The 144,179-nt window shown below is 51.8% G+C and overlaps 1 protein-coding gene across 1 annotated transcript; it reads right to left on the reverse strand.

The window, feature by feature from the left end:
• Positions 1–20,853: 20,853 nt before the first annotated feature.
• LOC142255926 (neurotrimin-like) lies at positions 20,854–119,939 on the reverse strand. Its single transcript, XM_075327373.1, has 4 exons — positions 119,884–119,939; positions 119,564–119,796; positions 93,084–93,209; positions 20,854–20,996 (listed from the first exon to the last, which is right to left on the reverse strand). The coding sequence occupies exons 1-4, from the start codon at positions 119,937–119,939 to the stop codon at positions 20,854–20,856; spliced, it is 558 nt and encodes a 185-aa protein (XP_075183488.1).
• Positions 119,940–144,179: the final 24,240 nt, after the last annotated feature.

Genomic DNA, 144,179 nt, shown 5'->3' on the forward strand with positions numbered 1-144,179 from the left:
CCTCACAAGGCTGCGGAGGTGACACCTCATGGAGACCGCCTACAGTCACTGGGTGTGGAGGCTGCGTGGCCTCCGCTCTCCTGACCTCACCCCACTGCACTTCTGTCTGTGAGGTCACATCACACAGCAGCGACCCCTCCCCCAACAATGCAGGACAACGACCACGTATCACAGATGTGTGCAAACGTGTCACCTGCCATATTACACAGCGTGCAGCAAGATACAGTATGCTGTGCAGAGGACAGATGTGCATTGCAGCAAGATACAGTATGCTGTGCAGAGCCCAGATGTGCATTGCAGCAAGATCCAGTATGCTGTGCAGAGGCCAGATGTGCATTGCAGCCCAGATACAGTATGCTGTGCAGAGGCCAGATGTGCATTGCAGCCAGATACAGTATGCTGTGCAGAGCCCAGATGTGCATTGCAGCCAGATACAGTATGCTGTGCAGAGGCCAGATGTGCATTGCAGCCAGATACAGTATGCTGTGCAGAGGACAGATGTGCATTGCAGCCAGATACAGTATGCTGTGCAGAGGCCAGATGTGCATTGCAGCCAGATACAGTATGCTGTGCAGAGGGCCAGATGTGCATTGCAGCCAGATACAGTATGCTGTGCAGAGGACAGATGTGCATTGCAGCCAGATACAGTATGCTGTGCAGAGCCCAGATGTGCATTGCAGCCAGATACAGTATGCTGTGCAGAGCCCAGATGTGCATTGCAGCAAGATACAGTATGCTGTGCAGAGGACAGATGTGCATTGCAGCCAGATACAGTATGCTGTGCACAGGCCAGATGTGCATTGCAGCAAGATACAGTATGCTGTGCAGAGCCCAGATGTGCATTGCAGCCAGATACAGTATGCTGTGCCAGAGGCCAGATGTGCATTGCAGCCAGATACAGTATGCTGTGCACAGGCCAGATGTGCATTGCAGCAAGATACAGTATGCTGTGCAGAGCCCAGATGTGCATTGCAGCCAGATACAGTATGCTGTGCAGAGGCCAGATGTGCATTGCAGCCAGATACAGTATGCTGTGCAGAGGACAGATGTGCATTGCAGCCAGATACAGTATGCTGTGCAGAGGACCAGATGTGCATTGCAGCAAGATACAGTATGCTGTGCAGAGGCCCAGATGTGCATTGCAGCCAGATACAGTATGCTGTGCAGAGGCCAGATGTGCATTGCAGCCAGATACAGTATGCTGTGCAGAGGACAGATGTGCATTGCAGCAAGATACAGTATGCTGTGCAGAGCCCAGATGTGCATTGCAGTCAGATACAGGTATGCTGTGCAGAGGCCAGATGTGCATTGCAGCCAGATACAGTATGCTGTGGCAGAGGCCAGATGTGCATTGCAGCAAGATACAGTATGCTGTGCAGAGGCCAGATGTGCATTGCAGCCAGATACAGTATGCTGTGCAGAGCCCAGATGTGCATTGCAGCAGATACAGTATGCTGTGCAGAGGCCAGATGTGCATTGCAGCCAGATACAGTATGCTGTGCAGAGGACAGATGTGCATTGCAGCCAGATACAGTATGCTGTGCAGAGCCCAGATGTGCATTGCAGCCAGATACAGTATGCTGTGCAGAGGCCAGATGTGCACTGCAGCAACATACAGTATGCTGTGCAGAGGCCAGATGTGCATTGCAGCCAGATACAGTATGCTGTGCAGAGGCCAGATGTGCATTACAGCAAGATACAGTATGCTGTGCAGAGGCCAGATGTGCATTGCAGCCAGATACAGTATGCTGTGCAGAGGCCAGATGTGCATTGCAGCAAGATACAGTATGCTGTGCAGAGGCCAGATGTGCATTGCAGTCAGATACAGTATGCTGTGCAGAGGCCAGATGTGCATTGCAGCCAGATACAGTATGCTGTGCAGAGGCCAGATGTGCATTGCAGTCAGATACAGTATGCTGTGCAGAGGCCAGATGTGCATTGCAGCCAGATACAGTATGCTGTGCAGAGGCCAGATGTGCATTGCAGCAAGATACAGCATGCTGTGCAGAGGCCAGATGTGCATTGCAGCAAGATACAGTATGCTGTGCAGAGTCCAGATGTGCATTGCAGCCAGATACAGTATGCTGTGCAGAGGCCAGATGTGCATTGCAGCAACATACAGTATGCTGTGCAGAGGCCAGATGTGCATTGCAGCCAGATACAGTATGCTGTGCAGAGGCCAGATGTGCAGTGCAGCCAGATACAGTATGCTGTGCAGAGGCCAGATGTGCATTGCAGCCAGATACAGTATGCTGTGCAGAGGCCAGATGTGCATTGCAGCAAGATACAGTATGCTGTGCAGAGGCCAGATGTGCATTGCAGTCAGATACAGTATGCTGTGCAGAGGCCAGATGTGCATTGCAGTCAGATACAGTATGCTGTGCAGAGGCCAGATGTGCATTGCAGCCAGATACAGTATGCTGTGCAGAGGCCAGATGTGCATTGCAGCCAGATACAGTATGCTGTGCAGAGGCCAGATGTGCATTGCAGTCAGATACAGTATGCTGTGCAGAGGCCAGATGTGCATTGCAGCCAGATACAGTATGCTGTGCAGAGTGCAGATGTGCATTGCAGCCAGATACAGTATGCTGTGCAGAGGCCAGATGTGCATTGCAGCCAGATACAGTATGCTGTGCAGAGCCCAGATGTGCATTGCAGCAAGATACAGTATGCTGTGCAGGGGACAGATGTGTACTACAGCCAGATACAGTATGCGTTGCAGAGGCCAGATGTGCATTGCAGCAAGATACAGTATGCTGTGCAGAGGACAGATGTGCATTGCAGCCAGATAGAGTATGCTGTGCAGAGGACAGATGTGCATTGCAGCCAGATACAGTATGCTGTGCAGAGGCCAGATGTGCATTGCAGCAAGATACAGTATGCTGTGCAGAGGACAGATGTGCATTGCAGCCAGAGTATGCTGTGCAGAGGACAGATGGGCATTGCAGCCAGATACAGTATGCTGTGCAGAGCCCAGATGTGCATTGCAGCCAGATACAGTATGCTGTGCAGAGGACAGATGTGCACTACAGCCAGATACAGTATGCTGTGCAGAGGCCAGATGTGCATTGCAGCCAGATACAGTATGCTGTGCAGAGGCCAGATGTGCATTGCAGCCAGATACAGTATGCTGTGCAGAGGCCAGATGTGCATTGCAGCCAGATACAGTATGCTGTGCAGAGGCCAGATGTGCATTGCAGCCAGATACAGTATGCTGTGCAGAGTGCAGATGTGTATTGCAGCCAGATACAGTATGCTGTACAGAGGACAGATGTGCACTGCAGCCAGATACAGTATGCTGTGCAGAGGCCAGATGTGCACTGCAGCCAGATACAGTATGCTGTGCAGAGGACAGATGTGCATTGCAGCCAGATAGAGTATGCTGTGCAGAGGACAGATGTGCATTGCAGCCAGATACAGTATGCTGTGCAGAGGCCAGATGTGCATTGCAGCCAGATACAGTATGCTGTGCAGAGGCCAGATGTGCACTGCAGCCAGATACAGTATGCTGTGCAGAGGCCAGATGTGCACTGCAGCCAGATACAGTATGCTGTGCAGAGGACAGATGTGCACTACAGCCAGATACAGTATGCTGTGCAGAGGCCAGATGTGCATTGCAGCAAGATACAGTATGCTGTGCAGAGGCCAGATGTGCATTGCAGCCAGATACAGTATGCTGTGCAGAGGCCAGATGTGCATTGCAGCCAGATACAGTATGCTGTGCAGAGGCCAGATGTGCACTACAGCCAGATACAGTATGCTGTGCAGAGGCCAGATGTGCATTACAGCAAGATACAGTATGCTGTGCAGAGGCCAGATGTGCATTGCAGCCAGATACAGTATGCTGTGCAGAGGCCAGATGTGCATTGCAGCCAGATACAGTATGCTGTGCAGAGGCCAGATGTGCATTGCAGCCAGATACAGTATGCTGTGCAGAGGCCAGATGTGCATTGCAGCCAGATACAGTATGCTGTGCAGAGGCCAGATGTGCATTGCAGCCAGATACAGTATGCTGTGCAGAGGCCAGATGTGCACTGCAGCCAGATACAGTATGCTGTGCAGAGGCCAGATGTGCACTACAGCCAGATACAGTATGCTGTGCAGAGGCCAGATGTCCATTGCAGCAAGATACAGTATGCTGTGCAGAGGCCAGATGTGCATTGCAGCAAGATACAGTATGCTGTGCAGAATCCAGATGTGCATTGCAGCAAGATACAGTATGCTGTGCAGAGCCCAGATGTGTATTGCAGCCAGATACAGTATGCTGTGCAGAGGCCAGATGTGCATTGCAGCCAGATACAGTATGCTGTGCAGAGTCCAGATGTGCATTGCAGCCAGATACAGTATGCTGTGCAGAGGCCAGATGTGCATTGCAGTCAGATACAGTATGCTGTGCAGAGGCCAGATGTGCATTGCAGCCAGATACAGTATGCTGTGCAGAGGACAGATGTGCACTGCAGCCAGATACAGTATGCTGTGCAGAGGCCAGATGTGCATTGCAGCCAGATACAGTATGCTGTGCAGAGGCCAGATGTGCATTGCAGTCAGATACAGTATGCTGTGCAGAGGCCAGATGTGCATTGCAGCCAGATACAGTATGCTGTGCAGAGGCCAGATGTGCACTGCAGCCAGATACAGTATGCTGTGCAGAGGCCAGATGTGCATTGAAGCCAGATACAGTATGCTGTGCAGAGGCCAGATGTGCATTGCAGCAGGATACAGTATGCTGTGCAGAGGCCAGATGTGCAGTGCAGCCAGATACAGTATGCTGTGCAGAGTCCAGATGTGCAGTGCAGCCAGATACAGTATGCTGTTCAGAGTCCAGATGTGCATTGCAGCAGGATACAGTATGCTGTGCAGAGGCCAGATGTGCATTGCAGCAAGATACAGTATGCTGTGCAGAGTCCAGATGTGCATTGCAGCAAGATACAGTATGCTGTGCAGATGTGCATTGCAGCAAGATACAGTATGCTGTGCAGAGCCCAGATGTGCATTGCAGCCAGATACAGTATGCTGTGCAGAGGCCAGATGTGCATTGCAGCAAGATACAGTATGCTGTACAGAGTCCAGATGTGCATTGCAGCAGGATACAGTATGCTGTGCAGAGGCCAGATGCGCATTGCAGCCAGATACAGTATGCTGTGCAGAGGCCAGATGTGAACTACAGCCAGATACAGTATGCTGTGCAGAGGCCAGATGCGCATTGCAGCCAGATACAGTATGCTGTGCAGAGGCCAGATGCGCATTGCAGCCAGATACAGTATGCTGTGCAGAGGCCAGATGCGCATTGCAGCCAGATACAGTATGCTGTGCAGAGGCCAGATGTGCATTGCAGCCAGATACAGTATGCTGTGCAGAGGCCAGATGTGCATTGCAGCAAGATACAGTATGCTGTGCAGAGGCCAGATGTGCATTGCAGCCAGATACAGTATGCTGTGCAGAGGCCAGATGTGCATTGCAGCCAGATACAGTATGCTGTGCAGAGGCCAGATGTGCATTGCAGCCAGATACAGTATGCTGTGCAGAGGCCAGATGTGCATTGCAGCCAGATACAGTATGCTGTGCAGAGTGCAGATGTGCATTGCAGCCAGATACAGTATGCTGTGCAGAGGCCAGATGTGCATTGCAGCCAGATACAGTATGCTGTGCAGAGTGCAGATGTGCATTGCAGCCAGATACAGTATGCTGTGCAGAGGCCAGATGTGCATTGCAGCAAGATACAGTATGCTGTGCAGAGTCCAGATGTGCATTGCAGCAGGATACAGTATGCTGTGCAGAGGCCAGATGTGCATTGCAGCCAGATACAGTATGCTGTGCAGAGTCCAGATGTGCATTGCAGCCAGATACAGTATGCTGTGCAGAGGCCAGATGTGCATTGCAGCAAGATACAGTATGCTGTGCAGAGCCCAGATGTGCATTGCAGCAAGATACAGTATGCTGTGCAGAGGCCAGATGTGCATTGCAGCCAGATACAGTATGCTGTGCAGAGGCCAGATGTGCATTGCAGCAAGATACAGTATGCTGTGCAGAGGCCAGATGTGCATTGCAGCAGGATACAGTATGCTGTGCAGAGGCCAGATGTGCATTGCAGCCAGATACAGTATGCTGTGCAGAGGCCAGATGTGCACTACAGCCAGATACAGTATGCTGTGCAGAGGCCAGATGTGCATTGCAGCAAGATACAGTATGCTGTGCAGAGGCCAGATGTGCATTGCAGCCAGATACAGTATGCTGTGCAGAGGCCAGATGTGCATTGCTGCCAGATACAGTATGCTGTGCAGAGGCCAGATGTGCATTGCAGCCAGATACAGTATGCTGTGCAGAGGCCAGATGTGCATTGCAGCCAGATACAGTATGCTGTGCAGAGGCCAGATGTGCATTGCAGCAAGATACAGTATGCTGTGCAGAGGCCAGATGTGCATTGCAGCAAGATACAGTATGCTGTGCAGAGGCCAGATGTGCATTGCAGCCAGATACAGTATGCTGTGCAGAGGCCAGATGTGCATTGCAGCAAGATACAGTATGCTGTGCAGAGGCCAGATGTGCATTGCAGCAAGATACAGTATGCTGTGCAGAGGCCAGATGTGCATTGCTGCCAGATACAGTATGCTGTGCAGAGGCCAGATGTGCATTGCAGCAAGATACAGTATGCTGTGCAGAGGCCAGATGTGCATTGCAGCCAGATACAGTATGCTGTGCAGAGGCCAGATGTGCATTGCAGCAAGATACAGTATGCTGTGCAGAGGCCAGATGTGCATTGCAGCAAGATACAGTATGCTGTGCAGAGGCCAGATGTGCATTGCTGCCAGATACAGTATGCTGTGCAGAGGCCAGATGTGCATTGCAGCCAGATACAGTATGCTGTGCAGAGGACAGATGTGCATTGCAGCCAGATACAGTATGCTGTGCAGAGGCCAGATGTGCATTGCAGCCAGATACAGTATGCTGTGCAGAGGCCAGATGTGCATTGCTGCCAGATACAGTATGCTGTGCAGAGACCAGATGTGCATTGCAGCCAGATACAGTATGCTGTGCAGAGGCCAGATGTGCATTGCAGCTGACGGGGGCCACTAATGAGCGCCATATGCGAGATCAGCATTCAATGTTTTGGGGGGTCATGGGTTTCATATCACAGTATTTCTGTGCAAGGTGTCGATTCATATAGAATTGATGAGGCCCAAAACTTTGTAATTCACTTTTTTTCTCTCTCTCGTTCCGTTTTCAAGATAAAAATGCTAACTCCGTTGTTTTCCACCAGGTGGCGCTATAGGTGGTTTCACTGCGTAGCGCATGACTACTTTACTATACCTAGACACCACTTCTATGCCTATAGCTGCCGCCGTTCTCAAGTTAATGGCGGTGGTCAGGATATGGGTAGACACATTGTATACATAGTGCCTTGCAAAAGTATTCGGCCCCTTTGAATTTTTCACCCTTTTCCACATTTCAGGCGTCAAAGAAAGATAAAATGTGAATGTTCTGGTGAAGAATCAACAACAAGTGACACAATTGTGAAGAGGAAGGAAATTTATTGCTTATTTTTAAACTTTGGTAAAAAATAAACTGAAAATTATGGCGTGCAATATTATTCATCCCCTGTAAGTGAATCCTTTGTAGCGCTCCCTTTTGCTGTGATTACAGCACAGTCTCTTGGGGGATGTGTCTATCAGTTTTGCACATGGAGAGGTGAAATTCTCGCCCGTTCTTCCTGTGTAAACAGCTGGAGCTGAGTGAGGTTGGATGGAGGCGTTTGTGAACAGCAGTTTTCAGCTCTTTCCACAGATTCTCGATTGGGTTCAGGTCTGGACTGTGACTTGGCCATTCTAACACCTGGATACGTTTATTTGTGAACCATTCCATTGTAGATTTTGCTTTATGTGTGGGATCATTGTCTTGTTGGAAGATAAATCTCCGTCCCAGTCTCAGGTCTTTTGCAGACTCCAACAGGTTTTCTTCAAGAGTGGTCCTGTATTTGGCTCCATCCATCTTCCCATCAATTTTAACCATCTTCCCTGTCCCTGCTGAAGAAAAGCAGGCCCAAACCATGATGCTGCCACCACCATGTTTGACAGTGGGGATGGTGTGTTCAGGGTGATGAGCTGTGTTGCTCATATCATTTGGCATTGTGCCCATATAGTTTGATATTGGCTTCCTCTGAGCAGAGCCCCTTCTTCCACGTTTGGTGTCTCCAGGTGGCTTAATTTAAACAACACTTTTTATGGATATCTTTGAGAAATGGCTTTCTTCTTGCCACTCTTCCATAAAGGCCAGATTTGTGCAGTGTACGGCTGATTGTTGTGCTATGGACAGACTCTCCCACCTCAGCTGTAGATCTCTGCAGATCATCCAGAGGGATCATGGGCCTCTTGGCTGAATCTCTGATCAGTCTTCTCCTTGTGTGAGATGACAGTTTGGATGGACGGCCGGGTCTTGGTAGATTTGCAGTGGTATGATTCTCCTTCCATTTCAATATGATTGCTTGCACAGCGCTCCTTGGGATGTTTAAAGTTGTGGAAATCTTTTTGTAACCAAATCCGGCTTTAAACTTCTCCACAACAGTATCCTGGACCTGCCTGTTGTGTTCCTTGGTCTTCATGATGCGCTTTACACAGAACATGAGGCTATCACAGAGCAGGGGCGTTATACGGAGACTTGATTACACACAGGGGATTATATTTATCATCATCAGTCATTTAGGACAACATTGGATCATTCAGAGATCCTCAATGAGCTTCTGGAGGGAGTTTGCTGCACTGAAAGTAAAGGGGGTGAATAATATTGCACCCACCAATTTTCAGATATTTATTTTTTACAAAAGTTTAAAATAAGCAATAAATGTCGTTCACCTTCACAATTGTGTCACTTGTTGTGGATTCTTCACCAGAACATTCACATTTTTTATCTTTATGTTTGAAGCCTGAAACGTGGGAAAAGGTTGAAAAATTCAAAGGGGGGGCGAATACTTTTGCAAGGTACTGTATATACAACCTGGGCATCTTCTGTATATAATTATAAATGTACAGCCGGTGTGATTGTGTGATATTGTGGGTTGTGTACCATGTTGTGTAGGTTCGTATTTAAGGCGTGGTGCTCTGTATGTATCATTTGTCCTTTCAGCAAGTTAATAACCCCCTGCAGTGCTTCTGTCCCTAGCATGGGAGAAACTCTGCTTACGGGCTCTTTTCCACCTGCGTACCGCTTCTGATGTGGGAGCATCGGAAGCGATATGCCAATGACCCTCTGCTGCGGGTGTCAGCTGAGGGCCATGCAACTGTGATGTGATCTTGCGATCGCATCACAGGAGCGGACAAGATGGAGGGAGACTTCCTCCCCATCTCCTCCGCTGTCTGTCTCTGTGTGCGCCGCACTGCAGTCACATAACATGCGAGTGCAGTGCGATGTTGGTGTGCGTGAGCTGAGACTCGCTGCAAAACGTAGCATGCCGCAATTGCACCAAGAGCACGATTTGTGTGGAGAAATAACAGGAAAAAGGAAACTGGCTCATTGGTTAACACTATTGCGAGTGCAATCCAATTTTTTATCGGATTGAACTCGCACATGCAAATCGCAGGTGGAAGAGAGCCCAACCTGGGAGATTATTCAGTCTGCAGAAGGGCAAGAGACAAGCAGGAAGATTCATCCTCTGGGGGAGAAGCTGCGGCTCCCCAAGAAGACCTGGACATTTATCCCTTACTGGACTGTATCCGTAACCCTGGACTATTTTACCCTCTGTGTGGTGGATTATTTTATGGACCGTCTGATTTTGCTTGGAATACATGTTCTGTGGATTGTTTATCCATCTCTTGCTCTGTTTGTGTGATATGGGAGAAGGACCCCGTGACAACTGGTGGCAGCAGTGGGATCAACAGCGCAGCCCAATAGAAATCCACCCACAAAGTGAGTACTGAAACTGGACCGCATCCAGTCTACAGGAGAGAGCCAGAGATCTGGGCCTGAGCTAACAGGGACTAAGTAAAGAAGACTTAATTGATCTACTGGTGGGTGAGAGCCAGTCCACCTCCTCCCAGATGTCTGACAGACAAGCACTGGGGACAGGGATCCCTGCCCTCCAAAAAACAGTGGTTGGTGAGGTATGAAGAAGAGATGGCAGCTCTTGGCCCCGGTGTATCTCAGGAGTATAAGGTGGAGGCTGCTCGCCGAGCACAGAGGAGACAAGAAGCAATGGAGTCCGGCAGAGGGGGTAATGTGAGTGTAAACCCAGCGATCCGGGAGCCTGTGCGGATCACCCGGGCGGACTTCAAGCCATTTGACGAGGTTTCCGGAGATGTGGAAGGGTTCTTCAAGGACTTTGAGCAGCGGTGTGCGGTGATGGAGGTTCCCCACTCTGGCTGGAGGCGTTTGTTAGTGGGACTCCTGAACAGAGCCTGGCAGAGGCTTATCACACCATTGCCTCACAGCAGAACCGGGATTACCACATTGTAAAGCGGACTATCCTGGATTACCATCACCCCAGACTCACATAGGGCACAGTTCCGAGACCTCCCATGCACTACGGGGGGATCGTTTAGGATGTGTGCCCATAAGATGTCCCAGGCATGTCGGAGATGGCTGGAAGCAGAAGACTCCTTCACTGTGGAGACGTTACACAGGTATTTCTTACAGAACAATTTCTGTACAAGTGTCCCTCAGAAATACGGGAATGGGTCAGAGAGCGCACGCCGTGCACCTTGTATAGAGCTGCAGCCCTGGCTGATGAGGCCCTTACTATCCGACCGCAATGGAGGGGGCTTCAGGACAATAAGCCACAGCCTGCTCCTGCCCCCCAGCCCTCTCCAGTTATATCTGCCCCTCCACCCAGCCACAGCCAGCTCCTGCCCCCCGGCCCCCTCCAGTTATATCTGCCCCTCCAACCAGCCACAGCCTGCTCCTGCCCCCCGGCCCTCTCCAGTTATATCTGTCCCTCCAACCAGCCACAGCCTGCTCCTGCCCCCCGGCCCTCTCCAGTTATATCTGCCCCTCCACCCAGCCACAGCCTGCTCCTGCCCCCCGACCCTCTCCAGTTATATCTGCCCCTCCAACCAGCCACAGCCTGCTCCTGCCCCCCGGCCCTCTCCAGTTATATCTGTCCCTCCACCCAGCCACAGCCTGCTCCTGCCCCCCGGCCCTCTCCAGTTATATCTGTCCCTCCACCCAGCCACAGCCTGCTCCTGCACCCCGGCCCCCTCCAGTTATATCTGCCCCTCCAACCAGCCACAGCCTGCTCCTGCCCCCCGGCCCTCTCCAGTTATATCTGTCCCTCCACCCAGCCACAGCCTGCTCCTGCACCCCGGCCCTCTCCAGTTATATCTGCTCCTCCACCAGCCACAGCCTGCTCCTGCCCCCCGGCCCTCTCCAGTTATATCTGCTCCTCCACCCAGCCACAGCCTGCTCCTGCCCCCCGCCCTCTGCAGTTATATCTGCTCCTCCACCAGCCACAGCCTGCTCCTGCCCCCCGACCCTCTCCAGTTATATCTGCTCCTCCACCAGCCACAGCCTGCTCCTGCCCCCCGGCCCTCTCCAGTTATATCTGCTCCTCCACCCAGCCACAGCCTGCTCCTGCCCCCCGCCCTCTGCAGTTATATCTGCTCCTCCACCCAGCCACAGCCTGCTCCTGCCCCCCGACCCTCTCCAGTTATATCTGCCCCTCCACCCAGCCACAGCCTGCTCCTGCTCCCCGGCCCTCTCCAGTTATATCTGCCCCTCCACCCAGCCAAAGCCAGCTCCTGCCCCCCGGCCCCCTCCAGTTATATCTGCCCCTCCACCCAGCCACAGCCTGCTCCTGCCCCCCGACCCTCTCCAGTTATATCTGCCCCTCCACCCAGCCACAGCCTGCTCCTGCCCCCCGGCCCTCTCCAGTTATATCTGCTCCTCCACCCAGCCACAGCCTGCTCCTGCCCCTCGGCCCTCTCCAGTTATATCTGCCCCTCCACCCAGCCACAGCCTGCTCCTGCCCCCCGACCCCCTCCAGTTATATCTGCCCCTCCACCCAGCCACAGCCTGCTCCTGCCCCCCGACCCTCTCCAGTTATATCTGCCCCTCCACCCAGCCACAGCCTGCTCCTGCCCCCCGACCCTCTCCAGTTATATCTGCTCCTCCACCAGCCACAGCCTGCTCCTGCCCCCCGGCCCTCTCCAGTTATATCTGCCCCTCCACCCAGCCACAGCCAGCTCCTGCCCCCCGGCCCCCTCCAGTTATATCTGCCCCTCCACCCAGCCACAGCCTGCTCCTGTCCCCCAGCCCTCTCCAGTTATATCTGCCCCTCCACCCAGCCACAGCCTGCTCCTGCCCCCCGGCCCTCTCCAGTTATATCTGCCCCTCCACCCAGCCACAGCCTGCTCCTGCACCCCGGCCCTCTCCAGTTATATCTGCTCCTCCACCCAGCCACAGCCTGCTCCTGCCCCCCAGCCCTCTCCAGTTATATCTGCTCCTCCACCCAGCCACAGCCTGCTCCTGCCCCCCAGCCCTCTCCAGTTATATCTGCTCCTCCACCCAGCCACAGCCTGCTCCTTCCCCCCGCCCTCTGCAGTTATATCTGCTCCTCCACCAGCCACAGCCTGCTCCTGCCCCCCGACCCCCTCCAGTTATATCTGCCCCTCCACCCAGCCACAGCCTGCTCCTGCCCCCCGACCCTCTCCAGTTATATCTGCTCCTCCACCAGCCACAGCCTGCTCCTGCCCCCCGGCCCCCTCCAGTTATATCTGCCCCTCCACCCAGCCACAGCCTGCTCCTGCCCTCTCCAGTTATATCTGCCCCTCCACCCAGCCACAGCCAGCTCCTGCCCCCCGGCCCCCTCCAGTTATATCTGCCCCTCCAACCAGCCACAGCCTGCTCCTGCTCCCCGGCCCTCTCCAGTTATATCTGCCCCTCCACCCAGCCACAGCCTGCTCCTGCCCCCCGGCCCTCTCCAGTTATATCTGCCCCTCCACCCAGCCACAGCCTGCTCCTGCCCCTCGACCCTCTCCAGTTATATCTGCCCCTCCACCCAGCCACAGCCTGCTCCTGCCCCCCAGCCCTCTCCAGTTATATCTGCTCCTCCACCCAGCCACAGCCTGCTCCTTCCCCCCGCCCTCTGCAGTTATATCTGCTCCTCCACCAGCCACAGCCTGCTCCTGCCCCCCGACCCCCTCCAGTTATATCTGCCCCTCCACCCAGCCACAGCCTGCTCCTGCCCCCCGACCCTCTCCAGTTATATCTGCTCCTCCACCAGCCACAGCCTGCTCCTGCCCCCCGGCCCCCTCCAGTTATATCTGCCCCTCCACCCAGCCACCGCCTGCTCCTGCCCTCTCCAGTTATATCTGCCCCTCCACCCAGCCACAGCCAGCTCCTGCCCCCCGGCCCCCTCCAGTTATATCTGCCCCTCCAACCAGCCACAGCCTGCTCCTGCTCCCCGGCCCTCTCCAGTTATATCTGCCCCTCCACCCAGCCACAGCCTGCTCCTGCCCCCCGGCCCTCTCCAGTTATATCTGCCCCTCCACCCAGCCACAGCCTGCTCCTGCCCCTCGACCCTCTCCAGTTATATCTGCCCCTCCACCCAGCCACAGCCTGCTCCTGCCCCCCGGCCCTCTCCAGTTATATCTGCCCCTCCACCCAGCCACAGCCTGCTCCTGCTCCCCGGCCCTCTCCAGTTATATCTGCCCCTCCACCCAGCCACAGCCTGCTCCTGCCCCCCGGCCCTCTCCAGTTATATCTGCCCCTCCACCCAGCCACAGCCTGCTCCTGCCCCCCGACCCTCTCCAGTTATATCTGCCCCTCCACCCAGCCACAGCCTGCTCCTGCCCCCCGGCCCTCTCCAGTTATATCTGCCCCTCCACCCAGCCACAGCCTGCTCCTGCCCCCCGACCCTCTCCAGTTATATCTGCCCCTCCACCCAGCCACAGCCTGCTCCTGCCCCCCGACCCTCTCCAGTTATATCTGCTCCTCCACCAGCCACAGCCTGCTCCTGCCCTCCGGCCCTCTCCAGTTATATCTGCTCCTCCACCCAGCCACAGCCTGCTCCTGCCCCCCGCCCTCTCCAGTTATATCTGCTCCTCCACCCAGCCACAGGCTGCTCCTGCCCCCCGACCCCCTCCAGTTATATCTGCCCCTCCACCCAGCCACAGCCTGCTCCTGCCCCCCGACCCTCTCCAGTTATATCTGCTCCTCCACCAGCCACAGCCTGCTCCTGCCCCCCGGCCCTCTCCAGTTATATCTGCTCCTCCACCCAGCCACAGCCTGCTCCTGCCCCCCAGCCCTCTCCAGTTATATCTGCTCCTCCACCCAGACACAGCCTGCTCCTGCACCCCGCCCTCTCCAGTTATATCTGCCCCTCCAACCAGCCACAGCCTGCTCCTGCCCCACGACCCTCTCCAGTTATATCTGCTCCTCCACCCAGCCACAGCCTGCTCCTGCCCCCCGACCCTCTCCAGTTATATCTGCTCCTCCACCAGCCACAGCCTGCTCCTGCCCCCCGCCCTCTGCAGTTATATCTGCTCCTCCACCCAGCCACAGCCTGCTCCTGCCCCCCGACCCTCTCCAGTTATATCTGCTCCTCCACCAGCCACAGCCTGCTCCTGCCCCCCGCCCTCTGCAGTTATATCTGCTCCTCCACCCAGCCACAGCCTGCTCCTGCCCTCTCCAGTTATATCTGCTCCTCCACCAGCCACAGCCTGCTCCTGCCCCCCGCCCTCTCCAGTTATATCTGCCCCTCCACCCAGCCACAGCCTGCTCCTGCCCCCCGGCCCTCTCCAGTTATATCTGCCCCTCCACCCAGCCACAGCCTGCTCCTGTCCCCCGACCCTCTCCAGTTATATCTGCCCCTCCACCCAGCCACAGCCTGCTCCTGCCCCCCGACCCTCTCCAGTTATATCTGCCCCTCCACCCAGCCACAGCCTGCTCCTGCCCCCCGGCCCTCTCCAGTTATATCTGCCCCTCCACCCAGCCACAGCCTGCTCCTGCACCCCGGCCCTCTCCAGTTATATCTGCCCCTCCACCCAGCCACAGCCTGCTCCTGCCTCCCGGCCCTCTCCAGTTATATCTGCCCCTCCACCCAGCCACAGCCTGCTCCTGCCCCCCGACCCTCTCCAGTTATATCTGCCCCTCCACCCAGCCACAGCCTGCTCCTGCCCCCCAGCCCTCTCCAGTTATATCTGCTCCTCCACCCAGCCACAGCCTGCTCCTGCCCTCTCCAGTTATATCTGCCCCTCCACCAGCCACAGCCTGCTCCTGCCCCCCGGCCCCCTCCAGTTATATCTGCCCCTCCACCCAGCCACAGCCAGCTCCTGCCCACCGACCCTCTCCAGTTATATCTGCCCCTCCACCCAGCCACAGCCTGCTCCTGCCCCCCGGCCCCCTCCAGTTATATCTGCCCCTCCACCCAGCCACAGCCTGCTCCTACCCCCCGGCCCTCTCCAGTTATATCTGCCCCTCCACCCAGCCACAGCCTGCTCCTGCCCCCCGACCCTCTCCAGTTATATCTGCCCCTCCACCCAGCCACAGCCTGCTCCTGCCCCCCGGCCCTCTCCAGTTATATCTGCCCCTTCACCCAGACACAACCAGCTCCTGCCCCCCGGCCCTCTCCAGTTATATCTGCCCCTCCACCCAGCCACAGCCTGCTCCTGCCCCCCGACCCTCTCCAGTTATATCTGCCCCTCCACCCAGCCACAGCCTGCTCCTGCCCCCCGGCCCTCTCCAGTTATATCTGCCCCTCCACCCAGACACAGCCTGCTCCTGCCCCCCGACCCTCTCCAGTTATATCTGCTCCTCCAACCAGCCACAGCCTGCTCCTGCCCCCCGACCCTCTCCAGTTATATCTGCCCCTCCACCCAGCCACAGCCTGCTCCTGCCCCCCGACCCTCTCCAGTTATATCTGCCCCCCCAACCAGCCACAGCCTGCTCCTGCTCCCCGGCCCCCTCCAGTTATATCTGCTCCTCCACCCAGCCACAGCCTGCTCCTGCCCCCCGACCCTCTCCAGTTATATCTGCCCCTCCACCCAGCCACAGCCTGCTCCTGTCCCCCGGCCCTCTCCAGTTATATCTGCTCCTCCAACCAGCCACAGCCTGCTCCTGCCCCCCGGCCCTCTCCAGTTATATCTGCCCCTCCACCCAGCCACAGCCTGCTCCTGCCCCCCGGCCCTCTCCAGTTATATCTGCCCCTCCACCCAGCCACAGCCTGCTCCTGCCCCCCGGCCCTCTCCAGTTATATCTGCCCCTCCAACCAGCCAAAGCCAGCTCCTGCCCCCCGGCCCTCTCCAGTTATATCTGCCCCTCCAACCAGCCACAGCCTGCTCCTGCCCCCCGGCCCTCTCCAGTTATATCTGCCCCTCCACCCAGCCACAGCCTGCTCCTGCCCCCCGGCCCTCTCCAGTTATATCTGCCCCTCCAACCAGCCAAAGCCTGCTCCTGCCCCCCGGCCCTCTCCAGTTATATCTGCCCCTCCACCCAGCCACAGCCTGCTCCTGCCCCCCGGCCCTCTCCAGTTATATCTGCTCCTCCACCCAGCCACAGCCTGCTCCTGCCCCCCGGCCCTCTCCAGTTATATCTGCCCCTCCACCCAGCCACAGCCTGCTCCTGCCCCCCGGCCCCCTCCAGTTATATCTGCTCCTCCACCCAGCCACAGCCTGCTCCTGCCCCCCGCACTCTCCAGTTATATCTGCCCCTCCACCCAGCCACAGCCTGCTCCTGCTCCCCGGCCCTCTCCAGTTATATCTGCCCCTCCACCCAGCCACAGCCTGCTCCTGCCGCCCGGCCCTCTCCAGTTATATCTGCCCCTCCAACCAGCCACAGCCTGCTCCTGCCCCCCGACCCTCTCCAGTTATATCTGCCCCTCCACCCAGCCACAGCCTGCTCCTGCCCCCCGACCCTCTCCAGTTATATCTGCCCCTCCACCCAGCCACAGCCTGCTCCTGCCCCCCGGCCCTCTCCAGTTATATCTGCCCCTCCAACCAGCCACAGCCTGCTCCTGCCCCCCGGCCCTCTCCAGTTATATCTGCCCCTCCACCCAGCCACAGCCTGCTCCTGCCCCCCGACCCTCTCCAGTTATATCTGCCCCTCCAACCAGCCACAGGCTGATGACAACCACGTCTCACAATCCTGGGCCCCAACAGTTCCGACCACGCCCTGGAGGAATCACAGAGAGGAGATGTTATGGGTGCGGGCAACCTGGGCACCTGCAATCCAGTTGTCCCGTAGGACTCAGAGGGACACCCACGCACCTCCACTTCGTCTGGTGCATTTTGTGCATTCCATCCCACCTGAGGAAGAGTTACCACCACCTCCACCGGAGTGTACCACTGACCCCTGCACCATAGATGCCCCTGTTGGAGTGTACCGCTGACCCCTGCACCATAGATGCCCCTGTTGGAGTGTACGCTGACCCCTGCACCATAGATGCCCCTGTTGGAGTGTACCGCTGACCCCTGCACCATAGATGCCCCTGTTGGAGTGTACCGCTGACCCCTGCACCATAGATGCCCCTGTTGGAGTGTACCGCTGACCCCTGCACCATAGATGCTCCTGTTGGAGTGTATCGCTGACCCCTGCACCATAGATGCCCCTGTTGGAGTGTATCGCTGACCCCTGCACCATAGATGCTCCTGTTGGAGTGTATCGCTGACCCCTGCACCATAGATGCCCCTGTTGGAGTGTACCGCTGACCCCTGCACCATAGATGCCCCTGTTGGAGTGTATCGCTGACCCCTGCACCATAGATGCCCCTGTTGGAGTGTATCGCTGACCCCTGCACCATAGATGCTCCTGTTGGAGTGTACCGCTGACCCCTGCACCATAGATGCTCCTGTTGGAGTGTACCGCTGACCCCTGCACCATAGATGCCCCTGTTGGAGTGTACCGCTGACCCCTGCACCATAGATGCCCCTGTTGGAGTGTACCGCTGACCTCTGCACCATAGATGCCCCTGTTGGAGTGTATGGGCCTCTGTCACCAGGTTCTCCTCCTGCCTTCTCCAGAATGCACAGTGGAAGGAGCACGACGCAGAGGAGATGTTCTCGATGTGGGCAGCCGGGGCATTTGCTGGTTGATTGAGGAATGACCTTGCACCAAATCGACCTGTTCATTCTCTACAGCCAAATACAAGGGGGGAAGAGTTCTCACCCTTCAGGATGACTTGCCTAATGGCTCTGACACTCGTGGTCGACCACCAGGGGTTTATGGGGTGTGAGCCACAGCCCAGAGTTCCTCTGACCATCACAGTAAGCAGCTACAGAAGGTTTCGCTGGATGGACGGAGAGTCATTGGATTTTGTGACTCCGGGGCATTTCTCACAATAGATGATCCCCGGGTGGTGCGGCCAGAGGCGATACATCATGGACCAGGGATTGTTATTGAATTGGCCGAAGGACAAAGGAGGAAGATCCCAAAGGCGACTGTAGATCTGGACTCTGGCTTTGGGGTGAAGCAATGTGTGGTTGGGGTGATGAGCGGCTGCCTGCAGATATTCTCCTAGGAGATGATGTGGAGATCTACAATGCCGATCTGTGGGTGCAGGGAACACCGTCTGAGTGATGCAGGACACAAAGGGCAGCCTGTCCTTCCAACCCTACCGCTGTACAAGGGACTATCCACAGCTGAGCAACATGGACTCTGGTGGCCAGAGGTCTGTGTAGACCTCATGGTGCACTCACTTATTAAGAAGGAGGGAGAGGGTGTGATATTGTAGGTTGTGTACCATTTTGTGTAGGTTCCTATTTTAGGCGTGGTGCTCTGTCCATTCTATGTATTATTTATCCTGTTTGCATGTTAATAACCCCCTGCAGTGCTACTGTTCCTAGGTGTGGTGGAGGGGGGCCGGAATCCAAACAAATCTCTGCTTACCTGGGGGATTATTCAGTCTGGAGGACAAGAGACAAGCAGGAAGATTCATCCTCTGGGGGAGAAGCTGCGGCTCCCCACAGAGACCTGGACATTTTTTTGCTTACTGGACTGTATCCATGTTCCTGGACTATTTTACCCTCTTGTGTGGTGGATTATTTTATAGACCTTCTGACTTGCTTGGAATAAAGGCTCTTGGGATTGATCACCCATCTCTCGCTCTGTTGATTGTGTGATATGAGAGCAGGACCCCGTGAAAGCCGATATAACCTGGACATCTCCCGTATATATTTATATATGTACAGCCGGTATAACCCGGGCATCTCCTGTATATAATTATATATGTACAGCCGGTATAACCTGGGCATCTCCTGTATATAATTATATATGTACAGCTGGTATAACCCGGGCATCTCCTGTATATAATTATATATGTACAGCCGGTATAACCTGGGCATCTCCTGTATATAATTATATATGTACAGCCGGTATAACCTGGGCATCTCCTGTATATAATTATATATGTACAGCCGGTATAACCTGGGCATCTCCTGTATATAATTATATATGTACAGCCGGTATAACCTGGGCATCTCCTGTATATAATTATATATGTACAGCCGGTATAACCTGGGCATCTCCTGTATATAATTATATATGTACAGCCGGTATAACCTGGGCATCTCCTGTATATAATTATATATGTACAGCCGGTATAACCTGGGCATCTCCTGTATGTAATTATATATGTACAGCCGGTATAACCTGGGCATCTCCTGTATATAATTATATATGTACAGCCGGTATAACCTGGACATCTCCTGTATATAATTATATATGTACAGCCGGTATAACCTGGACATCTCCTGTATATAATTATATATGTACAGCCGGTATAACCTGGACATCTCCTGTATATAATTATATATGTACAGCCGGTATAACCTGGACATCTCCTGTATATAATTATATATGTACAGCCGGTATAGCCTGGGCATCTCCTGTATATAATTATATATGTACAGCCGGTATAACCCGGGCATCTCCTGTATGTAATTATATATGTACAGCCGGTATAACCCGGGCATCTCCTGTATATAATTATATATGTACAGCCGGTATAACCCGGGCATCTCCTGTATGTAATTATATATGTACAGCCGGTATAACCCGGGCATCTCCTGTATATAATTATATATGTACAGCCGGTATAACCCGGGCATCTCCTGTATATAATTATATATGTACAGCCGGTATAACCCGGGCATCTCCTGTATATAATTATATATGTACAGCCGGTATAACCCGGGCATCTCCTGTATATAATTATATATGTACAGCCGGTATAACCTGGACATCTCCTGTATATAATTATATATGTACAGCCGGTATAACCTGGGCATCTCCTGTATATAATTATATATGTACAGCCGGTATAACCTGGACATCTCCTGTATATAATTATATATGTACAGCCGGTATAACCTGGGCATCTCCTGTATATAATTATATATGTACAGCCGGTATAACCTGGACATCTCCTGTATATAATTATATATGTACAGCCGGTATAACCTGGACATCTCCTGTATATAATTATATATGTACAGCCGGTATAACCTGGGCATCTCCTGTATATAATTATATATGTACAGCCGGTATAACCTGGACATCTCCTGTATATAATTATATATGTACAGCCGGTATAACCTGGACATCTCCTGTATATAATTATATATGTACAGCCGGTATAACCTGGACATCTCCTGTATATAATTATATATGTACAGCCGGTATAACCCGGGCATCTCCTGTATATAATTATATATGTACAGCCGGTATAACCCGGGCATCTCCTGTATATAATTATATATGTACAGCCGGTATAACCTTTATCTTCTCAGTATATACCGGCACACGGGGGATGTGTGATATCTGCTTACTATGGGGGGTCTGCAGCAGTCACGTATTGTCACAGTCGCTCGTGTATTGATTGCTCCCCCTCTGCCGCTATAACATAAGCATTACAGTTCTGCATGATGACAGGAATTACTTACAGTTGACTGTAACTTTAACCCTTCGCACGTCCGGGGAGGAAACATCATTAGCGGCGCTGCACTCGTAGACACCAGACTGATCCCGTGTGATCCCAGTGATCTCCAAATACTCGTCCTCACTCATAAAACCGTGTGCTGGAAAAGAAAGACACGCGTGTCACAAGGCACCACACATGGGTGTTACACACGGATACAGGCAGATAACAGAGAGCATCAGAGGACAAAAACCACACACTCCTATCATCCTCACCATCACCAAAATAATCCATGCACATGGAAAAGACGGCTGTGCAGCGCGAATGCCGGCAAGAGAAACGGCGCCCACAAACTGCCCCTATATACTGGGGTATACCCAGTATACAAGAGAAGTGGTACTGTGCAGTGTATATATACAGAATAATACAGGTGCTGAGGATTACACCCAGTATACAGGACAGGAGAAGTGGTACTGTGCAGTGTATATATACAGAATAATACAGGTACTGAGGATTACACCCAGTATACAGGACAGAAGAAGTGGTACTGTGCAGTGTATATATACAGAATAATACAGATACTGAGGATTACACCCAGTATACAGGACAGGAGAAGTGGTACTGTGCAGTGTATATATACAGAATAATACAGATACTGAGGATTACACCCAGTATACAGTACAGGAGAAGTGGCACTGTGCAGTGTATATATACAGAATAATACAGATACTGAGGAATACACCCAGTATACAGGACAGGAAAAGTGGTACTGTGCAGTGTATATATACAGAATAATACATATACTGAGGATTACAACCAGTATACAGGACAGGAGAAGTGGTACTGTGCAGTGTATATATACAGAATAATACAGACACTGAGGATTACACCCAGTATACAGGACAGGAGAAGTGGTACTGGGCAGTGTATATATACAGAATAATACAGATACTGAGGATTACACCCAGTATACAGGACAGGAGAAGTGGTACTGTGCAGTGTATATATACAGAATAATACAGATACTGAGGATTACACCCAGTATACAGGACAGGAGGAGTGGTACTGTGCAGTGTATATATACAGAATAATACAGATACTGAGGATTACACCCAGTATACAGGACAGGAGAAGTGGTACTGTGCAGTGTATATATACAGAATAATACAGATACTGAGGATTACACCCAGTATACAGGACAGGAGGAGTGGTACTGTGCAGTGTATATATACAGAATAATACAGATACTGAGGATTACACCCAGTATACAGGACAGGAGAAGTGGTACTGTGCAGTGTATATATACAGAATAATACAGATACTGAGGATTACACCCAGTATACAGGACAGGGGGAGTGGTACTGTGCAGTGTATATATACAGAATAATACAGATACTGAGGATTACACCCAGTATACAGGACAGGAGAAGTGGTACTGTGCAGTGTATATATACAGAATAATACAGATACTGAGGATTACACCCAGTATACAGGACAGGAGAAGTGGTACTGTGCAGTGTATATATACAGAATAATACAGATACTGAGGATTACTCCCAGTATACAGGACAGGAGAAGTGGTACTGTGCAGTGTCTATATACAGAATAATACAGACACTGAGGATTACACCCAGTATACAGGACAGAAGAAGTGGTACTGTGCAGTGCATATATACAGAATAATACAGGTACTGAGGATTACACCCAGTATACAGGACAGGAGAAGTGGTACTGTGCAGTGTATATATACAGAATAATACAGATACTGAGGATTACACCCAGTATACAGGACAGGAGAAGTGGTACTGTGCAGTGTATATATACAGAATAATACAGATACTGAGGATTACACCCAGTATACAGGACAGGAGAAGTGGTACTGTGCAGTGTATATATACAGAATAATACAGACACTGAGGATTACACCCAGTATACAGGACAGGAGAAGTGGTACTGTGCAGTCTATATATACAGAATAATACAGACACTGAGGATTACACCCAGTATACAGGACAGGAGAAGAGGTACTGTGCAGTGTATATATACAGAATAATACAGATACTGAGGATTACACCCAGTATACAGGACAGGAGAAGTGGTACTGTGCAGTCTATATATACAGAATAATACAGACACTGAGGATTACACCCAGTATACAGGACAGGAGAAGTGGTACTGTGCAGTGTATATATACAGAATAATACAGGTGCTGAGGATTACACCCAGTATACAGGACAGGAGAAGAGGTACTGTACAGTATATATACAGAATAATACAGATAGTGAGGATTACACCCAGTATTCTGGACAGGAGAAGTGGTACTGTGCAGTGTATATATACACAGAATAATACAGATACTGAGGATTACACCCAGTATACAGGAAAGGAGGAGTGGTACTGTGCAGTGTATATATACAGAATAATACAGACACTGAGGATTACACCCAGTATACAGGACAGGAGAAGTGGTACTGTGCAGTGTATAAATACAGAATAATACAGATACTGAGGATTACACCCAGTATACAGGACAGGAGAAGTGGTACTGTGCAGTTTATAAATACAGAATAATACAGGTACTGAGGATTACACCCAGTATACAGGACAGGAGAAGTGGTACTGTGCAGTGTATATATACAGAATAATACAGATACTGAGGATTACACCCAGTATACAGGACAGGAGAAGTGGTACTGTGCAGTGTATATATACAGAATAATACAGACACTGAGGATTACACCCAGTATACAGGACAGGAGAAGTGGTACTGTGCAGTGTATATATACAGAATAATACAGACACTGAGGATTACACCCAGTATACAGGACAGGAGAAGTGGTACTGTGCAGTCTATATATACAGAATAATACAGACACTGAGGATTACACCCAGTATACAGGACAGGAGAAGTGGTACTGTGCAGTGTCTATATACAGAATAATACAGACACTGAGGATTACACCCAGTATACAGGACAGGAGAAGTGGTACTGTGCAGTGTATATATACAGAATAATACAGATACTGAGGATTACACCCAGTATACAGGACAGGAGAAGTGGTACTGTGCAGTGTCTATATACAGAATAATACAGACAGTGAGGATTACACCCAGTATACAGGACAGGAGAAGTGGTACTGTGCAGTGCATATATACAGAATAATACAGACAGTGAGGATTACACCCAGTATACAGGACAGGAGAAGTGGTACTGTGCAGTGTATATACAGAATAATACAGATACTGAGGATTACACCCAGTATACAGGACAGGAAAAGTGGTACTGTGCAGTGTATATACAGAATAAAACAGATACTGAGGAATACACCCAGTATACAGCACAGGAGAAGTGGTACTGTGCAGTGTATATATACAGAATAATACAGATACTGAGGATTACACCCAGTATACAGGACAGGAGAAGTGGTACTGTGCAGTGTATATATACAGAATAATACAGACACTGAGGATTACACCCAGTATACAGGACAGGAGAAGTGGTACTGTGCAGTGTATATATACAGAATAATACAGATACTGAGGAATACACCCAGTATACAGGACAGGAGAAGTGGTACTGTGCAGTGTATATATACAGAATAAAACAGATACTGAGGAATACACCCAGTATACAGCACAGGAGAAGTGGTACTGTGCAGTGTATATATACAGAATAATACAGACACTGAGGATTACACCCAGTATACAGGACAGGAGAAGTGGTACTGTGCAGTGTATATATACAGAATAATACAGATACTGAGGAATACACCCAGTATACAGCACAGGAGAAGTGGTACTGTGCAGTGTATATACACAGAATAATACAGATACTGAGGATTACACCCAGTATACAGGACAGGAGAAGTGGTACTGTGCAGTGTATATATACAGAATAATACAGATACTGAGGAATACACCCAGTATACAGGACAGGAGAAGTGGTACTGTGCAGTGTATATATACAGAATAATACAGGTGCTGAGGATTACACCCAGTATACAGGACAGGAGAAGTGGTACTGTGCAGTGTATATATACAGAGTAATACACATACTGAGGATTACACCCAGTATACAGCACAGGAGAAGTGGTACTGTGCAGTGTATATATACAGAATAATACAGACACTGAGGATTACACCCAGTATACAGGACAGGAGAAGTGGTACTGTGCAGTGTATATATACAGAATAATACAGATACTGAGGATTACACCCAGTATACAGGACAGGAGGAGTGGTACTGTGCAGTGTATATATACAGAATAATACAGATACTGAGGAATACACCCAGTATACAGCACAGGAGAAGTGGTACTGTGCAGTGTATATATACAGAATAATACAGATACTGAGGATTACACCCAGTATACAGGACAGGAGAAGTGGTACTGTGCAGTGTATATACACAGAATAATACAGATACTGAGGATTACACCCAGTATACAGGGCAGGAGAAGTGGTACTGTGCAGTGTATATATACAGAATAATACAGATACTGAGGATTACACCCAGTATACAGGACAGAAGAAGTGGTACTGTGCAGTGTATATATACAGAATAATACAGATACTGAGGATTACACCCTGTATCCAGGACAGGAGAAGTGGTACTGTGCAGTGTATATATCCAGAATAATACAGATACTGAGGATTACACCCAGTATACAGCACAGGAGAAGTGGTACTGTGCAGTGTATATATACAGAATAATACAGACAGTGAGGATTACACCCAGTATACAGGACAGGAGAAGTGGTACTGTGCAGTGCATATATACAGAATAATACAGACAGTGAGGATTACACCCAGTATACAGGACAGGAGAAGTGGTACTGTGCAGTGTATATACAGAATAATACAGATACTGAGGATTACACCCAGTATACAGGACAGGAAAAGTGGTACTGTGCAGTGTATATATACAGGATAATACAGATACTGAGGATTACACCCAGTATACAGGACAGGAGAAGTGGTACTGTGCAGTGTATATACAGAATAAAACAGATACTGAGGAATACACCCAGTATACAGCACAGGAGAAGTGGTACTGTGCAGTGTATATATACAGAATAATACAGACATTGAGGATTACACCCAGTATACAGGGCAGGAGAAGTGGTACTGTGCAGTGTATATATACAGAATAATACAGATACTGAGGAATACACCCAGTATACAGCACAGGAGAAGTGGTACTGTGCAGTGTATATATACAGAATAATACAGACATTGAGGATTACACCCAGTATACAGGACAGGAGAAGTGGTACTGTGCAGTGTATATATACAGAATAATACAGATACTGAGGAATACACCCAGTATACAGGACAGGAGAAGTGGTACTGTGCAGTGTATATATACAGAATAAAACAGATACTGAGGAATACACCCAGTATACAGCACAGGAGAAGTGGTACTGTGCAGTGTATATATACAGAATAATACAGACACTGAGGATTACACGCAGTATACATGACTGATGGACTAGTGAATTGCGCTCCTGGTAACCTAATAAATAAGACACCACACACTGCGTGACATGGATTAAAATTTTGGCCACAGCAGCCCTTTATTTTTTATAAGAAAAAACATCAACAAGAAAAAACAAGATTATCGGCCCAGAGATGTGGTTGTTATAAATCCCAGCCCCATATCCCCCTCCGCCGTGTACACCTAGCTCAAGGGGGAATCTGGGTATACCCCTTGATCATTTTCCTTGTGTCCGCTGAGCTCCTCCCCAGGGACCCATCTATTCCACTGTCCACTGAGCTCCTCCCCAGGGACCCATATTCCACTGTCCGCTGAGCTCTGGCCCAGGGACCCCATTAAAAACATAATTCTCCAACCAACAAAGAGGGGGTTTAAACAACCACATCCCGCCAAGACTCGCTCTTGTGACACCTTACAAGAGTGAGTTCCTCCACAACTTAATGGCTCGTTCTACTCCTTCTTGTATTCCCAACATCCATATATCAATGCCAATGTCATTAAGATGTACCTTATCATCTCTCCAAAAATGTTCCTTTGTATTTTCAAGCATCTGGTGACGTATGGCCACCCCTCCATTTTCCAACACAAATTTTGTTATTTTTTTATTAACCTTTATCCTTGTATTATTGATGCGTGCCACTGATCGCGCTGTTCTCCACATTTGTCTAGCTACTATATCCGACCAGACCACCACTGTTTCTGGGTAAGACCTCCATAAATTCAACATATCGAGCTTTATGTTCCTAACTAAATGTCTTGATGTTCTTATTGCTAAATCATTACCACCTAAATGGATAAGTAAGACGTCCGGGGGGCGGTAGAACTCCACATGATACTGGATTTCTTTTAACAGCTGATGCCACTGCATTCCCCTCTTTCCTATCCATGTCACCCGTGCCAAGGAACTGGGCAACCCCAACTGTTTGCCATTAGGCCTGACTGCTGCACGTAAGGCCCCCCAAAAAACAAATGAATGTCCCATGATCCAAACCAGGCATTGCTGTTCAGCTAAAACAAAAAACACAATTATCACACAATTGTCTAAATGAAGACACAACTACTATAAGATTACCACAATGTACACATATATATACATGTACGCCATTTATAATAAATGTAATCTAATGTAGCTCTTAAATCTGCTCGATTCCCATCTCCCGATTTTTTTAACTATGTCAGGCTCTAAGCCCCATCTAGCAGCTTCTGTGGCTGCTCCTATCCTAAATGAGTGTGAAGTGAATGCGTTTGGAGACTCTCCCAATATTGTCAGGCATTTTTTAAGAACTGCTGTGAATTGAAATTGTGACAATGACTTACAATCCTCATGAATTAGTAATGAACTTTGGATATTTGGCCTTCTTAAGACATAGTTTCTAAAACAGATGACCGGGCAGGCCCTGGAACCGCTTAAAGGAAACAATGTGATCCATTTTCCTCTACCCTGTTGATCAGTTTTTGACTTTGCTAGAAAACATTCCAATCTGTCTGTGTACTGATGCACGTCCTCAGCTTGTAGACCCCGTCTGTCTGTGTACTGATGCATGTCCTCAGCTTGTAGACCCCGTCTGTCTGTGTACTGATGCACGTCCTCAGCTTGTAGACCCCGTCTGTCTGTGTACTGATGCACGTCCTCGGCTTGTAGACCCCCTCTGTCTGTGTACTGATGCATGTCCTCAGCTTGTAGACCCCCTCTGTCTGTGTACTGATGCACGTCCTCGGCTTGTAGACCCCCTCTGTCTGTGTACTGATGCACGTCCTCGGCTTGTAGACCCCCTCTGTCTGTGTACTGATGCACGTCCTCGGCTTGTAGACCCCCTCTGTGTACTGATGCACGTCCTCGGCTTGTAGACCCCCTCTGTCTGTGTACTGATGCATGTCCTCGGCTTGTAGACCCCCACTTCTGGTGGAGCTACTCGACACTAACTCACTGACTCTAAAAGCTCCAAAGAAGGCCAGTGTGAATGCACAACTAAAGAGAAACACTTCAAACGGACTGCTCCAGACTCGGCCTCGTACACTCAGTATCTGCTGCAATAACTGGAAAGAAATCGGACGCCGTTTATCTCTGGTCTTCTTACAACTTTTCCTGTAACCCTTTAGGGCCTGCTTAACTAAAAAATGCTTTGTGTAATCAGTGAAGTCGTGCAACTTAAACCAAAAAGCTAATCCAGACATTTTACTATCAATACTGGACAATGAAGTACCGTCCACAAAGGCCCTGCTAATGTAAAATAACAACAAGGAAACATTGTCATGTAACCTGGCATCATGTGCCACTAGAGCACACAAGTCTTCCCATTCCCTCCATGCTGACTGGTACCTCTGCCATGTGCTTACACCCACAGACCGTTCTATCAGAGCGTATGCGGTGTCACTGGCAGTGACCACAGAAAATCCGGACACTTCTTGCCTTGTACCTCTGCCATCGGGGCTAACGAACGGAATCTGTCCCACTGAAAACGAGACAGAGCATCAGCCACAGAATTGCACACACCGGGGACATGCACAGCTGTAATCTGACAATTTGACTTTAAACAGCGCAGCACTAGATGACGCAGCAACGTAACAACAGGCAGGGAAGAAGCTGATTGTTTGTTGATGACTTCTACAACTCCCAAATTATCACAATGAAATCTCACTTTTCGGTTTCGGAAAATATTGCACCAAATTTCACAAGCAACCACTATGGGGAACAATTCAAGGAGTACTAAGTTTCGTGTTAACCCATTGTTTCTCCAACTCTCTGGCCACCTATCTGCACACCACTGTCCAGAACAATATGCACCAAAACCAGTTGCCCCCGCTGCATCAGTGTGGATGTCTAGATCAAAATTTGAAACCGGTGGTCTGATCCACAATGACCTCCCATTAAACTCCATTAAGAACTGTTCCCATACCGCCAGATCGTCCTCCAATGTTCTAGCCAGCCGCACAAAGTGATGTGGAAAGGTTATGCCTGAGGTAGCTGCAGCTAGGCGCCTACAAAAAACTCTACCCATTGGAATAATGCGACACGCAAAGTTCATTTTCCCTAACAGCGATTGTAGATCCTTTAATCTGATCTTACGGTGAGATCTAGCTTCTCTGACTGCCTCCAGCAGATCACTGACCTTGTCATCCGGTAATCTGCACTCCATTGCTTCACTGTCAATCAAAATTCCTAAAAACTTGATAAGTGTAGACGGGCCTTCTGTTTTATCTGATGCTAACGGTACTCCAAAACACTTAAAAACCGACTGAATCGCTGCCAATAATGAAGCACAAACAAATGACTTTGGTGGACCAATACATAGGAAATCATCTAGATAATGCAGGACAGAACGCACGCCGGCTTCCTTCTTTACTACCCACTCCAAAAATGTGCTAAATGATTCAAACAAGGAGCATGAGATGGAGCAGCCCATCGGTAAACACAAGTCTACATAAAACCTTCCCTGCCACTGACAACCCAAGAGATGGAAGCTTTCTGGATGGACTGGTAAGAGTCTAAAGGCAGCTTCAATGTCTGTTTTTGCCATTAAAGCTCCTCTGCCGTACTTCTGAACCCATGCAATCGCTGTATCAAATGAAGTATACGAGACTGTGCAAAGTTCCTGATCGATTCCATCATTAACTGAGCTTCCATGAGGGAAGGACAGATGATGGATCAGCCTAAACTTATTGGGTTCCTTCTTTGGGACCACCCCCAATGGAGAGACCCTTAAGTTTTCTATTGGCATTTTGGGGAATGGACCTGCCATGCGGCCCAGGTCAATTTCTTTGTTTAGTTTTGTGGAGACAATGTGAGAATATGTATAAGCTGAAGCAAGGTTACGAGAACAGGTTAATGGGCCTGAAGTAGATGGGATCTTAAAACCTTCTGAGAAACCCTCCCCCAGCAATTGTGCTGCTTTTCTATCTGGGTACCTGCTTAGATAGCCCACCATCTCCCCGAGTCTAATTGGGGTTTCCCCCTTTTTGGTTAATCTCTGCTGTTGGGGTTTTATTTCGTGTAAAGCATTTTGATAGGCTATGGTTTCCACTACAGAAGGTGCATTCATGTCTGTACCTGCATGTGTTTCCGAATCTGCACTGGCTATCATTGAACTGCCAGCAGCAACCTTTTCTGTTTGCTGCCGACAATCCGATTGCTGATGATCTGCCGACATAGCCCTGAAAGGGCTGATTAACCCCACGTGGCCCTGTCATGAGACGCATCCATAAACTAATATCTTTGTGATCCCAACGAATCCCTTGGCGACCAGCCTTTCGTTGGCGAAACTGCTCATCATAGCGCAGCCATGCTAAACCTCCATACACACGGTGCGCCTCCCAGATAGAATTCATGTAACAAAATAAGGCAGAGCAATGTTCAGGAGTTTTTTGGCCTATTACACTTGCTAATATGGCAAAAGCCTGGAACCAATTGCTAAATGTTTGGGGGATGAGACAATACCGTCTTTCTTGTTCCTCTCTTTTCCTCTCATCAAACCTGACTCTATCCAAGTTATATTTTTCTAAGGGCAATAATGAAAATATTTCCACATATTCGTCGGCCCAAATCTTCTCCCTAACCTCCTGTTTCAAATGAATTCCTAGAGGACCCTCAAAACATACATATAATTCTCCTTTTGCTGCATCAGATAATGTAACCCCTTGTGAAATTACTGCGTCCTCCTGTGTCTCTGGATCAGCACACGACTGACTTACCACCTCCGATGTCCGGCGACCATTCCCGCACCATGCAGCAATAGGAGAAGAAGTTATGGGTAAGCTAGACTGACTCAAAGCCTCCTTAACCCCTGACACTAATTGCTGTACTACTGAATTAAGATCCCATCCTACATTGCCGGGACCTGTACCCCCAACTGCGCCCACTGGACTTATTACAGGTGTTGTTACACTAGATATAGGACAAGAAAAAGTGTTCTCACCAATACCTGGCTGCGTCCTAGGCTGACCAGCCGTCCCTCACCAATACCTGGCTGCGTCCTAGGGTGACCAGCCGTCCGTGACGTATTAGTTATAGTCTCTACAGCCCCTCCATTATTGAAGTGCTGCGTGCTGCTGCCCTCTAGTGGGGAGTCGTTATCTGTGTCATAGTCATTGTCTGGAATCTCTTCTGAGTCTTGTAGCTGTAGATTTATTGCCTGACTCACATCCTGAGCCGGCCGATGAAGTCTTTGTCTGGTTAAAGTACTTTTGCGCAGTTGTCTTTTTGGATTCCTACCACTCCTCGTGTAATGAGAACCCGGATCCGGAAATGTTGTGTGTCCTAAGCCCGTCCCCCCGTGTTGGTTCATTTCCTGGGGTAAGGCCGTATGATGTCCTCTAGAATGATGCAAAGATTGTTGAGGAAGTTCTAAGGATTCATGGTGGGCTGTTGTCACGTCAGTTGTAGCTTGTGTGGCTGCTTCTCTGGCTGGCACATCAGTAGAGCCGGACTTTCTCCTTGCACTTCTTGGTGTCTCTCTGGTTAGATGGTCGGGCTCTTTTCTCTGTCCTTTGTTATTCTTGTACTGTAGTTTCCTTCCTGGTTTGTAAGAAGGATCAGAGGCTGCTGGTTCAGTCTTTGAGTCCAGGACAAAGGAATGACACCTTAACATGGGACCTATTTCTTATATGGCCCCTGCCCCCCCCCCCCCCCCCCCCCCCGTCTCTCCTCCTGCTCGCTCGCCCACCACCACATTCCTTAGGTAAAACCCCCCATCCCTTACTCCTTAACCCTTTCCTGGATCTATCACTGCCTCAGTCATGTACGTTACGGCTATCTGCCTTCACTCTGCTGGACAGGAGAAGTGGTACTGTGCAGTGTATATATACAGAATAATACAGATACTGAGGAATACACCCAGTATACAGCACAGGAGAAGTGGTACTGTGCAGTGTATATACACAGAATAATACAGATACTGAGGATTACACCCAGTATACAGGACAGGAGAAGTGGTACTGTGCAGTGTATATATACAGAATAATACAGATACTGAGGATTACACCCAGTATACAGGACAGGAGAAGTGGTACTGTGCAGTGTATATATACAGAATAATAGAGATACTGAGGATTACACCCAGTATACAGGACAGGAGAAGTGGTACTGTGCAGTGTATATATACAGAATAATACAGATACTGAGGATTACACTCAGTATACAGGACAGGAGAAGTGGTACTGTGCAGTGTATATACACAGAATAATACAGATACTGAGGATTACACCCAGTATACAGGACAGGAGAAGTGGTACTGTGCAGTGTATATATACAGAATAATACAGATACTGAGGAATACACCCAGTATACAGGACAGGAGAAGTGGTACTGTGCAGTGTATATATACAGAATACTACAGGTGCTGAGGATTACACCCAGTATACAGGACAGGAGAAGTGGTACTGTGCAGTGTATATATATACAGAATAATACAGATACTGAGGATTACACCCAGTATACAGCACAGGAGAAGTGGTACTGTGCAGTGTATATATACAGAATAATACAGACAGTGAGGATTACACCCAGTATACAGGACAGGAGAAGTGGTACTGTGCAGTGCATATATACAGAATAATACAGACAGTGAGGATTACACCCAGTATACAGGACAGGAGAAGTGGTACTGTGCAGTGTATATACAGAATAATACAGATACTGAGGATTACACCCAGTATACAGGACAGGAAAAGTGGTACTGTGCAGTGTATATACAGAATAAAACAGATACTGAGGAATACACCCAGTATACAGCACAGGAGAAGTGGTACTGTGCAGTGTATATATACAGAATAATACAGACACTGAGGATTACACCCAGTATACAGGACAGGAGAAGTGGTACTGTGCAGTGTATATATACAGAATAATACAGACACTGAGGATTACACTCAGTATACAGGACAGGAGAAGTGGTACTGTGCAGTGTATATATACAGAATAATACAGGTGCTGAGGATTACACCCAGTATACAGGACAGGAGAAGTGGTACTGTGCAGTGTATATATACAGAATAATACAGGTGCTGAGGATTACACCCAGTATACAGGACAGGAGAAGTGGTACTGTGCAGTGTATATATATACAGAATAATACAGATACTGAGGATTACACCCAGTATACAGGACAGGGGAAGTGGTACTGTGCAGTGTATATATACAGAATAATACAGATACTGAGGATTACACCCAGTATACAGGACAGAAGAAGTGGTACTGTGCAGTGTATATATACAGAATAATACAGATACTGAGGATTACACCCAGTATACAGGACAGGAGAAGTGGTACTGTGCAGTGTATATATACAGAATAATACAGATACTGAGGATTACACCCAGTATACAGTACAGGAGAAGTGGCACTGTGCAGTGTATATATACAGAATAATACAGATACTGAGGAATACACCCAGTATACAGGACAGGAAAAGTGGTACTGTGCAGTGTATATATACAGAATAATACATATACTGAGGATTACAACCAGTATACAGGACAGGAGAAGTGGTACTGTGCAGTGTATATATACAGAATAATACAGACACTGAGGATTACACCCAGTATACAGGACAGGAGAAGTGGTACTGGGCAGTGTATATATACAGAATAATACAGATACTGAGGATTACACCCAGTATACAGGACAGGAGAAGTGGTACTGTGCAGTGTATATATACAGAATAATACAGATACTGAGGATTACACCCAGTATACAGGACAGGAGGAGTGGTACTGTGCAGTGTATATATACAGAATAATACAGATACTGAGGATTACACCCAGTATACAGGACAGGAGAAGTGGTACTGTGCAGTGTATATATACAGAATAATACAGATACTGAGGATTACACCCAGTATACAGGACAGGAGGAGTGGTACTGTGCAGTGTATATATACAGAATAATACAGATACTGAGGATTACACCCAGTATACAGGACAGGAGAAGTGGTACTGTGCAGTGTATATATACAGAATAATACAGATACTGAGGATTACACCCAGTATACAGGACAGGGGGAGTGGTACTGTGCAGTGTATATATACAGAATAATACAGATACTGAGGATTACACCCAGTATACAGGACAGGAGAAGTGGTACTGTGCAGTGTATATATACAGAATAATACAGATACTGAGGATTACACCCAGTATACAGGACAGGAGAAGTGGTACTGTGCAGTGTATATATACAGAATAATACAGATACTGAGGATTACTCCCAGTATACAGGACAGGAGAAGTGGTACTGTGCAGTGTCTATATACAGAATAATACAGACACTGAGGATTACACCCAGTATACAGGACAGAAGAAGTGGTACTGTGCAGTGCATATATACAGAATAATACAGGTACTGAGGATTACACCCAGTATACAGGACAGGAGAAGTGGTACTGTGCAGTGTATATATACAGAATAATACAGATACTGAGGATTACACCCAGTATACAGGACAGGAGAAGTGGTACTGTGCAGTGTATATATACAGAATAATACAGATACTGAGGATTACACCCAGTATACAGGACAGGAGAAGTGGTACTGTGCAGTGTATATATACAGAATAATACAGACACTGAGGATTACACCCAGTATACAGGACAGGAGAAGTGGTACTGTGCAGTCTATATATACAGAATAATACAGACACTGAGGATTACACCCAGTATACAGGACAGGAGAAGAGGTACTGTGCAGTGTATATATACAGAATAATACAGATACTGAGGATTACACCCAGTATACAGGACAGGAGAAGTGGTACTGTGCAGTCTATATATACAGAATAATACAGACACTGAGGATTACACCCAGTATACAGGACAGGAGAAGTGGTACTGTGCAGTGTATATATACAGAATAATACAGGTGCTGAGGATTACACCCAGTATACAGGACAGGAGAAGAGGTACTGTACAGTATATATACAGAATAATACAGATAGTGAGGATTACACCCAGTATTCTGGACAGGAGAAGTGGTACTGTGCAGTGTATATATACACAGAATAATACAGATACTGAGGATTACACCCAGTATACAGGAAAGGAGGAGTGGTACTGTGCAGTGTATATATACAGAATAATACAGACACTGAGGATTACACCCAGTATACAGGACAGGAGAAGTGGTACTGTGCAGTGTATAAATACAGAATAATACAGATACTGAGGATTACACCCAGTATACAGGACAGGAGAAGTGGTACTGTGCAGTTTATAAATACAGAATAATACAGGTACTGAGGATTACACCCAGTATACAGGACAGGAGAAGTGGTACTGTGCAGTGTATATATACAGAATAATACAGATACTGAGGATTACACCCAGTATACAGGACAGGAGAAGTGGTACTGTGCAGTGTATATATACAGAATAATACAGACACTGAGGATTACACCCAGTATACAGGACAGGAGAAGTGGTACTGTGCAGTGTATATATACAGAATAATACAGACACTGAGGATTACACCCAGTATACAGGACAGGAGAAGTGGTACTGTGCAGTCTATATATACAGAATAATACAGACACTGAGGATTACACCCAGTATACAGGACAGGAGAAGTGGTACTGTGCAGTGTCTATATACAGAATAATACAGACACTGAGGATTACACCCAGTATACAGGACAGGAGAAGTGGTACTGTGCAGTGTATATATACAGAATAATACAGATACTGAGGATTACACCCAGTATACAGGACAGGAGAAGTGGTACTGTGCAGTGTCTATATACAGAATAATACAGACAGTGAGGATTACACCCAGTATACAGGACAGGAGAAGTGGTACTGTGCAGTGCATATATACAGAATAATACAGACAGTGAGGATTACACCCAGTATACAGGACAGGAGAAGTGGTACTGTGCAGTGTATATACAGAATAATACAGATACTGAGGATTACACCCAGTATACAGGACAGGAAAAGTGGTACTGTGCAGTGTATATACAGAATAAAACAGATACTGAGGAATACACCCAGTATACAGCACAGGAGAAGTGGTACTGTGCAGTGTATATATACAGAATAATACAGATACTGAGGATTACACCCAGTATACAGGACAGGAGAAGTGGTACTGTGCAGTGTATATATACAGAATAATACAGACACTGAGGATTACACCCAGTATACAGGACAGGAGAAGTGGTACTGTGCAGTGTATATATACAGAATAATACAGATACTGAGGAATACACCCAGTATACAGGACAGGAGAAGTGGTACTGTGCAGTGTATATATACAGAATAAAACAGATACTGAGGAATACACCCAGTATACAGCACAGGAGAAGTGGTACTGTGCAGTGTATATATACAGAATAATACAGACACTGAGGATTACACCCAGTATACAGGACAGGAGAAGTGGTACTGTGCAGTGTATATATACAGAATAATACAGATACTGAGGAATACACCCAGTATACAGCACAGGAGAAGTGGTACTGTGCAGTGTATATACACAGAATAATACAGATACTGAGGATTACACCCAGTATACAGGACAGGAGAAGTGGTACTGTGCAGTGTATATATACAGAATAATACAGATACTGAGGAATACACCCAGTATACAGGACAGGAGAAGTGGTACTGTGCAGTGTATATATACAGAATAATACAGGTGCTGAGGATTACACCCAGTATACAGGACAGGAGAAGTGGTACTGTGCAGTGTATATATACAGAGTAATACACATACTGAGGATTACACCCAGTATACAGCACAGGAGAAGTGGTACTGTGCAGTGTATATATACAGAATAATACAGACACTGAGGATTACACCCAGTATACAGGACAGGAGAAGTGGTACTGTGCAGTGTATATATACAGAATAATACAGATACTGAGGATTACACCCAGTATACAGGACAGGAGGAGTGGTACTGTGCAGTGTATATATACAGAATAATACAGATACTGAGGAATACACCCAGTATACAGCACAGGAGAAGTGGTACTGTGCAGTGTATATATACAGAATAATACAGATACTGAGGATTACACCCAGTATACAGGACAGGAGAAGTGGTACTGTGCAGTGTATATACACAGAATAATACAGATACTGAGGATTACACCCAGTATACAGGGCAGGAGAAGTGGTACTGTGCAGTGTATATATACAGAATAATACAGATACTGAGGATTACACCCTGTATCCAGGACAGGAGAAGTGGTACTGTGCAGTGTATATATCCAGAATAATACAGATACTGAGGATTACACCCAGTATACAGCACAGGAGAAGTGGTACTGTGCAGTGTATATATACAGAATAATACAGACAGTGAGGATTACACCCAGTATACAGGACAGGAGAAGTGGTACTGTGCAGTGCATATATACAGAATAATACAGACAGTGAGGATTACACCCAGTATACAGGACAGGAGAAGTGGTACTGTGCAGTGTATATACAGAATAATACAGATACTGAGGATTACACCCAGTATACAGGACAGGAAAAGTGGTACTGTGCAGTGTATATATACAGGATAATACAGATACTGAGGATTACACCCAGTATACAGGACAGGAGAAGTGGTACTGTGCAGTGTATATACAGAATAAAACAGATACTGAGGAATACACCCAGTATACAGCACAGGAGAAGTGGTACTGTGCAGTGTATATATACAGAATAATACAGACATTGAGGATTACACCCAGTATACAGGGCAGGAGAAGTGGTACTGTGCAGTGTATATATACAGAATAATACAGATACTGAGGAATACACCCAGTATACAGCACAGGAGAAGTGGTACTGTGCAGTGTATATATACAGAATAATACAGACATTGAGGATTACACCCAGTATACAGGACAGGAGAAGTGGTACTGTGCAGTGTATATATACAGAATAATACAGATACTGAGGAATACACCCAGTATACAGGACAGGAGAAGTGGTACTGTGCAGTGTATATATACAGAATAAAACAGATACTGAGGAATACACCCAGTATACAGCACAGGAGAAGTGGTACTGTGCAGTGTATATATACAGAATAATACAGACACTGAGGATTACACGCAGTATACATGACTGATGGACTAGTGAATTGCGCTCCTGGTAACCTAATAAATAAGACACCACACACTGCGTGACATGGATTAAAATTTTGGCCACAGCAGCCCTTTATTTTTTATAAGAAAAAACATCAACAAGAAAAAACAAGATTATCGGCCCAGAGATGTGGTTGTTATAAATCCCAGCCCCATATCCCCCTCCGCCGTGTACACCTAGCTCAAGGGGGAATCTGGGTATACCCCTTGATCATTTTCCTTGTGTCCGCTGAGCTCCTCCCCAGGGACCCATCTATTCCACTGTCCACTGAGCTCCTCCCCAGGGACCCATATTCCACTGTCCGCTGAGCTCTGGCCCAGGGACCCCATTAAAAACATAATTCTCCAACCAACAAAGAGGGGGTTTAAACAACCACATCCCGCCAAGACTCGCTCTTGTGACACCTTACAAGAGTGAGTTCCTCCACAACTTAATGGCTCGTTCTACTCCTTCTTGTATTCCCAACATCCATATATCAATGCCAATGTCATTAAGATGTACCTTATCATCTCTCCAAAAATGTTCCTTTGTATTTTCAAGCATCTGGTGACGTATGGCCACCCCTCCATTTTCCAACACAAATTTTGTTATTTTTTTATTAACCTTTATCCTTGTATTATTGATGCGTGCCACTGATCGCGCTGTTCTCCACATTTGTCTAGCTACTATATCCGACCAGACCACCACTGTTTCTGGGTAAGACCTCCATAAATTCAACATATCGAGCTTTATGTTCCTAACTAAATGTCTTGATGTTCTTATTGCTAAATCATTACCACCTAAATGGATAAGTAAGACGTCCGGGGGGCGGTAGAACTCCACATGATACTGGATTTCTTTTAACAGCTGATGCCACTGCATTCCCCTCTTTCCTATCCATGTCACCCGTGCCAAGGAACTGGGCAACCCCAACTGTTTGCCATTAGGCCTGACTGCTGCACGTAAGGCCCCCCAAAAAACAAATGAATGTCCCATGATCCAAACCAGGCATTGCTGTTCAGCTAAAACAAAAAACACAATTATCACACAATTGTCTAAATGAAGACACAACTACTATAAGATTACCACAATGTACACATATATATACATGTACGCCATTTATAATAAATGTAATCTAATGTAGCTCTTAAATCTGCTCGATTCCCATCTCCCGATTTTTTTAACTATGTCAGGCTCTAAGCCCCATCTAGCAGCTTCTGTGGCTGCTCCTATCCTAAATGAGTGTGAAGTGAATGCGTTTGGAGACTCTCCCAATATTGTCAGGCATTTTTTAAGAACTGCTGTGAATTGAAATTGTGACAATGACTTACAATCCTCATGAATTAGTAATGAACTTTGGATATTTGGCCTTCTTAAGACATAGTTTCTAAAACAGATGACCGGGCAGGCCCTGGAACCGCTTAAAGGAAACAATGTGATCCATTTTCCTCTACCCTGTTGATCAGTTTTTGACTTTGCTAGAAAACATTCCAATCTGTCTGTGTACTGATGCACGTCCTCAGCTTGTAGACCCCGTCTGTCTGTGTACTGATGCATGTCCTCAGCTTGTAGACCCCGTCTGTCTGTGTACTGATGCACGTCCTCAGCTTGTAGACCCCGTCTGTCTGTGTACTGATGCACGTCCTCGGCTTGTAGACCCCCTCTGTCTGTGTACTGATGCATGTCCTCAGCTTGTAGACCCCCTCTGTCTGTGTACTGATGCACGTCCTCGGCTTGTAGACCCCCTCTGTCTGTGTACTGATGCACGTCCTCGGCTTGTAGACCCCCTCTGTCTGTGTACTGATGCACGTCCTCGGCTTGTAGACCCCCTCTGTGTACTGATGCACGTCCTCGGCTTGTAGACCCCCTCTGTCTGTGTACTGATGCATGTCCTCGGCTTGTAGACCCCCACTTCTGGTGGAGCTACTCGACACTAACTCACTGACTCTAAAAGCTCCAAAGAAGGCCAGTGTGAATGCACAACTAAAGAGAAACACTTCAAACGGACTGCTCCAGACTCGGCCTCGTACACTCAGCATCTGCTGCAATAACTGGAAAGAAATCGGACGCCGTTTATCTCTGGTCTTCTTACAACTTTTCCTGTAACCCTTTAGGGCCTGCTTAACTAAAAAATGCTTTGTGTAATCAGTGAAGTCGTGCAACTTAAACCAAAAAGCTAATCCAGACATTTTACTATCAATACTGGACAATGAAGTACCGTCCACAAAGGCCCTGCTAATGTAAAATAACAACAAGGAAACATTGTCATGTAACCTGGCATCATGTGCCACTAGAGCACACAAGTCTTCCCATTCCCTCCATGCTGACTGGTACCTCTGCCATGTGCTTACACCCACAGACCGTTTCTATCAGAGCGTATGCGGTGTCACTGGCAGTGACCACAGAAAATCCGGACACTTCTTGCCTTGTACCTCTGCCATCGGGGCTAACGAACGGAATCTGTCCCACTGAAAACGAGACAGAGCATCAGCCACAGAATTGCACACACCGGGGACATGCACAGCTGTAATCTGACAATTTGACTTTAAACAGCGCAGCACTAGATGACGCAGCAACGTAACAACAGGCAGGGAAGAAGCTGATTGTTTGTTGATGACTTCTACAACTCCCAAATTATCACAATGAAATCTCACTTTTCGGTTTCGGAAAATATTGCACCAAATTTCACAAGCAACCACTATGGGGAACAATTCAAGGAGTACTAAGTTTCGTGTTAACCCATTGTTTCTCCAACTCTCTGGCCACCTATCTGCACACCACTGTCCAGAACAATATGCACCAAAACCAGTTGCCCCCGCTGCATCAGTGTGGATGTCTAGATCAAAATTTGAAACCGGTGGTCTGATCCACAATGACCTCCCATTAAACTCCATTAAGAACTGTTCCCATACCGCCAGATCGTCCTCCAATGTTCTAGCCAGCCGCACAAAGTGATGTGGAAAGGTTATGCCTGAGGTAGCTGCAGCTAGGCGCCTACAAAAAACTCTACCCATTGGAATAATGCGACACGCAAAATTCATTTTTCCTAACAGCGATTGTAGATCCTTTAATCTGATCTTACGGTGAGATCTAGCTTCTCTGACTGCCTCCAGCAGATCACTGACCTTGTCATCTGGTAATCTGCACTCCATGGCTTCACTGTCAATCAAAATTCCTAAAAACTTGATAAGTGTAGACGGGCCTTCTGTTTTATCTGATGCTAACGGTACTCCAAAACACTTAAAAACCGACTGAATCGCTGCCAATAATGAAGCACAAACAAATGACTTTGGTGGACCAATACATAGGAAATCATCTAGATAATGCAGGACAGAACGCACGCCGGCTTCCTTCTTTACTACCCACTCCAAAAATGTGCTAAATGATTCAAACAAGGAGCATGAGATGGAGCAGCCCATCGGTAAACACAAGTCTACATAAAACCTTCCCTGCCACTGACAACCCAAGAGATGGAAGCTTTCTGGATGGACTGGTAAGAGTCTAAAGGCAGCTTCAATGTCTGTTTTTGCCATTAAAGCTCCTCTGCCGTACTTCTGAACCCATGCAATCGCTGTATCAAATGAAGTATACGAGACTGTGCAAAGTTCCTGATCGATTCCATCATTAACTGAGCTTCCATGAGGGAAGGACAGATGATGGATCAGCCTAAACTTATTGGGTTCCTTCTTTGGGACCACCCCCAATGGAGAGACCCTTAAGTTTTCTATTGGCATTTTGGGGAATGGACCTGCCATGCGGCCCAGGTCAATTTCTTTGTTTAGTTTTGTGGAGACAATGTGAGAATATGTATAAGCTGAAGCAAGGTTACGAGAACAGGTTAATGGGCCTGAAGTAGATGGGATCTTAAAACCTTCTGAGAAACCCTCCCCCAGCAATTGTGCTGCTTTTCTATCTGGGTACCTGCTTAGATAGCCCACCATCTCCCCGAGTCTAATTGGGGTTTCCCCCTTTTTGGTTAATCTCTGCTGTTGGGGTTTTATTTCGTGTAAAGCATTTTGATAGGCTATGGTTTCCACTACAGAAGGTGCATTCATGTCTGTACCTGCATGTGTTTCCGAATCTGCACTGGCTATCATTGAACTGCCAGCAGCAACCTTTTCTGTTTGCTGCCGACAATCCGATTGCTGATGATCTGCCGACATAGCCCTGAAAGGGCTGATTAACCCCACGTGGCGCTGTCATGAGACGCATCCATAAACTAATATCTTTGTGATCCCAACGAATCCCTTGGCGACCAGCCTTTCGTTGGCGAAACTGCTCATCATAGCGCAGCCATGCTAAACCTCCATACACACGGTGCGCCTCCCAGATAGAATTCATGTAACAAAATAAGGCAGAGCAATGTTCAGGAGTTTTTTTGGCCTATTACACTTGCTAATATGGCAAAAGCCTGGAACCAATTGCTAAATGTTTGGGGGATGAGACAATACCGTCTTTCTTGTTCCTCTCTTTTCCTCTCATCAAACCTGACTCTATCCAAGTTATATTTTTCTAAGGGCAATAATGAAAATATTTCCACATATTCGTCGGCCCAAATCTTCTCCCTAACCTCCTTCAAATGAATTCCTAGAGGACCCTCAAAACATACATATAATTCTCCTTTTGCTGCATATCAGATAATGTAACCCCTTGTGAAAATTACTGCGTCCTCCTGTGTCTCTGGATCAGCACACGACTGACTTACACCTCCGATGTCCGGCGACCATTCCCGCACCATGCAGCAATAGGAGAAGAAGTTATGGGTAAGCTAGACTGACTCAAAGCCTCCTTAACCCCTGACACTAATTGCTGTACTACTGAATTAAGATCCCATCCTACATTGCCGGGACCTGTACCCCCAACTGCGCCACTGGACTTATTACAGGTGTTGTTACACTAGATATAGGACAGAAAAAAGTGTTCTCACCAATACCTGGCTGCGTCCTAGGCTGACCAGCCGTCCCTCACCAATACCTGGCTGCGTCCTAGGGTGACCAGCCGTCCGTGACGTATTAGTTATAGTCTCTACAGCCCCTCCATTATTGAAGTGCTGCGTGCTGCTGCCCTCTAGTGGGGAGTCGTTATCTGTGTCATAGTCATTGTCTGGAATCTCTTCTGAGTCTTGTAGCTGTAGATTTATTGCCTGACTCACATCCTGAGGCCGGCCGATGAAGTCTTTGTCTGGTTAAAGTACTTTTGCGCAGTTGTCTTTTTGGATTCCTACCACTCTCCTCGTGTAATGAGAACCCGGATCCGGAAATGTTGTGTGTTCCTAAGCCCGTCCCCCCCGTGTTGGTTCATTTCCTGGGGTAAGGCCGTATGATGTCCTCTAGAATGATGCAAAGATTGTTGAGGAAGTTCTAAGGATTCATGGTGGGGCTGTTGTCACGTCAGTTGTAGCTTGTGTGGCTGCTTCTCTGGCTGGCACATCAGTAGAGCCGGACTTTCTCCTTGCACTTCTTGGTGTCTCTCTGGTTAGATGGTCGGGCTCTTTTCTCTGTCCTTTGTTATTCTTGTACTGTAGTTTCCTTCCTGGTTTGTAAGAAGGATCAGAGGCTGCTGGTTCAGTCTTTGAGTCCAGGACAAAGGAATGACACCTTAACATGGGACCTATTTCTTATATGGCACCCCTGCCCCCCCCCCCCCCCCCCCCCCCCCGTCTCTCCTCCTGCTCGCTCGCCCACCACCACATTCCTTAGGTAAAACCCCCCATTCCCTTACTCCTTAACCCTTTCCTGGATCTATCACTGCCTCAGTCATGTACGTTACGGCTATCTGCCTTCACTCTGCTGGACAGGAGAAGTGGTACTGTGCAGTGTATATATACAGAATAATACAGATACTGAGGAATACACCCAGTATACAGCACAGGAGAAGTGGTACTGTGCAGTGTATATACACAGAATAATACAGATACTGAGGATTACACCCAGTATACAGGACAGGAGAAGTGGTACTGTGCGTGCAGTGTATATATACAGAATAATACAGATACTGAGGATTACACCCAGTATACAGGACAGGAGAAGTGGTACTGTGCAGTGTATATATACAGAATAATAGAGATACTGAGGATTACACCCAGTATACAGGACAGGAGAAGTGGTACTGTGCAGTGTATATATACAGAATAATACAGATACTGAGGATTACACTCAGTATACAGGACAGGAGAAGTGGTACTGTGCAGTGTATATACACAGAATAATGACAGATACTGAGGATTACACCCAGTATACAGGACAGGAGAAGTGGTACTGTGCAGTGTATATATACAGAATAATACAGATACTGAGGAATACACCCAGTATACAGGACAGGAGAAGTGGTACTGTGCAGTGTATATATACAGAATACTACAGGTGCTGAGGATTACACCCAGTATACAGGACAGGAGAAGTGGTACTGTGCAGTGTATATATATACAGAATAATACAGATACTGAGGATTACACCCAGTATACAGCACAGGAGAAGTGGTACTGTGCAGTGTATATATACAGAATAATACAGACAGTGAGGATTACACCCAGTATACAGGACAGGAGAAGTGGTACTGTGCAGTTGCATCATATACAGAATAATACAGACAGTGAGGATTACACCCAGTATACAGGACAGGAGAAGTGGTACTGTGCAGTGTATATACAGAATAATACAGATACTGAGGATTACACCCAGTATACAGGACAGGAAAAGTGGTACTGTGCAGTGTATATACAGAATAAAACAGATACTGAGGAATACACCCAGTATACAGCACAGGAGAAGTGGTACTGTGCAGTGTATATATACAGAATAATACAGACACTGAGGATTACACCCAGTATACAGGACAGGAGAAGTGGTACTGTGCAGTGTATATATACAGAATAATACAGACACTGAGGATTACACTCAGTATACAGGACAGGAGAAGTGGTACTGTGCAGTGTATATATACAGAATAATACAGGTGCTGAGGATTACACCCAGTATACAGGACAGGAGAAGTGGTACTGTGCAGTGTATATATACAGAATAATACAGGTGCTGAGGATTACACCCAGTATACAGGACAGGAGAAGTGGTACTGTGCAGTGTATATATATACAGAATAATACAGATACTGAGGATTACACCCAGTATACAGGACAGGGGAAGTGGTACTGTGCAGTGTATATATACAGAATAATACAGATACTGAGGATTACACCCAGTATACAGGACAGGGGAAGAGGTACTGTGCAGTGTATATATACAGAATAATACAGGTGCTGAGGATTACACCCAGTATACAGGACAGGAGAAGTGGTACTGTGCAGTGTATATATATATACAGAATAATACAGATACTGAGGATTACACCCAGTATACAGGACAGGGGAAGAGGTACTGTGCAGTGTATATATACAGAATAATACAGATACTGAGGATTACACCCAGTATACAGGACAGGAGAAGTGGTACTGTGCAGTGTATATATACAGAATAATACAGACAGTGAGGATTACACCCAGTATACAGGACAGGAGAAGTGGTACTGTGCAGTGCATATATACAGAATAATACAGACAGTGAGGATTACACCCAGTATACAGGACAGGAGAAGTGGTACTGTGCAGTGCATATATACAGAATAATACAGACAGTGAGGATTACACCCAGTATACAGGACAGGAGAAGTGGTACTGTGCAGTGCATATATACAGAATAATACAGACAGTGAGGATTACACCCAGTATACAGGACAGGAGAAGTGGTACTGTGCAGTGCATATATACAGAATAATACAGACAGTGAGGATTACACCCAGTATACAGGACAGGAGAAGTGGTACTGTGCAGTGCATATATACAGAATAATACAGACAGTGAGGATTACACCCAGTATACAGGACAGGAGAAGTGGTACTGTGCAGTGTATATATACAGAATAATACAGACAGTGAGGATTACACCCAGTATACAGGACAGGAGAAGTGGTACTGTGCAGTGCATATATACAGAATAATACAGACAGTGAGGATTACACCCAGTATACAGGACAGGAGAAGTGGTACTGTGCAGTGTATATATACAGAATAATACAGATACTGAGGATTACACCCAGTATACAGGACAGGAAAAGTGGTACTGTGCAGTGTATATATACAGAATAATACAGATACTGAGGATTACACCCAGTATACAGGACAGGAGAAGTGGTACTGTGCAGTGTATATACACAGAATAATACAGATACTGAGGATTACACCCAGTATACAGGACAGGAGAAGTGGTACTGTGCAGTGTATATATACAGAATAATACAGATACTGAGGAATACACCCAGTATACAGGACAGGAGAAGTGGTACTGTGCAGTGTATATATACAGAATAATACAGATACTGAGGAATACACCCAGTATACAGGACAGGAGAAGTGGTACTGTGCAGTGTATATATACAGAATAATACAGGTGCTGAGGATTACACCCAGTATACAGGACAGGAGAAGTGGTACTGTGCAGTGTATATATACAGAATAATACACATACTGAGGATTACACCCAGTATACAGGACAGGAGAAGTGGTACTGTGCAGTGTATATATACAGAATAATACAGGTACTGAGGATTACACCCGGTATACAGGACAGGAGAAGTGGTACTGTGCAGTGTATATATACAGAATAATACAGATACTGAGGATTACACCCAGTATACAGGACAGGAGAAGTGGTACTGTGCAGTGTATATATACAGAATAATACAGGTACTGAGGATTACACCCAGTATACAGGACAGGAGAAGTGGTACTGTGCAGTCTATATATACAGAATAATACAGATACTAAGGATTACACCCAGTATACAGGACAGGAGAAGTGGTACTGTGCAGTGTATATATACAGAATAATACAGATACTGAGGATTACACCCAGTATACAGGACAGGAGAAGTGGTACTGTGCAGTGTATATATACAGAATAATACAGATACTAAGGATTACACCCAGTATACAGGACAGGAGAAGAGGCACTGTGCAGTGTATATATACAGAATAATACAGGTACTGAGGATTACACCCAGTATACAGGACAGGAGAAGTGGTACTGTGCAGTGTATATATACAGAATAATACAGATACTGAGGAATACACCCAGTATACAGGACAGGAGAAGTGGTACTGTGCAGTGTATATATACAGAATAATACAGGTACTGAGGATTACACCCAGTATACAGGACAGGAGAAGTGGTACTGTGCAGTGTATATATACAGAATAATACAGATACTGACGATTACACCCAGTATACAGGACAGGAGAAGTGGTACTGTGCAGTGTATATATACAGAATAATACAGATACTGACGATTACACCCAGTATACAGGACAGGAGAAGTGGTACTGTGCAGTGTATATATACAGAATAATACAGACACTGAGGATTACACCCAGTATACAGGACAGGAGAAGTGGTACTGTGCAGTGTATATATACAGAATAATACAGATACTGAGGATTACACCCAGTATACAGGACAGGAGAAGTGGTACTGTGCAGTGTATATATATACAGAATAATACAGATACTGAGGATTACACCCAGTATACAGGACAGGAGAAGTGGTACTGTGCAGTGTATATATACAGAATAATACAGGTGCTGAGGATTACACCCAGTATACAGGACAGGAGAAGAGGCACTGTGCAGTGTATATATACAGAATAATACAGGTACTGAGGATTACACCCAGTTTACAGGGACAGGAGAAGTGGTACTGTGCAGTGTATATATACAGAATAATACAGATACTGAGGAATACACCCAGTATACAGGACAGGAGAAGTGGTACTGTGCAGTGTATATATACAGAATAATACAGGTACTGAGGATTACACCCAGTATACAGGACAGGAGAAGTGGTACTGTGCAGTGTATATATACAGAATAATACAGATACTGACGATTACACCCAGTATACAGGACAGGAGAAGTGGTACTGTGCAGTGTATATATACAGAATAATACAGACACTGAGGATTACACCCAGTATACAGGACAGGAGAAGTGGTACTGTGCAGTGTATATATATACAGAATAATACAGATACTGAGCAGTACACCCAGTATACAGGACAGGAGAAGTGGTACTGTGCAGTGTATATATACAGAATAATACAGACACTGAGGATTACACCCAGTATACAGGACAGGAGAAGTGGTACTGTGCAGTGTATATATACAGAATAATACAGACACTGAGGATTACACCCAGTATACAGGACAGGAGAAGAGGTACTGTGCAGTGTATATATACAGAATAATACAGATACTGAGAATTACACCCAGTATACAGGACAGGAGAAGTGGTACTGTGCAGTGTATATATACAGAATAATACAGACACTGAGGATTACACCCAGTATACAGGACAGGAGAAGTGGTACTGTGCAGTGTATATATACAGAATAATACAGACACTGAGGATTACACCCAGTATACAGGACAGGAGAAGTGGTACTGTGCAGTGTATATATACAGAATAATACAGATACTGAGGATTACACCCAGTATACAGGACAGGAGAAGTGGTACTGTGCAGTGTATATATACAGAATAATAAAGATACTGAGGATTACACTCAGTATACAGGACAGGAGAAGTGGTACTGTGCAGTGTATATACAGAATAATACAGGTACTGAGGATTACACCCAGTATACAGGACAGGAGAAGTGGTACTGTGCAGTGTATATATACAGAATAATACAGACACTGAGGATTACACCCAGTATACAGGACAGGAGAAGTGGTACTGTGCAGTGTATATATACAGAATAATACAGATACTGAGGATTGCACCCAGTATACAGGACAGGAGAAGTGGTACTGTGCAGTGTATATATACAGAATAATACAGATACTGAGGAATACACCCAGTATACAGGACAGGAGAAGTGGTACTGTGCAGTGTGTATATACAGAATAATACAGATACTGAGGATTACACCCAGTATACAGGACAGGAGAAGTGGTACTGTGCAGTGTGTATATACAGAATAATACAGATACTGAGGATTACACCCAGTATACAGGACAGGAGAAGTGGTACTGTGCAGTGTTTATATACAGAATAATACAGATACTGAGGATTATACCCAGTATACAGGACAGGAGAAGTGGTACTGTGCATTGTATATATACAGAATAATACAGATACTGAGGATTACACCCAGTATACAGGACAGGAGAAGTGGTACTGTGCAGTGTATATATACAGAATAATACAGGTACTGAGGATTACACCCAGTATACTGGACAGGAGAAGTGGTACTGTGCAGTGTATATATACACACAGAATAATACAGATAATGAGGATTACACCCAGTATACAGGACAGGAGAAGTGGTACTGTGCAGTGTATATATACAGAATAATACAGATACTGAGGATTACACCCAGTATACAGGACAGGAGAAGTGGTACTGTGCAGTGTATGTATACAGAATAATACAGATACTGAGGATTACACCCAGTATACAGGACAGGAGAAGTGGTACTGTGCATTGTATATATACAGGATAATACAGATACTGAGGATTACACCCAGTATACAGGACAGGAGAAGTGGTACTGTGCAGTGTATATATACAGAATAATACAGATACTGAGGATTACACCCAGTATACAGGACAGGAGAAGTGGTACTGTGCAGTGTATATATACAGAATAATACAGATACTGACGATTACACCCAGTATACAGGACAGGAGAAGTGGTACTGTGCAGTGTATATATACAGAATAATACAGATACTGAGGATTACACCCAGTATACAGGACAGGAGAAGTGGTACTGTGCAGTGTGTATATACAGAATAATACAGATACTGAGGATTACACCCAGTATACAGGACAGGAGAAGTGGTACTGTGCAGTGTATATATACAGAATAATACAGATACTGAGGATTACACCCAGTATACAGGACAGGAGAAGTGGTACTGTGCAGTGTATATATACAGAATAATACAGACACTGAGGATTACACCCAGTATACAGGACAGGAGAAGTGGTACTGTGCAGTGTATATATACAGAATAATACAGATACTGAGGATTACACCCAGTATACAGGACAGGAGAAGTGGTACTGTGCATTGTATATATACAGGATAATACAGATACTGAGGATTACACCCAGTATACAGGACAGGAGAAGTGGTACTGTGCAGTGTATATATACAGAATAATACAGATACTGAGGATTACACCCAGTATACAGGACAGGAGAAGTGGTACTGTGCAGTGTATATATACAGAAAAATACAGATACTGAGGATTACACCCAGTATACAGGACAGGAGAAGTGGTACTGTGCAGTGTATATATACAGAATAATACAGGTACTGAGGATTACACCCAGTATACAGGACAGGAGAAGTGGTACTGTGCAGTGTATATATACAGAATAATACAGGTACTGAGGATTACACCCAGTATACAGGACAGGAGAAGTGGTACTGTGCAGTGCATATATACAGAATAATACAGGTACTGAGGATTACACCCAGTATACAGGACAGGAGAAGTGGTACTGTGCAGTGTATATATACAGAATAATACAGGTACTGAGGATTACACCCAGTATACAGGACAGGAGAAGTGGTACTGTGCAGTGTATATATATACAGAATAATACAGGTACTGAGGATTACACCCAGTATACAGGACAGGAGAAGTGGTACTGTGCAGTGCATATATACAGAATAATACAGGTACTGAGGATTACACCCAGTATACAGGACAGGAGAAGTGGTACTGTGCAGTGTATATATACAGAATAATACAGATACTGAGGATTACACCCAGTATACAGTACAGGAGAAGTGGTACTGTGCAGTGTATATATACAGAATAATACAGATACTGAGGATTACACCCAGTATACAGGAAAGGAGAAGTGGTACTGTGCAGTGTATATATACAGAATAATACAGATACTGAGGATTACACCCAGTATACAGGACAGGAGAAGTGGTACTGTGCAGTGTATATATACAGAATAATACAGGTACTGAGGATTACACCCAGTATACAGGACAGGAGAAGTGGTACTGTGCAGTGTATATATACAGAATAATACAGATACTGAGGATTACACCCAGTATACAGGAAAGGAGGAGTGGTACTGTGCAGTGTATATATACACAGAATAATACACATACTGAGGATTACACCCAGTATACAGGAAAGGAGAAGTGGTACTGTGCAGTGTATATATACAGAATAATACAGATACTGAGGATTACACCCAGTATACAGGACAGGAGAAGTGGTACTGTGCAGTATATATATATATATATATATACACAGAATAATACAGATACTGAGGATTACACCCAGTAAACAGGACAGGAGAAGTGGTACTGTGCAGTGTATATATACAGAATAATACAGATACTGAGGATTACACCCAGTATACAGTACAGGAGAAGTGGTACTGTGCAGTGTATATATACAGAATAATACAGGTACTGAGGATTACACCCAGTATACAGGACAGGAGGAGTGGTACTGTGCAGTATATATATACACAGAATAATACAGATACTGAGGATTACACCCAGTATACAGGACAGGAGAAGTGGTACTGTGCAGTGTATATATACAGAATAATACAGATACTGAGGATTACACCCAGTATACAGGACAGGAGAAGTGGTACTGTGCAGTGTATATACAGAATAATACAGGTACTGAGGATTACACCCAGTATACAGGACAGGAGAAGTGGTACTGTGCAGTGTATCTATATATATAATTGCCTTATTCTGTCTGTCTGTCTGTCATGCTTCAAAATTGTGTCCTTCCGGTGACATTGTGTCCTTACGGTGACACAAAGCTGATTGGCCGCTGGGCTCGCCATGGCCCCGCCCCCCCACACCGATTGGCCGTTCGCCCAGGCTGCGCCCCCACACGGATTGGCCAGCCGCTCGCCCAGCCTCCGCCCCCCCCACAGATTGGCCTCTCGCCCCGGCACCCTGCAGGCATTGGCAATTCGGCCACGCCACGCCCCGCCCCCCTCACGCAACGCACGTTAGCTCTGGCCCCGCCCACCTCCCCCCGCGCATTCCCCGAACTGACACGGCTGTCACGGAGGTGAGTACTGTACTTCCCCCCCCCCCCCTCTCCACCCCCCGCGCATTCCCCGAACTGAAACGGCTGTTAAGGGGGGTGAGTACTGAGGCTGATGCTGGGGGAGACTGGGAGGGGAAGGCTGATGCTGAAGGAGGCTGGGAGGAGGAGGCTGGGAGGAAGGAGGCTGGGAGGAGAGAGGCTGATCCTGGGGAAGGCTGGGAAGGGGACGCTGATGCTGAGGGAGGCTGGAAGGAGAGGCTGATGCTGGGGGAGGCTGGAAGGAGAGAGGCTGAGGCTGGGAGGAGAGAGGCTGATGCTGGGGAAGGCTGATGCTGAGGGAGGCTGGGAGGGGAAAGCTGATGCTGGGGGAGGCTGGAAGAAGAGAGGCTGATGCTGGGGGAGGCTGATGCTGGGGGAGGCTGGGAGGAGAGAGGCTGATGCTGGGGGAGGCTGGGAGGAGAGAGGCTGATGCTGGGGGAGGCTGGGAGGAGAGAGGCTGATGCTGGGGGAGGCTGGAAGAAGAGAGGCTGATGCTGGGGGGGGGCTGATGCTGGGGGAGGCTGGGAGGAAAGAGGCTGATGCTGGGGGAGGCTGGGAGGAGAGAGGCTGATGCTGGGGGAGGCTGGGAGGAGAGAGGCTGATGCTGGGGGAGGCTGGGAGGAGAGAGGCTGATGCTGGGGACAGAGAGGAGAGGCTGATGCTGGGGACAGAGAGGAGAGGCTGATGCTGGGGACAGAGAGGAGAGGCTGATGCTGGGGACAGAGAGGAGAGGCTGATGCTGGGGACAGAGAGGAGAGGCTGATGCTGGGGACAGAGAGGAGAGGCTGATGCTGGGGACAGAGAGGAGAGGCTGATGCTGGGGACAGAGAGGAGAGGCTGATGCTGGGGACAGAGAGGAGAGGCTGATGCTGGGGACAGAGAGGCTGATGCTGGGGACAGAGAGGCTGATGCTGGGGACAGAGAGGCTGATGCTGGGGACAGAGAGGCTGATGCTGGGGACAGAGAGGCTGATGCTGGGGACAGAGAGGCTGATGCTGGGGACAGAGAGGCTGATGCTGGGGACAGAGAGGCTGATGCTGGGGACAGAGAGGCTGATGCTGGGGACAGAGAGGCTGATGCTGGGGACAGAGAGGCTGATGCTGGGGACAGAGAGGCTGATGCTGGGGACAGAGAGGCTGATGCTGGGGACAGAGAGGCTGATGCTGGGGACAGAGAGGCTGATGCTGGGGACAGAGAGGCTGATGCTGGGGACAGAGAGGCTGATGCTGGGGACAGAGAGGCTGATGCTGGGGACAGAGAGGCTGATGCTGGGGACAGAGAGGCTGATGCTGGGGACAGAGAGGCTGATGCTGGGGACAGAGAGGCTGATGCTGGGGACAGAGAGGCTGATGCTGGGGACAGAGAGGCTGATGCTGGGGACAGAGAGGCTGATGCTGGGGACAGAGAGGCTGATGCTGGGGACAGAGAGGCTGATGCTGGGGACAGAGAGGCTGATGCTGGGGACAGAGAGGCTGATGCTGGGGACAGAGAGGCTGATGCTGGGGACAGAGAGGCTGATGCTGGGGACAGAGAGGCTGATGCTGGGGACAGAGAGGCTGATGCTGGGGACAGAGAGGCTGATGCTGGGGACAGAGAGGCTGATGCTGGGATGAGAGAGGCTGATGCTGGGATGAGAGAGGCTGATGCTGGGATGAGAGAGGCTGATGCTGGGAGAAGAGAGGCTGATGCTGGGAGAAGAGAGGCTGATGCTGGGAGAAGAGAGGCTGATGCTGGGAGAAGAGAGGCTGATGCTGGGAGAAGAGAGGCTGATGCTGGGAGAAGAGAGGCTGATGCTGGGAGAAGAGAGGCTGATGCTGGGAGAAGAGAGGCTGATGCTGGGAGAAGAGAGGCTGATGCTGGGAGAAGAGAGGCTGATGCTGGGAGAAGAGAGGCTGATGCTGGGAGAAGAGAGGCTGATGCTGGGAGAAGAGAGGCTGATGCTGGGAGAAGAGAGGCTGATGCTGGGGACAGAGAGGCTGATGCTGGGGACAGAGAGGCTGATGCTGGGGACAGAGAGGCTGATGCTGGGGACAGAGAGGCTGATGCTGGGGACAGAGAGGCTGATGCTGGGGACAGAGAGGCTGATGCTGGGGACAGAGAGGCTGATGCTGGGGACAGAGAGGCTGATGCTGGGGACAGAGAGGCTGATGAGGGGACAGAGAGGCTGATGCTGGCGCAGCATGGCGGATGGAGCACGTTTGGAAGTGCGCAGCATGGCGGATGGAGCACGTTTGGAAGTGCGCAGCATGGCGGATGGAGCACGTTTGGGAGTGCGCAGCATGGCGGATGGAGCACGTTTGGGAGTGCGCAGCATGGCGGATGGAGCACGTTTGGGAGTGCGCAGCATGGCGGATGGAGCACGTTTGGGAGTGCGCAGCATGGCGGATGGAGCACGTTTGGGAGTGCGCAGCATGGCGGATGGAGCACGTTTGGGAGTGCGCAGCATGGCGGATGGAGCACGTTTGGGAGTGCGCAGCATGGCGGATGGAGCACGTTTGGGAGTGCGCAGCATGGCGGATGGAGCACGTTTGGGAGTGCGCAGCATGGCGGATGGAGCACGTTTGGGAGTGCGCAGCATGGCGGATGGAGCACGTTTGGGAGTGCGCAGCATGGGGGATTCAGCACGATGGGGAGTGCGGAGTATGGCGGATGGAGCACGTTTGGGAGTGCGCAGCATGGCGGATGGACCACGTTTGGGAGTGCGCAGCATGGCGGATGGAGCACGTTTGGGAGTGCGCAGCATGGGAGATGGAGCACGATGGGGGGTGCGCAGCATAGGGGATGGAGCACGATGGGGAGTGCGCTGCATGGGGGATGGAGCACGATGGGGAGTGCGCTGCATGGGGGATGGAGCACGATGGGGAGTGCGCAGGATGGGAGATGGAGCACGATGGAGGGTGCGAAGCATAGGGGATGGAGCACGTTTGGGAGTGTGCAGCATGGCGGATGGAGCACGTTTGGGAGTGCGCAGCATGGGAGATGGAGCACGATGGGGAGTGCGCAGCATGGCGGATGGAGCACGTTTGGGAGTGCGCAGCATGGGGGATGGAGCACGATGGGGAGTGCGCAGCATGGCGGATGGAGCACGTTTGGGAGTGCGCAGCATGGCGGATGGAGCACGTTTGGGAGTGCGCAGCATGGCGGATGGAGCACGTTTGGGAGTGCGCAGCATGGCGGATGGAGCACGTTTCGGAGTGCGCAGCATGGCGGATGGAGCACGTTTCGGAGTGCGCAGGATGGGAGATGGAGCATGATAGGGAGTGCGCTGCATGGGGGATGGAGCACGATGGAAGTGCACACCTCCCCCCAACACACACACACGCGTGCGCGCACTGCACAGGAACCACAAACAACTGCCCTACACAGACACCCACACACAGACAACGCTGCACACACAAATATACGCACATACCGCACAACACACACATTGCACAAAACATACCTCCCCCCAAAACACACCACACACACACAAACCGCGCAACACACACACACAACGCTACACACACAGCGCTCCACAAACAACGCAACACACAAACAACACTGCTCTCACCCCCCATCACACTCAGACAACACCCAGAACATGTACAGCCCCTACACAAACACTTGGTAACTACACACAACAACATATATATATTATATATATATATATATATATATATATAAAAAATGGTGTCGGCAGAGGAGATATGTACATGGTGGTACTTTGTTTATGGCGTGGAGACGTGGAAGCTTGGTACTTGGGAGTCGTCAATGATCACTACACAATAAGTGTAATTTTGGGTAGTGCAGATGACAGATTGTTTCCTCCTGAGCGGCGGCGTCTGGTGATGATGGTGGCGTGTCCTGATTGCCGGAGCGCGGATCTGCCTTATCCCAATCACCCACATTTACATTCCACCCTGGATATAGAAATCTTCTGCTGGCGATTACTGTCGAGAAAGGAGACGACAAACCCGAAAATCCCCACAAGAAGAATCAGGTCCGGACATTTTTCCTGTAATGTCGCCCAAAATCTGTACAAATCCACAAGAAATACGGTGCGTGAATGTGTGCGCCACAGACTGAGAGGTCTGGAGTGTTCAGTCTTTGTGGGTCGGGGTCTAGCACCTCTGTCTGATTGCGGGGGTCTCCTGTGACATTTTTGCGTGTTCAGTCTTTGTGAATCGGGGTCCTCTTGACACTTAGGGCTCCAGCGTACATTATCACCCTGGTGCCAGTCTATGACCGGGTTATGTCTACACAACCAATACCACTACCGACAGGTCCACAGATAAGGACATACATCTCTCCTGACACTCAGGCTCCAGCGTACATTTTCACCCTGGAGCCAGTCTATGACCGGGTTATGTCTACACAGCAAAGACCCAAGACGACCACCGACAGGTCCACAGATAAGGACATACATCTCTCCTGACACTGAGGATCCAGCGTACATTATCACCCTGGTGCCAGTCTATGACTGGGTTATGTCTACACAACCAAGACCACCGCCAACAGGTCCACAGATAAGGGCATACATGTCTCCTGACACTCAGGATCCAGCGTACATTATTACCCTGGTGCCAGTCTATGACCGGGTTATGTCTACACAGCAAAGACCCAAGACGACCACCGACAGGTCCACAGATAAGGGCATACATCTCTCCTGACACTCAGGATCCAGCGTACATTATCACCCTGGTGCCAGTCTATGACCGGGTTATGTCTACACAGCAAAGACCCAAGACGACCACCGACAGGTCCACAGATAAGGGCCTACATGTCTCCTGACACTCAGGATCCAGCGTACATTATCACCCTGGTGCCAGTCTATGACCGGGTTATGTCTACACAGCAAAGACCCAAGACGACCACCGACAGGTCCACAGATAAGGGCCTACATGTCTCCTGACACTCAGGATCCAGCGTACATTATTACCCTGGTGCCAGTCTATGACCGGGTTATGTCTACACAGCAAAGACCCAAGACGATCACCGACAGGTCCACAGATAAGGGCCTACATGTCTCCTGACACTCAGGATCCAGCGTACATTATTACCCTGGTGCCAGTCTATGACTGGGTTATGTCTACACAACCAAGACCACCGCCAACAGGTCCACAGATAAGGGCATACATGTCTCCTGACACTCAGGATCCAGCGTACATTATTACCCTGGTGCCAGTCTATGACTGGGTTATGTCTACACAACCAAGACCACCGCCAACAGATCCACAGATAAGGACATACATCTCTCCTGACACTCAGGATCCAGTGTACATTTTCACCCTGGTGACAGTCTATGACCGGGTTATGTCTACACAGCAAAGACCCAAGACCACCACCAACAGGACCACAGATAAGGACATAAATGTCTCCTGACACTGAGGATCCAGCGTACATTATTACCCTGGTGCCGGGTTATGTCTACACAGCCAAGACCACCGCCGATAGGTCCACAGATAAGGACATACATGTCTCCTGACACTCAGGATCCAGCGTACAATATCACCCTGGTGCCAGTCTATGACCGGGTAATGTCTACACAACCAAGACCACCGCCAACAGATCCACAGATAAGGACATACATGTCTCCCGACACTCAGGCTCCAGCGTACAATATCACCCTGGTGCCAGTCTATGACCGGGTTATGTTTGCGCAGCCATGGCCCAAGACCACCGCTGACATCATGTTCTCAAGAATGAAAAATGATACAGTTTCTACATGTAAGGCCCCGGCCACATGGGGGATAGTGCGATCCTCGCATGACACTCGGCTCACGCTGACAGCACAGCAGGAGCCGAGTGTCATGCAAGTGTTACTGCAACTGAGGTCGGATCATGTGATCAGACAACAGCTGCGGGGGGAGGGTCGGTGCTGAGGAGGGGAGGGCCGGCGCTGAGGAGGGGAGGGCCGGCGCTGACGAGGGGCGGGACGACGCTGACGAGCGAAAGGCCAGCGCTGAGGAGGGGAGGGCCAGCGCTGACGAGGGAAAGGCCAGCGCTGAGGAGGGGAGACGAGATTGAGAGAGAGACAGAGAGAGAGACAGAGAGAGACGGGAGAGAGAGACAGAGAGAGACGGGAGAGAGAGACGGAGAGAGACGGGAGAGAGAGACGGAGAGAGACGGGAGAGAGAGACGGAGAGAGACGGGAGAGAGAGACGGAGAGAGACGGGAGAGAGAGACGGAGAGAGACGGGAGAGAGAGACGGAGAGAGACGGGAGAGAGAGACGGAGAGAGACGGGAGAGAGAGACGGAGAGAGACGGGAGAGAGAGGGGGAGAGAGACGGGAGAGAGAGGGGGAGAGAGACGGGAGAGGGGGAGAGAGACGGGAGAGGGGGAGAGAGACGGGAGAGGGGGAGAGAGACGGGAGAGGGGGAGAGAGACGGGAGAGGGGGAGAGAGACGGGAGAGGGGGAGAGAGACGGGAGAGGGGGAGAGAGACGGGAGAGGGGGAGAGAGACGGGAGAGGGGGAGAGAGACGGGAGAGGGGGAGAGAGACGGGAGAGGGGGAGAGAGACGGGAGAGGGGGAGAGAGACGGGAGAGGGGGAGAGAGACGGGAGAGGGGGAGAGAGACGGGAGAGAGACGGGAGAGAGACGGGAGAGAGACGGGAGAGAGACGGGAGAGAGACGGGAGAGAGACGGGAGAGAGACGGGAGAGAGACGGGAGAGAGACGGGAGAGAGACGGGAGAGAGACGGGAGAGAGACGGGAGAGAGACGGGAGAGAGACGGGAGAGAGACGGGAGAGAGACGGGAGAGAGACGGGAGAGAGACGGGAGAGAGACGGGAGAGAGACGGGAGAGAGACGGGAGAGAGACGGGAGAGAGACGGGAGAGAGACGGGAGAGAGACGGGAGAGAGACGGGAGAGAGACGGGAGAGAGACGGGAGAGAGACGGGAGAGAGACGGGAGAGAGACGGGAGAGAGACGGGAGAGAGACGGGAGAGAGACGGGAGAGAGACGGGAGAGAGACGGGAGAGAGACGGGAGAGAGACGGGAGAGAGACGGGAGAGAGGGGAGAGAGACGGGAGAGGGGGAGAGAGACGGGAGAGGGGGAGAGAGACGGGAGAGGGGGAGAGAGACGGGAGAGGGGGAGAGAGACGGGAGAGGGGGAGAGAGACGGGAGAGGGGGAGAGAGACGGGAGAGGGGGAGAGAGACGGGAGAGGGGGAGAGAGACGGGAGAGGGGGAGAGAGACGGGAGAGGGGGAGAGAGACGGGAGAGGGGGGAGAGAGACGGGAGAGGGGGAGAGAGACGGGAGAGGGGGAGAGAGACGGGAGAGGGGGAGAGAGACGGGAGAGGGGGAGAGAGACGGGAGAGGGGGAGAGAGACGGGAGAGGGGGAGAGAGACGGGAGAGGGGGAGAGAGACGGGAGAGAGACGGGAGAGAGACGGGAGAGGGGGAGAGAGACGGGAGAGGGAGAGAGACGGGAAAGAGAGAGACGGGAAAGAGAGAGACGAGGAGGGGGGGGAGAGAGAGACACGGGGGAGAGACACGGACGAGAGATGGGGGGGAGACGAGGGAGAGAGACAAAGGAGAGAGAGAGAGACGAGGAGGGGGGGGAGAGAGAGAGACACATGGGGAGAGAGATGGGTGAAAGACAGGGAGAGAAGAGGAGGGGGAGAGACGGGAGACGAGGAAGTGAGAGCGAGAGAGACACAAGGGGAGAGAGACGGCAGAGAGACGACAGACGAGGGAGAGAGAGACGGCAGAGAGACGACAGACGAGGGAGAGAGACGGGGGAAAGATACGGGGGAGAGACGAAAGACGAGGAGGGGGGGAGACGAGGGAGAGAGAGAGGGGCACGGGGGAGATAGACGGGAGAAAGACGGGAGAGAGAGAGAGAGAGAGAGAGAGAAACGTGGGAGGAGAGAGACGGGGGAGAGATGGGGAAGGGGGAATAGAGAGACGGGGGGGAGAGAGACGGGGAGAGAGAGACAGGGAAGGGAAAGAGACGAGGCGGGAGAGAAAGACGGGGAGAGAGACGGGGAAGGAGAGAGAGGGAGGAGAGATAGACGAGGCGGGAGAGGCGGGGGGGGGGGGGGGGGGGGGATGAGTCACATACTTTATATACAAAAGAGCACAGCTTGTATATATGCGGCGCTCTCTGTGTACTGTACTGTGCTGTAGCCTGTACATACAGTGGAGGGAAAATAAAGTCATTATTCAGCCCCCAATTGCACAAGTTCTCCCCCTTATAAAGATGAGATTTGCCTGTAATTGACATCAGAGGTGACCACAACTATGAGAAGACAAAATGAGAAAACAAATCCAGAAAATCACCGCCTCTGATTTGGAAGATATTTTTTTTGCAAATTCTGGTGGAAAATAAATATTTGGTCACTAACAAAAAGTCATCTCAATATTTTGTTCTATATCCTTTGTTGGCAATGACAGAGGTGAGTCGTTTTCTGTAAGTCTTCACAAGGTTGGCACACACTGTTGGTGGTATGTTGGCCCATTCCTCCGGTTGGTACACACTGTTGATGTATGTTGGCCCATTCCTCCGGTTGGTACACACTGTTGATGTATGTTGGCCCATTCCTCCGGTTGGTACACACTGTTGATGTATGGTGGCCTATTCCTGCGGTTGGCACACACTGTTGGTGGTATGTTGGCCCATTCCTGCGGTTGGCACACACTGTTGGTGGTATGTTGGCCCATTCCTGCGGTTGGCACACACTGTTGGTGGTATGTTGGCCCATTCCTCCGGTTGGCACACACTGTTGGTGGTATGTTGGCCCATTCCTCCGGTTGGCACACACTGTTGGTGGTATGTTGGCCCATTCCTCCGGTTGGCACACACTGTTGGTGGTATGTTGGCCCATTCCTGCGGTTGGCACACACTGTTGGTGGTATGTTGGCCCATTCCTCCGGTTGGCACACACTGTTGGTGGTATGTTGGCCCATTCCTCCGGTTGGTACACACTGTTGGTGGTATGTTGGCCCATTCCTCCGGTTGGCACACACTGTTGGTGGTATGTGGTCTATTCCTGCGGTTGGTACACACTGTTGGTGGTATGTGGTCTATTCCTGCGGTTGGCACACACTGTTGGTGGTATGTTGGCCCATTCCTCCGGTTGGTACACACTGTTGGTGTATGTTGGCCCATTCCTCCGGTTGGTACACACTGTTGGGGGTATGTTGGCCCATTCCTCCGGTTGGCACACACTGTTGGTGGTATGTTGGCCCATTCCTCCGGTTGGCACACACTGTTGGTGGTATGTGGTCTATTCCTGCGGTTGGCACACACTGTTGGTGGTATGTGGTCTATTCCTGCGGTTGGCACACACTGTTGGTGTATGTTGGCCCATTCCTCCGGTTGGTACACACTGTTGGTGGTATGTGGTCTATTCCTGCGGTTGGTACACACTGTTGGTGGTATGCTGGCCCATTCCTCCGGTTGGTAAACACTGTTGGTGGTATGTTGGCCCATTCTTCCGGTTGCTACACACTGTTGGTGGTATGTTGGCCCATTCCTCCGGTTGGTAAACACTGTTGGTGGTATGTTGGCCCATTCTTCCGGTTGCTACACACTGTTGGTGGTATGTGGTCTATTCCTGCGGTTGGCACACACTGTTGGTGGTATGTGGTCTATTCCTGCGGTTGGTACACACTGTTGGTGGTATGTGGTCTATTCCTGCGGTTGGCACACACTGTTGGTGGTATGTTGGCCCATTCCTCCGGTTGGTACACACTGTTGGTGTATGTTGGCCCATTCCTCCGGTTGGTACACACTGTTGGGGGTATGTTGGCCCATTCCTCCGGTTGGCACACACTGTTGGTGGTATGTTGGCCCATTCCTCCGGTTGGCACACACTGTTGGTGGTATGTTGGCCCATTCCTCCGGTTGGCACACACTGTTGGTGGTATGTGGTCTATTCCTGCGGTTGGCACACACTGTTGGTGGTATGTGGTCTATTCCTGCGGTTGGCACACACTGTTGGTGTATGTTGGCCCATTCCTCTGGTTGGTACACACTGTTGGTGGTATGTGGTCTATTCCTGCGGTTGGTACACACTGTTGGTGGTATGTTGGCCCATTCCTCCGGTTGGTAAACACTGTTGGTGGTATGTTGGCCCATTCTTCCGGTTGCTACACACTGTTGGTGGTATGTTGGCCCATTCCTCCGGTTGGTAAACACTGTTGGTGGTATGTTGGCCCATTCTTCCGGTTGCTACACACTGTTGGTGGTATGTTAGCCCATTCCTCCGGTTGGTACACACTGTTGGTGATATGTTGGCCCATTCCTCCGGTTGGTACACACTGTTGGTGGTATGTTGGCCCATTCCTCCGGTTGGTACACACTGTTGGGGGTATGTTGGCCCATTCCTCCGGTTGGTACACACTGTTGGGGGTATGTTGGCCCATTCCTCCGGTTGGTACACACTGTTGGTGGTATGTTGGCCCATTCCTCCGGTTGGTACACACTGTTGGTGGTATGTTGGCCCATTCCTCCGGTTGGTACACACTGTTGCATGTGCAGCACTCTGTACACAGGCGGCGGTCTCTGTGCATGTGCAGCACTCTCTGTACACGTGCAGGCACTCTCTGAGCATGTGCGGCACTCTCTGTGCACAGGCGGCACTCTCTGAGCACAGGCGGCACTCTCTGAGCACGTGCGGCACTCTCTGAGCATGTGCGGCACTCTCTGAGCATGTGCGGCACTCTCTGAGCATGTGCGGCACTCTCTGAGCATGTGCGGCACTCTCTGAGCATGTGCGGCACTCTGTACACAGGCGGCGTTCTCTGTGCATGTGCAGCACTCTCTGTACACAGGCGGCGGTCTCTGTGCATGTGCAGCACTCTGTACACGTGCAGCACTCTGTACACAGGCGGTGCTCTCTGTGCATGTGCAGCACTATCTGTACACGGGCGGCACTCTCTGAGCATGGGCGGCACTCTCTGTACACAGGCGGCGTTCTCTGTGCATGTGCAGCACTCTCTGTACACAGGCGGCGGTCTCTGTGCATGTGCAGCACTCTCTGTACACGTGCAGCACTCTCTGTACACAGGCGGTGCTCTCTGTGCATGTGTGGCACTCTGTACCACGGGCGGCGGTCTCTGTGCATGGGCGGCACTCTCTGTACACGTGCGGCACTCTCTGAGCACAGGCGGCACTCTCTGAGCACAGGCGGCACTCTCTGAGCACAGGCGGCACTCTCTGAGCACAGGCGGCACTCTCTGAGCACAGGCGGCACTCTCTGAGCACAGGCGGCACTCTCTGAGCACAGGCGGCACTCTCTGAGCACAGGCTGGCCACTCTCTGAGCACAGGCGGCACTCTCTGAGCACAGGCGGCACTCTCTGAGCACAGGCGGCACTCTCTGAGCACAGGCGGCACTCTCTGAGCACAGGCGGCACTCTCTGTACACAGGCGGCACTCTCTGTACACAGGCGGCACTCTCTGTACACAGGCGGCACTCTCTGTACACAGGCGGCACTCTCTGTACACAGGCGGCACTCTCTGTACACAGGCGGCACTCTCTGTACACAGGCGGCACTCTCTGTACACAGGCGGCACTCTCTGTACACAGGCGGCACTCTCTGTACACAGGCGGCACTCTCTGTACACAGGCGGCACTCTCTGTACACAGGCGGCACTCTCTGTACACAGGCGGCACTCTCTGTACACAGGCGGCACTCTCTGTACACAGGCGGCACTCTCTGTACACAGGCGGCACTCTGAACGGGCGGCACTCCCCACTATTGAACATCACTCTCGTGCCTCCGTTATCCTGCCTCCTCTGCGGGGTGCCACTTTTTGGCGGAGGTAGCCGGTCTGCCACGATCAGCGCACTAGTTTTTGTCTTGCTGTTTCTGACCATTGCTTCAGGACGTTTTCTGGATGTGTTGCCGCATTTTTACAGCATTTGGCTAGTGGCCATCTATATGCAGGTGGTGGCCACTACATCGTGACCCCTGGCCATCAGCGCTGGCATCTGCGCTCTGCCAATAGAGGATATCGGCGGTCTCTCAGTTACGGTCGGTGTCCTGGAGGCCGGATGGCGGGCGTGTAATTGGGTGACAATGAATATGTGCAGCCGCAGTTTTACTCATCCGTGTGCCCCCCCTACAGAGCGAGGACAGAGGCAGGAGAGGCTGCTGGAGGCTGCGATGTGATTGCTCGGAGCCGGCCGTCAGACTGAAGAGTAAATCTCACAGCAGGGACTGCTGGGAAGGGCACGGATGATTTAGGAGGGGCGCGGAGAAGCGCAAACTGCGGCCTGAAGTGTCATTTACTTCATTAGGCGGCTCGCGTGCATCGTGGCCGTCTCCATCCCACCGGACCGGATAATAGACGGATAATATCCCGGTGAGGGCCGCTGCAGTCACAGCTCACAATACTGGAGCGATTACACAGCCAATAAACATCATGTACACCCCAGCCCCTCACCATTTGCCTGCGGCAGCGCGCCCGACACTCCGCAGAGCGAGGTGTGAACAGGAGCCCTGACAGGAGATACCGGGGATCTGAGCCCTCTCAGCTCTGCTATACGAGGCGCCGCAGCTCCGTACATGATCACCTGCATCCCAGCTTCTCTCACAGCTCTCATCCTCTGAGACACATGAAGATGGTAACACCCTTGACCTGGTCTTTATCCCCTTGACCTGGTCTTTATCCCCTTGACCTGGTCTTTATCCCCTTGACCTGGTCTTTATCCGCCTCTGCTCAATCTCTCACTCTGACAACTCACCTCTTCCCCTCTCTGACCACAACATCCTCTCCTTCAAGCTCACAACCCCTCGTCCGCCCCAGCACACTCCCACCTATCACACATTCAGACACCTACAGGCCATTGACTCTCAGACACTTACAGACTCTCTACACTCATCACTGTCCCCTATCTCCTCACTTTCCTGTCCTGATCTGGCTGTAAACCACTACAATGACACACTCAGGAGTACCCTAGACCAAGTAGCACCCCTCACCCTCAGAAAGACCAAACACCGACTAAAACAACCTTGGCTCACATCACAAACTCGATTTCTCCAGTGATGCTCTAGGAGTGCCGAGCGCCTATGGAGGAAATCCCGCACACCAGAAAACCTCATCCACTACAAGTTCATGTTAAGGATATCTCCTCACTAGCCAACAATCCAAAAAAGCTCCCTCCTCAGTCCCAAAGTACAGACCACCATCACAGACCTTCATGCTGATGACCTGGCCTCGTATTTCACAGAGAAAATAGAAAACATCCGCAGAGATCAGCTCCCAGCCACCAGGCGTTGTGAATCCCATCCCTCGCCACATCCCATCCAGCTCACTTTCCACATTTGACCCAGTCACAGAAGAGGAAGTCTCCAGGCTCCTCTCGTCTTCTCGTCCTACCACTTGCCCTACTGATCCTTTCCCTCACACCTACTCCAGTCCCTCTCTCCGGTTGTCACCACTCACCTAACTAAAATCTTCAATCTGTCTCTCTCTTCTGGTATCTTCCCCTCCTCCCACAAACACTCCAGTACTCCATTATTAAAAAACCATCCCTTGATCCGTCCTGCACAAGCAACTACAGACCAGTCTCCAATCTCCCCTTCATCTCTAAACTCTTGGAGCGCCTGGTCTACTCTCGTCTCACCCGCTACCAGTCCTCTCACTCTCTTCTAGATCCTTTACAGTCTGGCTTCCGCCCTTTACACTCAACAGAAACTGCCCTTGTCAAAGTGACCGATGACGTATTGACAGCAAAACGTAACGGTGACCACTCTCTGCTTATCCTTCTTGACCTCTCTGCCGCCTTCGACACTGTTGACCACCATCTCCTTCTCTCTATGCTCCATTCTATCGGCCTAAAGGACACTGTGCTTTCCTGGTTCTCTTCCTATCTCTCGGGCTGCTCTCCTGGTTCTCCTCCTATCTCTCGGGCTGCTTTCCTGGTTCTCTTCCTATCTTTCTGGCTGCTCATTCAGTGTATCATTTGCTGGCTCCACATCTTCTCCTCTTCCTCTCACTGTTGGGGTCCCTCAAGGTTCAGTCCTTGGCCCTCTTCTTTTCTCCCTCTGCACTGCCCCAATTGGACAGACCATCAGCAGATTTGGCTTTCAGTCCCATCTTTCTGCTGATGACACACCGCTATACACTTCCTCCCCGGAGCTCACCCCCGCTGTACTACAGAACACCAGTGACTGCCTGACTGCAGTTTGCAATGTCATGTCTGCTCTCTATCTGAAACGTAACCTTTCCAAAACTGAACTTCTTCTTTTCCCTCCATCTTCCAACCTTCCTAAACCTGACATCGCCCTCTCTCTGTGTGTGGCACAATGATAAGTCCTAGGCCGCAGGCCGCTGTCTGGATGTTATACTTGACACCGATCTCTCCTTCACCTCCCACATACAATCTCTTGCCCGCTCCTGCCGCTTGCACCTCAAGAACATCTCTAGAATCCGCCCCTTTCTCACAATGAAAACGACAAAAACCCTCACCGCGGCCCTGATCCACTCCCACCTCGACTACTGCAACTCTCTATTAATTGGTCTCCCCCTAACTAGACTCTCCCCTCTACAGTCCATCCTTAATGCAGCAGCCAGGGTCACCTATCTGGCTAACCGCTACTCGGATGCCTCTGCTCTGTGCCAGTCATTGCACTGGCTGCCCATATATCACAGGATCCAATTCACACTGCTTGTTCTCACCCACAAAGCTCTCCACAGGGCGGCACCCCCTACATCTCCATCCTTATCTCTATCACCACAAAGCTCTCCACAGTGCTGCACCCCCTACATCTCCACCCTCCTCTCTGTCTATCACCACAAAGCTCTCCCCAGTGCAGCACCCCCTACATCTCCACCCTCCTCTCTATCACCACAAAGCTCTCCACAGTGCGGCACCTCCTACATCTCCACCCTCCTCTCTATCACCACAAAGCTCTCCACAGTGCAGCACCCCCTACATCTCCACCCTCCTCTCTATCACCACAAAGCTCTCCACAGTGCAGCACCCCCTACATCTCCACCCTCCTCTCTATCACCACAAAGCTCTCCACAGTGCAGCACCCCCTACATCTCCACCCTCCTCTCTATCACCACAAAGCTCTCCACAGTGCGGCACCTCCTACATCTCCACCCTCCTCTCTATCACCACAAAGCTCTCCACAGTGCAGCACCCCCTACATCTCCACCCTCCTCTCTATCACCACAAAGCTCTCCACAGTGCAGCACCCCCTACATCTCCACCCTCCTCTCTGTATATCACCACAAAGCTCTCCACAGTGCGTCACCCCCTACATCTCCACCCTCCTCTCTATCACCACAAAGCTCTCCACAGTGCAGCACCCCCTACATCTCCACCCTCCTCTCTATCACCACAAAGCTCTCCACAGTGCAGCACCCCCCTGTGACGGGGTGTACAGCAGAGCAAGGAGAGACAACAGGCCGAGGAACGATCCAACAGGTTTATTCACAAGAACACTGGAACAGCACACGATAAGTCCACGTAAAACAGATTCGGGGGCCCTTCCCGACAATCCTCGGACCGGATTACAAAGCAATCGTCCTTACAGTAGTCCAAAGAGTTCCACACAATCCCACGGGCCGCCACACAGGCCTAGCTCCGTCCGTGTCCACAGCCACACAGGCTGGAGCTCCTGCTCCCTTCAAGTTTCAGCTCACTCTGCCAGAATCTCCCAGGTAAGCAGAGTTTACACTAGTTGGACTCTAGGCCCACCTCCCCCTACTCCCAGGGATGGAAGTGCCTCAAGAGGATATAACCTTGCATTTTAGGGGGTGATTACCTACAACAATAGAAATGTACACAGACGTAGTTCAAATAAGACAAAGAACCCAGCTTGAAATAGGAATCTGTACAGCATATACAGTGAGAGGGTAAATTACATCTTCACAATCCCTCCCCCTCCCAACTTGTGTACGTACTAGGGACCTCTACAGGTCACTGGTTAAGTACACACAGGCAGAGCGTTACTTACATGTGGCTTCATGCAGCCACGAATTGGCATCGTAGCTCTCCCACATCATTGCCCAGGAGAACAGCTGCAGGCAGACCACCCATCACCCCAACCACACATCGCCGGACCCCAAAACCAAAGTTCAGATCCACAGTGGCTGTGGGAATAGTCCTCCATTGTCCACCAGCCAGTTCAATGACAATCCCAGGTCCTCTATGGATTGCCTCAGGCCGAACCACTCGGGGATCAGCCAGTGTGAGGAAAGCACCCGAGTCACAAAATCCAACAAGTCTCTGTCCATCCAGCACAACCTCCTGCAAGTGCTTACCTCGATGAGCAGAAGTCGTCATAACTGCAGGTCGCACCCCGTAAACTCCTGGTGGTGCAACATGGGGGGCTGAGTCACTAGGCCAGTCCTCACATAGCGGTGCCACATCTTCCTCCATGGCACTGGGCTGTAAATAATTAACAATCCGATTGGGTGCAGGATCAGTCCTCATTTGAACAGCTGGGCAGGAGACTTGCCGATGCCCTGGCTGTCCACATTGATAGCATCTGAGCTGGGTCTCCCTCCATCCAAGGCGTCCTCTTGGGTAAGGGGTAGGGGAACTTGGAGGCCGGCTCCCACCTGAAGGTGCTGTAGGGGTTTGAGGATGATTCCTCCATGGCCTGGCTGGGCATGAGGCCTGCAAATGCCCGGGATGCCTACAAACATAACACCTGCGCTCTGTTACTTCCTCTCCCCGGCGTATTCCAGAAAGTGCAGTAGAAGCAACTGGAGGCACATTAACACAGGTATCAACATGTGGTGGCTTAGAGGAACGGGGAACAATGGGGACAGAATAACTGGGGGCATCCGGTGTTGTGGAGCTGTTAGGCGTCTCTCCATCCTCCAACAGAACCCTCCACTGAGGCTTGATGGTGAGAGCCTCATCAGCGAGAGCAGCAGCTTCCTCCACTGTCGCTGGTTTTCTCTCACGCACCCATTCCCGGATCTCAGCGGGGCACTGGGCAAAGAATTGTTCTTTTAGGATGACCTGCAGGAAGGTCTCCCAAGATAAGGCCTCCTCTGCCTCCAGCCAGCGATTACATATTTGTTTGAGTCTATGAGCATATATCTTAAAAGACACTTCCCCATCACAGGCTAAAGCACGGAACTGAGTCCTGTAAGTGTCTGGGGTCACAGCATAATGTTCTAGAATAGTCTGTTTAATATCCGCATACTCACAGTTCCACCGAGGGTCCATAGCTCTATAGGCTTCAGCAGCTCCCCCCTCTAGGAGCCCAACCAGATGCCGGACACGCTCCCTGTCCGGGACTTCCATTAATCGACACTGATGCTCAAAGTCCTGGAAGAAGCCCTCAATGTCGCCTGCAGCCTCATTAAACGGCTTAAAGTCTTTGCGGGACACCCTGGGGAGTTCCCTCATGATGGGTGCTGGGGTTACAGTCTGTCTGGAACCTCTCGTGGCTTCCACAGCGAGCTGCTTATCCAGCAATGCCATCTCCTCCATCCTGCGCTCCTTCTCTTCAGCTCCACGCATGGCCTCCCTCTTATCTTCTATGGTGGCCTCATCTCCAAGCAGTGCCATCTTTTCCTTGTACCACACAACCCATTGACTTTTTTGGGTATTCACCTCCAGCTCCCGTCTTTCCTCCCTTTGCTGTGAGGATCCTTCCTCCATGTCATTTTGCGAGCAGACTCCTTCTAGCGCCTCAATCAGCTGCTCCTTGGAGAGTCCTTTGAAACGAACTCCTACTTCACGGGCCTTTGATTGCAGGCTCCCCAAAGTCCAGGTCTTGTACTCTGCAGTGCTGGTTCCTGATGTTGAGCCATTGTCCTCCATTCCTTCTGCTCTGATCCCAGCGCTGCCAACCAGTTTGTGACGGGGTGTACAGCAGAGCAAGGAGAGACAACAGGCCGAGGAACGATCCAACAGGTTTATTCACAAGAACACTGGAACAGCACACGATAAGTCCACGTAAAACAGATTCGGGGGCCCTTCCCGACAATCCTCGGACCGGATTACAAAGCAATCGTCCTTACAGTAGTCCAAAGAGTTCCACACAATCCCACGGGCCGCCACACAGGCCTAGCTCCGTCCGTGTCCACAGCCACACAGGCTGGAGCTCCTGCTCCCTTCAAGTTTCAGCTCACTCTGCCAGAATCTCCCAGGTAAGCAGAGTTTACACTAGTTGGACTCTAGGCCCACCTCCCCCTACTCCCAGGGATGGAAGTGCCTCAAGAGGATATAACCTTGCATTTTAGGGGGTGATTACCTACAACAATAGAAATGTACACAGACGTAGTTCAAATAAGACAAAGAACCCAGCTTGAAATAGGAATCTGTACAGCATATACAGTGAGAGGGTAAATTACATCTTCACACCCCCTACATCTCCACCCTCCTCTCTGTATATCACCACAAAGCTCTCCACAGTGCAGCACCCCCCTACATCTTCACCCTCCTCTCTGTCTATCACCACAAAGCTCTCCACAGTGCAGCACCCCCTACATCTCCACCCTCCTCTCTATTACCACAAAGCTCCCCACAGTGCGGCACCCCCCTACATCTCCACCCTCCTCTCTGTATATCACCACAAAGCTCTCCACAGTGCAGCACCCCCCTACATCTTCACCCTCCTCTCTATCACCACAAAGCTCTCCACAGTGCAGCACCCCCTACATCTCCACCCTCCTCTCTATCACCACAAAGCTCTCCACAGTGCAGCACCCCCTACATCTCCACCCTCCTCTCTATCACCACAAAGCTCTCCACAGTGCAGCACCCCCTACATCTCCACCCTCCTCTCTGTATATCACCACAAAGCTCTCCACAGTGCAGCACCCCCTACATCTCCACCCTCCTCTCTATCACCACAAAGCTCTCCACAGTGCAGCACCCCCTACATCTCCACCCTCCTCTCTATCACCACAAAGCTCTCCACAGTGCAGCACCCCCTACATCTCCACCCTCCTCTCTATCACCACAAAGCTCTCCACAGTGCAGCACCCCCCTACATCTCCACCCTCCTCTCTATCACCACAAAGCTCTCCACAGTGCAGCACCCCCCTACATCTCCACCCTCCTCTCTATCACCACAAAGCTCTCCACAGTGCAGCACCCCCTACATCTCCACCCTCATCTCAGTATCACCACAAAGTTCTCCACAGTGCAGCACCCCCTACATCTCCACCCTCCTCTCTGTCTATCACCACAAAGCTCTCCACAGTGCAGCACCCCCTACATCTCCACCCTCCTCTCTGCCTATCACCACAAAGCTCTCCACAATGCGGCACCCCCTACATCTTCACCCTCCTCTCTATCACCACAAAGCTCTCCACAGTGCGGCACCCCCTACATCTCCACCCTCCTCTCTGCCTATCACCACAGAGCTCTCCACAGTGCGGCACCCCCTACATCTCCACCCTCCTCTCTGCCTATCACCACAAAGCTCTCCACAGTGCAGCACCCCCTACATCTCCATCCTCCTCTGTCTATCACCACACAGCTCTCCACAATGCGGCACCCCCTACATCTTCACCCTCCTCTCTGTCTATCACCACAGAGCTCTCCACAGTGCGGCACCCCCTACATCTCCTCCCTCATCTCTGTCTATCACCACAAAGCTCTCCACAGTGCAGCACCCCCTACATCTCCACCCTCCTCTCTGTCTATCACCACAAAGCTCTCCACAGTGCAGCACCCCCTACATCTCCACCCTCCTCTCTGTCTATCACCACAAAGCTCTCCACAGTGCAGCACCCCCTACATCTCCACCCTCCTCTCTGTCTATCACCACAAAGCTCTCCACAGTGCAGCACCCCCTACATCTCCACCCTCCTCTCTGTCTATCACCACAAAGCTCTCCACAGTGCAGCACCCCCTACATCTCCACCCTCCTCTCTGTCTATCACCACAAAGCTCTCCACAGTGCAGCACCCCCTACATCTCCACCCTCCTCTCTATCACCACAAAGCACTCCACAGTGCAGCACCCCCTACATCTCCACCCTCATCTGTCTATCACCACAAAGCTCTCCACAGTGCAGCACCCCCTACATCTCCACCCTCCTCTCTGTCTATCACCACAAAGCTCTCCACAGTGCAGCACCCCCTACATCTCCACCCTCCTCTCTGTCTATCACCACAAAGCTCTCCACAGTGCAGCACCCCCTACATCTCCACCCTCCTCTCTGTCTATCACCACAAAGCTCTCCACAGTGCGGCACCCCCTACATCTCCACCCTCCTCTCTGTCTATCACCACAAAGCTCTCCACAGTGCAGCACCCCCTACATCTCCACCCTCCTCTGTCTATCACCACAAAGCTCTCCACAGTGCAGCACCCCCTACATCTCCACCCTCCTCTCTATCACCACAAAGCTCTCCACAGTGCAGCACCCCCCTACATCTCCACCCTCCTCTCTATCACCACAAAGCTCTCCACAGTGCAGCACCCCCTACATCTCCACCCTCCTCTCTGTCTATCACCACAAAGCTCTCCACAGTGCAGCACCCCCTACATCTCCACCCTCCTCTCTGTCTATCACCACAAAGCTCTCCACAGTGCAGCACCCCCTACATCTCCACCCTCCTCTCTGTCTATCACCACAAAGCTCTCCACAGTGCGGCACCCCCTACATCTCCACCCTCCTCTCTGTCTATCACCACAAAGCTCTCCACAGTGCAGCACCCCCTACATCTCCACCCTCCTCTCTGTCTATCACCACAAAGCTCTCCACAGTGCGGCACCCCCTACATCTCCACCCTCCTCTCTGTCTATCACCACAAAGCTCTCCACAGTGCGGCACCCCCTACATCTCCACCCTCCTCTCTGTCTATCACCACAAAGCTCTCCACAGTGCAGCACCCCCTACATCTCCACCCTCATCTCTATCACCACAAAGCTCTCCACAGTGCAGCACCCCCTACATCTCCCCCTCATCTCTATCACCACAAAGCTCTCCACAGTGCAGCACCCCCTACATCTCCCTCTCATCTCTGTCTATCACCACAAAGCTCTCCACAGTGCAGCACCCCCTACATCTCCCCCTCATCTCTGTCTATCACCACAAAGCTCTCCACAGTGCAGCACCCCCTACATCTCCACCCTCCTCTCTGTCTATCACCACAAAGCTCTCCACAGTGCAGCACCCCCTACATCTCCACCCTCCTCTCTGTCTATCACCACAAAGCTCTCCACAGTGCAGCACCCCCTACATCTCCACCCTCCTCTCTGTCTATCACCACACCCATTCTCTACACTTTTCAAATGACTTTCGACTAACATCCACACTAATCCGAACTTTCCACTCCCGGATCCAAGACTTCTCCCGAGCTGCACTAATCCTCTAGAACGCTCTACCCCAAGAAGTTACAACGAATCACAACTTACTCAGCTTCAGACGCACCCTAAAAACACATCTTTTTAAGTTGGCCTATCACACTCCCTAGCCGAACTAAATTCACATAATCCCTCCACAGCTTCTCAGAACATAACCCCAAGTCAAACTCCATGGCACCCAAATGCATCTCAAGGTTCTGGTCAACTGGTCCAGGAAGCCATTATCTATCCCCCATTTCCTTGAGATGGCTGGACTGCCGGGGTAGAGGGCGGGCGCCGGAGGAGGACAGGGCGGGCGCCGCAGAGAACAGGGCGGGCGGCGCAGGGGACAGGGCGGGCGGCGCAGAAGACAGGGCGGGCGGCGCAGGGGGGAGAGAGGGAGTAATCTCCCCATCTCCTGCATTGTCAGCTGACGCATATATTGCACTGCACTCTGGTGCCATGCGAGTGCAGTGTGAGGTTTCTCTTGCGCCCATAGAATTGTTTGGGTGCGAGAGAAAACAAATCAGATACCCCCCGCTGCATGCTGCCATTGTTTTCTCGGTCCAATAAGGGATGAGAAAAAAAAAAAAATTCGCTCATGGCAGCGGCTCCATAGAATAACATGGGTCCGGGTGGAATGCCATTTTTTATCACATTCCACTCGCTCTGTTTTTCTCGTCGTGTGCTCAGCCTTATAGTTGTCTCTTTCTATGGTTACTGACGGACAATGATAAACATTCCACAAGTAGTTACAGTTATAGACAAATCCATGAAGTTTCTGTATAGACTGAACATTCCCAGCGATTCCCCCCGTTTTTCCAGACCTCTGCCGTCCCCCATTTCTCCAGACCTCGACCCTTTCTCCGGCAGCTGGATATCGCCTTCTGGGCAGATCCCGACTGAGGACCTGTTCTGGTCTTGTCAGTTCTGGGTTTTGTCACTTTTTGAGAATTTCATTGTCACCGCCACTGCCACCATTACTATGGAGACACAGGGGTCAATGGGGGTCTCGTCCGCTTGCCTGGCTATCTTTAGAAAGATCGCATGGACCTGGGCTCGTCCCACTGAACAGACAGCATGGGGTGAGGGAGCCACACATTGGTGAGACTTTATCAGCTTTCCAACAGTCGATGTATGGTACATTCCTGCAAGAACATGAGATGGTACAAGCGATAGTCTACACTGGAGGCAGGAGCGGGGCGCGCTTCATACCCCTCTGCTCACATTTCAGGGTATTGGGCCTTACAGCATTGGAGGACGGCTGTCCCCTAACCGGTCACCCAACCAATCTGACTGCATAATTATCCTGTGTATGATGTAGACTAAGGAGGCCGAGGCACAATCAGCAGACAAAGGGGGCTCCGGACAGGCTGACATGACCACCCGTCCACTGTCTGCACTGGCACCTCCACAGTCTGCCCCAGCACCGCCAGTCCACGCTCTACACCGGCACCTCCGCCCCTCCACAGTCTACCCCAGCACCGCCAGTCCACGCTCTACACCGGCACCTCCGCCCCTCCACAGTCTACCCCAGCACCGCCAGTCCACGCTCTACACCGGCACCTCCGCCCCTCCACAGTCTGCCCCAGCACTGCCAGTCCACGCTCTACACCGGCACCTCCGCCCCTCCACAGTCTACCCCAGCACCGCCAGTCCACGCTCTACACCGGCACCTCCGCCCCTCCACAGTCTACCCCAGCACCGCCAGTCCACGCTCTACACCGGCATCTCCGCCCCTCCACAGTCTACCCTAGCACCGCCAGTCCACGCTCTACACCGGCATCTCCACCCCTCCACAGTCTACCCCAGCACCGCCAGTCCACGCTCTACACCGGCATCTCCGCCCCTCCACAGTCTACCCCAGCACCGCCAGTCCACGCTCTACACCGGCATCTCCGCCCCTCCACAGTCTACCCCAGCACCGCCAGTCCACGCTCTACACCGGCATCTCCGCCCCTCCACAGTCTACCCCAGCACCGCCAGTCCACGCTCTACACCGGCACCTCCGCCCCTCCACAGTCTACCCCAGCACCGCCAGTCCACGCTCTACACCGGCACCTCCGCCCCTCCACAGTCTACCCCAGCACCGCCAGTCCACGCTCTACACCGGCACCTCCGCCCCTCCACAGTCTACCCCAGCACCGCCAGTCCACGCTCTACACCGGCATCTCCGCCCCTCCACAGTCTGCCCCAGCACCGCCAGTCCACGCTCTACACCGGCATCTCCGCCCCTCCACAGTCTGCCCCAGCACCGCCAGTCCACGCTCTACACCGGCATCTCCACCCCTCCACAGTGTACCCCAGCACCGCCAGTCCACGCTCTACACCGGCATCTCCGCCCCTCCACAGTCTACCCCAGCACAGCCAGTCCACGCTCTACACCAGCACCTCCGCCCCTGCACAGTCTGCCCCAGCGCCACCCCTCCACGCTCTACACCGGCACCTCTGTCCATCCACAGTCTGCCCCAGCACAGCCAGTCCATGCTCTACACCAGCACCTCCGCCCCCCCCCCCCAGTTGGTTGATCCATACATTCAAGGGGTCATCCAGGTTTTGAATCTAACATTTTCCTGACACTACTAGAGAAACCAATCGTCCAGAAATTCCACGACAGACAGTAATAGAGCATTTTTTTGTCCTGTACGTGAAAAAATATTTTGGCGTCTGATGTTTTTAAACTGAAGCAGCCGATACAGATAATTTTCCTTGTAATTCTAATCCGTGTACAGTGCACTGTGGTGGCAGGGGACATCGGCGGCGGCAGGGGACGGCGGCAGGGGACATCGGCGGCGGCAGGGGACGGCGGCAGGGGACATCGGCGGCAGGGGACGGTGGCGGCGGCAGGGGACATTGGCGGCAGGGGACATCGGCGGCGGCAGGGGACATCGGCGGTGGCAGGGGACATTGGCGGCGGCAGGGGACATTGGCGGCGGCAGGGGACATCGGCGGCGGCAGGGGACATTGGCGGCGGCAGGGGGCGGCGGCAGGGGACATTGGCGGCGGCAGGGGACATCGACGGCACATACCGATCACATTCTTCATGGTCTGAGGTTTTCTAATGTGTCTGGATTGTCTGTCTGTGATTTTTTGATAACCGGTCCGGAATAAATACAAAATCATGATGGCGACCCTTTCCCCTACGTGTCGTGTCGTGTCCTGACAGTTTGGCCTCCATCAGTACATGATAAACAGTATGGAGGACGGGGCTGTGCCGACTCAGTGGGCTGTGCACGCCTAATCCACAGGCCTCCCCCATCCTGTCAGCCGAGGGGTCACAGACTTCCTAGCACATGTGCGCGCCCCTGCCAGGTGGTGGCACAGATTTAGGAGAATTACTACTGCCCTGCGGTTACATCCTCAACGCACGGTAGAATACATTCCTGCCTACTTCTAGTTTCTTGACACATTGGCCAACGGTAACCATGACAACACTTTGGGACTAAAAATGCAGTACCAGGAGACAAGTAACCATGGCAACTCACTGACCAACGGTCGCCTCCTGTAACCATGACAATGGAACAGTAAGCTCCATTAACCCTTCCAGGAGAGTGGCATCAGTGGCTGCTGGAGAATGAAGGTGATGTCACAACGTGTGCAGCATCGTAAGTCGCAGTCAGGACGCCGCAGACTGTGTCCACAGCCAGCGCTCCAGGGTGGGCAGATGGTGAAACATGATGGACTGTCAGCAGCTATTACTGGTATTATTGTAAGGGCCGGTCAGAGAGCGACTGGAGACAGGTTCAGTGGCCAAACCGTGAGAATAGACAGTGGCACACAGGACTGTGGACGCCAGCGATGTGTCCATGGCGGCTCTTCCCTCACGAGTCTCCAGCTGCACTACCGACAAACCATCAGCCGGACCGGGAGCCCCGGTAAGATACTTCACCCTGCTGTAACCCGTACAGCTAGATTATCCGCCAAAACGTGATGGACGCCGCTACAGACATGAACTCCACTCTCGCGTGCTGCCGAGAGCCATGTCTGCCGGTGCACACGCTGCCAAACCAAAGGAGCAAAGATTAGAAACCGGGTGGATCCTGTACCTGAGCATCCATCAACAGAAAACGCCAGTCAGGACGCGACACAACAGGTGCATCAGTCACTGATTAGCGAGGACTCAAAGTGACCGCCATGTCGTCAGCCTGCTGTCACTACACCGGCTCAGGGCTGAAGACTCCTCAGACTTTAGTGACCTCATCCCACCTCAGGAGGCAAAAACCAGCGCTGACCCAATATCTCACACCTTTCATTAGAAAGCGTACGGCACCAAAGGGCTGAAATAATGATAAGAAGGCCGCCGCATCTACACCAAACCACAGGCGGCTGCACCATCACCAGGCCGCCGCATCTACACCAAACCACAGGCGGCTGCACCATCACCAGACTGCCGCATCTACACCAAACCACAGGCGGCTGCACCATCACCAGACTGCCGCATCTACACCAAACCACAGGCGGCTGCACCATCACCAGACTGCCGCATCTACACCAAACCACAGGCGGCTGCACCATCACCAGGCCGCCGCATCTACACCAAACCACAGGCGGCTGCACCATCACCAGGCCGCCGCATCTACACCAAACCACAGGCGGCTGCACCATCACCAGACTGCCGCATCTACACCAAACCACAGGCGGCTGCACCATCACCAGGCTGCCGCATCTACACCAAACCACAGGCGGCTGCACCATCACCAGGCTGCCGCATCTACACCAAACCACAGGCGGCTGCACCATCACCAGGCTGCCGCATCTACACCAAACCACAGGCGGCTGCACCATCACCAGACTGCCGCATCTACACCAAACCACAGGCGGCTGCACCATCACCAGGCTGCCGCATCTACACCAAACCACAGGCGGCTGCACCATCACCAGGCTGCCGCATCTACACCAAACCACAGGCGGCTGCACCATCACCAGACTGCCGCATCTACACCAAACCACAGGCGGCTGCACCATCACCAGGCTGCCGCATCTACACCAAACCACAGGCGGCTGCACCATCACCAGGCTGCCGCATCTACACCAAACCACAGGCGGCTGCACCATCACCAGGCTGCCGCATCTACACCAAACCACAGGCGGCTGCACCATCACCAGACTGCCGCATCTACACCAAACCACAGGCGGCTGCACCATCACCAGGCTGCCGCATCTACACCAAACCACAGGCGGCTGCACCATCACCAGGCTGCCGCATCTACACCAAACCACAGGCGGCTGCACCATCACCAGGCCGCCGCATCTACACCAAACCACAGGCGGCTGCACCATCACCCGACTGCCGCATCTACACCAAACCACAGGCGGCTGCACCATCACCAGGCTGCCGCATCTACACCAAACCACAGGCGGCTGCACCATCACCAGACTGCCGCATCTACACCAAACCACAGGCGGCTGCACCATCACCAGACTGCCGCATCTACACCAAACCACAGGCGGCTGCACCATCACCAGGCTGCCGCATCTACACCAAACCACAGGCGGCTGCACCATCACCAGGCTGCCGCATCTACACCAAACCACAGGCGGCTGCACCATCACCAGGCCGCCGCATCTACACCAAACCACAGGCGGCTGCACCATCACCAGGCCGCCGCATCTACACCAAACCACAGGCGGCTGCACCATCACCAGGCCGCCGCATCTACACCAAACCACAGGCGGCTGCACCATCACCAGACTGCCGCATCTACACCAAACCACAGGCGGCTGCACCATCACCAGACTGCCGCATCTACACCAAACCACAGGCGGCTGCACCATCACCAGACTGCCGCATCTACACCAAACCACAGGCGGCTGCACCATCACCAGGCTGCCGCATCTACACCAAACCACAGGCGGCTGCACCATCACCAGACTGCCGCATCTACACCAAACCACAGGCGGCTGCACCATCACCCGACTGCCGCATCTACACCAAACCACAGGCGGCTGCACCATCACCAGACTGCCGCATCTACACCAAACCACAGGCGGCTGCACCATCACCAGGCCGCCGCATCTACACCAAACCACAGGCGGCTGCACCATCACCAGACTGCCGCATCTACACCAAACCACAGGCGGCTGCACCATCACCAGACTGCCGCATCTACACCAAACCACAGGCGGCTGCACCATCACCAGGCTGCCGCATCTACACCAAACCACAGGCGGCTGCACCATCACCAGGCTGCCGCATCTACACCAAACCACAGGCGGCTGCACCATCACCAGGCCGCCGCATCTACACCAAACCACAGGCGGCTGCACCATCACCAGACTGCCGCATCTACACCAAACCACAGGCGGCTGCACCATCACCAGACTGCCGCATCTACACCAAACCACAGGCGGCTGCACCATCACCCGACTACCGCATCTACACCAAAACCACAGGCGGCTGCACCATCACCAGGCTGCCGCATCTACACCAAACCACAGGCGGCTGCACCATCACCCGACTACCGCATCTACACCAAACCACAGGCGGCTGCACCATCACCAGGCCGCCGCATCTACACCAAACCACAGGCGGCTGCACCATCACCCGACTACCGCATCTACACCAAACCACAGGCGGCTGCACCATCACCAGACTGCCGCATCTACACCAAACCACAGGCGGCTGCACCAACACCCGACTGCCGCATCTACACCAACCACAGGCGGCTGCACCATCACCAGACTGCCGCATCTACACCAAACCACAGGCGGCTGCACCATCACCAGGCCGCCGCATCTACACCAAACCACAGGCGGCTGCACCATCACCAGGCCGCCGCATCTACACCAAACCACAGGCGGCTGCACCATCACCAGACTGCCGCATCTACACCAAACCACAGGCGGGCTGCACCATCACCAGGCTGCCGCATCTACACCAAACCACAGGCGGCTGCACCATCACCAGGCCGCCGCATCTACACCAAACCACAGGCGGCTGCACCATCCACCAGGCCGCCGCATCTACACCAAACCACAGGCGGCTGCACCATCACCCGACTACCGCATCTACACCAAACCACAGGCGGCTGCACCATCACCAGACTGCCGCATCTACACCAAACCACAGGCGGCTGCACCATCACCAGGCTGCCGCATCTACACCAAACCACAGGCGGCTGCACCATCACCAGGCCGCCGCATCTACACCAAACCACAGGCGGCTGCACCATCACCAGGCCGCCGCATCTACACCAAACCACAGGCGGCTGCACCAACACCCGACTGCCGCATCTACACCAACCACAGGCGGCTGCACCATCACCAGGCCGCCGCATCTACACCAAAACCACAGGCGGCTGCACCATCACCAGGCCGCCGCATCTACACCAAACCACAGGCGGCTGCACCATCACCAGACTGCCGCATCTACACCAAACCACAGGCGGCTGCACCATCACCAGACTGCCGCATCTACACCAAACCACAGGCGGCTGCACCATCACCAGACTGCCGCATCTACACCAAACCACAGGCGGCTGCACCATCACCAGGCTGCCGCGTCACATCACAGGTGGCTGCACCATCACCAGGCTGCCGCGTCACATCACAGGTGGCTGCACCATCACCGTGGCACGCTGTCTGCTTATGTCTGTCCTGCAGAAAGGGTTAACCTGGCAATTCTGTTTTAATATTGCTGTCATTTCCCTGGGTGCCGAACCCCGGGAGCAGCCGCACTTTCCTTGCTGGATTCACACCCTTAGGAACCGCCTGCGGGAAGATCTCTTTTTGTAGCAGACAGTTGGCAACACTGAAAATGCCGGAGCGGCTGTGACACCTCCGAGAGCTGAGGACAGATATAGGACGGGCGGCCATTGCTGCACAGGCGCTTCAGCTGGTAAACGCTCTCCCCCGAGAGACACTTAGGTAGAAGGTCCCCCTGTAATAAGGCTGGACGTGGGCTCCGTCCGCTCACATCGTCCCCTGCGGCTCTGCACGGAGCCTGAGGATCACATGGGGCTTCACTATTGCTGAATTTCATTTTTCCCCCTTCTATTTTTTTCCAGGCCACTGAATTCCAGGTAGTGAATCTGCTACAAAGAGTGTAGACATCTGAGACCAAGGACGTCCAGGCCACGGCCACGATATTCCAGAAGTATCAGAGGAGAAGGAGGGCGCCTAGGGGAGGGGGAAAGGAGGAGAAAAGGAGGGGGAAAGGAGGAGGGCGCCCAGGGGAGGGGGAAAGGAGGGCGCCCAGGGGAGGGGGAAAGGAGGGCGCCCAGGGGAGGGGGAAAGGAGGAGAAAAGGAGGGGGAAAGGAGGAGGGCGCCCAGGGGAGGGGGAAAGGAGGGCGCCCAGGGGAGGGGGAAAGGAGGAGGATAGGAGGGGGAAAGGAGGAGGGCGCCCAGGGGAGGGGGAAAGGAGGGCGCCCAGGGGAGGGGGAAAGGAGGAGGAAAGGAGGGGGAAATGAGGAGGGCGCCCAGGGGAGGGGAACAGGAGGAGGCGCCGGGGGGGGGGGGGGGCAGGGGTGGAGAGGGAAAGGAGGAGGAAAGGAGGGGGAAGAGGAGGGGGCGCCCAGGGGAGGGGGAAAGGAGGAGGGCGCCCAGGGGAGGGGGAAAGGAGGAGGAAAGGAGGGGGAAAGGAGGAGGGCGCCCAGTGGAGAGGGAAAGGAGGAGGAAAGGAGGGAGAAAGGAGGGCGCCCAGGGGAGGGGGAAAGGAGGGGGAAAGGAGGGGGAAAGGAGGGGGAAAAGGAGGGGGAAAGGAGGGGGAAAGGAGGGGGAAAGGAGGGGGAAAGGAGGGGGAAAGGAGGGGGAAAGGAGGGGGAAAGGAGGGGGAAAGGAGGGGGGAAAGGAGGGGGAAAGGAGGGGGAAAGGAGGGGGAAAGGAGGGGGAAAGGAGGGGGAAAGGAGGGGGAAAGGAGGGGGGAAAGGAGGGGGAAAGGAGGGGGAAAGGAGGGGGAAAGGAGGGGAAAGGAGGGGGAAAGGAGGGGGAAAGGAGGGGGAAAGGAGGGGGAAAGGAGGGGGAAAGGAGGGGGAAAGGAGGGGGAAAGGAGGGGGAAAGGAGGGGGAAAGGAGGGGGAAAGGAGGGGAAAGGAGGGGGAAAGGAGGGGGAAAGGAGGGGGAAAGGAGGGGGAAAGGAGGGGGAAAGGAGGGGAAGAGGGGGAAAGGAGGGGGAAAGGAGGGGGAAAGGAGGGGGAAAGGAGGGGGAAAGGAGGGGGAAAGGAGGGGGAAAGGAGGGGGAAAGGAGGGGGAAAGGAGGGGGAAAGGAGGGGGAAAGGAGGGGGAAAGGAGGGGAAAGGAGGGGGAAAGGAGGGGGAAAGGAGGGGGAAAGGAGGGGGAAAGGAGGGGGAAAGGAGGGGGAAAGGAGGGGGAAAGGAGGGGGGAAAGGAGGGGGAAAGGAGGAGGGCGCCCAGTGGAGAGGGAAAGGAGGAGGAAAGGAGGGGGAAAGGAGGGCGCCCAGGGGAGGGGGAAAGGAGAAGAAAAGGAGGGGGAAAGGAGGAGGGGGAAAGGAGGCGGGGCGCCCCAGTGGAGAGGGAAAGGAGGAGGAAAGGAGGAGGAAAGGAAGGGGAAAGGAGGGGGAAAGGAGGAGGGCGCCCAGGGGAGGGGGAAAGGAGGAGGGCGCCCAGGGGAGGGGGAAAGGAGGAGGGCGCCCAGGGGAGAGGGAAAGGAGGAGAAAAGGAGGGGGAAAGGAGGAGGGGGAAAGGAGGAGGGCGCCCAGTGGAGAGGGAAAGGAGGAGGAAAGGAGGAGGAAAGGAGGGGGAAAGGAGGGGGGCGCCCAGGGAAGGGGGAAAGGAGGAGGGCGCCCAGTGGAGAGGGAAAGGAGGAGGGAAAGGAGGGGGAAAGGAGGAGGAAAGGAGGGGGAAATGAGGGAGGGCGCCCAGGGGAGGGGGAAAGGAGGAGAAAAGGAGGGGGAAAGGAGGAGGGCGCCCAGGGGAGGGGAAAAGGAGGAGGGCGCCCAGGGGAGGGGGAAAGGAGGAGGGCGCCCAGTGGAGAGGGAAAGGAGGAGGAAAGGAGGGGGAAAGGAGGAGGGCGCCCAGGGGAGGGGGAAAGGAGGAGGGCGCCAGTGGAGAGGGAAAGGAGGAGGAAAGGAGGGGGAAATGAGGAGGGCGCCCAGGGGAGGGGAAAGGAGGAGAAAAGGAGGGGGAAAGGAGGAGGGCGCCCATGGGAGGGGAAAAGGAGGAGGGCGCCCAGGGGAGAGGGAAAGGAGGAGGAAAGGAGGGGGAAATGAGGAGGGCGCCCAGGGGAGAGGGAAAGGAGGAGGAAGGAGGAGGAAAGTAGGAGGGCGCCCAGTGGAGGGGGAAAGGAGGAGGGCGCCCAGTGGAGAGGGAAAGGAGGGGGAAAGGAGGGCGCCCAGGGGAGGGGGAAAGGAGGAGGAAAAGGAGGAGGGCGCCCAGGGGAGGGGGAAAGGAGGAGGGCGCCCAGTGGAGAGGGAAAGGAGGAGGAAGGAGGAGGAAAGGAGGAGGGCGCCAGTGGAGAGGGAAAGGAGAAGGGCGCCCAGGGGAGGGGGGAAAGGAGGAGGGCGCCCAGTGGAGAGGGAAAGGAGGAGGGCGCCCAGTGGAGAGGGAAAGGAGAAGGGCGCCCAGTGGAGAGGGAAAGGAGAAGGGCGCCCAGTGGAGAGGGAAAGGAGGAGGAAAGGAGGAGGAAAGGAGGGCGCCCAGGGGAGGGGGAAAGAAGGAGAAAAGGAGGGGGAAAGGAGGAGGGCGCCCAGGGGAGGGGGAAAGAAGGAGGGCGCCCAGTGGAGAGGGAAAGGAGGAGGGCGCTCAGTGGAGAGGGAAAGGAGGAGGGCGCCCAGTGGAGAGGGAAAGGAGGAGGGCGCCCAGTGGAGAGGGAAAGGAGGAGGAAAGGAGGGGGAAAGGAGGGCGCCCAGGGGAGGGGAAAGGAGGAGAAAAGGAGGGGGAAAGGAGGAGGGCGCCCAGGGGAGGGGGAAAGGAGGAGAGGGAAAGGAGGAGGAAGGAGGAGGAAAGGAAGAGGGGCGCCCAGTGGAGAGGGAAAGGAGAAGGGCGCCCAGGGGAGGTGGAAAGGAGGAGGGCGCCCCAGTGGAGAGGAAAAGGAGAAGGGCGCCCAGTGGAGAGGAAAAGGAGGAGGAAAGGAGGGCGCCCAGGGGAGGGGGGAAGAAGGAGAAAAGGAGGGGGAAAGGAGGAGGGCGCCCAGGGGAGGGGGAAAGAAGGAGGGCGCCCAGTGGAGAGGGAAAGGGAGGAGGGCGCCCAGTGGAGAGGGAAAGGAGGAGGGCGCCCAGTGGAGAGGGAAAGGAGGAGGGCGCCCAGTGGAGAGGGAAAGGAGGAGAAAAGGAGGGGGAAAGGAGGAGGGCGCCCAGTGGAGGGGGAAAGAAGGAGGGCGCCCAGTGGAGAGGGAAAGGAGGAGGGCGCCCAGTGGAGAGGGAAAGGAGGAGGGCGCCCAGTGGAGAGGGAAAGGAGGAGGGCGCCCAGTGGAGAGGGAAAGGAGGAGAAAAGGAGGGGGAAAGGAGGAGGGCGCCCAGTGGAGGGGGAAGGAGGAGGGCGCCCAGCGGAGGGGAAAGGAGGAGGGCGCCCAGCGGAGGGGGAAAGGAGGAGGGGCGCCCAGCGGAGAGGGAAAGGAGGAGGGCGCCCAGCGGAGAGGGAAAGGAGGAGGGCGCCAGCGGAGAGGGAAAGGAGGAGGCGCCCAGCGGAGAGGGAAGGAGGAGGGCGCCCAGCGGAGAGGGGAAAGGAGGAGGGCGCCCAGCGGAGAGGGAAAGGAGGAGGGCGCCAGCGGAGAGGGGAAAGGAGGAGGGCGCCCAGCGGAGAGGGAAAGGAGGGAGGGCGCCCAGCGGAGAGGGAAAGGAGGAGGGCGCCCAGCGGAGAGGGAAAGGAGGAGGGCGCCCAGCGGAGAGGGAAAGGAGGAGGGCGCCCCAGTGGAGAGAAGGAGGAGAAAGGAGGGGGAAGGAGGAGGGCGCCCAGGGAGGGGGAAAGGAGGAGGGCGCCCAGGGGAGGGGGAAAGGAGGAGGAAAGGAGGGGGAAAGGAGGAGGAAAGGAGGGGGAAAGGAGGAGGGCGCCCAGGGGAGGGGAAAGGAGGAGGAAAGGAGGGGGAAAGGAGGAGGAAAGAGGGGAAAGGAGGGCGCCCAGGGGAGGGGGAAAGGGGAGGGGGAAAGGGAGGGGGAAAGGAGGGGGAAGGAGGGGGAAAGGAGGGGGAAAGGAGGGGGAAAGGAGGGGAAAGGAGGGGGGAAAGGAGGGGGAAAGGAGGGGGAAAGGAGGGGGAAAGGAGGGGGGAAAGGAGGGGAAAGGAGGGGGAAAGGAGGAGGGCGCCAGTGGAGAGGAAAGGAGGAGGGCGCCCAGTGGAGAGGGAAAGGAGGAGGAAAGGAGGGGAAAGGAGGAGGAAAGGAAGGGGGAAAGGAGGAGGGCGCCCAGTGGAGGAGGGAAAGGAGGGGGAAAGGAGGGGGAAAGGAGGAGGAAAGGAGGAGGAAAAGGAGGGGGAAAGGAGGGGGAAGGAGGGGGAAAGGAGGAGGGCGCCCAGTGGAGAGGGAAAGGAGGAGGAAAGGAGGGGGAAAGGAGGAGGGCGCCCAGTGGAGAGGGGAAAGGAGGAGGAAAGGAGGGGAAAGGAGGAGGGCGCCCAGTGGAGAGGGAAAGGAGGAGGAAAGGAGGAGGAAAGGAGGAGGAAAGGAGGGGGAAAGGAGGGGGAAAGGAGGAGGGCGCCCAGTGGAGAGGGGAAAGGAGGAGGAAAGGAGGGGGAAAGGAGGGCGCCCAGGGGAGGGGGAAAGGAGAAGAAAAGGAGGGGGAAGGAGGAGGGGGAAAGGAGGCGGGCGCCCAGTGGAGAGGGAAAGGAGGAGGAAAGGAGGAGGAAAGGAAGGGGAAAGGAGGGGGAAAGGAGGAGGGCGCCCAGGGGAGGGGGAAAGGAGGAGGGCGCCCAGGGGAGGGGGAAAGGAGGAGGGCGCCCAGGGGAGAGGGAAAGGAGGAGAAAAGGAGGGGGAAAGGAGGAGGGGGAAAGAGGAGGGCGCCCAGTGGAGAGGGAAAGGAGGAGGAAAGGAGGAGGAAAGGAGGGGGGCGCCCAGGAAGGGGGAAAGGAGGAGAAAAGGAGGGGGAAAGGAGAGGGCGCCCAGGGGAGGGGAAAAGGAGGAGGGCGCCCAGTGGAGAGGGAAAGGAGGAGGAAAGGAGGGGGAAATGAGGAGGGCGCCCAGGGGAGAGGGAAAGGAGGAGGAAGGAGAGGAAAGGAGGAGGGCACCCAGTGGAGAGGGAAAGGAGGAAGGGCGCCCAGGGGAGGGGGAAAGGAGGAGGGGCGCCCAGTGGAGAGGGAAAGGAGGAGGAAAGGAGGGGGGAAAGGAGGGCGCCCAGGGAGGGGGAAAGAAGGAGAAAAGGAGGGGGAAAGGAGGGCGCCCAGGGAGGGGGAAAGAAGGAGAAAAGGAGGGGGGAAAGGAGGAGGGCGCCCAGGGGAGGGGGAAAGGAGGAGGGGCGCCCAGTGGAGAGGGAAAGGAGGAGGAAAGGAGGGGGAAAGGGAGGGGGGAAAGGAGGAGGGCGCCCAGGGGAGGGGAAAGGAGGAGGGCGCCCAGGGGAGAGGGAAAGGAGGAGAAAAGGAGGGGGAAAGGAGGAGGGCGCCCAGTGGAGAGGGAAAGGAGGGAGAAAGGAGGGCGCCCAGGGGAGGGGGAAAGGAGGGGGAAAGGAGGGGGAAAGGAGGGGGAAAGGAGGGGGAAAGGAGGGGGGAAAGGAGGGGGAAAGGAGGGGGGAAAGGAGGGGGAAAGGAGGGGGAAAGGAGGGGGAAAGGAGGGGGAAAGGAGGGGAAGGAGGGGAAAGGAGGGGGAAAGGAGGGGGAAAGGAGGGGGAAAGGAGGGGGAAAGGAGGGGGAAAGGAGGGGGAAAGGAGGGGGAAAGGAGGGGGAAAGGAGGGGGAAAGGAGGGGGAAAGGAGGGGGAAAGGAGGGGGAAAGGAGGGGGAAAGGAGGGGGAAAGGAGGGGGAAAGGAGGGGGAAAGGAGGGGGAAAGGAGGGGGAAAGGAGGGGGAAAGGAGGGGGAAAGGAGGGGGAAAGGAGGGGGAAAGGAGGGGAAAGGAGGGGAAAGGAGGGGGAAAGGAGGGGAAAGGAGGGGGAAAGGAGGGGGAAAGGAGGGGGAAAGGAGGGGGAAAGGAGGGGGAAAGGAGGGGGAAAGGAGGGGGAAAGGAGGAGGGGGAAAGGAGGGGAAAGGAGGGGGAAAGGAGGGGGAAAGGAGGGGGGAAAGGAGGGGGAAAGGAGGGGGAAAGGAGGGGGAAAGGAGGGGGAAAGGAGGGGGAAAGGAGGGGAAAGGAGGGGAAAGGAGGGGGAAAGGAGGGGGAAAGGAGGGGGAAAGGAGGGGGAAAGGAGGGGGAAAGGAGGGGAAAGGAGGGGGAAAGGAGGGGGAAAGGAGGGGGAAAGGAGGGGAAAGGAGGGGGAAAGGAGGGGGAAAGGAGGGGGAAAGGAGGGGGAAAGGAGGGGAAGGAGGAGGGCGCCCAGTGGAGAGGGAAAGGAGGAGGGCGCCCAGTGGAGAGGGAAAGGAGGAGGAAAGGAGGGGGAAAGGAGGAGGAAAGGAGGGGGAAAGGAGGAGGGCGCCCAGTGGAGAGGGAAAGGAGGGGGAAAGGAGGGGGAAAGGAGGAGGAAAGGAGGAGGAAAGGAGGGGGAAAGGAGGGGGAAAGGAGGAGGGCGCCCATGGGAGGGGAAAAGGAGGAGGGCGCCCAGGGGAGAGGGAAAGGAGGAGGAAAGGAGGGGGAAATGAGGAGGGCGCCCAGGGAGAGGGAAAGGAGGAGGGCGCCCAGCAGAGAGGGAAAGGAGGAGGGCGCCCAGTGGAGAGGGAAAGGAGGAGGGCGCCCAGGGGAGAGGGAAAGGAGGAGGGCGCCCAGTGGAGAGGGAAAGGAGGAGGGCGCCCAGTGGAGAGGGAAAGGAGGAGGAAAGGAGGGGGAAAGGAGGAGGAAAGGAGGGGGAAAGGAGGAGGGCGCCCAGTGGAGAGGGAAAGGAGGGGGAAAGGAGGGGGAAAGGAGGAGGAAAGGAGGAGGAAAGGAGGGGGGAAAGGAGGGGGGAAAGGAGGAGGGCGCCCATGGGAGGGGAAAAGGAGGAGGGGCGCCCAGGGGAGAGGGAAAGGAGGAGGAAAGGAGGGGGAAATGAGGAGGGCGCCCAGGGGAGAGGGAAAGGAGGAGGGCGCCCAGCAGAGAGGGAAAGGAGGAGGGCGCCCAGTGGAGAGGGAAAGGAGGAGGGCGCCCAGGGGAGAGGGAAAGGAGGAGGGCGCCCAGGGGAGAGGGAAAGGAGGAGGGCGCCCAGGGGAGGAGGAAAGGAGGAGGGAGCCCAGAGGAGAGGGGAAAGGGGAAAGGGGGGATGGAACATGGAAGGGAGACGCCACTGGTGTGCGCCGCCACCATACAGCAAGCTCGCTCCCGCGTGTGTGCCGCAACCATGGTGGTAGGTGGGTGAGGAGCGATCTTGGTATTGCAGGTATTATGGTGCCCAAACTCATGGTCTATGGAGCGATACGCGCTCTTTTGTCCAGGGTGCATGTGTCACCGCCACAGGGTGTCTCTTCTTTCTACAGTTGGGAGTATTTGGTGAACCTGGTTAACCTAAAAGACAGTCCATGGTGTAGACCTAAATAAGGAGCACAACGAAGCACACCGCGCTCAAAAAGTGGAGTCCAGAATGTGCGCCCAAAAAGTGGAGTCCAGGATGTGCGCCCGATCTATGGTGTCTACAGCAGAGAAAGCCCGGCTCCTTGGAAGAACTGAGAACCTTCCATGGGTAATGTAGAGATAATCCATAGGGAGCATGGCCATCAGCTGACAGACACCATGAAAAGGGAGCGTGGAAAACAGATTCAGAACTAGAGCCAGAACTAGAGACACAAGTAGAGAACTAGAGACCGAACTAGAGCCACAAGTAGAGAACTAGAGACCGAACTAGAGCCACAAGTAGAGAACTAGAGCCAGAACTAGAGCCACAATTAGAGAACTAGAGACCGAACTAGAGCCACAAGTAGAGAACTAGAGACCGAACTAGAGCCACAAGTAGAGAACTAGAGACCGAACTAGAGCCACAAGTAGAGAACTAGAGACCGAACTAGAGCACAAGTAAGAGAACTACAGCCAGAACTAGAGCCACAATTAGAGAACTAGAGACCGAACTAGAGCCACAAGTAGAGAACTAGAGCCAGAACTAGATCCACAATTAGAGAACTAGAGACACAAGTAGAGATCTAGAGCCACAAGTAGAGAACTAGAGACCGAACTAGAGCCACAAGTAAGAGAACTAGAGCCAGAACTAGATCCACAATTAGAGAACTAGAGACACAAGTAGAGATCTAGAGCCACAAGTAGAGAACTAGAGCCAGAACTAGATTCACAAATAGAAAACGACATCCAGAACTGCATCCAGAAGAAGACAACTAGATCCGCAAGTAGAAAACAAGATCCAGAACTGTAGTGAGTGCCGGATCTGTTAGATTTATAGGATGACTGCTCACTAGATAAAGCCCTGTGGCTGAGCACATTGCTCCATCAGTAATAGGCGCAGTTCACACTCGGGCGGTGCGACACTGTCACCGCTCACGACGCGGATTTGTCCGGCTTCACTTTCTATGTAATGGAGAAGGTTTCTTCCCGTGAACAGGTGGGACTGGCGGACACCGCAGCCATTAATGGGGTTTCTGTCCAGAATCGCTGGATCCTACAGTTCTGATGGACTGTGTATATATTGATTGGATCTAATATTCATCATCTCGTGGGATATTCTCTGAAGGTGCAGGATACAGCGTATCCTCCTACACACAATAATATGTTTATGCATTTTCTTTTTGTAAAGATGTGGAGGGATTGTGTTATATATTCTCCCATTGTAAGTATAAAATGGGTGTAAATTCCCCTGGAGGGGGCGGTGCTGGTGCGCCCGATGTTTACCCCGCAATCCGCCATGTAGCGGGGACACAATGGCGGCTCTGGAATTCCCTCGTGTGACGGATACTGGTATATAGAAGGACGGCAGGTATGGAATATGCAATGTATAAGGGAAGACCTTGCCTGACACCCTCAGATATCACAGAGGGCTGCGCCGGACATTACCGTGTGTAAGGAGAAAAGAGGACCAGACAGAAGCCGAGATCACATCTCCTCCGAGCTCCTCCATATTCACCGTAAGAAGGAGGCCGAGCCGCAACACCGGAGCATAGGCTGGAGGCCGAAACGCAACATCGGAGCATAGGCTGGAGGCCGAGCCGCAAAACCGGAGCATAGGCTGGAGGGCCGAGCCGCAACACCGGAGCATAGGCTGGAGGCCGAGCCGCAAAACCGGAGCATAGGCTGGGGGCCGAGCCGCAAAAACCGGAGCATAGGCTGGGGGCCGAGCCGCAAAACCGGAGCAAAGGCTGGAGGCCGAGCCGCAAAACCGGAGCAAAGGCTGGAGGCCGAGCCGCAAAACCGGAGCAAAGGCTGGAGGCCGAGCCGCAAACCGGAGCAAAGGCTGGAGGCCGAGCCGCAAAACCGGAGCAAAGGCTGGAGGCCGAGCCGCAAAACCGGAGCAAAGGCTGGAGGCCGAGCCGCAAAACCGGAGCAAAGGCTGGAGGCCGAGCCGCAAAACCGGAGCAAAGGCTGGAGGCCGAGCCGCAAAACCGGAGCAAAGGCTGGAGGCCGAGCCGCAAAACCGGAGCAAAGGCTGGAGGCCGAGCCGCAAAACCGGAGCAAAGGCTGGAGGCCGAGCCGCAAAACCGAGCAAAGGCTGGAGGCCGAGCCGCAAAACCGGAGCAAAGGCTGGAGGCCGAGCCGCAAAAACGGAGCATAGGCTGGAGGCCGAGCGCAAAACTGGAGAAAAAGCTGGAGGCCGAGCCGCAAAACCGGAGAAAAGGCTGGGAGGCCGAGCCGCAAAACCGGAGAAAAGGCTGGGAGGCCGAGCTGCAAAACCGGAGCATAGGCTGGAGGTTGAGCCGCAAAACCGGAGAAAAGGCTGGAGGCCGAGCCGCAAAACCGGAGAAAAGGCTGGAGGCGGAGCCGGGTCTAGACCCCTGCATCTCAGGTGGAGCCATCAGGTGCCAGGAGCCGGGTCTAGACCCCTGCATCTCGGGTGGAGCCATCAGGAGCCAGGAGCCGGGTCTAGACCCCTGCATCTCGGGTGGAGCCATCAGGAGCCAGGAGCCGGGTCTAGACCCCCTGCATCTCGGGTGGAGCCATCAGGAGCCAGGAGCCGGGGTCTAAACTCCTGCATCTCGGGTGGAGCCATCAGGTGTCAGGAGCCGGGTCTAAACCCCTGCATCTCGGGTGGAGCCATCAGGTGTCAGGAGCCGGGTCTAGACCCCTGCATCTCGGGTGGAGCCATCAGGTGTCAGGAGCCGGGTCTAGACCCCCTGCATCTCGGGTGGAGCCATCAGGTGTCAGGAGCCGGGTCTAGACCCCTGCATCGCAGATGGAGCCATCAGGTGTCAGGACCCGGGTCTAGACCCCTGCATCGCAGATGGAGCCATCAGGAGCCAGGAGCCGGGTCTAGACCCCTGCATCTCAGATGGAGCCATCAGGTGTCAAAAGCCGGGTCCAGACCCCTGCATCTCAGATGGAGCCATCAGCTGGGTCTAGACCCCTGCATCTCAGATGGCGCCATCAGGTGTCAGCAGCCGGGACTAGACCCCTGCATCTCAGGTGGAGCCATCAGGAGCCAGGAGCCGGGACTAGACCCCTGCACCTCAGGTGGAGCCATCAGGTGTCAGGATCCGGGTCCATCGGAAGGCTACCGGATAAATTGGCTACGCTGCTTTGTAGCCAATGGTCCAATTACCGAAGACGTGGATACAGAGGTGCTGGTAATTATCTCAGTGTTTCTGGGGCAGAATAATTCCTACAATGTAAGGAGACAACTCAAAGAAAGAAAAAAAGCGCAGAATGTGCGAGCGTCCGACAATCACTCAACAATAAGCAGATATATACAGAAAATACATACATACACACACATATATATAAACCAGGACAGCGTAATACAACCACACAGAAAAAGAGCCGTTCAGCTCAGATCCGGACGTGTCTGAGGGAGCGGGGGGGACGTCAGGCCGGGCACTGAGTAGAAGCGATGGAGGAGACCCGCAGATCATCACTTAGAGGTTCCCTCTACTCTTAATTAATAGAACTACCTCAGTGCTGGGTCCAGGACAGGCCCACACTCTGGCGCCCCCCCGCCACACTCTTGCCCCCCCCCGCCACACTCTGACCCCCTCCCCCGCCACACTCTGACCCCCTCCCCCGCCACACTCTGACCCCCTCCCCCGCCACACTCTGACCCCCTCCCCCGCCACACTCTGACCCCCTCCCCCGCCACACTCTGACCCCCTCCCCCGCCACACTCTGACCCCCTCCCCCCCCCGCCACACTCTGACCCCCCCCCCCCCCGCCACACTCTGACCCCCCCCCCGCCACACTCTGACACCCCCCCCGCCACACTCTGACCCCCCCCCCCCCCGCCACACTCTGACCCTGCTGTGTGCTTGGAGTGGAGAGGAGCCACTTACCTTTAGGAGACAGGTATCTCCAGTTCACCACGGGCTCCGGCCTCCCGGTGGCGATGCAGCTCAGGCTGACATTATTCCCTTCATTCACCACGATATTCGATGAGATCTCCACTATTGTAGGGGGAACTGCAAAACACAAACCACAGAAACCACGTGAGAAGCAGGAAGACACACCGCAACAAGGAGCGGTGGAGTGCAAAATATAGGTGTGAGGGTGACAGCCGCGCAGGAGCGCAGTGCCGGGCCCCGTGGGGCCGGATCAGAGCCACGCAGTGCTGGGGCCCCGTGGAGCCGGATCAGAGCCGTGCAGTGCCGGGCCCCGTGGAGCCGGATCAGAGCCGTTGCAGTGTCGGGCCCCGGCACAGGAGCCTCTGGCAGATGGGGAGTCGCAGGCAGTGCTGTGTGCCGGTCTCCCGAGGACCTGGTGACAGGAGACCAGGGTGAGGCGGGAGGAGGAGGAGGATGAGGAGCAGCGGATGTCAGCACTTCATGTTCTGGGTGATCGGTTTCCATGTGGATTTACAAGAGCTCAGATCAGCAGAAAACCAGGACCGGGAGCGTTAACCCTGCACACGCCGAAGCGGCCCAACAACGAGGCCCCACATACAGACGAGGCCCCACATACAGACGGGGCCCCCATACAGACGAGGCCCCACATACAGACGAGGCCCCACATACAGACGAGGCCCCCACATACAGACGAGGCCCCACATACAGACGAGGCCCCACATACAGACGAGGCCCCACATACAGACGAGGCCCCACATACAGACGAGGCCCCACATACAGACGAGGCCCCACATACAGACGAGGCCCCACATACAGACGAGGCCCCACATACAGACGAGGCCCCACATACAGACGAGGCCCCACATACAGACGAGGCCCCACATACAGACGAGGCCCCACATACAGACGAGGCCCCACATACAGACGAGGCCCCCACATACAGACGAGGCCCCACATACAGACGAGGCCCCACATACAGACGAGGCCCCACATACAGACGAGGCCCCACATACAGACGAGGCCCCACATACAGACGAGGCCCCACATACAGACGAGGCCCCACATACAGACGAGGCCCCACATACAGACGAGGCCCCACATACAGACGAGGCCCCACATACAGACGAGGCCCTGCATACAGACGAGACCCCATATTACAGGACACCACAAAACAAGCACTCCACCAGGCCAAGAATAGTCAACACACACCCCCTCCAGCCAAGCACAACGACTGCTCCACCAGGCCAAGAATAGTCAACACACCCCTCCAGCCAAGCACAACGACCGCTCCACCAGGCCAAGAATAGTCAACACACCCCTCCAGCCAAGCACAACGACCGCTCCACCAGGCCAATAATAGTCAACACACCCCTCCAGCCAAGCACAACGCCCGCTCCCACCAGGCCAATAATAGTCAACACACCCCTCCAGCCAAGCACAACGACCGCTCCACCAGGCCAAGAATAGTCAACACACCCCTCCAGCCAAGCACAACGCCCGCTCCACCAGGCCAATAATAGTCAACACACCCCTCCAGCCAAGCACAACGCCCGCTCCACCAGGCCAATAATAGTCAACACACCCCCTCCAGCCAAGCACAACGCCCGCTCCACCAGGCCAATAATAGTCAACACACCCCTCCAGCCAAGCACAACGCCCCGCTCCACCAGGCCAAGAATAGTCAACACACCCCTCCAGCCAAGCACAACGCCCGCTCCACCAGGCCAAGAATAGTCAACACACCCCTCCAACCAAGCACAACGCCCGCTCCACCAGGCAAGAATAGGTCAACACACCCCTCCAGCCAAGCACAACGCCCGCTCCACCAGGCCAAGAATAGGTCAACACACCCCTCCAGCCAAGCACAACGCCCGCTCCACCAGGCCAAGAATCTACAACTAAGCACCAAATCTTGTAAGAAAGAGCTAATAAATAAGGGCCGGGATTCGGCCAATCACAAGAATGGACACTGAAGACTGCTGCTTTGTCAGGAGGTTCTGCAGAGATAAGAATATCCCAGAACATGACCGGACTGACCCAGCCACACCGCACTATATACCACTGACCCCAGCCACACCGCACTATATACCACTGACCCCAGCCACACCGCACTATATACCACTGACCCAGCCACACTGCACTATATACCACTGACCCCAGCCACACCGCACTATATACCACTGACCCAGCCACACTGCACTATATACCACTGACCCCAGCCACACCGCACTATATACCACTGACCCCAGCCACACCGCACTATATACCACTGACCCAGCCACACCGCACTATATACCACTGACCCAGCCCACACCGCACTATATACCACTGACCCAGCCACACCGCACTATATACCACTGACCCCAGCCACACCGCACTATATACCACTGAACCCCGCCACACCGCACTATATACCACTGACCCAGCCACACCACAATTTAGCACTGACCCAGCCACACCGCACTATATACCACTGACCCAGCCACACTGCACTATATAGCACTGACCCAGCCACACTGCACTATATACCACTGACCGCAGCCACACCGCACTATATACCACTGACCCCGCCACACCACAATTTAGCACTGACCCAGTAACACCGCACTATATACCACTGACCCAGCCACACCACAATTTAGCACTGACCCAGCCACACCGCACTATATACCACTGACCCAGCCACACCGCACTATATAGCACTGACCCAGCCACACCGCACTATATACCACTGACCCAGCCACACCACAATTTAGCACTGACCCAGCCACACCGCACTATATAGCACTGACCCAGCCACACTGCACTATATAGCACTGACCCAGCCACACCGCACTATATAGCACTGACCCAGCCACACCACACTATATAGCACTGACCCAGCCACACTGCACTATATAGCACTGACCCAGCCACACTGCACTATATAGCACTGACCCAGCCACACTGCACTATATAGCACTGACCCAGCCACACTGCACTATATACCACTGACCCAGCCACACTGCACTATATACCACTGACCCAGCCACACCGCACTATATACCACTGACCCAGCCACACCGCACTATATACCACTGACCCCAGCCACACCACACTATATAGCACTGACCCAGCCACACCGCACTATATACCACTGACCCAGCCACACCACACTATATAGCACTGACCGCAGCCACACCGCACTATATACCACTGACCCCAGCCACACCGCACTATATACCACTGACCCCAGCCATACCGCACTATATAGCACTGACCCCAGCCACACCGCACTATATACCACTGACCCCAGCCACACCGCACTATATACCACTGACCCAGCCACACCGCACTATATACCACTGACCCAGCCACACCGCACTATATACCACTGAGCCAGCCACACCGCACTATATACCACTGACCCCAGCCACACCGCACTATATACCACTGAGCCAGCCACACCGCACTATATACCACTGACCCAGCCACACCGCACTATATAGCACTGACCGCAGCCACACCGCACTATATACCACTGACCCCAGCCACACCGCACTATATACCACTGACCGCAGCCACACCGCACTATATACCACTGACCCCAGCCACACCGCACTATATACCACTGACCCCAGCCACACCGCACTATATACCACTGACCACAGCCACACCGCACTGTATACAAGATATAACATGTTATTGTAAAACGAGTAGTAGAGATATTTAGCAAATGTATTGATCAATGCAAATGAGCCCAACACCAGCGACAAGGTAATCTCTAATACCATTTTTATGTATTTCATTTTTTCCAGATAGCTAAATATGTTTTTCATTGTTCACAGTATCCCTATAGCAGTGATGCTTTACCATTTGTCAGGTTTATATTTCTTTAGTGGTTTGTGTGCAGCTTATTATCTGTATTAAAAACCAAACCTGCAGAAAACCCCCAAGAGACCCCAGGAGACGTCCACTATAAAATAACGCCCTGTGTGAACATAGCCTAAGTTCAATTACTGTCAAGAGTGGCGTAAATAGGAACCTCAAAGCAATTCGGGTATGTGCACACGATCAGGACCCGCTGCGTCCTGACCTCCTGCGTCCCAGACCCGCCGCATCCCAGACCCGCCACATTCCAGACCCGCCACATCCCAGACCCGCCACATCCCAGACCCGCCACATCCTGACCTGCAGGGCCCAGAGTCTTCTCCTCAGGAGACCACAGCTGCTTGTGCCCACGATCTGGGCTCGGGCAGTTGCAGTCTCCCACTGCGTTTTCCCCGTGGAGAACACTCGTGTCTCTGCAGCAAATAATTGACATGTTGTGGCTCAGGACGCCGCACCACAAGTCAGTTTTTGCTGCGGGAAAAGCAAGCACAGTGGGCAGGAGATTTCTAGAAATGCCTCTACTGTGCTTGTGCTGTACATCGCAGCGTTTTGGACACATCAAAAACACTCTCCGTTCAAAACGCTGAGAAGCCCGATCGTGGGCACGCACCGCAATATACGAGGTCCGGGCACGCACCCCAATATACGAGGTCCGGGCACGCACCCCGATATACGAGGTCCGGGCACGCACCCCGATATACGAGGTCCGGGCACGCACCCCAATATACGAGGTCCGGGCACGCACCCCAATATACGAGGTCCGGGCACGCACCCCAATATACGAGGTCCGGGCACGCACCCCAATATACGAGGTCCGGGCACGCACCCCAATATACGAGGTCCGGGCACGCACCCCAATATACGAGGTCCGGGCACGCACCCCAATATACGAGGTCCGGGCACGCACCCCAATATACGAGGTCCGGGCACGCACCCCAATATACGAGGTCCGGGCACGCACCCCAATATACGAGGTCCGGGCACGCACCCCAATATACGAGGTCCGGGCACGCACCCCAATATACGAGGTCCGGGCACGCACCCCAATATACGAGGTCCGGGCACGCACCCCAATATACGAGGTCCGGGCACGCACCCCAATATACGAGGTCCGGGCACGCACCCCAATATACGAGGTCCGGGCACGCACCCCAATATACGAGGTCCGGGCACGCACCCCAATATACGAGGTCCGGACACGCACCCCAATATACGAGGTCCGGGCACGCACCCCAATATACGAGGTCCGGGCACGCACCCCAATATACGAGGTCCGGGCACGCACCCCAATATACGAGGTCCGGACACGCACCCCAATATACGAGGTCCGGGCACGCACCCCAATATACGAGGTCCGGGCACGCACCCCAATATACGAGGTCCGGGTACGCACCCTAATATACGAGGTCCGGGCAGCAGTCTATACTGCGGTTATCATGAAGCTCCTGATGGATCCAAGATCTGACACACAACATATTCCCTCCGAACACGCCACCAAAGAACACAAAAGCCACTAACATTCAAAAACCGACAACAGAGAAGAACCTGTCCAGGACAGCGCGTCTACCGCATGGTTATACGGAACGCACCTGTGAGGCCTCAGACATGGAAGCCTGGGTCACCTTCAGATGCCACCACCACCGCCGCCATCAGACGCGTCATCCAGTGGTGCGGTCACTGGCGAGCACTGCAGCTGAGATAATCAATAGCAAACCATCTGCTCTGAGGCTTTATTGACGGGAGAGGCAGAAGATTAAAACGAAACAGCTGGAGTAATTACAAAGGCTACAGGACTGACATTGATGCAGAGCTGCAGCCAAATCCACGCTCACACAGGAATCCGCATTACTCTTCATGTTTTCACACCTCCAAATCCAACAATATGGCACTAATACTGCAATATCAACGCAGCCGCTGCATGCAGTGCACACCACCCCAACCCCACAGTCACCAGAACCAATCCATAGCAGCATCAGGAGAGACCAAGACTCAGAATAGTGGACATGTCACCAAGGCACACCTAGAATGACTCAACAATACAGCTGCACAACCAACAACTCAACCGGAGAGGAAGCCACAGGACCAACTAATCATCCGGAGAGAGGGAACCACACGCCCAGCTACTCAACCGGAGAGAGGGAGCCACACGCCCAGCTACTCAACCGGAGAGAGGGAGCCACACGCCCAGCTACTCAACCGGAGAGAGGGAGCCACACGCCCAGCTACTCAACCGGAGAGAGGGAGCCACACGCCCAGCTACTCAACCGGAGAGAGGGAGCCACACGCCCAGCTACTCAACCGGAGAGAGGGAGCCACACGCCCAGCTACTCAACCGGAGAGAGGGAGCCACACGCCCAGCTACTCAACCGGAAAGAGGGAGCCACACGCCCAGCTACTCAACCAGAGAGAGGGAGCCACACGCCTATCTACTCAACCGGAGAGAGGGAACCTCACGCCCAGCCACTCAACCGGAGAGAGGGAGCCTCACGCCCAGCCACTCAACCGGAGAGAGGGAGCCACACGCCCAGCCACTCAACCGGAGAGAGGGAGCCACACGCCCAGCTACTCAACCGTAGAGAGCACGCCACACGCCCAGCTACTCAACCGGAGAGAGGGAGCCACACGCCTATCTACTCAACCGTAGAGAGGAAGCCACACGCCCAGCTACTCAACCGGAGAGAGGGAGCCACACTCCCAGCTACTCAACCGGAGAGAGGGAGCCACACGCCTATCTACTCAACCGGAGAGAGGGAGCCACACGCCCAGCTACTCAACCGGAGAGAGGGAGCCACACGCCCAGCTACTCAACCGGAGAGAGGGAGCCACACGCCCAGCTACTCAACCGGAGAGAGGGAGCCACACGCCCAGCTACTCAACCGGAGAGAGCACGCCCAGCTACTCAACCGGAGAGAGCACGCCCAGCTACTCAACCGGAGAGAGCACGCCCAGCTACTCAACCGGAGAGAGCACGCCCAGCTACTCAACCGGAGAGAGCACGCCCAGCTACTCAACCGGAGAGAGCACGCCCAGCTACTCAACCGGAGAGAGCACGCCCAGCTACTCAACCGGAGAGAGCACGCCCAGCTACTCAACCGGAGAGAGCACGCCCAGCTACTCAACCGGAGAGAGCACGCCCAGCTACTCAACCGGAGAGAGCACGCCCAGCTACTCAACCGGAGAGAGCACGCCCAGCTACTCAACCGGAGAGAGCACGCCCAGCTACTCAACCGGAGAGAGCACGCCCAGCTACTCAACCGGAGAGAGCACGCCCAGCTACTCAACCGGAGAGAGCACGCCCAGCTACTCAACCGGAGAGAGCACGCCCAGCTACTCAACCGGAGAGAGCACGCCCAGCTACTCAACCGGAGAGAGCACGCCCAGCTACTCAACCGGAGAGAGCACGCCCAGCTACTCAACCGGAGAGAGCACGCCCAGCTACTCAACCGGAGAGAGCACGCCCAGCTACTCAACCGGAGAGAGCACGCCCAGCTACTCAACCGGAGAGAGCACGCCCAGCTACTCAACCGGAGAGAGCACGCCCAGCTACTCAACCGGAGAGAGCACGCCCAGCTACTCAACCGGAGAGAGCACGCCCAGCTACTCAACCGGAGAGAGCACGCCCAGCTACTCAACCGGAGAGAGCACGCCCAGCTACTCAACCGGAGAGAGCACGCCCAGCTACTCAACCGGAGAGAGCACGCCCAGCTACTCAACCGGAGAGAGCACGCCCAGCTACTCAACCGGAGAGAGCACGCCCAGCTACTCAACCGGAGAGAGCACGCCCAGCTACTCAACCGGAGAGAGCACGCCCAGCTACTCAACCGGAGAGAGGGAGCCACACGCCCAGCTACTCAACCGGAGAGAGGGAGCCACACGCCCAGCTACTCAACCGGAGAGAGCACGCCCAGCTACTCAACCGGAGAGAGCACGCCCAGCTACTCAACCGGAGAGAGCACGCCCAGCTACTCAACCGGAGAGAGCACGCCCAGCTACTCAACCGGAGAGAGCACGCCCAGCTACTCAACCGGAGAGAGCACGCCCAGCTACTCAACCGGAGAGAGCACGCCCAGCTACTCAACCGGAGAGAGCACGCCCAGCTACTCAACCGGAGAGAGCACGCCCAGCTACTCAACCGGAGAGAGCACGCCCAGCTACTCAACCGGAGAGAGGGAGCCTCACGCCCAGCTACTCTACTGGAGAGATGGAGGTAAATGCTCAGCTACTCTACTGGAGAGAGACAACCACACAACCTGCTACTTAACCAATGACACACAGCCAAATGACCAGCTACTCAAACAAATAGAGGTAGCCAGACGACCAGCTAATTAACCAGAGAGGCAGCCACACGACCAGCTCATCAACCGGAAAGAGGCAGTCACACGGCCAGCTAATCAAATGGAGAGAGGCAGCCACACAATCAACAACTCAAAAGGAGTGAGGCAGCCACACAACCAGCTAATTAACCAGAGAGAAGCAGCCACACAACAAGTTACTCACCTGGAGTGAGGCAGCCACAAGACCAGCTAATCAACCGGGGAAAGGCAGTGTCATGATGACTATGGGGATCGCAAGAAACCGGGGCTCCTAAGCTGACCCTCAAGCTAGGAGTCCTGTTATCCCTAGTCTCAGACACCCCTAAAAAGGTGGGGATGCTCAAGTATTCTTCCGGCCCTGCTCATGAGCATCCCTGATCTGATACTCCCTCCCCCAGAGATACCCAGGACAGGAGTGAGATAATTCTGAGACCAACTGGTCCTCCCCAGGTACCCCTGATGAGTGCCCCTCCTGAAATTTGCAGAATTGGGGATGACGACCATAAACACAAAAAAAGAAAAAAAAGAAAAGTACTTTTTGCTTTATAAGACGCACCTGATTATAAGACGCGCCCCCAAATTTGGTGAAGGACAAGAGAATTTTTTTTTAATAAATGGGATCCGTCTTATAATGCCAGTGTCCGTCTAACAAATCATATAGGGTATATGTCCCTCATAGCCCCCCCCCATCCTAAAATTAGCCCCCTTAATCTGGAAATGGCCCCCTTATATTGAATATAGCCTCCTTGTGCTGGCACACGGCCCCCTGTGGCTGGCACACGGCCCCCATGCTGCTGCTTATAGTAAAATAAACTCTTTCCTTACCTCCTCCAGCTCTGTCCTCCCTCGTGTCGCCCTCCATGCTGCTGGGCTACTGCACTTCCTGGTTCTCGGTGCCGGTCATGTGATCGGCACAGCAGAGTGACATCTCTGCGTGCCTGATCACAGCAGCAGGAGGGAGACACCGGGGAGACACGCTGGAGGAGGTAAAGAGTTTAATTTTACTATGGGCAGCAGCATGGGGGCCATATCTAACACGGTGGGGGGCATGTGTCATCAAAGGGGGGCGCAGGCAGATATATGCGCCGCTCCCCCAACCCGTTTCAGCACCACGGTGATGGATAGCAGCAGTGCATGTTATATGAGCGGGAGATCTCCCAATCTCCTGCTGCAGCCTTCACCAGCCTCTACTAGCCTGCCTCAGCCTCCAGCACTGCTCCAGAGCTGCCCCCACCTCCCCTGGACCCTGCGGAATATAATCAGTATATTCAGATTATAAGATGCACCCCCTACTTTACCCCAAAATTTGGGGTCACAAAAGTGCATCTTATAAAGCAAAAGAAGGGAATTTTGTTTACTTACCGTAAATTCCTTTTCTTCTAGCTCCAATTGGGAGACCCAGACAATTGGGTGTATAGCTACTGCCTCCGGAGGCCACACAAAGTATTACACTTAAAAGTGTAAGGCCCCTCCCCTTCTGGCTATACACCCTCCCGTGGGATCACGGGCTCCTCAGTTTTAGTGCAAAAGCAAGAAGGAGGAAAGCCAATAACAGGTTTAAAGACAAATTCAATCCGAAGAAACATCGGAGAACTGAAACCATTCAACATGAACAACATGTGTACTCGAAAAAACCAAAAATCCCTAAGAAAACAGGGCGGGTGCTGGGTCTCCCAATTGGAGCTAGAAGAAAAGGAATTTACGGTAAGTAAACAAAATTCCCTTCTTCTTTTTCGCTCCTAATTGGGAGACCCAGACAATTGGGACGTCCAAAAGCAGTCCCTGGGTGGGTAAAAGAATACCTCGTGATAAGGCCGTCAAACAGCCCTGTCCTACAGGTGGGCAACCGCCGCCTGAAGGACTTGTCTACCTAGGCTGGCATCCGCCGAAGCGTAGGTATGCACCTGATAATGCTTGGTAAAGGTGTGCAGACTCGACCAGGTAGCCGCCTGGCACACCTGCTGAGCCGTAGCCTGGTGCCGTAATGCCCAGGACGCACCCACGGCTCTGGTAGAATGGGCCTTCAGCCCTGAAGGAACCGGAAGCCCCGCAGAACGGTAGGTTTCAAGAATTGGTTCCTTGATCCACCGAGCCAGGGTGGATTTGGAAGCTTGCGACCCTTTACGCTGACCAGCGACAAGGACAAAGAGTGCATCCGAGCGGCGTAAGGGCGCCGTGCGGGAAATGTAGATCCTGAGTGCTCTGACCAGATCCAACAAATGCAAACCTTTCTCAAATTGATGAACTGGATGAGGACACAAGGAAGGTAATGTGACATCCTGATTGAGATGAAAGGGGGATACCACCTTAGGGAGAAACTCAGGAACCGGACGTAGAACCACCTTGTCCTGGTGAAACACCAGGAAGGGAGATTTGCATGAGAGCGCCGCTAGCTCGGACACTCTCCGAAGAGACGTGACCGCCACTAGAAAAGCCACTTTCTGTGAAAGACGAGAAAGGGAAACATCCTTCATAGGCTCGAAAGGCGGCTTCTGGAGAGCAATTAGAACCTTGTTCAGATCCCAGGGCTCTAACGGCCGCTTGTAAGGAGGGACGATATGACCAACTCCTTGCAGGAACGTGCGCACCTGAGTAAGTCGTGCTAGGCGTTTCTGAAAAAATACAGATAGCGCTGAGACTTGTCCTTTAAGGGAGCTGAGCGACAAACCTTTTTCCAACCCGGATTGCAGGAAGGAAAGAAAAGTAGGCAATGCAAAAGGCCAGGGAGGAACTCCCTGAGCCGCGCACCAAGATAAGAATATCTTCCACGTCCTGTGGTAGATCTTGGCGGAGGATGGTTTTCTAGCCTGCCTCATGGTGGTAATAACATTTCCAGATAATCCTGAAGACGCTAGGATCCAGGACTCAATGGCCACACAGACAGGTTCAGGGCCGCAGAATTCAGGTGGAAAAACGGCCCTTGAGATAGCAAGTCTGGTCGTTCTGGTAGTGCCCATGGTTGGCCTACCGTGAGGTGCCACAGATCTGGGTACCACGATCTCCTCGGCCAGTCTGGAGCGACGAGGATGGCGCGACGGCAGTCGGCCCTGATCTTGCACAGCACTCTGGGTGACAATGCCAGAGGTGGGAACACATAAGGTAGTCGGAATTGCGACCAATCTTGAACTAAGGCGTCTGCCGCCAGAGCTCGGTGATCGTGAGACCGTGCCATGAAAACCGGGACCTTGTTGTTGTACCGTGACGCCATCAGGTCGACGTCCGGCATCCCCCAGCGGCGACAGATCTCCTGAAACACGTCCGGGTGAAGGGACCATTCCCCTGCGTCCATACCCTGACGACTGAGGAAGTCTGCTTCCCAGTTTTCCACGCCTGGGATGTGAACTGCGGAAATGGTGGAAGCCGTGTCTTCCACCCACGTTAGAATCCGTCGGACTTCCTGGAAGGCTTGCCGACTGCGTGTGCCACCTTGGTGGTTGATGTATGCTACCGCTGTGGAGTTGTCCGACTGAATTCGGATCTGCTTGCCTTCCAGCCACTGCTGGAAGGCTTGTAGGGCAAGATGCACTGCTCTGATTTCTAGAACATTGATCTGAAGGGTGGACTCTTGCTGAGTCCACGTACCCTGAGCCCTGTGGTGGAGAAAAACCGCTCCCCACCCTGACAGGCTCGCGTCCGTCGTGACCACCGCCCAGGATGGGGGTAGGAAGGACTTTCCCTTTGACAATGAGGTGGGAAGAAGCCACCACTGAAAAGATTCCTTGGCCGCCTGAGAAAGGGAGACGTTCCTGTCGAGGGACGTCGACTTCCCGTCCCATTGACGGAGAATGTCCCATTGTAGTGGACGCAGATGAAACTGCGCGAAAGGGACTGCCTCCATTGCTGCAACCATCTTCCCTAGGAAGTGCATGAGGCGTCTCAAGGGGTGTGACTGGCCTTGAAGGAGAGATTGCACCCCTGTCTGTAGTGAACGCTGTTTGTCCAGCGGAAGCATCACTGTCGCTGAGAGAGTATGAAACTCCATGCCAAGGTATGTTATCGATTGGGTCGGGGTGAGATTTGACTTTGAAAAGTTGATGATCCACCCGAAACTCTGGAGAGTCTCCAGCGCAACGTTCAGGCTGTTTTGGCATGCCTCTTGAGAGGGTGCCTTGACAAGTAGATCGTCCAAATAAGGGATCACCGAGTGACCCTGAGAGTGCAGGACTGCTACTACTGCTGCCATGACCTTGGTGAAGACCCTTGGAGCTGTCGCCAAACCGAAAGGCAGGGCTACGAACTGAAGGTGTTCGTCTCCTATAACGAAGCGTAGAAAACGCTGGTGCTCTGGAGCAATCGGCAGGTGGAGATAAGCATCTTTGATGTCTATTGATGCTAGGAAATCTCCTTGAGACATTGAGGCGATGACGGAACGGAGGGATTCCATCCGGAACCGCCTGGTTTTCACATGCTTGTTGAGCAGTTTTAGGTCCAGAACAGGACGGAAAGACCCGTCCTTTTTTGGCACCACAAACAAATTGGAGTAAAAACCGTGACCTTGTTCCAGAAGAGGAACGGGGGTTACCACTCCTTCCGCTTTTAGAGTGGACACCGCTAGCCACAGAGCATCGGCTCGGTCGGGAGGTGGAGAAGTTCTGAAGAAGCGAGTTGGAGGACGAGAGCTGAACTCTATCCTGTACCCGTGAGACAGAATGTCTCTCACCCAACGGTCTTGGACCTGTGGCAGCCAAATGTCGCCAAAGCGGGAGAGCCTGCCACCGACCGAGGATGCGGAGAGAGGAGGCCGAAAGTCATGTGGAAGCCGCCTTGGTGGCGGGTCTTCCGGCTGTCTTTTTTGGCCGTAACTGAGTTCGCCAAGAATCTGAGCTCCTCTGATCCTTTTGAGTCCTTTTGGACGAGGAGAATTGGGACCTGCCTGAGCCTCGAAAGGACCGAAACCCCGACTGTCCTCTCCTCTGTTGGGGTTCCTTCGCACAAAGCATGAAAACTGAGGAGCCCGTGATCCCACGGGAGGGTGTATAGCCAGAAGGGGAGGGGCCTTACACTTTTAAGTGTAATACTTTGTGTGGCCTCCGGAGGCAGTAGCTATACACCCAATTGTCTGGGTCTCCCAATTAGGAGCGAAAAAGAAAATACGGTATATACCAGAGGATTCATGGTGGTGATTAGTGCTAGCAAATTCAGCAAGAGGAAGGAACGAGGACCACTCCTGATTATCTGAGACAAAGCAACAGAAACACTGCTCCAAGTTCTGATTTCTGATTCACTTGCTTTGTTTTCCCATTGGACTGAGGGTGGAACGCCGACGAGAGAAACCGTGTAATCCGTAACTGAGCGCAGAAAGCCTCCAAACAATGGCACCCCATGGAGTTCCTCTATCACGAGCGGTGCTGGGTGTATATTGCTAATCCCTGCCTAACCGTCCCTGTATATGGTAGCATAGAAAGAGAGAGCTATAGAAAAGTATATCTGAAGATCTTTTGCCGTATGCTAATTAGCGTGGGGACTAGTCCCCTGGGCGTTAGTTCCCTCGCCAGTCGCCCCAATTAGCATGTTAGTACACCCCTGTGGGCCCCTGTGGACGTGCTAACATGCTAATGAATGAGCAGGGTCACAGGATGATGTCACTCACCTCTCTGCCACCACCGGGGGATTTCAGTGCGCATGTCCCCGGAGTTTGGGTCATGCGCACTACTTCAGTTTGAAGCCAGGACGTGTGCACCCGGCTTCATAGTGCGCATGACCCAAACCAGTGTCGGGCACGATGGCAGCGAAGAGGTCAGATCATTCTCTGATGCTGCGTATTCGTTAGCAGGTCCACAGGGGTGTACTAACATACTAATGGGGGCGACTGGCCAGGGAACTAACGCCCAGGGGACTAGTGCCCTCGCTCATTAGCATATGGTAAAAGATCTTCAGAGATACTTTTTCTATAGATCTCTTTATGTATGCTGGTGTATACAGGGACGCTGAGGCAGGGATTAGCAGTATACACCCAGACCTGCTCGTGGGCCGGGGGCAGATTGGACCTGACAGCTTCCCTTTAATGTTTTGAGAACCAGGGCGATAAGTAACAAAGAATGTTAACCCTATTGAAAAACAACGAGCATCGAGCTTGTCTCGGTGTAAGACGTTTAGCCGACTCAAGGCAGGGCCATATTTACCACTAGGCATTGGATCGGAGGTCCGGTGCCTAGTGCGGCGGGTCACGGGGGCAGGCACCAGGGTCAAGAAGTAAATCATTTTTTTACCTCCTCTTTAAGACATTAATACAAAAGAACCTCCGTGTCTGATCCTTGCGCGCCAGCGCTTCCGGGCTCAGTGGTGCGCCAGTCAGTTCTCTGACCCGGTGTGCGGCGATACGCGCTTACTGGTGACGTCACAGGCAGTGCAATGCCTTTACATCATCACGCTGCCAGCATCTCGGTACAGGGGGCAACAGCCACATGGGGGGCTGCATGGGGCAGGGGGTTAAATAGGGTAAAATCTGCATAGGGCAGGGGGCTGCATGGGGTACAATCTGTAAGGAGTGGGATCTGTATAAGGTAGGGGTCCACGTAGGTTGCAATCTGTATTGGACAGTGGGCCGTATGTGGAGAATCTGTATGAGAAAGGGATCAGTATCAGAGAGGGTAGCCTGAGGAGTGGGACCTGTATGGGAAAGGGGGAAGCCTGCGGGGTGGGACCTGTATGGGAAAGGGGGAAGCCTGCAGGGTGGGATCTGTATGGGAAAAGGGGGAAGCCTGCAGGGTGGGATCTCTATGGGAAAGGGAAGAGGGCAGCCTGCAGGGTGGGATCTGTATGGGAAAGGGGGAAGCCTGCGGGGTGGGACCTGTATGGGAAAGGGAAGGGGGCAGCCTGCAGGGTGGGATCTGTACGGGAAAGGGAAGGGGGCAGCCTGCAGGGTGGGATCTGTACGGGAAAGGGAAGGGGGCAGCCTGCAGGGTGGGATCTGTACGGGAAAGGGAAGGGGGCAGCCTGCAGGGTGGGATCTGTACGGGAAAGGGAAGGGGGCAGCCTGCAGGGTGGGATCTGTATGGGAAAGGGAAGGGGGCAGCCTGCAGGGTGGGATCTGTATGGGAAAGGGAAGGGGGCAGCCTGAGGAGTGGGACCTGTATGAAGAATTCTAAGGTGGTGGAGACCGTTTAGAGATAGTAGTTCATAAGAGGAGACTGTTATATATAAGGGGGGACGGTGTGGTGAGTGTTATATATAAGGGGGGACGGTGTGGTGAGTGTGGTATATAAGGGGGGACGGTGTGGTGGTATATAAGGGGGGACGGTGTGGTGGTATATAAGGGGGGACGGTGTGGTGGTATATAAGGGGGGACGGTGTGGTGGTATATAAGGGGGGACGGTGTGGTGGTATATAAGGGGGGACGGTGTGGTGGTATATAAGGGGGGACGGTGTGGTGGTATATAAGGGGGGACGGTGTGGTGGTATATAAGGGGGGACGGTGTGGTGGTATATAAGGGGGGACGGTGTGGTGGTATATAAGGGGGGACGGTGTGGTGGTATATAAGGGGGGACGGTGTGGTGGTATATAAGGGGGGACGGTGTGGTGGTATATAAGGGGGGACGGTGTGGTGGTATATAAGGGGGGACGGTGTGGTGAGTGTGGTATATAAAGGGGGACGGTGTGGTGAGTGTGGTATATAAGGGGGGACGGTGTGGTGAGTGTGGTATATAAGGGGGGACGGTGTGGTGAGTGTGGTATATAAGGGGGGACGGTGTGGTGAGTGTGGTATATAAGGGGGGACGGTGTGGTGAGTGTGGTATATAAGGGGGGACGGTGTGGTGAGTGTGGTATATAAGGGGGGACGGTGTGGTGAGTGTGGTATATAAGGGGGGACGGTGTGGTGAGTGTGGTATATAAGGGGGGACAGTGTGGTGTGGTATATAAGGGGGGACAGTGTGGTGTGGTATATAAGGGGGGACGGTGTGGTGTGGTATATAAGGGGGGACGGTGTGGTGAGTGTGGTATATAAGGGGGGACGGTGTGGTGAGTGTGGTATATAAGGGGGGACGGTGTGGTGAGTGTGGTATAGAAGGGGGGACGGTGTGGTGAGTGTGGTATAGAAGGGGGGACGGTGTGGTGAGTGTGGTATAGAAGGGGGATGGTGTGGTGAGTGTGATATATAAGGGGGGACGGTGTGGTGAGTGTGATATATAAGGGGGGACGGTGTGGTGAGTGTGATATATAAAGGGGGGACGGTGTGGTGAGTGTGATATATAAGGGGGGGCGGTGTGGTGAGTGTGATATATAAGGGGGGGCGGTGTGGTGAGTGTGGTATATAAGGGGGGACGGTGTGGTGAGTGTGATATATAAGGGGGGGCGGTGTGGTGAGTGTGGTATATAAGGGGGGACGGTGTGGTGAGTGTGATATATAAGGGGGGACGCTGTGGTGAGTGTGATATATAAGGGGGGACGGTGTGGTGAGTGTGGTATATAAGGGGGGACGGTGTGGTGAGTGTGGTATATAAGGGGGGACGGTGTGGTGAGTGTGGTATATAAGGGGGGATGGTGTGGTGAGTGTGATATATAAGGGGGGATGGTGTGGTGAGTGTGGTATATAAGGGGGGATGGTGTGGTGGTTGTGGAAACCATGCATTATAATAGGTCCAGTGTGGGGTCATTTAATTGTGTTGGGAATAAAGTGAGGGACTGTTACTTATTTGGGGGCTTATTTAGGGCATAGTATGGGTCATTATTTTTATAACGACAAGTTATTTTTAAGGGCACCGTGTTGGGATGTGCTGCAGAAGAGCGGAGAAGATGGAGGTCTGCAGAGACGAGCTGTGGATGTGAAGTTATTATAAAAACCCTGATAAAATGTATGGCCTCTCCTGGCTCGGAGGATGTTCATTTAGTTGTTTAGTTATGTGCCATGTATGTCATCTGCTTCTTTTAAACAAAGCTAAAGTCATTTCAAATGTCAGCTTTCTGGCTTTAAGAAACACTAAAAAAATCATGAAAACATAATGTGCAGCCAGTAACCGTTACTTCTCAAGACCAAACAGGGGGAACAATTATGGAATCACTCAATTCTGAGGTAAAAATTATGGAATCATGAAAAACAAACAAAAGAACCCTCCTATAGTCCATCACTAGTATGTTGTGGCACCACCTCTGGCTTTTATAACAGCTTGCAGTCTCTGAGGCATGGACTTAATGAGTGACAGTCTCTTCATCAATCTGGCTCCAGCTTTCTCTGATTGCTGTTGCAGATCAGCTTTGCAGGTTGGAGCCTTGTCATGGACCATTTTTTTCAACTTCCACCAAAGATTTTCTATTGGATTGAGATCTGGACTATTTGCAGGCCATGTAATTAATCTCATGTGTCTTCTTTGAAGGAATGTTTTCACAGTTTTTGCTCTATGGCAGGAGGCATTATCATCTTGATAAATAATTTCCTCATCCCCAAGCATCCTTTCAATTGCTGGGATAAGAAAAGTGTCCATAATTTCAATGTAAACGTGTGCATTTATTGAAGATGTAATGACCGCCATCTCCCCTGTGCCTTTACCTGACATGCAGCCCCATATCATCAATGACTGTGGAAACTTACATGTTCTCTTCAGGCAGTCATCTTTATAAATCTCATTGGAATGACACCAAACAAACGTTCCAGCATCATCACCTTGCCCAATGCAGATTCGCGATTCATCACTGAATATGACTTTCATCAAGTCATCCACAGTCCACAATTGCTTTTCCTTAGCCCATTGTAACCTTGTTTTTTTCTGTTTAGGTGTTAATGATGGCTTTTTTTTTAGCTTTTCTGTATGTAAATCCCATTTCCTTTAGGCGGTTTCTTACAGCTCGGTCACAGACATTGACTCTAGTTTCCTCCCATTTATTCCTCATTTGTTTTGTTGTGCATTTCCTGTTTTGGAGACATATTGCTTTGCTTCCTGTCTTGACACTTTGTTGTCTTCCTTGGTCTCCCAGTATGTTTGCCTTTAACAATCTTGCCATGTTGTTTGTATTTGGTCCAGATTTTAGACAGCTGGCTATGAACAACCAACATCGCGTGACAATTTACCCTCGCAGCAGCTCTCCGAGGTGTGATCACTCCTTATTAGATGCAGACTAACGAGCAGATCTTATTTGATGCAGGTGTTAGTTTTGGGAATGAAAATTTACAAGGTGATTCCATAATTTTTTCCTCAATTGAGTGATTCCATAATTTTTCCCTGTTTGGTCTTGAAATGTAACGGTTACTGGCTGCACATCAATTTTTCATCATTTTTTAGTGTTTCTTAAAGCCAGAAAGTTGCCATATGAAATGACTTTAGTTTTGTGCCGTCTGTGATCTGCTTTTTATAAACAAAAGTAAACAACTGAATGAACATCCTCAGAGCCAGGGGAGGCCAGAATATGTGCCAGGGGTTGTAGGTCCAGGACCTGCGAGGTACCGAGGTCTGAGGCTGGATAAATGCCAGTGATGGATAAATGCAGGGACCGCAGATCTATATCCAGCAGATCAACAGTAGCTTAATAGCTGCTCAGCCTGTGACCGCACTTTCATGTGCACAGTACTATCTTTAACATGATCGTCCTGTGCACATAGAATACAATTGTTCTTCTTGGCAGCGTGTGTTCCCCGCATAATGATCATACACGATATATCGCAGGTCTGGAGGATTACATATGATATATCGCAGGTATGATATACGATATATCGCAGGTGTGTGGGATTACATACGATATATCACAGGTCTGGAGGATTACATATGATATAACGCAGGTCGGGGGAATGATATATACGATATATATCGCAGGTGTGGGGGATTACATATGATATATCGCAGGTTGGGGGGGATTATACACGATATATCGCAGGTCGGGGGAATTACATATGATATATCGCAGGTCGGGGGTGTGACGGGGTATGCGACAGAGCAGTAAGGGACACCAGACCGATGAACAATCCAAGATGATTTAAATGAGGCAGGGAGCATAAAACATCCAATAATAAAATGGTTCTTTAGAGTCCACACAAAGGAAATAGGTCCGGGGGCGCCACCCGGCAATCCGATGCCAAGGAGAATGCAAAAGTCCTCAGATGAGTTCCCTAAATCCAGCAGCGTGGCAGCTGATCCTCAATGTCCAATCGTCCATGTACGAGCAACAGGAACTGGCCTCAGCACAGGTCCTCGCCCTTCACCCAACAAAGCAAAACTCAACTAAAAAACATGTGGCTGAATCTCCCACCGCTCCTTAGATCCACCCCTTTAACATTTCTACTTGTAGCTCCAAGTTAGAAAGATGTTCCTAGATAGTCTCCAGAGATTGTGTACTAGGTAAGCCCCCTGCAGAGGAGAACAATATATATGCAACCCCCACCACATCAAGGACAATAGCTACTGCTGAAGCCTGATTGCAATATGATACAGGCTGGGGGGATATAATGTTACAACCAAGGAGAGACAGACTATTAAAAACATGAGCACAGGCGGGGGAGGGACACGCTGTTACAATCCCTTCCCCTCTCAATTGGTGTACGGACTAGTGACCTCAACAGGTTGCTTGTCAAGTACACGTAAACATGGTGGACCTGACTCAGGGCTCTTCTTGCCTGGACAATCCGTCTGCATTTTGGTGTTGGCTGCCCCTTCTATATTGTATGGTAAAGTTATAGGGTTGAAGAACCAGGCTCCATCGTAGTAATTGTCCATTGTCCCCAGTGACTCTGTTCAGCCAGGTGAGGGGGATTGTGATCAGTAACCACAGTGAATTCTCACCCATACAGATACAGCCTTAGTTTCCTAAGGGCCCAAACTACAGCCAGACATTCCTTCTCAATAGTTGCATAGGCCACTTCTCGGTCCAGCAGTTTCCGGCTGAGATAGGCAATGGGGTGCTCCTCCCCGGCTGCATTCACCTGGCTGAGGACAGCTCCCAGTCCACAAGAGGAGGCGTCCGTCTGCACAATAAATCTCCTCTTGTAGTCTGGAGCAGCCAGAACAGGATCGCAGACCAAGGCGTCCTTCAGCCGGTTAAAAGCCTCATCACAGGCTGGAGTCCAGATCACCAGTCGTCTTCTTCGTGAGGTCTGTAAGGGGCTTGGCCACAGAGCTGAAATGAGAAACAAATTCTCGGTAATAACTGGCAGTTCCCAAAAAAGCCATAACTTGTTTCTTGGTTTGGGGTACAGGCCAGTCTGTAATAGCCTGGATTTTGGCAGGTTCAGGACGTAACTTCCCTCCTCCTACTCGATGCCCTAGGTAGTGGACATCACCCATTCCCAATTGGCATTTATCAGGTCGAATAGTTAGGCCTGCTGCGAGAATCCGGTCAAGAACAACAGCTACTTGATTCAGATGTTCCTCCCATGTGTGGCTGAATATGGCGATATCATCCAGGTAGGCACAAGCGAAGTCGCCACATCCCCGGAGGATCTGGTCCACCATTCTCTGAAAGGTTGCAGGGGCATTTTTAGAAATTTATGTTTAGAAATTCATACAGACCAAAGGGGGTTATAAAAGCTGACCTTTCTCTACCTTCCTCCGTCAGGGGAATTTGCCAGTATCCCTTACTGAGATCCAAGGTGGTGACGTATCGTGCCCCAGCTAGCCAGTCTAGAAGTTCATCAATGCGGGGCATTGGGTAAGCATCACTGATGGTATGGTCATTTAGTCGTCTGTAGTCCACACAAAACCGAGTACTCCCATCTTTCTTGGGTACTAACACAACAGGAGAGGCCCAAGGACTATGGGAGGCCTGAATCACCCCAAGCTGTAACATCTCCTCCAGCTCATGCTGCATGGTGTTTCTAACTGATTCTGGTACCTGGTAAGGAGCCTGTTGTATGGGACGGAAGCCCCGAGTGTCCACATGATGTTGGGTTACTGTGGTTCGACCTGGTCGGGATGAGAAAGCAGCCTGTCTCTGATGGAGCACTCCCTGCATTTGTTTTTTCTGTAAGGAATCTAAGTGATCTCCCAGAGGAACCTGTTCCACAGTGGATGGGGCTCTGGCTGCTTCAACAAGATCAGGTAATGGGTCCTCATCCTCCTGACCATCTTCTGAAGCCAGCCTACAGCTTGCTATCATAGGTAATGTCCAGTCATGGTATTCCTTAAACATTCACATGGACAGTCCTTTGTCTTAGACCCTGATCATCTAGAGCAAGAAACTAATTGGTGTCGTTTAGTTTTCCGAGAACCCGGAAGGGACCCTCCCATGTTGTCTGGAGTTTATTTTGCCGATGGGGAACAATCATTAAGACTTGTTGTCCCTCTACAAATTCTCGATAGCGTGCTTTGCGGTCATTCCATGTCTTCTGTCTGGTTTGAGCCATCCGCACATGATTCGGAGCCAAACTAGCAAGTTGAGCAAGGGTTTCCCAAAGCTTGAGGACATATGAAACAACAGGGGTTCCTGTATCTTCAACTTGCCCCTCCCAATATTCCTTTAGCAGAGTTAAGGGTCCTCTGACCTTTCTTCCATAGAGTAGTTCAAAGGAGGAAAACCCAGTGGACTCCTGGGGAACTTCCCGATAGGCGAACAGGAGATGGGGTAGGTACTTCTCCCAGTCGGAATCACTGTCAGTGAAGGCCCTTAGCATATTTTTCAGTGTTTGATTAAACCGTTCACAAAGTCCATTGGTTTGAGGATGGTATGCTGTAGTTCGAATTGCTCGTACTCCACAGGTGCGCCACAGACACTGCTCCAACTCTAACATAAACTGGGAGCCTTGGTCCCATAAGATCTCACTGGGGAATCCTACTCGGGTGAAAATGGTAATAAGGGCCTCGGCCACCTTGGCTGCAGAAATACTTGACAAGGCCACGGCTTCTGGATATCGGGTGGCGTAGTCCACAACAGTGAGAATGTACTGCTTTCCAGATTTACTTGGTTTAGCCAGAGGTCCAATGATATTGACAGCTGCTTTTTGAAAGGGTTCTTCAATGATAGGGAGCGGTTGCAGGGGTGCCTTTGTGTGATCTCCAGGTCGCCCTCTACGCTGACATATCGCAGGTTCGGCAGAAATGCGCCATTGCTTGAGAAATTCCAGGCCAATAGAAAATTTGAGTCAATCGTCTCTTGGTGCGGGTTTTCCCTTGATGGCCAGCAGTAGGAATGTCATGAGCAAGGTGTAATAGGGAAACTCTGTATTTCTGAGGAACAATCAGCTGTTTGCTATAAGTCCAGGTTTTATCTAAGGAGTCAGCGTTGGTAATCCGATATAGAAGTCCATTTTCTCTGATAATATTTTCCCCATTTTCTCCTAACTGCCCTACTTCAGCCCGAGCTCTAAAGCTAGCCAGGGTGGGGTCAGTCTCTACCTCTTGTCTAAACTGAACTTTATCCCAAGTGACATTCATATGAGACCCACAAGAAGAATCACTCACCGGCTGTGACGGCAGTTCGGGTGGCATCATTTCCATTGATGGGTTGAACACGTCCACATCTGCTGCTCTCTTGGCTTGACTTCTGGTTATCGCACGGACAAAGTGGCATTGAAGATTCCCCACATCATTCCCTAGAAGAATGTCTGCAGGAAGGCCGCTCATCACACCAATCATGCATTGTTTTGCCCCAAAGCCATAATCCAGGGTTACACTCGCTCTTGGAATGTATCTTTGAGTACCTCCAGCCAATTCAATGGCAATTCCTGGTCCCTTTTGCACTGCTTCTGGTTGAATTACTCGAGGATTCGCTATGGTGAGAAAAGCCCCAGTGTCACGAAAGCCAACTTTTTGGCCATCCAGCACGACCTCCTGTAGATGTTTATGCTGAAGATCAGAAGGGGCAGCTGTGGCTCTCACCCCATAGACTCCTGGTAGGGAAGTCAACATATCAGAGTCTTGTCGAATCATCAGGGAGTGAATCCAGCTCTTCTCCTGCTGAGGGTGTCTGTAGATAATGGACAGGCAAAGGGGGTCTGTAACTGTTTTGCCTCCGAACACCTGGACAGTGAGCTTGCAGATGACCAGGCTGCCCACATCCATAACATCTGCGTTCTGTGATTCTTTCTCCATGTCGTACTCCCAAAGAGGAGGCAGGAGTAGTAGGAGGCACATTCACACGGGGTCCGCCATGTGTTGGTAGTCTATTGGGACGGTGAACATTGGAGGCCAAATGACAAGGGACCATTGGTGTTGGGGAGCTGGTAGTTTTTTTTTCTCACTGACTAGAAGCCTTTTCCATTGAGGCTTGATGGTGAGAAGCTCATCAGCTAGAGCAGCAGCTTGTTCCACTGTCTCTGGTCTCCTCTCGCGCACCCATTCTCTGATTTCCGCAGGGCACCTGGCATAGAGCTGCTCTTTCAGGATGACCTGGAGGAAGGTCTCCCAAGTTAAGGCTCCCTCTCCCTCCAGCCAGCGATGGCATACTTGTTTCAGTCTGTGGGCATACATCTTGAAAGACACTTCTCCATCACAGGCTAACGCACGGAACTGAGTCCTATAAGTATCTGGGGTCACGGCATAATGTTCTAGAATGGTCTATTTTATCTCCCCATACTCACAATTCCACTGCGGGTCCATAGCTCTATAGGCGTCGGCAGCTCCACCCTCCAAGAGGCCCACCAGGTGTCTGACTCGCTCTCTTTCTGGGACTTCCATTAATCGGCACTGATGCTCAAAGTCCTGGAAGAAGCCCTCAATGTCGCCTGCAGATTCATTAAATGGCTTAAAGTCCTTGCGGGACACTCTGGAGAATTCCCTCATAGTTGGTGCTGTGGTTACAGTCTGTCTGGAGCCTCTAGCTGCTTCCACAGCAAGCCTCCTCTCCAGCAATGCCCTCTCTTGAGCTCTGCGAATGGCCTCCCTCTTATCTTCTATGGTGACCTCATCTCCAAGCAGTGCCATCTCCTCCTCATACCACACAACCCATTGACTTTTTTGGGTATTTACCTCCAGCTCCCGTCTTTTCTCCCCTTGCTGTGGAAATTGTTCCTCGGTGCCATCTTGCAAGCAAGCGTTTTCCAAAGCCTCAATTAGTTGCTCCTTAGAGAGTCCTTTGTAGCCGACTCCTAATTCACGGGCCTTTGTTTGTAGGCTCACCACAGTCCAGTTCCTGTATCCTGAGGTTCTGGTTTCAGACGTTGATTGGCCGTTGTCCTCCATTTCCTCTGCTCTGATCCCGCCGCTGCCACCAGTTTGTGACGGGGTATGTGACAGAGCAGTAAGGGACACCAGACCGATGAACGATCCAAGAAGATTTAATGAGGCAGGGAGCATAAAACATCCAATAATAAAATGGTTCTTTAGGCTATGTTCACACTAGAAAAATGATTTTTCTTAAGAAATTTCTTAAGAAATTTCTTAAGAGTGCACCTGTGTTAAAAAACGCACCAAAAACGCACCTGCGTTTTAGGTCCGTTTTAGGTCCGTTTTAGGTCCGTTTTAGGTCCGTTTTAGGTCCGTTTTTACCGCTGGTTGCTCCCTGCGTTATTGTGCCAATTATCTATGGCAAAAAACGCAGTTAGCTGCAGAAAAGAAGTGACATGCTCATTCTTTTTCTTAAGAAAATCTACTGAAAGAATTTTCTTAAGAAAAAAACGCAGTGTGTGCACAGCTAATTTTTTTTGCCATAGGTTTTGCTGGGGAATGTCTGCAGAAAGGTTACAAGAATTTCTCAAGAAATTTCTGCAGCAAAAACGGACCAAAAACGGACCAAAAACGCAGGTAAAAAACGCAGTGTGTGAACACAGCCTTAGAGTCCACACAAAGGAAATAGGTCCGGGGGCGCCACCCGGCAATCCGACGCCAAGGAGAATGCAAAAGTCCTCAGATGCGTTCCCTAAATCCAGCAGCGTGGCACCTGATACTCAATGTCCAATCGTCCATGTACGAGCAACAGGAGCTGGCCTCAGCACAGGTCCTCGCCCTTCACCCAACAAAGCAAAACTAAAAAACATGTGGCTGAATCTCCCACCTCTCCTTAGATCCACCCCCTTAACATTTCTACTTGTAGCTCCAAGTTAGAAAGATGTTCCTAGATAGTCTCCAGAGATTGTGTACTAGGGAAGCCCCCTGCAGAGGAGAACAATATATATGAAACCCCCACCAAATCAAGGACAATAGCTACTGCTGAAGCCTGATTGCAATATGATACAGGCTGGGGGGATATAATGTTACAACCAAGGAGAGACAGACTATTAAAACATGAGCACAGGCGGGGGAGGGACACGCTGTTACAGGGGGGATTACATATGATATATCGCAGGTTGGGGGGGATTACATATGATATATCGCAGGTCGGGGGATGATATACGATATATCGCAGGTCGGGGGGATGATATACGATATATCGCAGGTCGGGGGGATTATACACGATATATCGCAGGTCGGGGGGAGATTACATATGATATATCGCAGGTCGGGGGGATTACATATGATATATCACAGGTTGGGGGGGGATCGCAGGTCGGGGGGATTACATATGATATATCGCAGGTCGGGGGGGGATGATAAAAGATATATCGCAGGTCGGGGGAGATTACATATGATATATCGCAGGTCGGGGGAATTATACGATATATCGCAGGTCGGGGGATTACATATGATATATCGCAGGTCGGGGGGGATGATAGACGATATATCACAGGTCGGGGGGGGATTACATATGATATATGGTACATCATCTCCCCGACGTGCTGCACAGGATATATTGTAATCATGTGGTGCATATCAGCGCCGCGGCCGTTCGCTCGTCACTTCTCCCGCTTTTCTGGAGATTTGCTCAGTTTCCCAGAGGAAATTGCAGATTAAATCTTTTCAGAGCTGAAAAAAAAAATTCTCCTCGGCGTAAAAATCCCCCCGGATCCCCCCTTATCTCCATGTGACACAGCGGAGGATCAATACAGCTCGCCCCGAATCCTGCACGTCACAGACCCTCCACCCTGCAGCGGAGATGTAAAGCTACTGCAAACAATGGCGGGAGATTAATGCACGCAAGAACAATACAGCAGATACAGGGCACAGAGCCTGCAGAGCATTGCACCGGACCTGACCATGCTCCAGAGCCTGCAGAGCATTGCACCGCACCTGACCACGCTCCAGAGCCTGCAGAGCATTGCACCAGACCTGACCACGCTCTAGAGCCTGCAGAGCATTGCACCGGACCTGACCACGCTCCAGAGTCTGCAGAGCATTGCACCGCACCTGACCGTGCTCCAGAGCCTGCAGAGCATTGCACCGCACCTGACCACGCTCCAGAGCCTGCAGAGCATTGCACCGGCCCTGACCACGCTCCAGAGCCTGCAGAGCATTGCACCGGCCCTGACCACGCTCCAGAGCCTGCAGAGCATTGCACCGGCCCTGACCACGCTCCAGAGCCTGCAGAGCATTGCTGATGATGGTGGCAACACTTACCTTGTACAATGAGGTGCACACGGGAGATTTTGGGCTCACTGTCTGTCTGTGTGGAGCAGGTGTAGGGTCCTTCATCGTAAATGCCCACGTTCTGGATCTCAATGCTGTACTGGCTCTTGGTATTGGCTATAAGCACTACTCGAGGGTCTACGGACCACTTCACATTTCCAGTGTGTAAAATTTGGCTGCGGTTCAGCCAGGCCACGCGGGTCACTCTGCTGTCCACCGCACATCTGCAGAAGAAAAATGAGGCATGTCAGCAAAGCGCCAAGTCCCAACATACCCTCAGACGTCACGGCCCGCACCTCCTCAGACGTCACGGCCCACATTCGTATGACGTCACAGCCCACACATCCTCAGACGTCACGGCCCACATTCTTATGACGTCACGGACTACATTCTTATGACGTCACGGCCCACACCTCCTCAGACGTCACGGCCCACATTCCTATGACGTCACAGCCCACACATCCTCAGACGTCACGGCCCACATTCTTATGACGTCACGGCCCACACTCCTCTGATGTTCCATTTCATCATCCCCCACTTTTTTCCCCCATTGATCAGTTGTTATACCACCTTACCCCTACATGAGGGAGGACAGCGTGGCTTGTACTGGAAGCCAAAGAATCTCATCCCTGCAGCCCTGTAATAAGGAGGTAACATCGCCCCGACCTGCAGTAATATGGTACACCAGGATTACGGGCACTCGTTCTGTCGTCACATATTATGTAGAGAGGGAGGAATAATGCGCTCGCTCGTCCTATAGTGATTGCCACAAGTAGCCGATGAAAGATTCATAGGACATCAGCGTGGAGTGATGCGAGCGCAGAAGAGACGCGAGCACAAGAAGGCAATCAGACAGGATTGCTACCTGCACTGCACAGGCTGGGACCAGCGGGGACAAGGCGGCAGAGGGATCAGCACCAATAGGGGAGAAGGTGGCGGAGGGGCCGGGACTGCCGGGGGAGAAGGAGGCAGAGGGATCAGCACCAGTAAGGGAAAAGGCGGCAGAGGGACAGTCACCAGTGGGGGAGAAGGTGGCGGAGGGGCCGGGACCAGCGGGGACAAGGCAGCAGAGGGATCAGCACCAATAGGGGAGAAGGAAGTGGAGGGGCCGGGACCGCCGGGGGAGAAGGAGGCAGAGGGATCCGCACCAGTAAGGGAAAAGGCGGCAGAGGGACAGTCACCAGTGGGGGAGAAGGTGGCGGAGGGGCCGGGACCGCCGGGGGAGAAGGAGGCAGAGGGATCAGCACCAGTAAGGGAAAAGGCGGCAGAGGGACAGTCACCAGTGGGGGAGAAGGTGGCGGAGGGGCCGGGACCAGCGGGTACAAGGCAGCAGAGGGATCAGCACCAATAGGGGAGAAGGAAGTGGAGGGGCCGGGACCGCCGGGGGAGAAGGAGGCAGAGGGATCCGCACCAGTAAGGGAAAAGGCGGCAGAGGGACCGTCACCAGTGGGGGAGAAGGTGGCGGAGGGGCCGGGACCGCCGGGGGAGAAGGAGGCAGAGGGATCAGCACCAATAGAGGAGAAGGAAGTGGAGGGGTCGGTACCGCTGGGGAGGAGGCAGAGGGATCAGCACCAGTAAGGGAAAAGGCGGCGGAGGGACCGTCACCAGTGGGGGAGAAGGTGGCGGAGGGGCCGGGACCGCCGGGGGAGAAGGAGGCAGAGGGATCAGCACCAATAGAGGAGAAGGAAGTGGAGGGGTCGGTACCGCTGGGGAGGAGGCAGAGGGATCCGCACCAGTAAGGGAAAAGGCGGCGGAGGAACAGTCACCAGTGGGGAAGGTGGCGGAGGGGCCGGGACCGCCGGGGGAGAAGGTGGCAGAGGGATCCGCACCGGTAAGGGAAAAGGCGGCAAAGGGACAGTCACCGGTGGTGGAGAAGGCGGCAGAGGGACCAATGGAGGAGAGTGTGGAGAAGAGGCCGATCTCAGCAAGGGAGAGGCTGGTGGAGAGGCCAGTGCAAGGAGGGGAGAGGGTGGTGGAGAGGCCGGTCCCAGCAGGTGAGAGTGTGGTGCAGAGGCCGCTCCCAGCAGGGGAGAGGGTGGTGCAGAGGCCGCTCCCAGCATTGGAGAGGGTGGTGGAGAGGCCGCTCCCAGCAGTGGAGAGGGTGGTGGAGAAGCCGGTCCCAGCAGTGGAGAGGGCGGTGGAGAAGCCGGTCCCAGCAGGGGAGAGGGCGGTGGATAGGCTGCTCCCAGCAGGTGAGAGTATGGTGGACAGGCCGGTCCCAGCAGGAGAGAGGGTGGTGGAGAGGCCGGTCCCAGCAGGGGAGATGGTGGTGGAGAGGCCGGTGAAAGCAGGGGAGAGGGTGGTGGAGAGGCCGGTGAAAGCAGGGGAGAGGGTGGTGGATAGGCCGGTCCCAGCAGGGGAGAGGGTGGTGGAGAGGCCGGTCCCAGCAGGGGAGAGGGTGGTGGAGAGGCCGGTCCCAGCAGGGGAGAGGGTGGTGGAGAGGCCGGTCCCAGCAGGGGAGAGGGTGGTGGAGAGGCCGGTCCCAGCAGGGGAGAGGGTGGTGGAGAGGCCGGTCCCAGCAGGGGAGAGGGTGGTGGAGAGGCCGGTCCCAGCAGGGGAGAGGGTGGTGGAGAGGCCGGTCCCAGCAGGGGAGAGGGTGGTGGAGAGGCCGGTCCCAGCAGGGGAGAGGGTGGTGGAGAGGCCGGTCCCAGCAGGGGAGAGGGTGGTGGAGAGGCCGGTCCCAGCAGGGGAGAGGGTGGTGGAGAGGCCGGTCCCAGCAGGGGAGAGGGTGGTGGAGAGGCCGGTCCCAGCAGGGGAGAGGGTGGTGGAGAGGCCGGTCCCAGCAGGGGAGAGGGTGGTGGAGAGGCCGGTCCCAGCAGGGGAGATTGTGGTGGGGAGGCCGGTCCCAGCAGGTGAGATTGTGGTGGAGAGGCCGGTCCCAGCAGGGGAGAGGGTGGTGGAGAGGCCGGTCCCAGCAGGGGAGAGAGTGGTGGGGAGGCCGGTCCCAGCAGGGGAGAGGGTGGTGGAGAGGCCGCTCCCAGCAGGGGAGAGGGTGGTGGAGAGGCCGCTCCCAGCAGGGGAGAGGGTGGTGGAGAGGCCGGTGACAGCAGGGGAGAGGGTGGTGGAGAGGCCGGTGACAGCAGGGGAGAGGGTGGTGGAGAGGCCGGTGACAGCAGGGGAGAGGGTGGTGGAGAGGCCGGTCCCAGCAGGGGAGAGGGTGGTGGAGAGGCCGGTCCCAGCAGGGGAGATTGTGGTGGGGAGGCCGGTCCCAGCAGGTGAGATTGTGGTGGGGAGGCCGGTCCCAGCAGGGGAGAGGGTGGTGGAGAGGCCGGTCCCAGCAGGGGAGAGTGGTGGGGAGGCCGCTCCCAGCAGGGAGAGGGTGGTGGAGAGGCCGCTCCCAGCAGGGGAGAGGGTGGTGGAGAGGCCGCTCCCAGCAGGGGAGAGGGTGGTGGAGAGGCCGGTGACAGCAGGGGAGAGGGTGGTGGAGAGGTCGGTCCCAGCAGGGGAGAGGGTGGTGGAGAGGCCGGTCCCAGCAGGGGAGAGGGTGGTGGAGAGGCCGGTCCCAGCAGGGGAGAGGGTGGTGGAGAGGCCGGTCCCAGCAGGGGAGAGGGTGGTGGAGAGGCCGGTCCCAGCAGGGGAGAGGGTGGTGGAGAGGCCGGTCCCAGCAGGGGAGAGGGTGGTGGAGAGGCCGGTCCCAGCAGGGGAGAGGGTGGTGGAGAGGCCGGTCCCAGCAGGGGAGAGGCCGGTCCCAGCAGGGGAGAGGGTGGTGGAGAGACCGGTCCCAGCAGGGGAGAGGGTGGTGAAAGGCCGGTCCCAGCAGGGGAGAGGCCGGTGACAGCAGGGGAGAGGGTGGTGGAGAGGCCGGTGACAGCAGGGGAGAGGGTGGTGGAGAGGCCGGGTGACAGCAGGGGAGAGGGTGGTGGAGAGGCCGGTGACAGCAGGGGAGAGGGTGGTGGAGAGGCCGGTGACAGCAGGGGAGAGGGTGGTGGAGAGGCCGGGTGACAGCAGGGGAGAGGGTGGTGGAGAAGCCGCTCCCAGCAGGGGAGAGGGTGGTGGAGAGGCCGCTCCCAGCAGGGGAGAGGGTGGTGGAGAGGCCGCTCCCAGCAGGGAGAGGGTGGTGGAGAGGCCGCTCCCAGCAGGGGAGAGGGTGGTGGAGAGGCCGCTCCCAGCAGGGGAGAGGGTGGTGGAGAGGCCGCTCCCAGCAGGGGAGAGGGTGGTGGAGAGGCCGGTGGACAGCAGGGGAGAGGGTGGTGGAAAGGCGGTCCCAGCAGGGGAGAGGGTGGTGGAGAGGCCGCTCCCAGCAGGGGAGAGGGTGGTGGAGAGGCCGGTCCCAGCAGGGGAGAGGGTGGTGGAGAGGCCGGTCCCAGCAGGGGAGAGGGTGGTGGAGAGGCCGGTCCCAGCAGGGGAGAGGGTGGTGGAGAGGCCGGTCCCAGCAGGGGAGAGGGTGGTGGAGAGGCCGGTCCCAGCAGGTGAGATTGTGGTGGGAAGGCCGGTCCCAGCAGGTGAGATTGTGGTGGGAAGGCCGGTCCCAGCAGGTGAGATTGTGGTGGGAGGCCGGTCCCCAGCAGGGGAGAGGGTGGTGGAGAGGCCAGTCCCAGCAGGTGAGATTGTGGTGGGGAGGCCGGTCCCAGCAGGGGAGATTGTGGTGGGGAGGCCGGTCCCAGCAGGGGAGAAGGTGGTGGAGAGGCCGGTCCCAGCAGGGGAGAGGGTGGTGGAGAGGCCGGTCCCAGCAGGGGAGAGGGTGGTGGAGAGGCCGGTCCCAGCAGGGGAGAGGGTGGTGGAGAGGCCGGTCCCAGCAGGGGAGAGGGTGGTGGAGAGGCCGGTCCCAGCAGGGGGAGAGGGTGGTGGAGAGGCCGGTCCCAGCAGGGGAGAGGGTGGTGGAGAGGCCGGTCCCAGCAGGGGATAGGGTGGTGGAGAGGCTAGTCCCAGCAGGTGAGATTGTGGTGGGGTGGCCGGTCCCAGCAGGTGAGATTGTGGTGGGGAGGCCGGTCCCAGCAGGGGAGAGGGTGGTGGGGAGGCCAGTCCCAGCAGGTGAGATTGTGGTGGGGAGGCCGGTCCCAGCAGGTGAGATTGTGGTGGGGAGGCTGGTCCCAGGAGGGGAGAGGGTGGTGGAGAGGCCAGTCCCAGGATGGGAGAGGGTGGTGGAGAGGCCAGTCCCAGGGAGGGGAGAGGGTGGTGGAGAGGCCAGTCCCAGGAGGGGAGAGGGTGGTGGAGAGGCCAGTCCCAGGAGGGGAGAGGGTGGTGGGGAGGCCAGTCCCAGCAGGGGAGAGAGCAGCAGAGTGACTGGTCCCGAAGAAGAGACGGTGAAGGAGGTGCTGGCCCCCAGCATGGGAAAGGGTGGTGGAGACGCCAGTCCCAGCAGGGGAGAGGGCAAAGGAGGGACCAGCGAGGGAGAGCACGGCTGAGGAGCCAGGATCGGCGGAGGAGTGTATAGATCAGATGCTGGTGATAAGGGGTGCTATTCAGCAGTCTGTCTGCTCAGGCCACAGGGGCCTTTCCTGCAGCAAAAATGGGAGTTGTGAGACCCTGATGCAGCATGGTTGGATCAATATTGGGGAGCTGACAGTGCAGCAATCCAGCAGATGAATGGTAAGAGCCATCATGTGGTCTTTTCCCCCAGTGGTTGTACTATAAGACACACGTGGCCCCAACATTAAACTGCTAGGATCCCACAGAACAGCATGGAGACTGAGAATGACAGACATATATCCAGCCGTGGCCGAGGTTTCTCCAGCCGTGGACGAGGTTTCTCCAGCCGCCTGCCGTGATTGTGGCCCCTGGACCTCTTTATAATCTTCATAGCAATGCTTTATTTTCTGTGCTAATGTCTTCCAGATCATAAATACTAGTATCATCTCCTCGCGCCCCCCGAGACCCCGGCTGGAGGCTGCAGATAATCTCCCCTTCTGGAAAGACGTCAGTAAACAAAACAGGCTCAGCTTGTATTTGTCACAAAAATAAGGGAAGGGAATATGGATTCCCCATTGCCGCTCGGTGCCGACTCCGCTGCCAACTTACGCTCACTCTCATTTGCATAACTATTAAGCCCTGAGACAATGGCTGATCAAAGAAGTCTGTATCTGAGCCGCGTTCAGACGCTCCGCACAAAACAGCACACAAAGGGCAAAATCCAGAGGCCGTGACCCCCAAAATCACGAGGACATTTCACTCCATACAGCGGCACTCGCGGCAGATCTATTCGCGCACGGACACCAAATCTGCGAGAATCTTCTCACGAGATGCCACCATTATTAACATGGAGGCAGCAAAGAAGGGGAGTCGGGAAGGGGCAGCAAACATGAAGAGCCGGTAAGGAGCAGCAAACATGAAGAGCCGGTAAGGAGCAGCAAAGAAGGGGAGCCGGGAAGGAGCAGCAAAGAAGGGGAGGGCGCGGAAGGAGCAGCAAAGAAGGGGAGCCGGGAAGGAGCAGCAAAGAAGGGGAGCCGGGAAGGAGCAGCAAAGAAGGGGAGCCGGGAAGGAGCAGCAAAGAAGGGGAGCCGGGAAGGGGCAGCAAAGAAGGAGAGCCGGGAAGGGGCAGCAAAGAAGGAGAGCCGGGAAGGGGGCAGCAAAGAAGGAGAGCCGGGAAGGGGCAGCAAAGAAGGAGAGCCGGGAAGGGGCAGCAAAGAAGGAGAGCCGGGAAGGGGCAGCAAAGAAGGAGAGCCGGGAAGGGGCAGCAAAGAAGGAGAGCCGGGAAGGGGCAGCAAAGAAGGAGAGCCGGGAAGGGGCAGCAAAGAAGGAGAGCCGGGAAGGGGCAGCAAAGAAGGAGAGCCGGGAAGGGGCAGCAAAGAAGGAGAGCCGGGAAGGGGCAGCAAAGAAGGAGAGCCGGGAAGGGGCAGCAAAGAAGGAGAGCCGGGAAGGGGCAGCAAAGAAGGAGAGCCGGGAAGGGGCAGCAAAGAAGGAGAGCCGGGAAGGGGCAGCAAAGAAGGAGAGCCGGGAAGGGGCAGCAAAGAAGAAGGAGAGCCAGGAAGGGGCAGCAAAGAAGAAGGAGAGCCGGGAAGGGGCAGCAAAGAAGAAGGAGAGCCAGGAAGGGGCAGCAAAGAAGAAGGAGAGCCAGGAAGGGGCAGCAAAGAAGAAGGAGAGCCAGGAAGGGGCAGCAAAGAAGGAGAGCCAGGAAGGGGCAGCAAAGAAGGAGAGCCAGGAAGGGGCAGCAAAGAAAAAGAGCCAGGAAGGGGCAGCCGTTTCCTGGAAACCGGACCCAGAGCAGTTGGGGACAGTCGTCGCCACTGCATTAAAAACGTGTGAGGTCCCCAAATTCTGAGACCGACATCCGAACAAGCTGATCATTGAACAGGAGCAGGCCCAACAGATCCCACAGCCACCAGAACTGCCACACAACAGATACCAAGCAACCAGGTATGCCCAAGAGATCCTGAGCCACCAGATCAGCCCCTCAACAGATCCCAAGCCACCATATCTGCCGCACAACAAATCAAAAAGCCACCTGGTATGCCACATAACAGATCCCAAGCCACCAGATCAGCAGCTCAACAGATCAGAAGCCACCAAGTCTGCCGCCCAAGAGAGCCTGAGCCACCAGATCTGCCATCCAACAGATCCCAAGCCACCAGACCTAGCACCCATCAGATCTACCCCCCCCCCCCACCCCCCAAATCTGTCGCCAAACCAATGGCAAGCTACCAGGACTGCCGTCCAACATATCCCAGAGCCACCAGATCTAGCACTCATCAGATCTACCGCCCAAGAGATCCCGAGCCACCAGGTCTGCTGCCCCACAGATCCTCAGTCATATGTACAGACTCCCAGCAGAGTAATGCACAAAGTTGATCCCCTCGCTCGGTTATCTCATCCGTCGGCCTCTGAGGTGGGCGGCACAACTACATGGTGAGAAGACAAGCAGCGGCTCTTGATACTCAGGGGCCACAAAGGGCCAGTATGTCCCCATTAGCGGAGGCGCAGTATGAGGGGCCACATGGGCATTATTACTGGTGATCACCGTGCCCTCCATGCCCCGGCCACACAGGCGCAGTATGAGGGGCCACATGGGCATTATTACTGGTGATCACAGTGCCCTCCATGCCCCGGCCACACAGGCGCAGTATGAGGGGCCACATGGGCATTATTACTGGTGATCACAGTGCCCTCCATGCCCCGGCCACACAGGCGCAGTATGAGGGGTCACATGGGCATTATTACTGGTGATCACAGTGCCCTCCATGCCCCGGCCACACAGGCGCAGTATGAGGGGTCACATGGGCATTATTACTGGTGATCACAGTGCCCCCCCATGCCCCGGCCACACAGGCACAGTATGAGGGGTCACATGGGCATTATTACTGGTGATCACAGTGCCCTCCATGCCCCGGCCACACAGGCGCAGTATGAGGGGCCACATGGGCATTATTACTGGTGATCACAGTGCCCTCCATGCCCCGGCCACACAGGCACAGTATGAGGGGACACATGGGCATTATTACTGGTGATCACAGTGCCCTCCATGCCCCGGCCACACAGGCGCAGTATGAGGGGTCACATGGGCATTATTACTGGTGATCACAGTGCCCTCCATGCCCCGGCCACACAGGCGCAGTATGAGGGGTCACATGGGCATTATTACTGGTGATCACAGTGCCCTCCATGCCCCGGCCACACAGGCGCAGTATGAGGGGACACATGGGCATTATTACTGGTGATCACAGTGCCCTCCATGCCCCGGCCACACAGGCGCAGTATGAGGGGACACATGGGCATTATTACTAGTGATCACAGTGCACTCCATGCCCCGGCCACACAGGCGCAGTATGAGGGGGTCACATGGGCATTATTACTGGTGATCACAGTGCCCTCCATGCCCCGGCCACACAGGCGCAGTATGAGGGGTCACATGGGCATTATTACTGGTGATCACAGTGCCCTCCATGCCCCGGCCACACAGGCGCAGTATGAGGGGACACATGGGCATTATTACTGGTGATCACAGTGCCCTCCATGCCCCGGCCACACAGGCGCAGTATGAGGGGACACATGGGCATTATTACTGGTGATCACAGTGCACTCCATGCCCCGGCCACACAGGCACAGTATGAGGGGTCACATGGGCATTATTACTGGTGATCACAGTGCCCTCCATGCCCCGGCCACACAGGCGCAGTATGAGGGGTCACATGGGCATTATTACTGGTGATCACAGTGCCCTCCATGCCCCGGCCACACAGGCGCAGTATGAGGGGTCACATGGGTATTATTACTGGTGATAACAGTGCACTCCATGCCCCGGCCACACAGGCACAGTATGAGGGGTCACATGGGCATTATTACTGGTGATCACAGTGCCCTCCATGCCCCGGCCACACAGGCGCAGTATGAGGGGTCACATGGGCATTATTACTGGTGATCACAGTGCCCTCCATGCCCCGGCCACACAGGCACAGTATGAGGGGACACATGGGCATTATTACTGGTGATCACAGTGCCCTCCATGCCCCGGCCACACAGGCGCAGTATGAGGGGTCACATGGGCATTATTACTGGTGATCACAATGCCCTCCATGCCCCGGCCACACAGGCGCAGTATGAGGGGTCACATGGTCATTATTACTGGTGATCACAGTGCCCTCCATGCCCCGGCCACACAGGCGCAGTATGAGGGGACACATGGGCATTTTTACTGGTGATCACAGTGCCCTCCATGCCCCGGCCACACAGGCACAGTATGAGGGGTCATATGGGCATTATTACTGGTGATCACAGTGCCCTCCATGCCCCGGCCACACAGGCGCAGTATGAGTGGTCACATGGGCATTATTACTGGTGATCACAGTGCCCTTCATGCCCCGGCCACACAGGCGCAGTATGAGGGGTCACATGGGCATTATTACTGGTGATCACAGTGCCCCCCATGCCCCGGCCACACAGGCGCAGTATGAGGGGTCACGTGCATTATTACTGGTGATCACAGTGCCCCCCATGCCCCGGCCACACAGGCGCAGTATGAGGGGTCACATGGGTATTATTACTGGTGATCACAGTGCCCTCCATGCCCCGGCCACACAGGCGCAGTATGAGGGGACACATGGGCATTATTACTGGTGATCACAGTGCCCCCCATGCCCCGGCCACACAGGCGCAGTATGAGGGGTCACATGGGCATTATTACTGGTGATCACAGTGCCCTCCATGCCCCGGCCACACAGGCGCAGTATGAGGGGACACATGGGCATTATTACTGGTGATCACAGTGCCCTCCATGCCCCGGCCACACAGGCGCAGTATGAGGGGTCACATGGGCATTATTACTGGTGATCACAGTGCCCTCCATGCCCCGGCCACACAGGCACAGTATGAGGGGTCACATGGGCATTATTCCTGGTGATCACAGTGCCCTCCATGCCCCGGCCACACAGGCGCAGTATGAGGGGTCACATGGGCATTATTACTGGTGATCACAGTGCCCTCCATGCCCCGGCCACACAGGCGCAGTATGAGGGGTCACATGGGCATTATTCCTGGTGATCACAGTGCCCTCCATGCCCCGGCCACACAGGCGCAGTATGAGGGGTCACATGGGCATTATTCCTGGTGATCACAGTGCCCTCCATGCCCCGGCCACACAGGCACAGTATGAGGGGTCACATGGGCATTATTCCTGGTGATCACAGTGCCCTCCATGCCCCGGCCACACAGGCACAGTATGAGGGGGTCACATGGGCATTATTACTGGTGATCACAGTGCCCTCCATGCCCCGGCCACACAGGCACAGTATGAGGGGTCACAAGGACATTATTACTGGTGATCACAGTGCCCCCCATGCCCCGGCCACACAGGCGCAGTATGAGGGGTCACATGGGCATTATTCCTGGTGATCACAGTGCCCCCCATGCCCCGGCCACACAGGCGCAGTATGAGGGGTCACATGGGCATTATTCCTGGTGATCACAGTGCCCTCCATGCCCCGGCCACACAGGCGCAGTATGAGGGGTCACATGGGCATTATTACTGGTGATCACAGTGCCCTCCATGCCCCGGCCACACAGGCGCAGTATGAGGGGTCACATGGGCATTATTACTGGTGATCACAGTGCCCTCCATGCCCCGGCCACACAGGCGCAGTATGAGGGGTCACATGGGCATTATTACTGGTGATCACAGTGCCCTCCATGCCCCGGCCACACAGGCGCAGTATGAGGGGACACATGGGCATTATTACTGGTGATCACAGTGCCCTCCATGCCCCGGCCACACAGGCACAGTATGAGGGGGTCACATGGGCATTATTACTGGTGATCACAGTGCCCTCCATGCCCCGGCCACACAGGCACAGTATGAGGGGTCACAAGGACATTATTACTGGTGATCACAGTGCCCCCCATGCCCCGGCCACACAGGCGCAGTATGAGGGGTCACATGGGCATTATTCCTGGTGATCACAGTGCCCCCCATGCCCCGGCCACACAGGCGCAGTATGAGGGGTCACATGGGCATTATTCCTGGTGATCACAGTGCCCTCCATGCCCCGTCCACACAGGCGCAGTATGAGGGGTCACATGGGCATTATTACTGGTGATCACAGTGCCCTCCATGCCCCGGCCACACAGGCGCAGTATGAGGGGACACATGGGCATTATTACTGGTAACAGATATAGTGTATATGAATAAGCCCCCGGAGCATTCCTCAGTATAACCCCTTCCCAGCTGGGTTCGGTTTGCGGCACTGACGGGATGTAGGCGCCCAGAAAACCTCTGAATCCAATTTAAGAGCATATTCTCCTCTCACTTCATTTGAAGCAATTACATGTTAATTTTCATTGAAGCTCGTCTAATGCATACTAATGGCCGGCCCACCCTCCCGGAATATTCCACCGAGCCGCGCGCCACGGCAACACAGACTTAACCCTCGTGCTCCTTTAGCAGGTGACCAATTCCGCTTCTGCGTCTATATACAAATACAAGTGCATCTCAATAAATGAGAATATCAAAAAGTGAATTTCAGTAACGCAAAACAAAAAAGGAAACGCATATATTATATAGAGTCATTACACACAGAGGGATCTATTAATATATATTATATAGAGTCATTACACACAGAGGGATCTATTCCTATATATTATATAGTCATTACACTGAGGGATCTATTCCTATATATTATATAGAATCATTACACACAGAGGGATCTATTCCTATATATTATATAGAGTCATTACACACAGAGGGATCTATTCCTATATATTATATAGAGTCATTACACACAGAGGGATCTATTCCTATATATTATATAGTCATTACACACAGAAGGATCTATTCCTATATATTATATAGAGTCATTACACACAGAGGGATCTATTTCTATATATTATATAGTCATTACACACAGACATATAGTAATATGTTCGCTCTTCTCCTCAGTGTGATATAGTAATATATATAGTAATATGGCCGCTCTTCTCCTCAGTGTGATATAGTAATATATATATAGTAATATGGCCGCTCTTCTCCTCAGTGTGATATAGTAATATATATATAGTAATATGGCCGCTCTTCTCCTCAGTGTGATATAGTAATATATATAGTAATATGGCCGCTCTTCTCCTCAGTGTGATATAGTAATATATATATAGTAATATGGCCGCTCTTCTCCTCAGTGTGATATAGTAATATATATAGTAATATGGCCGCTCTTCTCCTCAGTGTGATATAGTAATACATATATATAGTAATATGGCCGCTCTTCTCCTCAGTGTGATATAGTAATATATATAGTAATATGGTCTCTCTTCTCCTCAGTGTGATATAGTAATATATATAGTAATATGGTCGCTCTTCTCCTCAGTGTGATATAGTAATATATATATATATAGTAATATGGCCGCTCTTCTCCTCAGTGTGATATAGTAATACATATATATAGTAATATGGCCGCTCTTCTCCTCAGTGTGATATAGTAATATATATATAGTAATATGGCCGCTCTTCTCCTCAGTGTGATATAGTAATACATATATATAGTAATATGGCCGCCCTTCTCCTCAGTGTGATATAGTAATACATATATATAGTAATATGGCCGCTCTTCTCCTCAGTGTGATATAGTAATATATATAGTAATATGGCCGCTCTTCTCCTCAGTGTGATATAGTAATACATATATATAGTAATATGGCCGCCCTTCTCCTCAGTGTGATATAGTAATATATATATAGTAATATGGCCGCTCTTCTCCTCAGTGTGATATAGTAATACATATATATAGTAATATGGCCGCCCTTCTCCTCAGTGTGATATAGTAATATATATATATATAGTAATATGGCCGCTCTCCTCCTCAGTGTGATATGGTAATATATATATAGTAATATGGCCGCCCTTCTCAGTGTGATATAGTAATATATATATAGTAATATGGCCGCTCTTCTCCTCAGTGTGATATAGTAATATATATATAGTAATATGGCCGCTCTTCTCCTCAGTGTGATATAGTAATATATATAGTAATATGTTCGCTCTTCTCCTCAGTGTGATATAGTAATATATATAGTAATATGGCCGCTCTTCTCCTCAGTGTGATATAGTAATATATATATAGTAATATGGCCGCTCTTCTCCTCAGTGTGATATAGTAATATATATATAGTAATATGGCCGCTCTTCTCCTCAGTGTGATATAGTAATATATATAGTAATATGGCCGCTCTTCTCCTCAGTGTGATATAGTAATATATATATAGTAATATGGCCGCTCTTCTCCTCAGTGTGATATAGTAATATATATAGTAATATGGCCGCTCTTCTCCTCAGTGTGATATAGTAATACATATATATAGTAATATGGCCGCTCTTCTCCTCAGTGTGATATAGTAATATATATATAGTAATATGGCCGCTCTTCTCCTCAGTGTGATATAGTAATATATATAGTAATATGGTCTCTCTTCTCCTCAGTGTGATATAGTAATATATATATAGTAATATGGTCGCTCTTCTCCTCAGTGTGATATAGTAATATATATATATATAGTAATATGGCCGCTCTTCTCCTCAGTGTGATATAGTAATACATATATATAGTAATATGGCCGCTCTTCTCCTCAGTGTGATATAGTAATATATATATAGTAATATGGCCGCTCTCCTCAGTGTGATATAGTAATACATATATATAGTAATATGGCCGCTCTTCTCCTCAGTGTGATATAGTAATATATATAGTAATATGGCCGCTCTTCTCCTCAGTGTGATATAGTAATACATATATATAGTAATATGGCCGCCCTTCTCCTCAGTGTGATATAGTAATATATATATAGTAATATGGCCGCTCTTCTCCTCAGTGTGATATAGTAATACATATATATAGTAATATGGCCGCCCTTCTCCTCAGTGTGATATAGTAATATATATATATATAGTAATATGGCCGCTCTCCTCCTCAGTGTGATATGGTAATATATATATAGTAATATGGCCGCCCTTCTCAGTGTGATATAGTAATATATATATAGTAATATGGCCGCTCTTCTCCTCAGTGTGATATAGTAATATATATATAGTAATATGGCCGCTCTCCTCCTCAGTGTGATATGGTAATATATATATAGTAATATGGCCGCTCTTCTCAGTGTGATATAGTAATATATATATAGTAATATGGCCGCTCTTCTCCTCAGTGTGATATAGTAATATATATATATAGTAATATGGCCGCCCTTCTCAGTGTGATATAGTAATATATATATAGTAATATGGCCGCTCTTCTCCTCAGTGTGATATAGTAATATATATATAGTAATATGGCCGCTCTCCTCCTCAGTGTGATATGGTAATATATATATAGTAATATGGCCGCTCTTCTCAGTGTGATATAGTAATATATATATAGTAATATGGCCGCTCTTCTCCTCAGTGTGATATAGTAATATATATATATAGTAATATGGCCGCCCTTCTCAGTGTGATATAGTAATATATATAGTAATATGGCCGCTCTTCTCCTCAGTGTGATATAGTAATATATATATAGTAATATGGCCGCTCTTCTCCTCAGTGTGATATAGTAATATATATATATATAGTAATATGGCTGCTCTTCTCCTCAGTGTGATATAGTAATATATATATATAGTAATATGGCCGCTCTTCTCCTCAGTGTGATATAGTAATATATATATAGTAATATGGCCGCCCTTTTCCTCAGTGTGATATAGTAATATATATATAGTAATATGGCCGCTCTTCTCCTCAGTGTGATATAGTAATATATATATAGTAATATGGCCGCTCTTCTCCTCAGTGTGATATAGTAATATATATAGTAATATGGCCGCTCTTCTCCTCAGTGTGATATAGTAATATATATATAGTAATTTGGCCGCTCTTCTCCTCAGTGTGATATAGTAATGTACCGTATATTATATATATATATATATATATAATAATATGGCCGCTCTTCTCCTCAGTGTGATATAGTAATATATATATAGTAATATGGCCGCTCTTCTCCTCAGTGTGATATAGTAATATATATATAGTAATATGGCCGCTCTTCTCCTCAGTGTGATATAGTAATATATATAGTAATATGGCCGCTCTTCTCCTCAGTGTGATATAGTAATATATATATAGTAATATGGCCGCTCTTCTCCTCAGTGTGATATAGTAATATATATATAGTAATATAGCCGCCCTTTTCCTCAGTGTGATATAGTAATATATATATAGTAATATGGCCGCTCTTCTTCTCAGTGTGATATAGTAATATATATATAGTAATATGGCCGCTCTTCTCCTCAGTGTGATACAGTAATATATATAGTAATATGGCCGCTCTTTTCCTCAGTGTGATATAGTAATATATATAATAATATGGCCGCTCTTCTCCTCAGTGTGATATAGTAATATATATATATAGTAATATGGCTGCTCTTCTCCTCAGTGTGATATAGTAATATATATATAGTAATATGGCCGCTCTTCTCCTCAGTGTGATATAGTAATATATATATAGTAATATGGCCGCTCTTCTCCTCAGTGTGATATAGTAATATATATATAGTAATATGGCCGCTCTTCTCCTCAGTGTGATATAGTAATATATATAGTAATATGGCCGCTCTTCTCAGTGTGATATAGTAATATATATATATATAGTAATATGGCCGCTCTTCTCCTCAGTGTGATATAGTAATATATATATAGTAATATGGCCGCTCTTCTCCTCAGTGTGATATAGTAATATATATATAGTAATATGGCCGCTCTTCTCAGTGTGATATAGTAATATATATATATAGTAATATGGCCGCTCTTCTCCTCAGTGTGATATAGTAATATATATATAGTAATATGGCCGCTCTTCTCCTCAGTGTGATATAGTAATATATATAGTAATATGGCCGCTCTTCTCCTCAGTGTGATATAGTAATATATATATAGTAATATGGCCGCTCTTCTCCTCAGTGTGATATAGTAATATATATAGTAATATGGCCGCTCTTCTCCTCAGTGTGATATAGTAATATATATAGTATTATGGCCGCTCTTCTCAGTGTGATATAGTAATATATATATAGCAATATGGCCGCTCTTCTCAGTGTGATATAGTAATATATATATAGTAATATGGCCGCTCTTCTCCGTGTGATATAATAATATATATAGTAATATGGCCGGTCTTCTCCTCAGTGTGATATAGTAATATATATATATAGTAATATGGCCGCTCTTCTCCTCAGTGTGATATAGTAATATATATATAGTAATATGGCCGCTCTTCTCCTCAGTGTGATATAGTAATATATATAGTAATATGGCCGCTCTTCTCCTCAGTGTGATATAGTAATATATATATAGCAATATGGCCGCTCTTCTCAGTGTGATATAGTAATATATATATAGTAATATGGCCGCTCTTCTCAGTGTGATATAGTAATATATATATAGTAATATGGCCGCTCTTCTCCGTGTGATATAATAATATATATAGTAATATGGCCGCTCTTCTCCTCAGTGTGATATAGTAATATATATATATAGTAATATGGCCGCTCTTCTCCTCAGTGTGATATGGTAATATATATATAGTAATATGGCCGCTCTCCTCCTCAGTGTGATATAGTAATATATATATAGTAATATGGCCGCTCTTCTCAGTGTGATATAGTAATATATATATAGTAATATGGCCGCTCTTCTCCGTGTGATATAATAATATATATAGTAATATGGCCGCTCTTCTCCTCAGTGTGATATAGTAATATATATATATAGTAATATGGCCGCTCTTCTCCTCAGTGTGATATAGTAATATATATATAGTAATATGGCCGCTCTTCTCCTCAGTGTGATATAGTAATATATATAGTAATATGGCCGCTCTTCTCCTCAGTGTGATATAGTAATATATATATAGCAATATGGCCGCTCTTCTCAGTGTGATATAGTAATATATATATAGTAATATGGCCGCTCTTCTCAGTGTGATATAGTAATATATATATAGTAATATGGCCGCTCTTCTCCGTGTGATATAATAATATATATAGTAATATGGCCGCTCTTCTCCTCAGTGTGATATAGTAATATATATATATAGTAATATGGCCGCTCTTCTCCTCAGTGTGATATGGTAATATATATATAGTAATATGGCCGCTCTCCTCCTCAGTGTGATATAGTAATATATATATAGTAATATGGCCGCTCTTCTCAGTGTGATATAGTAATATATATATAGTAATATGGCCGCTCTTCTCCTCAGTGTGATATAGTAATATATATATAATAATATGGCCGCTCTTCTCAGTGTGATATAGTAATATATATATAGTAATATGGCCGCTCTTCTCCTCAGTGTGATATAGTAATATATATAGTAATATGGCCGCTCTCCTCCTCAGTGTGATATAGTAATATATATATATATATATATAGTAATATGGCCGCTCTTCTCCTCAGTGTGATATAGTAATATATATATAGTAATATGGCCGCTCTTCTCCTCAGTGTGATATAGTAATATATATATAATAATATGGCCGCTCTTCTCAGTGTGATATAGTAATATATATATAGTAATATGGCCGCTCTTCTCCTCAGTGTGATATGGTAATATATATATATAGTAATATGGCCGCTCTTCTCCTCAGTGTGATATAGTAATATATATAGTAATATGGCCGCTCTTCTCCTCAGTGTGATATAGTAATATATATAGTAATATGGCCGCTCTTCTCCTCAGTGTGATATAGTAATATATATATAGTAATATGGCTGCTCTTCTCCTCAGTGTGATATAGTAATATATATATATAGTAATATGGCCGCTCTTCTCCTCAGTGTGATATAGTAATATATATATATAGTAATATGGCCGCTCTTCTCCTCAGTGTGATATAGTAATATATATATATAGTAATATGGCCGCTCTTCTCCTCAGTGTGATATAGTAATATATATATATAATAATATGGCCGCTCTTCTCCTCAGTGTGATATAGTAATATATATATAGTAATATGGCCGCTCTTCTCCTCAGTGTGATATAGTAATATATATATAGTAATATGGCCGCTCTTCTCCTCAGTGTGATATAGTAATATATATATATAATAATATGGCCGCTCTTCTCCTCAGTGTGATATAGTAATATATATATATAATAATATGGCCGCTCTTCTCCTCAGTGTGATATAGTAATATATATATATAATAATATGGCCGCTCTTCTCCTCAGTGTGATATAGTAATATATATATAGTAATATGGCCGCTCTTCTCCTCAGTGTGATATAGTAATATATATATAGTAATATGGCCGCTCGTCTCCTCAGTGTGATATAGTAATATATATATAGTAATATGGCCGCTCTTCTCCTCAGTGTGATATAATAATATATATAGTAATATGGCCGCTCTTCTCCTCAGTGTGATATAGTAATATATATATAGTAATATGGCCGCCCTTCTCAGTGTGATATAGTAATATATATATAGTAATATGGCCGCTCTTCTCCTCAGTGTGATATAGTAATATAAATATAGTAATATGGCCGCTCTTCTCCTCAGTGTGATATGGTAATATATATATAGTAATATGGCCGCTCTTCTCCTCAGTGTGATATAGTAATATATATATATAGTAATATGGCCGCTCTTCTCCTCAGTGTGATATAGTAATATATATATATAGTAATATGGCCGCTCTTCTCAGTGTGATATAGTAATATATATATATATAGTAATATGGCCGCTCTTCTCAGTGTGATATAGTAATATATATAGAAACTAGCTGTACTACCCGGCTTCGCCCGGGTTAATAACTGTCACTCTCCCATTCTCTGTCTGTCTCCCCCTCTGTATATCTCTCTCTTTCCCCCTGTGTGTCTGTTTCTTACCCTGTCTGTGTCTGTTTCTTACCCTGTCTGTGTCGGTTTCTTACCCTGTCTGTGTCGGTTTCTTACCCTGTCTGTGTCGGTTTCTTACCCTGTCTGTGTCGGTTTCTTACCCTGTCTGTGTCGGTTTCTTACCCTGTCTGTGTCTGTTTCTTACCCTGTCTGTGTCTGTTTCTTACCCTGTCTGTGTCTGCCTCTTTCCCTGGCTGCATTGTGACACGCCAACATTCCATATAAGGGCGTGGCTGCGCATTCTTCTGAAATTCTGGCTGCACTGTGGCTCCCAGCTTCATTCGCTTTAATGGAGGCAGGTATTTTGGCGAATAACTAAAGCGCAGGGTTAAAATTCCCCCTCAAAACATAGCCAATGACGCTCTTGGGGTCCAGAAGTGTGAGCGTGCAAAATTTTGTGGCTAAAGCTGAGATGGTGCAGATGCCAATCCCGGACATACACTCAGCTTATAATAATATTATATATATATATATATATATATATATATATATATATATATATATATATATACACACACATATATATACATACATATATATATATACATATATATACATACACATACACATATACATACATATACACATATACATACATATATACATATATACATACATACACACACACACACACACACCACATTTTTGTGTACTCACCGTAAAATGTCTTCCTTGGAGCCTTTCATTGGGGGACACAGACAGGGGGTATTATGGTGTCTCCAAGGAGGCGTGACACTAGATTTGAAAAAGTGTTAGCTCCTCCTCCCACAGCATATAACCCCAGCTAGGCAGGAACTAGCTCAGTTTGGTGTAAAAGCAGTAGGAGAAGGACAACCAAAACCACAAGGGTGGGAGCTGTGTCCCCCAATGAAAGGCTCCAAGAAAGACATTTTACGGTGAGTACTCAAAAATGTCATTTCCTTTCTCGCCTTTTCATTGGGGGACACAGACAGTGGGACGTCCCAAAGCAGTCCCTGGGTGAGAACTGAACTATTAACAGTGTAGAACATCAGCCTAAGAGCTGACTAACAACTGCAACTGCAGGGAACACATATCAACACTGTCAAAAAAACGAGCAGTGGCCACTTATAAATGGGCCACTGCCGCCTGAAGGACTTGTCTTCCAAGAGCAGCATCCGCGGATGCATGCGTATGCACTCGGTAGAATTTTGTAAGCGTGTGCACACTGGAGCAGGTAGCGGCCTTGCAAAGTTGGGCCGCCGAAGCCTGATGGCGGAGAGCCCAGGAAGCACCCACTGCTCGTGTAGAGTGGGCCCGCACAGATTGATGAGGAACAACACCTCGTGCTTTGTATGCCTCAAAGATGGCAGTCCTAATCCATCGAGAAATCGTGGATTTAGAAGCCGGATTGCCCTTTTTGTGTCCTTCTGAGAGGACGAAGAGGGCATCGGACTTGCGCAACGGCGCTGTTCTGGAGATGTAGATCCGCAGAGCCCTGACGAGATCTAGAGTGTGAAGGGCTTTTTCAAAAGAGTGGACCGGGACCGGGCAGAATGACGGCAACACAATGTCCTCGTTTAAGTGGAAAGAAGATACGACCTTTGGGAGAAAAGCGGGGGAAGGCCGAAGGACCACCTTATGATGGAAAATCAGGTAAGGTGAGCTACAGGAAAGAGCCGCTAGTTCAGACACTCGCCTGATAGAGGTAATGGCGACTAAAAAGGCAACCTTCCAGGACAGTCGCTGAAGAGAGATTTCTCTCAGAGGTTCGAAGGGAGGAAGCTGAAGAGCTCCGAGAACCAGATTCAGATCCCAGGGATCTAAGGGGTGGCGATAAGGAGGGACCAAATGCACCACCCCTTGAAGAAAGGTATGGACCTGAGGGCGAGAAGCCAGCCGCTTCTGGAAAAATACTGACAAGGCAGAAACTTGGCCTTTAAGGGTACTGAGAGCTAGTTCAGAGTCCAGACCGTCTTGCAGAAAGGCAAGAACATTAGGGATTGAAAAGGTAAGGGGCAACCGATTATGACGGTCACACCAGGAAAGATATGTCTTCCAGGTCCTGTGGTAGATACTGGCGGAAGAGGGCTTCCGACCATTAAGCATTGTATGAACTACCTTCGAAGAAAGACCTGATTTTGCTAGAATCAAGGATTCAGGCGTCATGCCGTCAAATGCAGCTGTGCTGTATTCTGGTGGAATATTGGACCTTGCGACAAGATCCGGGTGGTCGGGAAGACGCCAGGGAGTGTCGCCTAGCAGTTGGAGAAGCTCTGGGTACCAGGCTCTCCTGGGCCAGTCCGGGGCCACGAGGATCACCAGGATTCCCTCTGCTTTGATTTTCTTGATTACTCTCGGAGTGAGAGGAAATGGAGGGAAGATGTAGGGTAGGCGGAACTGCGCCCACGAAAAGACTAGGGCGTCGGAGCCGATCGCTAGCGGGTCTCTCGACCGGGATATGAAGGGACGTATTTTGGCATTCATTCGAGACGCCATGAGGTCCACACCCGGGAGTCCCCAACGAAGAGTGATCTGATGGAACACTTCGTTGTGGAGGGACCATTCCCCTGCCGCTAGACCTTGCCAGCTGAGAAAGTGTGGCCCAGTTGTCTACCCCTGGGAAATGGACAGCTGAAATAATGGGAATGTGCTTCTCTGCCCAAAGAAGAATCCTGGATACTTCCTTCATCGCTGCCTTGCTGAGAGTTCCTCCCTGACGGTTGATGTAAGCCACGGCCGTGGCATTGTCTGACTGGATCCGAACTGGGAGGCCTAGTAATAAGGGTTGAAAATTCTGAAGGGCCAAAAATATGGCTCTGATCTCCAGAACATTGATGTGCAGGGAGCGCTCGGAACGAGACCAGCGTCCGTGAACAGAGTGGTGGAGAAACACCGCCCCCCAACCTATCAGGCTAGCATCCGTCGTGACTACTTGCCAGTAGACCGGGCGGAAGGACTTCCCTTGAGATAGGGATGAGGCTTGAGTCCACCAGACGAGGGAGCTGAGCGCAGACAGAGATAGGCGGACTGACCGGTCTAGGGAAGCTGGATTCTTGTCCCAGGAGGATAGAAGATCCAGTTGTAGAGGGCGCAGATTAAATTGGGCAAAGGACACGGCTTCTATGACCGTCAGCATCTTGCCTAACACTCTCATTCCATTCTGAAGGGATGTGTGACGGCGAGAGCGGAGAGATTGGCCGGCCTGGATCAGGGAAGACCTCTTGTCCTCTGGAAGAAAAACCCGGGACTGAGCCGTGTCTATCGGCATACCTAAAAAGGTGATGCGCTGATGAGGAATGAGGGATGACTTGTTGAAGTTGATAAGCCACCCTAGCCTTGACAGCATGTCTAGGCAAATCTGCACGCTTTCTGAGCAAACTTGAAGAGAGCTCCCTTTGACAAGTAAGTCGTCCAAATAGGGAGCGACCAGGATGCCTCTGGGGTGTAAAATGGACATGACGGCCGCCATGACCTTTGTGAAGACCCGAGGCGCAGTGGCCAGCCCAAAGGGGAGGGCCCTGAATTGGAAATGACTGTGTCCTACGGCAAAGCGAAGGAACCGTTGATGAGAGACACATATGGGAATGTGTAAATAAGCATCTTGAACGTCTATGGAAGCTAGGAATTCTCCAGGTTCCATGGCGGCTAGCACTGCTCTCAATGATTCCATTCGGAAAGTTCGAATCCGTACGAATTTGTTCAGCCGTTTGAGGTCCAAGATAGGGCGGACAGTGCCATCTTTTTGGGGAACGACAAAAAGGTTTGAATAGAAACCTTTGCCGCGCTGTTCCAGGGGCACTGGAATGATAACATTTGCTTTCTGTAAAGAGGCTATGGCCTGAAATAAGGCCTGGCTTTGCGTTTTGGACTTGGGAAGATGAGAACGCAGAAACCTGTTGGCCGACAGGGAATGGAAATCGATCTTGTAACCTGAGGTGGCGATTTCTCGAACCCAAGAATCGTGAGTGTGGTCTAGCCAGATATCCCGAAAAAGCAGAAGCCACCCTCCAACAGGAGTCGGATCTGAGGGATACCTGACGTCATGCTGAGGGGGCCTGTACAGCGCGAGGTCCTTTGGGTTTAGGTTGCTTGGAGTGGGAACGCCAAGAAGAGCCCCTTGAGGGACCGGATCCTCGATCTGAGCGTTGGGACGATCCTTGGGCTGATGGTTTTTGGGGGCAGGCCGAAAGGACTGCCTGCGCCAAGGAGATTTTTTAAAATTCCTGGATACAGGCAGCTTTTGAGGTAGAATGGTACTTTTACCACCCATCGTCTCAGATATGAGTTTGTCCAGGGATTCTCCAAACAGACGCAGGCCATGGAAGGGGAGTGTGGACAGGGATTTCTTGGAGGCACTGTCCGCATTCCATATTTTTAGCCAAAAAACTCTGCGGGCAAAGACAGCATTGGCCGCTGATAGGGCTGACAAACTAGCTGCATCTAGGGAGCCGTGAAGAAAATAATTAGAGGCTAGAGAGAAGAAATCAAGGATCTCAAAAGCCGCCGGGGGAATATTACAAGAGTGAAGCATCCTGCGTAGGTTCTTGCTCCACACCCCCATAGCTCTCGCGACCCATGTTAAGGCAAACAGGGGGCGAAGAGAGGAGCCAGAAGGCTGGAAAATAGATTTCACTGCAGCATCAACTGCGCGGTCAGACGAGTCCTTCAGAGACGCCTTGTCTGAAACAGACATGACCGTGTGTTTAGCCAGTCTGGATACTGGCGGATCCAACACGGGGGGTACTGACCAGGGCTTAACCATTTCAGAGGGAAAGGGATAAGCGAATGAAGAGAAGGGTTTTTTATTAAACCTTCTATCAGGGTGATCCCACCGTTGAGATCTAATTTGCCGAAAAACCGGATCCTGAGCAAAGGATTTAGGAGGCTTCTTGGCCCGCTTGATTGCCGACTGAGAAGTCGGGTCCGGAGGCTGATCAGAGATCGACAGAGTGATTGACAGCCGAAATTAGTGTGTCTTCTATATCCCTAGACTCAGAAAGGACATCTGAATCAGAGTCTTGAGAATCGTGACTACTAAAAGTCACAGAGCCCGGGTCAGACTGACCATCGTCCGAGTCTGAAGGGGTGTAGAGGTCGCAATGGCGCCTTTTGGAAACAGCCTTTTTACGTTCTGGGAAAGAGGAACCAGACGAAGCAGGCGGGCTCCTCTGAGGGAGCTGAGCCGGGGGAAGGCTGTGGGAGCCCGAGGACGGCTGGGATATCTGAGCGGCAAGGTCATCTAACCTTTTAGACATTAGAAGAGCCCATATAGGCATTACGTCATCAGACGGGGGAGCTGCCTGGCCGGTGGCTGGAGCAGAGTCCAGAGACTGCATGGCATCCTGGTCCGGCAAC

This window comes from Anomaloglossus baeobatrachus, chromosome 11 (genome assembly GCF_048569485.1).
Source record: "Anomaloglossus baeobatrachus isolate aAnoBae1 chromosome 11, aAnoBae1.hap1, whole genome shotgun sequence".
Classification (NCBI taxonomy): Eukaryota; Metazoa; Chordata; class Amphibia; order Anura; family Aromobatidae; genus Anomaloglossus; species Anomaloglossus baeobatrachus.

Coding starts and splice junctions, on each gene's coding strand:
- LOC142255926 (XM_075327373.1), bottom strand. CDS start 119,939: ATGTGGGCCGTGACGTCTGAGGATGTGTGGGCTGTGACGTCATACGAA. Junction 119,797..119,883: donor ACGTCATACGAATGTGGGCC/GTGACGTCTGAG, acceptor TTTCTTCTGCAG/ATGTGCGGTGGACAGCAGAG. Junction 20,997..93,083: donor GAGATACCTGTCTCCTAAAG/GTAAGTGGCTCC, acceptor TTTCTTTTCCAG/CACACGGTTTTATGAGTGAG.